This window comes from Leucopleurus acutus, assembly GCF_964270905.1.
Source record: "Leucopleurus acutus genome assembly, chromosome: 14".
NCBI classification, from domain to species: Eukaryota; Metazoa; Chordata; class Mammalia; order Artiodactyla; family Delphinidae; genus Leucopleurus; species Leucopleurus acutus.
The window spans coordinates 27478368-27621364 of NC_139156.1; the positions used below are offsets into that span (position 1 = coordinate 27478368).

The window sequence follows — 142997 nt, forward strand, 5'->3', positions numbered from 1 at the left end:
GGGTGTTGAGGGAGATGGATTTGGGAACACAGGAAAGAGCCCCCTGAGACCTCTCCAGAGTTCTGACTTTTAATGCTGCTGATCCAGCTCTTCCTCAGTAACCAGCTTCTCCCCAGAAGGAGAGAAGAAGAGGAGAGGAGACCCGGGGAGAAGAGCCTAAAAGGGTGAAGAAGGATTTTCATTATGAAGTTAATTAGCTTCAGAGCCGCTGCACCTTTCAGGACGAGGAATTAGAGGGATTTAATTGCTTTATCAGCCTTCCCTTTGATTTTCAGCAATCAGGCCGATTCCATTTAATTTAACTGCCACAGACGAGGAGAAAATTGATGCGCTCACCTGCCTCCGAGCAGAAAGAGAGAGAGTGGGGAAGAGGGAGAGGGGGAGCCAGAGAGACTGGCAAATACAGAGTCTGCAGATTAATGAAAATCAACAGCATTTGCTCACAATTGGAGATGAAGTGTGCCCTCGAGGTGTTTGGAATTGTGTGTGTGGCTGTGTATGTGTGGCTCTCTGTGATTTTGTGTGTACGACCATGGGGGAGTGTTTGCGACTGTGAGTGACTTGGTCAACGTGGAGGTGGGAATGTGGGTGAATGTTGGTATTTGGCTGTAGGTAACTGACAGCAGAGGTGGGTGACGGACTGTTGAAGACTCCTTGTACATGAAAACAACAGTGTGAACGGAGATGATTGCGTCTGCTGCGTAACAATGAATAGTGACTACATGTGTGTCACTCTGCAGGTAAGAATTGAGCTGTGTGTAAGCTGCACATCTATTAGTTCATTTCATCAGCAAGCACTGAATGAACTCCTACTTAGAGCCAGACGCAGTGCTGTGGGGCAAAGATAACTAAGGTAGGGTCCCTGCCTTCAAGGATTCATAGTCCAATAGAGGAGACAGACGCATAAATAAATGTCATAGGACACTGCTGCACGGATTGCTCTGGGAGCACTGTTCTGGAAGGCCTCCCAGAAGAGGTGGCTTAAAGATAAGAAAGTTTCCAAGTAGAGAAGGAATTGATGGGATTGTGATGTAGGAAGGGCATTCAACCAGAGGGAATAGTATGTGGTGTGTACGGGAAGGCGCGCCTCCCAGGAGGGCAGACCCCAGAGCAAGAAGGATTTTGGGCCCTGCTAAGAAATGTGGACTTTACCCATATGGTACTGAGTGGGAAGTAACCCTGCCAGGTTTGTGTGTTAGAAAGGCTTCTTTGACTGCTGTGTGGAGGATGGATTGGAGAAGACAAGGGCCAGAGGCAAGGAAACCAGTTACAACCATTGCAAAATCCAGGGGAGAGATTGTGAGGGTCTGAGGGAAGAGGGAAGAGAGAATAGATTAGGTGGAATGGGCAGAATCTGGGGAGGGGGGTAGGGCAGAAAGTACTGAAGGTTTATGAGCATCTTGGTAGTAGGTGATTCCATAAAGGGAGATATTGGAGGAAGAGCAAGTTGGGAGAAAGGGTCTTGAACTTGTAGAGTTTAAGATGAAATTGGTTATCCAGGTTGGGGTATCCAGCTGGCAGCTGGATATGAGTCTGAAAGCTCAGCAGAGAGGTCTGGCCTGGAGACAAAGAGAAAAGAACCATCAGCATGTGTGGGTAGCAAACAACGCCATAGGAATGCATGAGACTAGCCAGGGAAAGTGTGGAGATCAAGAAAAGAAGAGGGTCAAGGGCAAAATCCTGGACATCACTCGCGTATATGGGACTGGAGGAAGAAAAAGAATCAGGGAAATATGATGAAGAATCAGACAAAACAGAGGAAAACTGAGACAAAGGAAAGAGAGGAGAATGTTGATGAGAAGTCGAGTTCAGTTTTGGAAACGTTGAGTTTGAGCTTTGCTATGAGACATCCACATGGAGGTGTCCGGGGCCAGGATTTAGCACTCAGAGCTCTCAGCATGCGTGAAACCTTGGGGATGTGAAAGTTTGTGATGGAATCTGGTATGGCAGGCATATAGGATGAGTGGATGGATATAGAAGACGATGAGACTGGAGAAGTGAGTGGGAGTATATAGGGTTTTGAATACCAATTTATGGGTTAGTAGTTTAATCTGAGGGCAGGAGTTTTTGCCTGTCTTTAATAAGACAGATGACTTGATCAGATTTTTATTTTAGAGATATCACTCCATATCTAGAGATTCCCTCCAAGTCAGAGCTTGAGACAAAGACTTGGGTGAAGGTAGTTTACTTGGGAGAAGAAAGCTAGTGGCCACTGTGGGCAACTGGTGCTCAGTCCTGGACCCTCTCAGTAATCATGTAGAATGTACTTCAGAATTGTCCCTCTAAAGGATGGAAAGCTAGGCATTTATCTACTGACTGACTGGTTGAAGGTTGCCCCCGGGCCATTACACTCCCTGATTGTTTGACCCGTTGGTTGAAGGTTGCCCCCTGGGCCATTGCATTCCCTTTCTTAGGCAAGCTGCACTGAAATCAGAAGTGGGCTGAGGGGAGGAGATGCTCAGAGCAATAAAAGCATCTGCTTTATTCTGACAGTTACTTGGGAGATGGATTGAAGAGGGAGAGGTTAGAGGTAGATATACCAGTGAGATGATTGCAATGTCCAGACAATCAGAGATGAAGAATGTAGGTAGGAACTGATGGAAGGATCATCTTAGAGGCATCAAATTAATAGGATTTGAAGATAGGGCATTTGGGGTTTGTGGTAGGCAGAATAATGGCCCCTCGATATCCATATCCTAATCCCAGGAACCGGTGAATATGTTGTGTTACATGGCAAGGGGGAATTAAGATTGCAGATGGAATTAAGGTTGATAATCATGTCCAGGAGATTATCTGGGTGGCCCAGTGTACTCACAAGAGCCTTTATAAGTGAAAGGGGAGGCAGGAAGGTCAGAGTCAGAGAGTAGCTATGCTACTGTTTTTGAAGATGGAGAAAGGGGCTATGAGCCAAGGAATGTGGGCAGCCTCCAGAAGACGGAAAAGGCAAGGACACAGGTTCTCCCCTACAGCCTCCAAGAAAGAATGTAGCTCTGCCAGCACCTTGGTTTGAATGCAGTGAGACTCCTTTTAGACTTCCGACCTCCATAACTGAAAGATAATAAATCTGTGTTGTTTTAAGGTGAGTTTGTGGTAATTTGTTACAGCAGCAATACAAAACTAATAAAGGGTCCAAGCAAGAGGACTCTCAAATGATTTCCAAGATTTCTAGCTTGGGCCGGATAGGGAGGAATTCATTGAGAAAGAGAAGAGAAGTAAATTTGGGAGAGAAGCTTCTGAGCTATTTTAACCATGATCTTTGTGTGGCTGGAGGGGCTTCCATGTGGAGCAACCCATATGAAATATGAAGCCAGGGTAGGGAAGATTGGAGGTTGGGGGTCTTCATCAATGTAGTGATATTCGAAGCTGTGGAAGTGGATGAGGTTACCTAGCAGAGGATGAGGACAGAACATTGGGAACATGCCAATGAGTTGGAGTTGATGAAACTGTTGCTGGTGGTGGAGGTCTGTTGATCTGTTTCCTCTTAACGAGCTCTTTGAGTTCCAGTGTGGCTCTGTGACCTCTACTCTTCCTCCTCCACTCTCCCCCACCTTTCCTAGTCCCTTGGATTCTCAGGAGGTAGCCTGTAGGGCCACTCTGTACTGTTGTGCAGGTCGTACATTGCGCAACTCTAAGGGCATCATTTGCCTAGACTTCAACATGAATATGCTGCCCTCTTAGAGTTGTCAGTGTATAACCTTGCCAAAGGTCCATGAAAGCGTGGTTGGCCTGTTTAAAGAGACAAGGAAAGAGACTCTTCTTAGCCTCTAATTATATACCCAGAGCCTCAGCCCTGGCTTGAATCCAGGATGGAAAAGAGGTCTCAGGAGCAAGGCCCAGACATAGAATGGGAGCAGCATCAGGAAGGGATGGGGCCCTCGAGGCAGGCTGTCAGGTGTCCAGGCCTGGGCCTCTTGTCAACCCCCATTCCTTGGGAGGACAGCTCTTCCCTCTTCCCCTGGCACCCCACCCCTGTTGACTGCCTTTTGATTAGAATGTGGGCTCTAACTTGGAATTAACCTGATTAATGTAATGAAGGCAGGGCCGGCTCAGCACCGCCTGGTGATGAGGGGAGATGGATTGGGAGCGAAGGCGCTCGGATGGAGGCGCGGCCGTAATTGCTGCGTTTACTGCTACCTGCCTCGCTGACCCTGCTGTTTAGCCCATTAATGATGATGCACAAGCCTTACTTTCCAGAGATAATGACAGAGGATCTCGGGGGAGGGGATAGGAGGAGGGAAAGGGAACTGGGGGTCTGGGGTCTGAGGGAGACATGGGTCTGAGGATGGGTCCCTGGCGAGGGTGAGAGGATGAGGGGCCCGAGGCACAGAAGTGTACGGGGAGACAGAGGGTGCAAAGGTACAAGATGGGGGCTTCTCTAGGCTCCTGCCCTCTTAGGATAATTTAGGATAACTGCCTTGAACAGAGGCTGCTATAGCTGGCAGGGCTCTCTGACTGGGCGGGAGGCCGGCCCCACTGCCTCCTCAATTCAGGAGGGCTTCCTGAAGGAGGGGCCTTCGGAAGAGGAAAGAAAACCCAGGGAGCTAGACAAGGGCAAGCAGTGCCTTTCTCCTTGCCTCTAGCGCTGGCCTAGAGCAGGGAGGAAAGCATAGTGGGAGGTCACGGCAGAGTCTTAGGGCATGGTGTGGGCATATACACGTGCATTCATGCATTCAGCACAAAGAAATCTGTGTATCAGTCAGTGGGAAGACTTACCACTTTGATTAACTCCTCTTTGATGCCTCAAAGAAGATGAAATGGATGTTCCTGATCTCATCTGCTGCCCCTCCATGTACTTTATCCTCATCCATGTACGTCATTCATTCATTCATTCATTCTTTCAAGATAGTCAAGGGTTGTCCTGGTTCTGATGCAAACTTGCTGACCCCACTGAGCCCCTTCCCGCTCTGGTCCTCAGTTAGCTACTCTGTAAATGAGGGAATGGAGCAAGTGCTCAGCCCTGACATGTGATAATGCAGGGATGCAGCCTGTCTTTACTGACACCTGTAGTCTGTCCCAGAGTCCCGGTGGGTGGATGGCCCTCTCAGAGCAGCCCTGAGGACGGTGGGAGTGTCTTTCCTGCCTCTGCTGTACTCCGTCAGGGCTGCGCACACCTATGTCCTAGCTTTTTAGTAGTTGCTTTGAATTCAGTAGTGGCTTTGAGAACCCACATTAAACTCAGGGCAACAGCAACTCCCTGCTTTTTCTCACAGGAGCCGCTGACAAACCCTGACTGTCTCGATGCACTGGGGCAATCAATTCGTAACACAAATCCAGGACTTCACATTTATCCCTTAAATTACATTATGTTAATTTTGATTCATTATTCCAAGCTGTCTGTGAGGCCCTAAGTCTTTCCTCTACCATCTAACGAGCTTTATATCTTCTGATAATCTGATGAGCTTGGAGGTCATTAACAAAAACAGAGAGTAGGAGGGCCAACGGTGGAGTCATGGGAGCAAGCTCTAGAAATTTCTTTTCGACCTTACACCCATCTACTTTTTCCTTTCCTGTCTCCATTTTGACTACTGGTTCTCGGTGAGCCTACCCTGCTTATTACTGTGCACCAGTGTTCTCTGTTTAGTACCCATGCACTGTCAGTGATGCATTTCCCAGCCAGAGTACAAACCCCATGAAGGCAAGAACCGCATTTGCCCTGTTTATCACAGAACCTCCAGTGTCTAGCTCTCTGAGACACAGAGGGTGCTCAGTATAGAGTCACTGAGAGAATAAGTGACTCTTCTGACAGAAATGAGGGGGATGCGACTGTGCAAAGTGTTAGGAGCTTTAGTGTGTGTTACTGCCCCCAGGCACCCACCTTCTGGCCTCTGCCACCAGGCCTTTGATGTGAGGGGGTGGAGAGGAGAGGGAGATTTGGTGGAAAATTTTAACCAAGAACTCCGGGGTACTTCTAGAGAGAGAGAATGTGTGTGTGGAGGTGGGGAAAGAAAGCAAGCAAGCCAGCACGCTTCGGGCAGATTTGGCTTTGAAGTTTGCTTTAGTTATTTATTAGCTGCATAATTGAAGGCTATTGCTTATCATTTCAGAGCCTCCGTTTTTCATCTGTAAAATGGGCATAATAATATCTATCCCCCTCAGTTATTGTGAGGAGTAAACATGACAGAGACAAGTGCCCCCCACCCCCACCCCCGGCTGAGTCTCAGCCCTGTGCCTGTGAACAGGGGCCCCTCCCCTCCCCTCCCTCTTCCTTATAATGGAGACTGAAACTCTCAGGGAAAAAGAGAGAAGAGTGTGAGGAATGTTATTTGTGCTCCAAAATATCTCTGTACGATTACCAGAGTCTGGGAAGTCAACCTTGACTTTTTCTTTTTTTAAAGCTGTTTTCCCTCATTATATGGGTTATGGATGTTAACCGAAGGAAAACTGGAAAATTCAGATGTGCAAAATAAAACATCACATTTATCCTACCACCCACAAATGTGTGTGTGTGTGTGTGTGTTTATGGGGGAACAGATTGCACTATTTAGTTTTAAACACATCGAGTTGGGGTTGCAGGGGAGGTGTCCAATAGGCAGATGGACATGTGGGCCTAAACTGGGGGACAGTGAGCTGAGCTGAAGATAACAGGTTAGGAGCTGTCAGTGTGTCTCTGTGACCTTTGCAGCTGTGGGAAGGGCCACAGTGCCTGAGGAGGGGTCTGGGCTGAGGGCTAAGGGTGGGACAGCGGAAAGCACCTTCATGTGAGGGTCAGGTGGAGTTAGAGGAGCCAGTGATTAAGGCTGAGAATCACCATCAGAAAGGCTGGAAGAAACCAGGAGATTGTCGGAAGCCGGAAGCCGATGGAGAAGAGCAGTTCAAGCGGGTGGGGGTGGGCAGCAGTGTGACCTGCTGCAGGGATTTCAGGCAGGAAGGGGCCTCAAAGAGAGCCTCACGGTTTGCAAGGGGAGGACATAAAGACCTTGGCTGGCAGTGAGCCACAACTACTGAAGCCTGCGCCCCTAGAGCCCATGCTCCGCAACAGGAGAAGCCACCGCAATGAGAAGCCCGCGCACCGCAATGAAGAGTAGCCCCCTCTCGCTGCAACTAGAGAAAGCCTGAACGCAGCAGTGAAGACCCAACACAGCCAAAAACAAAACTGGAAAAAATAAAAATCAATATGAGATTAAAAAAAAAAAGACTTGGCTGGAACAGTTAGCCTGGGGTAGTGGGGACGGAGGCCAGGTGACAGGGTGGAGAGGGCTGGAGGTGGACGAGGAAAGTAGCAAGTGAGGGGACTCCCAGAATGAGTGGTGATGATGGGAAAGGAGACCGTGGGGTCCTGGCCTGGGGGGAGGCAGGGTCAAGAGAAGGTAAACTTATGTGGAGGCTTGGATGGGTGGAGTGAGGGAAGGAGATGGCAGAGAGAGAGAGAGAAGAGAATAGTTGATGCAAAGTCATTATAAAGCATGGCTTATGGTTTGTAAAACATCTCTGCATCTTCCACAAAGTCTGTTGAGGACATTGTCCATTCTGTAGTCCTGTGTCCCTTTCACAGGGAACCATGGGAGAGGCAGTATGGCGTAGAGGTTTGGAGCACAGTCTCTGGGGTTTGCAGACCTAGTTTTGAGCCAAGGTTCAGCCACTTACTGGTTATGGGCACTTGGGCAACCTCTCTGGTCCTCGATTTCTTCACATACAAATTGGGAAAATAATATCTAATTTGCATGATTGCTATGTAAATTAGATGAGGTACCAGATGGTTAGCCTTTTGCCTGGCATCAGGCCTATAGACCTAAGAAGGGGAAGTTATTACTATTACTTATGTATCATAAGGAGTTCAGTTGCAGGAAAGGGATTTAATACTGGGAATGTGGGACCTCTAGGCTGATTCTCAGGAATGACTGACTCCCAGGACCATGAAGCTGAAGTGGCCACCAGACCAGGGAAGTGGGAGAGACAAGAGCTTGTGTTTCCCTGACTGAGGCTGTCATGAGCTCTGGGGGCTGGAAATGTAAACTGGTGTCTCTACTAAAGGAGAAGGCAAAAAGGTTAAAAGGTCATCTCGCTGCACTCCTTCCTAGGAACAAGGAAGGAAGGAAAAACTTGGTAATGAAAAGATTCTGAAAGGGAGGCAAAGCCAGGGTGAAATAGCCAACGAGGAGGAGACAGCCCGCACCACCATCACTGAACAGGTGCTAAGAGAGGAAGTGTGCCAGGTTGTCTCACGTAGGGAAGCTCAGAAACAAAGTGGTAAGAATCTTGGAAATTCCCCTCAGAGTAGGTGGTGAGTGACGTTCTGAAAGTTCCCTGACAGCGATCCGGAGGACCTTCTGGGGTTTGCATCTGAGGTCTGGCAGAACCCTGCCCAGACACGTTCAGACTCTCAGATGGTTTCCGTAGAACTTAGTGGTCCTAGGTAAAGACCCTAGAGAAAGCTGGGTACCCTGGGCTGTGTGGGGAATGAGTTTTCATTTCTTCTGGCATTTGGAGCTCTGCTTCTGGAAGGAAGAATGAAGAAGAGATGTGAGCAGTGAGCTTACAGATGGCGTTAAAGACTAAAGAGTGGGATTTGCTCTGGGAGTGCTGTGCAGGGGTGTTTGGAAAGTTTGGGGAAGAGACCTGCTCCTTGATTAAAAGAGCCATAAACCATAAGTTGATAATAAGCTGTCAGGAAAAGCAAAGTTGAGATAAATCTGTAGAAATGGATGCCACTGGAACTCATGAAAGGAGGAAGGCTCTGTGGTCAGGAAGACCTGGCTTTGAATTTTGCCTTAGTCATTTATTAGCTGCATGGTTGAAGGTGATTATCATTTCAGAGCCTCAGGTTCTCATCTGTAAAATGGGGTGAGTAATATCTACCCCCCTCAGCTGTTGTGAGGATTAAATACAATGACAGAGACAAAGCCCCCGGCTGAAGCTCAGCCCTGTGCCTGTGAGTGGGAGCCTCCAACCCTTTCCCCTCCCCACTTCTTTCCCATCCCCTTCCCCCCACCCCACCCCCAGCCCCTGTCTTCCTTAGACTGGAGACTGGGACTCTCAGGGAGAAAGAGAGGAGAGTGTGAGGATTGTTATTTCTGCTCCAGGATAGCTCTGTACAGTTACCAGAGTCTGGGACGTCAATCCTGACTCTTTTTAAAAAAGCTTTTTCCCCTCATTACGTAAGTTATGAATGTTAATTGAAGAAAACCTAGACAATTCAGATATGCAAAATAAAACATCATCTGTCATCCTATCACCCAGATTACTACTGTTAACATTTTGGTGTATAGCCTTCCGGACTTTATTTTTACGCATATAATCATTTTTTAAAACAAAATGGTATTATATAATGTTGTTTTGGAAACTTTTTTTCACTTAACAATACATATTCAGGGACTTCCCTGGTGGCGCAGTGGTTAAGAATCCGCCTGCTAATGCAGAGCACATGGGTTCGATCCCTGGTCCGGGAAGATCCCACACGCCCCGGAGCAACTAAACCCATGTGCCACAACTACTGAAGCCCATGCGCCTAGAGCCCGTGCTCCACAACAAGAGAAGCCACCACAATGAGAAGCCTGCACACTGCAAGGAAGAGTAGAGTTGCTGCAACTAGAGAAAAGCCCATGCACAGTGAAGAAAACCCAACACAACCAAAAACAAATAAATTAAATAAATAAATTTTTAAAAACCCCAAAACATATTCATGACAATAACTATAGTTCTATAATCTATACCAATGTCGTTAATGGTTGCATAGTAGTCTACTATAAAGGATAATAAAGGACAGCTTTATTGAATAATCTGTTATTGATGGACACTTGCATGCTTTCTGTTTTTATAAACAATAACGTAAGGAACATCCCTGAACATGTATCCAAGAGAAGTATGGGAGAATACAAATGTGACTGCCTGGGAAGGTATCTAATGAGGTCAGATTGATAAGGCCTTGCATACAGCCTGGAAGGAAGGAAGAGTGACCAGGGAGAGGGACACCAGATTGGCAACACACTGTGAGAAGCACCTGAAAGGTTAGAGCTTGAAAAGAGCGAAGGTTGATAATAACGTCTTTGTACATCTATCCTATAGACAACCACAGAGGGAGGCATTGCCAGGTACTGACACGGGGGCTCATCAGGTATATTTTTGAATGAGAACAGCAAGTTACAGAACAAAATATTTGTCATTTGTGTATATAAAGGCATCATACCTCTTTGTTTTTCAAGGAAAATAAAAAGTTTAAGAAGGTAAAAACAAGATTCTCCCTGAATTTCTCCGTATGTCGCAGGACTCAATATAAATAAGAATCTTGGTGCTGAAAAGTTTTAAAAATATATACCTTTCCTTTTTTATTGTGGTAAAAATATGTATAATTCACTATTTAACCATTTTAAAGTGTACAATTCAGTGGCATTAATTATATTCACAATGTTATGCAGCCGTCACCACTAACTATTTTTAAGATTTTCTCATCATCCCAAACAGAAACTCTGTACCTCTTAAACAATAACTCCACATTCCCCTCTCTCGTAAGCTCCTGGTAACCTCTAGTCTACTTTATTCTGTCTCTATGAATTTGCCTATATTTCATATAAAAGAAATCATACAATATTTGTCTTTTTGTATTTGGCTTCTTTCACTGAGCATGATGTTTTCGAGATGCATCCACATTGTAGCATATATCAGAACTTCATTCCTTTCTATGACCGAGTGATATTCCATTGTATGGATATACCACATTTTGTTTATCCCTTTGCCTGTTGATGGACAGGCATTTTCCCTCTTAAATCAGAAATCCATTTATTCAAATCAAACATTCTTTGTGAAAATACTAACTAGGAGCCTGTTTTCCATTATTTAAAATGGGAAAAATTGTAACAGATTATGGGTCAACTTGAATCTCTTAACAGATTTCCTAAAATGTAACTAAGTCCCAGTAAATGCCTATATAGAATTAACATAGTATGACGTTAGGATGTAAAATGCTCAGAATATTGCTTCCTGGTTACCAAACAACAAGCAAGTCTGTAATGAACGGTTGCTTTGTTAGCAATAATACGGCCTCTCAGCGTCAGCCACACTCCAGGCTCACATTCTCTTTGTTGACCCTTTTCAAAATGTCATGTGATTCTGACACCTTACCAATTCTAGCTGAAATGTAATTTGGGATTTTTCCCATCCATTATTATGTTTAGAATGCCATATTGAGCTTTGGGGATGCAAATACTGTATATATTTTCCCTATATAAGCAACAACTGAGAAACATTATTGTGAGATACACGTGTACTATAAAGTTTGGGTACTAAAAGCCTAGAGATGTTCTGCCAGGAAAATGTTAATGGGGAATATGTTCTACAGGATATGCCAACACAGTTAAACAAGAAAACCAAAGTATACGTTCTTTATGTACATATATGTGTGTAAATGCTTAGAAGAATATACACCAAGCTAATAACAATAAAGAATGGGCAGAGACCTAAAGAGATATTTCTCCAAAGAAGACATACAGATGGCCAAGAGGCACATGAAAAGATGTTTAACATTGCTAATTATTAGAGAAATGCAAATCAAAACTACAATGAGAGGGCTTCCCTGGTGGTGCAGTGGTTGAGAGTCCGCCTGCCATGCAGGGGGCATGGGTTCGTGCCCCGGTCCGGGAAGATCCCACATGCTGCGGAGCGGCTGGGCCCGTGAGTCATGGCCACTGGGCCTGCACACCCAGAGCCTGTGCTCTACAACGGGAGAGGCCACAACAGTGAGAGGCCCACGTACGGCAAAAAAAAAACAACTACAATGAGATATCACCTCACAGCAGTCAGAATGGCCATCATCAAAAAATCAGCAAACAGTAAATGCTAGAGAGGGTGTGGAGAAAAGGGAACTCTCCTACACTGTTGGTGGGAATGTAAACTGGTACAGCCACTATGGAGAACAGTATGGAGGTTCCTTAAAAAACTAAAACTAGGGGCTTCCCTGGTGGCGCAGTGGTTGAGAGTCTGCCTGCTAATGCAGGGGACACGGCTTTGAGCCCTGGTCTGGGAGGATCCCACATGCCATGGAGCAGCTGGGCCCATGAGCCACAACTACTGAGCCTGCACGTCTGGAGCCTGTGCTCCGCAACAAGAGAGGCCGCGATAGTGAGAGGCCCGCGCACCGCGATGAAGAGTGGCCCCCTCTTGCCACAACTGGAGAAAGCCCTCGCACAGAAACGAAGACCCAACATGGCAAAAATAAATAAATTAATTAATAAACTCCTACCCCCAACATCTTCTTTAAAAAAAAACAAAAAAACCCCCTAAAACTAGAGCTACCATATGATCTGGCAATCCCGCTTTTGGGCATATATCTGGAGAAAAACATGGTTTGAAAGGATACATGCACCCCAATGTTCATTGCAGCAATGTTTACAATAGCCAAGACATGGAAGAAACCTAAATGTCCATCAACAGATGAATGGATAAAGAAGGTGTGGTACATATATACAATGGAATATTACTCAGCTGTTGAAAAGAATGAAAATAATGCCATTTGCAGCAGCATGGATGGACCTGGAGATTATCATACTAAGTAAGTCAGTCAGAGAAAGACAAATATCATACGATATTGCTTATATTCAGAATCTAAAAGGAAAGATACAAATGAACTTATTTACAGAACAGAAAAAGACTCACAGACTTAGAGAATGAACTTATGATTCCCAGGAGGGAAGGGTGGTGGGAGGGATAGATTGGGAGTTTGGGATTGACATGTACATACTGCTATATTTAAAATAAAATGTCTTTCCCAAAATAAAAATAAAATAAAATAAAAATAAGAAATATACAAAATGATTATAAAAAACAGAATGGACTAGAATTAGAACTGATCAATGATAGCTTTATCTTTATCTGTAATATTTGCATTTTAATAAGTATGTATTACTTGTGTGATTAAAAATAAATGAACGAATGGATGGATGGATGAATTAATGAATGAACAAATAAGTAAATAAAATTTTAAAAATGTGTTTAATACCCAGAACAACCTTTGGGGTAGAAGATCATGTATGATGTTAACCAAATACAGAGAAAAGAGCTGCTACCTATCCTTTTTCCTTCTTTCTAGAGTGTTGAGAAGAATGACTTCAAGTCAGAAATAGTAGGAAAAATTTTTGATAGAAAGATCCAGGTCCAGAAAGGTGTCAAAATCACATGTGATCAAGAATCTGCTTTCAGTGATCTTTGGGGAATCATGGAGGATCAGAGAGGTGCTATGGGATGGAAATGGACAAGTACTACCAATATACTCAGCGAGAAGTACACAGTGGATTTGGAAATTAAAGATTGTCAAGATTGATACTGATTCTTGGCAAAATTCTAGAAATGATTATTATATACGGGGTGTGGCAATGCCTAACAAGGAAAAAAGGTCTACCTTTTGGCAAGCCAGCATGAGCTCTTTAAGAACACATGCCAAAGAGCAGAATACCATGCTTCTTTTGTTGATAAGGACACTGAATGAGGAGTTTAGGGGAATGCTGAAGATACTGTTTTTTGCTTTCAACAGTTTGTCATATTATCCTTGTGGATTCAATGAAGAAATGTGAGCTGATGATGACCCTGCTTGGAGGATTCGTAACTGGTGACTCACTGTACCCAAAGAGGTGTGATGAGGGTAGGGTTTATATCTTCCCAGTAGGAGGTCTTTGAATCTGTGACTCAGCCCTGGTCATGTGATGTTTCTATCAGTGGCTCAAATGAAGATGTAGGAGCCCAGCTCATCACACTTCCAGATCACACAAAGAGGAGCAGGATCACTAATAGACTGGATGACAGAACTGTGATTAGAAATGATCTTGACAAGTTGGAACAAGGATCCTACATGAACAAATAATATTTGGAGGAGGGTGGATGTGGAGTCCTACAGGCAGATTAAAAAGATCAGAGGCACAAACATAGGGCTGGGAGCCCTGGTTTAGAAATGAATCACTTGAAAAAGACAGAGTTTATGTGACAGCTATGAGTAGACTGACCATAAAATATTACCTAAACTGGGATACATTTGAGAGCAAAAGAAATTGTCATTGGGACTTCCCTGGTGGCGCAGTGGTTAAGACTTCACGCTCCCAATGCAGGGGGCCCGGGTTCGATCCCTGGTCAGGGAACTAGATCCCACATGCATGCCACAACTAAGAGTTCACATGCCACAACTGAGTTCACGTGCCGCAACTAAGAGTTCACATGCCACAACTAAGGAGCCTGAGTGCCACAACTAAGGCTGGGTGCAACCAAATAAATAAATATTTTTTAAAAAAGAAAGTGTTATTAACAACTGCAATGTATAATAATTCTACTTTTGAGGCATCATTGGAAGAACTGGGACTTTTTGTACTAGAAAAGAAAAAAACAGAATACTAATAGCCAAATCACTGTCGTATGAGAAGGGGACTAGATTTCTATGGCCTATTATTTTCTAAAATTATTATTTAAAAACTAATATCTTCTCATTGAAAAAAATTCAAATGATAGCCAACTCTTTTCTGTCAAATGGGGACAATACTAGTATCCACCTCAGACTATTATGAGGATTAAATGAACAGTGCATGGCGTAAGAATTTATAAGATAAAATTAAAAATATAACTGTTTAAAATAAAAAAAAGTTCTCCCTTTTCCCATTACCTTCCATTCCCTATGTCAGTCACGTGCTTCAGAGGTAGCCATATTATTAATTTGTTGTGTGTATTCTAAACATTTGTTAATTTAAAAAATTTAAACTAATATGCTTACATGAAGCAAATGTAGCAAAATCTTGGTATTGGCTAGCTCTGAATGATTAGAATATGGGAATTCATTGTACTATTCTATTTTCATGTATCTTTGAAATTTCCATGAAAGATAGTTATTTATGTAACTCAGAAATTAAACTAATGCAAGGTTATAGCTTACTATTAGCTCTCTATAGGCTACCATTTTAAAATTGTTTAGCTACATCTTCTGATATTTGCTTCCCTATTTCTATTAAAATATCATGTTTATCTTGCTTTTTTGACTTTTCATTTTTTAGACACTTTTATTGACAGTCTATTATGGAAGATGAGAATTGGGCTCTCTTATACCACCATCTATATTCATTTTATCTTTGTTCATTCTCTCAATATACTTAATCACAATTTGGAGTAAAATCAATATTTTGTGTTTATGCATATAAATGTGTAAATATTTCTTTTCTTTCTAAACAGCTGAGTCATGTTGTGACTTTCATTACATTTTATTTCTTGCATAACTTTTTGTTTTTTCTGGAGTTAATAATAGCTTCAGGGGCCTCCCTGGTGGCACAGTGGTTGAGAGTCTGCCTGCCAATGCAGGGGACACAGGTTCAAGCCCTGGTCTGGGAAGATCCCACGTGCAGCGGAGCAACTGGGCCCGTGAGCCACAACTACTGAGCCTGCGCGTCTGGAGCTTGTGCTCCGCAACAAGAGAGGCCGTGACAGTGAGAGGCCCGCGCACCGTGAGGAAGAGTGGCCCCCACTCGCTGCAACTAGAGAAAGCCCTCCCACAGAAACGAAGACCCAACACAGCCAAAAATAAATAAATAAATAAATAGATTTAAAAAAATAGCTTCAGGTCCTCCCCCGCCCCGCCCCCACCAGTTGTTTGCTAAGTTTCCTAGTTACTTATTCTTAATTCATGTCCAAATTCCCAGCAGAAATATAAAACATTTTATTTTTGTCAAGCATATTTTGTAATCTATTGATACCATATTTTTATTGGTGGCATCCTTTTTGGACCTACAGTTTTTCCATTCAGAGCCATCACTAACACAAATGTCCCTTTCAAGTAAATTTTTTTAAAAGGCACCCCTTCTAGACAAATGGATTGTAAAAAGGAGCTTCCTGGGTTGACAAATTACAGAATAGTGCTATCTTTGTGAAGATCAATTAGTAAGAGTGTGTTCTTCCTCTGGGTTTGATGCAGCCCTTCATCACGAATGTGGCTTGGCAAGCAAAGTGCAAGATGGACTTTGGTTCTCATTTATGGCCCCCAAATGAGACATCTTTTGTCAGTGAACAATTTACACAACTGTATGTAGTATACCTGTTCTAGTTCCTATCTGTACTGGTTACTCCATGGATATGTTGTACACCTATCATTACAGATTTTTTCCTTCTCCATCATTTTGGGAATTCCCCTCACTCTTCTCCTGTGTTACAGCTTTTGCTTACTGAGTCCTGAGTATTCTTCTTTCTTGGTTTAGTCATTCATTTTTGACGAAGGACATTATCCAGTAATTTTTAAAGGAAGAATGCATGGGAAATTTTGGGATATTTGAAAGTTTGAAAAATACTTTATTTTAATCTCACAGTTGATTGATATTTTGGCGGAGTATGGAATTCTAAACTTGAAATCATTTTTTTCCTAAGAATTTTGAAGGTATTTCTCCTTTAATAGTTGCATTGTTGCTGTTGAGAAGTTTGCTGCCAATGTTATTTCCAAATTGTTGTAGTTCCCCTCTTTCTCTCTTTCTGGAAGCTTCTCTTTATCCTTTGGTGTTCTAAAATTTTATGATTATGTGTTTTGATGTGGGAATTTGTAACTCCTTCGTGCTGGGTATTTGATAGTCCATTGCAATCTAGAAATTCATGCCCTTCAATTTGGGAAAATTTATGGAATTATTTTTAAAATAATTTTCTCATCTTCCTTTTCTTTTCTTTTTTTTTCTGGTCACGTCACCTGGCTTGTGGAATCTTAGTTCCCTGACCAGGGATTGAACCTGAGCCCTTGGCAGCGGAAGTGCAGAGTCCTAACTGCTGGACCACCTTCATTTTCTTTGTCCTCTTTTTTGGAGACTTCCATTAGTCAGATGTTTATACTTTATACTGTATCTGTATACTGTATCTATCCTCTTATTTTTCTTATTTTTTCTTTTCTAATTTTATCTCTGAGGCTATTATTCATTCTACTTTGTGGATATTTTCTCAACTTTACCTTGAAAACCTTCTATTAAATATTTTTACTTTTGATATCATATTTATATCAATACATATACACATATTCATATATGCACATATACATATGTATTAGTTTCTAGGAGTTTAAAAATTATTCTTCTTCTCTGAATGTACCTTAAAAATACACTATTTATGCTTCATAGACATGAGTTTCTTTTCCTATCTGAGGCTATTAATCGTAGGTTTTTTGGGGCGGGATTGTTTTTAGTTTTCTTCTCTTCCCTGAATTGGCTTTGGTTCTTTCAAGCTTTTTTTCTTGTGGTAGTTAATTCTGTCCTTTATTTTTCATGTTAGAAGCTTATTTTAAACCATTAGTATCCTTTCCAGTCCATCAACACACAAAAGTAAAGCAGTGAAAGACTGGAAACTCTGCGTGCACGTTTGGGATCTGTTGATTAGTAGATATCACTGAAAAGTGGTAAGGTGGGGACCCAGACTTTCGTGGAAGACCCAACTGCCAGAATCTGGAGGTATTTTCTTCTGGGCTGGTCACTGTCTCCATCCTGGACAGCTAAGCAATTGAATTTCTGAAAGTCAAGGTGGGGGTGATGGCAATCCCCAAATTTATTTAACTAGTTCATTTTAATATAACAATGGTTTAAAATTTTAATTGTTGAAAATTTCAAACATATATAAAAATATGTTACTATAAACCCAACTCTAACAATTATCAATTACTAGCCAGTGTTATTTTATATAGTTCCCAACCACTCCAACCCCCAGATTATTTTATAGCAAATCCCAGACATCATATCATATAATCTATAAATATTTGTTTACATTTCTAAAATAAAATCACTTTGAAAAATGATCATAATATCACTAGCACAGCTAAAAGATTTCATAATGTGCAATTAGTGTGGTATTTACATTTCCTTGGTTACCTCATAACTTCTCCTCTTCCTGCTCCTCCTCTTCTTTTTAACTACTTGCAGGATTCAATTATATTGCAGTTAGTTGATATGTTTCTTAAGTCTCTTTTCCCCTTTGCTATTTCTTCATTGAAGAAGCTGATTATTTGCACTAAAGTTTCTCACAATCTGTGGAAACTATACAAGCAAGAGCTTGGATCAGATTGCATCCTTGTGGTTTCTTTGTTTTTTGTGTTTTTTTTTTTGCAGTATGCGGGCCTCTCACTGCTGTGGCCTCTCCCGTTGCAGAGCACAGGCTCCGGACGCGCAGGCTCAGCGGCCATGGCTCACGGGCCCAGCCGCTCCGCGGCATGTGGGATCTTCCCGGACCGGGGCACGAACCTGTGTCCCCTGCATCGGCAGGCGGACTCTCAACCACTGCACCACCAGGGAAGCCCCGGTTTCTTTGTTTATAGTATTTTCTGTAAAATGGTAGTTACATCTAAAGGCTTGATCAAATTCAGGTTTGATTTTTTTTGGAAATACTACTTTTAAGGATTTTTCGTTTTGTTTTTTGTTTCTTTGTATTTTCATCAAGAGACACATAGTTGTCTGTCGTTACTCTTTTCGTGAAATTAACAGCCATTGATGATCATTGCCCAGATCTATTATTCCATTAGGTGTTGCAAAATGGTGATATTCTGATTCTATCCATTCCTTATTCATTTATTAGTTGGAAGACTTCTATAAAGAGAAATGTCCCTTCACCCACTATTTGATTTTCCTGAGGTACAGTTCTTATAAGAAAGGCAGTAGAAATGCTTGATTCTTTTATTTATCAGTTTTCCAAATAATGAGTTAGTTCCCTCTCTCCTCTAAAGAAGATCAAAAAGGTTTTTCTTTTAAGTATAATTATGTACTAATGATTTAGATATATTTGATGAGTTTCAATCAGTTGCAGCTATTATTCTCATTGATGCTCAATTATCTCATCATTGGTCAGTGGGAGCCTCTAATTGACACCTAGGTCCTTTTGACATGACCCTTGTAATCTTTAATAGATTCCTTGCTTTCTGTTATGACAAGATTTCCAGGATCATCTTGTACACTTCCTGTTTCAGGCTTGACATCTTCCATTTCCCCAAAGAGTCCTGGTTCCTTTTAGTGCAAAGTGGTATTTAAAGACCACAATCTGGGAACTAGAGGTGCTTACTGCTACCGAGTTGGTCAGTTTCTTGTCCTTTTCAGTGCACAGAGCCAGGAAATGAATTTTTTTAAAGGTAGAATGCATCAAGAGCTACTAGTAATACATCCAATTAAATCCAGGACTATAGGGATTTTACTTCTCTTCCTTGATCTTCCATCTGGTTTTGTTTGTTTCTCCCACATCAAAAAAACTCCAAGAATATAAATATTATTACTTATTTGCGTTATCGGTGTATGCCCCACTAGGCAATGTATATATAGTCAACTACTAGGTTTTAAATTACTTGGAATAGTTTCTCTCTATGTGGTTATGATACCAGCTCAATAGAGAGTTAGGTTCATTTGTTTTTATTTTGCTTTTACTTCTTTGGGGATTGCTTATTTATTTACTTAATTTTGTTGTGACATTATGTAAAATATTTACATGGTTCTAAAGTCAAATCTGCAATATGAGATATCAGTGATATCAACCTTCTACCCTGTCCTTTCCATTTTGTTTCCTCCCTTCTTCAATAGATGAACTTAAAAAAAAACTTTTTTGTTTATTTTTCCATTTTGTAAAATGTAAGTTAAAAAGTATATGCATTCATATTCCTCCTTTCTTAGATAAATGTTTGCCTATTATACACATTTTTATCCACCTTAATATTAGTCTTTTAATAAAACTTATGTCCAGGAATATGTTCCATGTTTATGTTGTGACTCAGCCTGCTCCCTGTTTTGCTTCTTACCTAAGGGCATGCACTTCTTAAAGCAGATACCCAACGTCAAGGTATGGATGTACTTTAAAAGGGAAATGGACCTGGGTTTGAATTCCACCTCTACTTGTTACTTGCTGTGTGACTTTGGGCAAATATGTTAATATGTCTTGGTCTCATTATCTTTATCTGTAAAATAGAAATAATAAAACCTTCTTAATAGGGTTATTGTGGATAATGCAGGAAGAACACTGAGCTCAGTGCCTAGCCCATACTAAAGGTTGGATAAATGTGAGTTGTTTTCAATCATGCTATTATTAGCTCTGAGTTTTCTTTCCTATTTTTGTCAACTTGATGATTCCAAGAATCTTACCATTACTGAATGTGATTTACCATCCCTTTAGTTTCAGAAGAAGCAGATACCACTTGGGCCACGTGAGTACTCAGAGCACTGAATGCTGTCAGGGCTGCTCAGATACTACTCTGCAGTTAGGGGCTGTGTCCTTCGGACCCCAGCCTGGGCCCGTGCATTGTGGCCAGCCTCAGAGAGCTGTGTCCTGGCCTGCAAAGCCCGACAGGGGCCACTATTTCTTGCTTCCCCAACTTCCCTTCTTGACTCAGCTCTTTCTTGTCCCAGGCTGCATCATCCCTGCAGAAGCTGTGTCCAGACCTCTGCTGTTTCCTGAGGAAGCTTCTTTGCAAACTTAGAAAGAGCTCTCTCCCTCCATTCTCAGGGCCTTGGGCTCAGGATAAGTGTTCCTCTTCCCTTCCACTGTCCTTGAGGCTTTATTATTGTGTGACATCATCACCATTCTGACGTCACTATATTAGTACAGTGTTACTGAGTTAACATGATTACACTGTAAGTTGGTCGTTTCATTGATTGGTTGCATGGTTTTTACAGTCATTTCAGCCCTAAGGTGTCCCTGATTACAGGGTTACCGCATTACCACAATATAGCCCCATTTGTTAACCAGTAAATCATTTCCTGGTTGATATTAGTAAATTATTGTATGGTTATCCTGTTTCTGGATTACACCATTACAGCCCTACCCTATCACTTATACCTGGTGACACATCTTTACTGCATTATATTATTGTAGAACCACTTTGTTTCAGTATTATACTACTACTTTGTCACAAAATTACATTGGCTCATCCAAACTAAAATACAAATTTGGAGGATAGGAGAGTGAGAGCAGGAAAGTATATCTCCCAATTCTACATCCCAAAGCCGATTCGCTCCCTATAATTCTGTCTATTGGACACCATGCCCACGTATGTTGCTCAGACGCGTACACTCAGCATACAAAGTCATGCTCATTGTTTCTAGTCCCAAGGTGGCCTCTCTTCTTACCTCTGCTGATAGCCCAATCAGCCACCCAGCTTCTTGGATGCAGTTATCTTTGCCCTATCTCTCTTCCTCACCTTCCGGTCCAATTGGCAGCCAGGTCCAGATATGCCATCCCAGTGAGGCTGTCACTAGACCTTCTTGGGCAGCTTGATGGAGTCCACTCGGTTCACCTCATCCCCCTCTGTCCCTCGTGGGAGACTTCTCCATCACAAACCTTCCTTCCACAAGTCAATCTCTCTTCCTCATTTCTCATAACTGCACCAGCCTCCTAAAGTTCTCCTTGCCTTAACCTTTCCCTTCAACCACTCTGTCTGGCATCCAGAATTACCTTTGCAAACAAAACTTTGCATCTGGCCATCTTAAGAAGCAACCAGTGACCCCCTTCCTCATCAAGGGCAGGAGAAAGGCCAAACTTAGCCTGGCACTTATTGCCCTTCACAAACTGGTCTCCCTTTCCTTCATCCTTTTCATCCAATCAGTATCCTCGTCCTGTCAGTTCAAACTTAGGTAAATATATCAAAATCAGTTTTGGAAAGTTCGCTCTCCAACTGTTTCTCCCTCTCCTCCACTGGTCAGCCCCATGTTTCGCATGCACCCAACTCGCTGCACAGAGCATGCTTCTTCCAGATCCTGGGCTTTGCTCTTCTAGCAAGTCCTTCTGGTCATTCTCTCTACCATTCTAACCTCCAACTATCTGCAGCCTCATCTGAACCCACCCAGCACAGCTGGCTTAAGTCAGTCTGATGGGCTCACAGGTTGACTGAGTGTTCTCTGAGGGTTTCTTATCTTCCCAGCCACCCCAACATGTCTTGGGCTGCCAGGAGAGATCTGACTCTGGGGATCTTGACCCCAGAGAGAGGCCAGGGATAGAGCCAAGACAAGATTAGGCCTTTATTCATTCATTTATTTATTCACCAAGTATTTTCTGGTATCCACTAAGTTCCAGACTCGAAGGATAAAGACACGGACTCCATTCCTGTGAAACTTAACATTTGGTGGACAGAGAGACAACGCACAAGTACGGTGACATGTTGATGAATGGGGAAGTTTGGGAGCTGTAAAAGCACCTCATGGGTTCAGGGAAGGCTTCCTGGAGGGAGTGACATTTAATCTGAAATCTCAAGGATGAATAGGAGTTAGTCAAGTGAGTAGTGGGTGTGGCAGGGTAGAATTTTTCAGGCTTCGAGAAGAACAGCGTGTGCAAAGGCAGGAGGGGAAGGTCAGTGGGGCTGGAGCAGAGAGAGCAGGGGAAGCGTGCTGGAGGCAAGTCTGGGCTAGTGGCAGAGGTCGGGGCTTTGTGGCTTGTGAGTCAGGAGTTTGGACTTGACCCCCTGCAGGCCCATGGGGGTCCATCAAAGAGTGTTAAACCGGAAGTTAGTGTGTATGTGTGTGGTGGGGTACATCAGGATATTATTTGCATTGTAAAAGATAACATTAGCTACAAGAAAGAACCTAAATCAGGAGAGCGGGCAGAGTCGCTGATGGTGGTGAGGGGGAGCTAGAAGATGGTGGTGAGGGGGAGCTAGAAGCAGGTGGCCCAGATTTGCTATGTTTCCGGGAGGTTGAACTGACAGGACTTGGATTCTGATTGGCTGAGTGGGATGAGGGAGAGGGAGGGGTCAAAGACGACTTGTGGGATTCTGACTTAAGTAGTTGAGTGGGAAATGGTGCCGTTCCCTCAGATTAGGATCAACGGTTGGGACAATCATGCCTTGGACTCTGCACAAAGAGTCACCCAAGATGGTTGAGGGTAATGATGGGGGGCACAGGAAGTTATGGGGCCTAACACAGTCAAGGGGCCAAAGAAGCCTTCCTGATTAAGAGAGCTGATGGCAAGGCCTTGACTAAATGCAGCTGAGGGTCTAAGACATGAGGTTGGGCCTAGGGCTGGGATCTGGGGGCACCTGGAAGCTGAGGGAGCAGGACGCCTGGAGACTTGGAAGTGGACGTAGAGTGGCCAAGTCCTAGGTGACTCTAGCCTTGGTTGGTGACAGACGGCTGGGCTGGGCTGGGCTGCCCTCTCCTCCGATAATTAATCCCGCACGGGGGCCGCGGGCGATGACAGGGCTGTCTAGCGTGCACTTAAGCATTAAATGACCAATTTCTGTCAGACTAACTTCCCCAGCCTCCCCGTCCCCTCCTCTGCCGCCCACCCCCCGCCTGCACCCCCTCCCTCTGCTCCCTGAACTGAGTTTTTCAGCAACTGATGGCTCCTGGTTCATTTCTGTGGAATTAATTGGTCCCTGAATGAATTCTGTTGACAGGGCAATTTATCATGTGTTTGGGCTGACAGTGTGGGTGTCGGGGGGCAGGGGGGTGGAGAGATGAATCGGGGGGGCTGAGATGAAGGGGAGGAGGGTGTCTGGGTTGGGGTGAGTATTGACCATAGATAGGGACCTGAGAATTGTCAGTCCAAGGGTTTGGGGTGCCATAGAGCACCCCCAATCATGGCTGCATGCTTTGATACACATCCTTGATCCCACAAGTTTGAGAGAAAACACTAAATTGGAGAGGACCCTCCAAACTTTGTCTGACTCCTTCCTGACCCTTCAATCATCTCAGATAGGGTATCTTCATTGGGGGAATTCAGCACCACCCTACCTTAACCCTCTGAAGGCTGGAATGGGGCCTGGGGCTCTGGGAGAGAATAAGGGAGTGTGTGTCTGTATGTGTGTGTGTGTATGCATGCATGTGTGTGTGCATGTTCGTGCACTCGAGGAGCAAAGGGACTGATTAGTCTGGGGGGTAAGGGGGCTGGTCCCCAGGGAGTTGGGCGCTCAGCCGGCCTGGCTAACAGGGGCCTAAGGGACTGGCTAATTAGGGTACTGGAATGGTTTGGGCAGGCGGGGGTGTTGGGAGGAGGCAGGAAATGTAGTTGGCCCCAAATAGCTGCTTCCTTTGTCTCCCTCCCATAGTCCCCTACCCTGCACCCTCAATGGTCCCCATCATTCTCCTAGAGATCCCTGGGCAGATTCTGGGAAGAGAGACAGCAAAAGGAAGTACTGACTCCCAGGTGGGAGAAATGGCAACAAATTAATAAATCCATGCCTCCTTTTCTAGCTTAAAAAGTCCCCCGTCCCCTTCCCCACCTGAATGTATCCACCCCACTTCCACAGAGCTTTCTTGAACTTCTCTGGGCCACAGAGATTGCCAGGCCACCTACCATATACAACTGCAGAAGCTTAGAATGTCAAAGTGGGAAGGAGTCCTAGAGGCTGGTTTTACACACGAGGAAACTGAGGCATGGATAGAGGGAGGGGCTTGTTGAAGGTCACACAGTGATCTTGTGAGCCAACTTCTGGGTCCCTTCTGCTTTCGGCTTGGAGATGCCTCCATACACACATGCTTTTTGCTCTGCTTCTAGGTTGCATCTGGGGGCTGAGAATTCCTTAGGGATGGGGTGGCTCTTCTACCAGGAAATTGAGGCTGAGCCTGGGCACTTGGGGATGGACAGTCACAAAGGTCAGACCATGGGAATGGGCCCAAGGTGCTGCTGGGGTTCAATCAGGTAGGGAGGCCAAATGGAGGAGTGGGATGGGAGAGGGGAGAGCAGTGTAATCTCGGGCCCTGAACCCTGTGTCCTGAGAGATGGAGCCAGCCAGGGTGAGGGGAGCCCTGGATCAAGGCAAGGGTCTACCACCCATGTGTGCTCTCCCTGCCGCAGCCTGGCAAAGTGCTCCTTCTGCCCTCACAGACTACCTTCTAAATCTCCCAGAAAGATTCTTCCGAAACTCTTTACCCTCCACAAGGCAGGGCCCAGCCCTTCTCCCCCACTCTCAGCAGACAGCAACTGTGTCTCCTGCACTCTCTCTGAGCAGCGATAGGAGCTCCTAACCCCTCATGATCTGCCTCTCCCCGCAGAATTCTCGGCTTCTCACCATCCCTCACCCCTATGCCTCCACCCCATTCTTTCAGGCTTCTTTCCATAAGCCCCTCAGTGCATCTCTGAACAACCCCTCTTCCCCCGCCCAGTCTCCTTCCTCTGCGCAGCCACAGGCCCGCGCACGTAGCCTTAGCCTGAAAGGACCCTCCCTTGATCTCATTGACTGCAGCATCTCCCGACCCTTCTTGTGTTCCCTTCCCTTCCAAACTTTTCTAAAGAATTGTTTACACTCTGCCTCCATCTACTTCCCCAGTTCTCAGCCACCCCTCCCCCTGCAGCTCTCCCTCCACCTTCAGAAAGCACTAGCTTTCTGGTCACCAGGTGGCCCCTATTCACCAAATCCAATGGTCTTTCCCTCAGTCATGCAATAAAAAAAGCAAAATCTAGCTTATTCATCAAACAATTATGCTTATCTGTGTCAAGGAGCTGGTTGTCTCTTTACTTTTTTTTTTAATTTAAAATTTTTAAGCTCAAAACTACATTAAGAAAGTGTACTCACAGAAATCTCACCCTTACCTAGTCCCCATCCACACTGTTCCCTGTTCAGAGATAACCATTTTTTATTAGATTATTAATCTTTTCAATGTTTATGTATATATAAGCAAATGTGGTAAAATCCTTATTTTCCCTCTTTCTCACACAGTGTGTCCACTGTTCTGTACTTTTCTTCTTTTACTTAAAATTCTAACCTTGTTGTGTCTCCAAGTCAGTGTCCTCGCTGAGCTAATCCTTAGCATGGACCCCATCATCTCTTGCCTGGACCATTGTAGTGGGCTCGTACAGGTCTCCCCATACCCACTGTCTCTCCTTGCATCCCACTCCTCACACTGAAGACAGAGAGCTCCTCCAGAAATGAGGGTCTATTACACCGCTCTCTCTTGCTCAAAAACTTTCCATGACCCTCCTTGCCTATAGAAAAAAATTAAAATTCTTAAGAGGGCATCCATGCCCCCCAGAACTGTTTAAGTCAGAACTTTGGGGTTACAATTGGTAGACACTCAACACATTTGCTTAAGTGAAAAAAAAAGGAGAAGGTACTGGCTTACGACCCTGGAAGTCCCAAAGTGGCCTTGCTTTAGGCCGAGCTGGCTCCAGAGGCTTGAATGATATCACCAGAGCTCTCCTTCTGTCTCCCTCTCAGCTCTGCGTGTCCCTGCTTGACTCTGCATGTGACTGCACTGAGCTCTCAGGCAGGGACTCTCCACATGGTGGGAAGCTGTCCCTAGGGGTCCAAAGCCCTATCGTTGCAGCTCACAGACCAAAGGAAGAAGAGGCCCTCTCTCTTCCAGTCCCCAGTAAAAAGCCTTCTAAGAGGACTCTTCATAACTTGAAATCTACGTGCTTTGAACCGGGATATGGGGTCCCCATTGGCCAGACATAGGTCTCAGGCCCACATCTATGGTCAGGAGCTGATGGGGCATTCTGATTGACAGTCCCATAAGAACTACACAGGATTGGGGAGGGACAGTTTCAAATGGAGGGGGGGGTGCGGAGATCTTAAGGAAGTGGGGGAGCCAGTCATGGGGCTGCTAGGAGGAAAAGGCACATCAAGAGCAAATGTCTTGGGCATCCCTGGTGGTGTAGTTGTTAAGAATCCGCCTGCCAATGCAGGGGACACGTGTTCGAGCCCTGGTCCAGGAAGATCCCACATGCCGCAGAGCAACCAAGCCCGTGCACCACAGCTACTGAAGCCCATGCGCCTAGAGCCCATGCTGTGCAACAAGAGAAGCCACTGCAATGATAAGCCCGCACACCATGATGAAGAGTAGCCCCTGCTCGCCACAAGTAGAGAAAGCCCGCGCACAGCAATGAAGACCCAATGCAGCCAAAAATAAATAAATAAAATAATTTATTAAAAAAATAAAAATAGGGCTTCCCTGGTGGCGCAGTGGTTGAGCGTCCGCCTGCCGATGCAGGGGACACGGGTTCGTGCCCCGGTCCGGGAAGATCCCACATGCCGCGGAGCGGCTGGGCCCGTGAGCCATGGCCGCTGAGCCTGTGTGTCCGGAGCCTGTGCTCCGCAACGGGAGAGGCCACAACAGTGAGAGGCCCGCGTAGCGCAAATAAATAAATAAATAAATAAATTTAAAAAATAAAATAAAAATATTGGATGCTCTTTCTTAAAAAAAGAAAAGAGCAAATGTCTTGGGACTTCCCTGGTGGTGCAGTGGTTAAGACTCCACGCTCCTAATGCAGGGGGTCCGGGTTCAGTCCCCGGTCAGGGAACTAGATCCCATATGCATGCTGCGACTAAGAGTTCGCATGCCACAACTAAGGAGCCAGAACAACCAAATAAATTTAAAAAACCCAAAAACCTCAAAAAAAAAAAAAGAGCAAATGTCTTGAGAATTCCCTGGCGGTCCAGTGGTTGGAACTCCACACTTCCTCTGCAGGGGGCACGGGTTTGTTCCCTGGTCGGGGAACTAAGATCCCACGTGCCACGTGGCGTGGCCAAAAAAAAAAAAGCAAATGTCTTGAGAAGGCTTATGCTTGGTGTAGGCGAAGCGCGGCACAGAGGGCAACAGGCTCAGAGCACAGTGAGCTGGGGGAGGGGGGTTGTAGGGGTGGAGGTGGGGCGACAGGGGACACTCAGAACACGCAGGACCTTATAGATCAGTTTTAGCATTCTGACTATGATGGAGAAAGGGAGCCTCTGGGGGCCTCTGAGCAGAGGAGGAGCATGTTCTACTTTACATTTTGGAGAATCACTCTGCTGATGGGAAGAGAGTCGACTGGGGTAGGCGGGGCAAAGATGGAAACAGGAAGGCCAATTAGAACTTTTTTTGCAAATCGAGGTGAAGGATTTTACTGGCTTGAACTGGGATGGTAGAGTGCAGATCACCAGAAGTGGTCAAATTCTGGATCTTTTAAAGGTAGAACTGTCTGGTTTTGCTGGTGGATCAGATATGTGATGGGAGAGACAGGAGGAGTCAGGGAAGATTTGGGGTTTTGGCTTGAGTGACTGGTAGAATGGAGTTGTCCTTGACTGAGAAGAAGAAGACTGGGGAATCCCCTCAGGGCCTCCGTTGGGCTTTGACTTTCATGGTAAATGGCCTCTTTCTCTCTGTACTTCCTAGTTCTGTGTCCTGAGAGAGGGGGACTAATTGGCTTAGCTTGGATTTGTGCATGAGTTCAATTCTAGTAACAGAGTTATTGGTGGATACACGGGCAGGAAGGGATGTGAGTGGGGCAGCTTCCTTAAAGTAGCTGTCAAGTGATGGATACCATTTGGACATTTCTAGTGTCCTGGCTCTCAACTACCTTTAAGCTTCATCTCCTGTCACCTCTCCCAACCCCCTCTGTCTTTCACCAGGCAGCTTATACTTCAGCCACATTTTTTTTTTTTTTTTTTTGCGGTATGCAGGCCTCTTACTGTTGTGGCCTCTCCCGTTGCGGAGCACAGGCTCCGGACGCGCAGGCTCAGCGGCCATGGCTCACGGGCCCAGCCGCTCCGTGGAATGCGGGATCTTCCCGGACCGGGGCACGAATCCTTGTCCCCTGCATCAGCAGGCAGACTCTCAACCACTGCGCCACCAGGGAAGCCCTCCAGCCACATTTTGTCTGGTATATTTCCATGCCTCCATGTCTTTGCTCCTGCCGTTCCCTCAACCCAGGACAGTTTCTAACTGTCATACTTGGTGAACCTCAGCTGGGAACTCTGTGGGAGTAGGGTGGGGGGACAGGGCTAGCAGAGTCAGAATTAGGTGAGTTCTGAGGAACAACGAGGCTGGAGAATAGGCCCTGTTTGTGTTTGGGGTGGGTAAATGGGACTGCAGTTAGAACAGGCAACTGGTCAAAGATTGTAGAACATGTTTTGGGGGCCCTCAGGCTGATTCCAAGCAGAAATCAGCACACCAGGAGCGACACAGCATGAAAGCTGGGCAGTGGTGGTTACTGTTGACAGCGGATCCTTGCTGTCCAATTTGGTATGAAGGAGACCAGAAATAGAATAGAAGGTAAGAAGTTCTGGTGGGACCCAGGTAAGAGGCCCTGGCTCCCAATCTGATGAATTGAGCAGGCCAGGGCTCCCATTCTGGGGGCACCTGGAGGCAAAGCCAGGCAGTTGGGGCCAGATAGCCTACTCTACGGGATGAATGCAGCATTGACTGGGCCAACCCAGTGCCCTGACGACCTCCAGGAATTCACTTGCTGTGCACCAGGCAATAATCAGGAGTTCTGCCATGCTGGATTTCCATGGGTTCTGAGCAGGCTCTCTGAAGTGGGGTGTACATCTTCCAGGGGGAGCAAGATTATTTATGCATGAGAAGAGAGCACTGGAATTTCTATGTATTCCAATCTCATCCTTTTTCTATTTTATGTCTTGTAAGATTCATAATATGTTAGTCTAGTAGTACATTTATGGAATTTGTAAACAAGTAACTATACTTATATTGCAAGTACATATTTACTTCTTTTTACTGATAGGGTGTATGATCAAAGAAGTTTGAAGACCACTCTTCTAAGAGACTGGTGATTAAAAGGAGCAGCACTGGGCAGGATGGAAGGTGGGACTGTCATTTGCTAAGATGGGAATAGGGAGGAGACACAAGTGGGGAGGGAGAAGGAAGGGGATGGACTTGATTAAGGGCTTGCTGATTTGTTGGGGGTCCCACAGTGTCATGATGTGAGTAAGCTGGGCAAATAGGCTTGGGGAAAGACAGGCCTGTTGGAGTCATGATGGAAAGGAGGTGCCTGGGAGACACTGACCGCAGCCGATGGGAAAGGTCATTCCTAGGTCTGCCTCTAGGCTCTGCTTGCAGCTGCCCAGCCACCCCTGGCAGCTCAGAGCTTCAAGAGGCTTTCAAGTGGGAGGAGACAGAGATGGAAGCTGAGCTGGGAAGGTTTCCCAGGGGCAGAGAAGGAAAGTATCCAAGGGCGGAGAACAGGTGGAGGCCGTGGCCTTTGTGGGAGGGCTGGAACTGGGAGGCTGCTGAAGGGATGGAGAGCAAACCCCTTCCAAGTATCTTAGAAGCAGCCTGGACAATCACTCCATTTCTCCCCCAAACAGGAACAGAGAGACCCAGGGACAGACACTCATCCTTCACTGGACCCCCGGGCACCAAGAACAGTAAGGGTGTCTGAGAAAACCAACAGTTCTCCCACTTCCCCACCCTCAGACTCACACAGGGACATGTAGACCCACGCAGACCAACAGAAATGGGAGCCAGCGACCGACCAACCGACCCACAATATAGGCGCCTGTATGCCCTCAAGATACACCCGGACCGCACCAATCCTAGCAGCTGCTCGCCCAGGCCGGGACTCCACCAGAATCAGGGGGTGCGCAAAGTCGCTTGAGCCCTCTGGTTCTTCCCCGGGTCTCTGCAGGGCTGGATGCTGTCCCGGCCCGGAAATAAATGAGCAGCGAGGAAACTGGTGGCAAGCGTCTGTGGTATCTGTGCGGCCTGGGGGATAAAAATTGAGGCACGGAGGAGGGAGACAGGACAGCAGACAATCCCCCACCCATGTGGAGAGGACCTCGGACGTCGCATTCTGAGAGCCTGCACCCTAAGTTTGGGTGTGGTTGGAGAGGTAGGGAGACCAAATCACTCACTCGAAGGTAGACTCAAGTTTTGCAAAGCGAAAACTCCTCGCCCCGAAGGGGGGGGTGGGGGGGCAGGCAGACTCGTCTGGGCCATTGCCGGCTTTTGGCTGCCGATGAGAGGGTCCGAAAAGGGGTGGGAGGAGGGTCTCAGCAAAGGGGTGGCAGGGTGGTCGCAATGGAAGTGCCCTTGGGAGGATTATTGAGGGTTTATTTGAGATCGACTAGTGTGAGGGAAGGCCTGTCCCAGAGACAGGTAGAGACAAACCTGGAGCCATGGGGAGTGACATACAAAATTTTATTTTTATTATTATTTATTATTATTATTTATTTGTCATGTGCAAAAAAAAAAAAAAAAAAAAAGGAAAAGAATCAAAACGAACCGACGCGCTGAAAGTGGCCAAGGAGACCAGAGCCATCGGGGGATCTTCCGAGGGTTCGGCTGGGTCCTGGGTCTGGGTTCCCTGTCGCGCCAGCTCCACAGGGACTGGAATCGGACGGGCCTCGGAGTTTGAACCTCGGCTCCCTCGCTGCCCGGCTCGGGCCACTGGAGCCTGGCTGGGCACCGGCAGTTCCCTTAACTATTCTCTTCTCTCTCGTTTTCCTTTTCAAAAAAAAAAGGCTCCAAGGGAAGAGAGATCTGGGCGAGGACTCCAAGCCTTTTCGGATTTGTTCAAGGATTTTTATTTATTTATTTATTTATTTCACTTTTATTGACTTTGTTTCTGTTATTTCGAGTCGTCACGATCCACGGGTGAGGAGACATGCAGGGCGCATCGCCGCTACCGAGAGAGCAACTACGGGGCAGGGCGGCCTGGCCGCCGGCGCCCCAGGGCGCGCGGGGCACGGCCTCGAGGGGCGAGCCTGGGGGCTGGAGCTGCCACCTCTGATCTAGTCTCAGGGGGCAAGGCAGCCAGGGCAGGGCTGGGGAGAGAGGCCAAGGGAGGGAGAGAGACAAGAGAGACGAAGACTGAGAAAGACAGAGTCGGGGGAGAGAAGCAGAGAAGAGAGATGGAGAGGGGAGAGATGCAGAGGAGAGAGTGAAAACAGGGAATTACATGGAAGTAGCCAACAAAACAGAGGCGAGAGGAGTCCACAGGACCATGTTCGTTATTTTGCATAGAGATTTCTTTTCTTTCGTAATTTTTTGTAACAGAAAAAAAAAGGCCCCCCTCCCCCAGGACGTGCTGTGCTTTAGTGGGCGTGTAGCTGTGTCCCCCCCTCCCCCCCAGCGAGCGGCGAATCTCACAGCACAGACAGCAGGGCGTATCTACAGGCAGGACGGGCGGGCAACTGGGACTCTACCCGGCGGCGCGGGGCGGGGCGGGGTGGACGGGGTGGGGTTATATACACAGGGGTTCGCCTTCACACGACACACACCGTCTTTCTACGAAGCAGCAGCCTGTTGGGTTTTTGTTTTTGTTTTTGTTTTCCTCTTTTGCAAAGACCATCATATTAAATAAATGTAGACTTTTTGCGGCCCTGTTCATTTCCTGCCAGAGGAGGAGGCTGGAGGTGGGTGGGAGGGGGTGGAGTGGGCAGCTCCCCACCTCCCACCCCGCGCAGCTCATACGCCAGCTCAGACCCTGCTCCCACCACCTGCAGATTGAGAGTCTGTGTCGGGGGAGTGGGGGGGCATCAAGCAACCGCTCGGGGAAGACCAGTGCCGCGGCCTGCGGAAACTGGTCCTGAGGCAGGCACGGAAGAGCCTCCGGCGGGGCAGCGAGTTAGGGAGGAGAGATGCAGAGCGTCGTGGGCTGGGAAAAGGACGGGCAGGAGGGGGAAGTGCGAGGTCGGCAGATGGAAGAGACGCTGAGGTAGGGGCAAGGCGGGGCTGAGAGTCTGGTCACTAGTAGGAGATGCCTGGGCCCTGGGGAACTGGGCAATTCAGGTGGAGTAGGGAAGAGCCAAGAGTCGGGCTCCGTGGGTGTGGGCTGCTGAGGCCTGCGTGCCTTGGGTCACAACCTTGGAAACACCTGACAACCCAGCCCCCCCACCCCCGCCCCCGTCCCCGTCCCTAGAGCCCGGCCCTCACGCCCCCATTCCATTCCACCTTCTGGGCAGGGCACAGGTGGGAGCAGTCCGGTTGGCGCCGGGGTGCGGACTTTTTCCCGGGGACTTGGCGGGAGGCTCTTCCCCCTTCTGCAGAACATCGTTTTGTTCTTAATTTCCTTTGCCCAGCGAAGCCTCCCGGCGCCGGAGCGTCCGAGGCGGGCTGCTCCGGGGCTGGGCCGCGTTGCAGTCCGCGCTGATTGTGTGTCACAGAAACGTGTCCCCCGCGCAGCGGCGGGCCCGGCCAGAGTCCGGCGGTGTGGCTGGTCGACTCCCGGGTCGGCTCGGGCGAGGCGGGGATGAGCTGTGTCGGACCCTCCTCGCGACGCCGCGCTGTCCAGGCAGGCGGGGAGGGGCGGCGGGCGGGATTGGGGGCGGCGGGCCCGGGCCTGAGGGTCCCGCCCGCGGCTCCACCCGTCCTGTCCGGCCTTCGACGGGGTGAAGTGAAGGGCTGTAGGGGTCCTGGGATGGGGTGGGTCTGGGGCGGTGGCCGGGAGGCTTCTTGTCGCGTCGATCCTCCCTCCCTCCGGGGTGGGCGGTCAGACGGGGACGATGTGGAGGCCAAAGCTGTCGGCCTGAAGCTTGATGTGGTCCCCGCGGTAACTAGTGGCGGTCATAGGCAGCGGCAGCAGCGGCAGGGGCGGAGCCCCGGGGGGCGGCACTATAATAATAAGGGGAACCTGGAAGTTAACACAGGAGAAGAATGGGCTGGGTGAGAGGACAAACAGGAGAACAAAAAAGGAAAGAAAAGCAAAGCAAAGACCTCCCCGGGCTGGGGTCTAGCAGGGTCCGGGCAGGGAGGCATTGGCTGGGCTGCGGGGCTGGTTGCCCCCAGGAGAGCTGCATTCACCGGGTGGGAGAGGGACCCGATCGGTGTCGGCCGCCGCCCGACTGCGGACCTTCAGGGGGCCCGAGGGTGGGGGCGGCGCAGAGCCTTCCAGTGACGGGGAAGGGAGCGGAGGGGAGAGTTAGGAAGGAGCGGGAGGCGCGGGCGTCCTCTAGGGATCCCGGGGCCTCAGTGCTGCACTAACAAGCCTGCCGGGCTGGGCACCCAAAGGGCGGGTCGCGGGGAGTCGGACCCGCGTCCGGAAGCACTGCCGAGCTGGCCGGGGGGCGGACGGAAGCGCTGAGCCGCCGGCCAGCCAGGTGGCGTACTCACTTAGTAAGGCGGGGTTGCTGAATCTCCAAGCCTCGTTGTAGGCCGTGTACTGGGGATGGCTGTACGGGTTGCCGGAGAACTCGCTCCCTGCGGGAGGGCGAGGGAGTGGGGATCAGACACGGCGCAACGCCAGAGCGGACCCGACGTGCCCGGCCAGCGGCCTCCCCCGTCTCTCCGAGGTTCAGGTGCAGCGGGCAGGGTAATGCCCACTGCGGGCGGACGGCAGGGTGAAAGCGGAACAATCCACCTGGTCCAAATGGGGGGAGCCCATGGGGTGTGTGTATGCGTGTGCGCGCAAAAGCACCGACCCGCCTCGCACACCGGCGTGGAGGTAACTGCGGGGCGGTGCCCGCCTGGGGCTCCCCCCGCGGAGGCGCTCCAGGCCACCCAGGAAGGGTTTGTTCCGGGTCCAGGAGCGCCTACGCCGCTGCGTTGGGGGCCAGCGTCTCTTTAGTGGAAACTCTGGTTCTAGGAGCCACAGCCCCATAGGGTGGAAGCGGGGGAGGGTGGCGAAGACAGGCCCTCGGGACACTTTGTCCCAGAAAGTCCTGAGAATGGCATCTCAGCATGGTGCCAGTACAAGGGGTGGGAGCTCTGCTGGGAAACACCCCCCTCCCTCCTTTCCCTCTAGAGATTTGATAGGTGGGCCACGCAGCAGGGGAAGGAGGCGGCGGGAGGCAGGTGGACTGCCCGCCGGTTCTCAAGCGGTGAGTGGAGGGCCCCGTGGGCTGGGAGCCGTCGGAAGCTGCTTCCCTCCCTTCGCGGGAGAAAGGCCAGGCCTCCGGGTTTCCCCTTCGCCCTTTCTCCTGTGTGATGACCCCAGACTGTTTACAGTGATCCCTAACCGCGGGTTAAGTAGAGGAGAAGGGGCCCCTCTCGGAGAGGGAGCTGGGGTGGGGGTGGGGGATGCAGCCACTGGAAAGCCTGTTTATTGACGAGGAGGGAAAGCATGCGTGCAGCAGGATAATGAGCTTCTGAGCTCAACTGTGACCAAGAGGAACTGAGCTATCTCCTTCCCCATCGCTAATGAAACAAGTGTAATTTCCTCATCAGCACTAGATTCTGTTTAACGACTCCCCCCTTGCCACCATGAGCTCTCTGAGGCTCCCCTCATCCCCGTCCCCTTGCAGACTCCCCCCTCCCTCACCCCCGCCTCTCTAAGACCTCCTCCAGCCTCCACCTGCTCACTGCTGGAACCTTCCCTGAAGAACCTCCTGGCACCCAACACTTCCATTCACCCTACCCCAAATCTGGGCAGGGATACCCTCACCCACACCAGCAGCTCTCCTTACCCAGTGCCTCCAACTCCCTTCAGCCCCTATTCTATAACACCCAGCAGCAGTCTCCCTCTTGGCCAGCCCCCTACATCCACCTCTGCTTACCCAGGGCTGTCCCTGAATGAACGGTCCAGGAATGGGGCCAGTCACCCTACTCTATCTTCCCCCGCATGAGAGCTGAGCTTCAGGGAAGGGGCACGCAGAGGGCAGCCAGCAGGACAGGAAGCAGGCCCAGTGAGTCTCATCCTCTTTAAGACAAGAGTTTTTTGGTGCTTCTGTGAATAGGAACTTCAACTCTCTTTGGCTTCAAGCCCAGCTCCCAATCTGGGGTGAGGGGTTGGGGGGGAGCACAACCTCCAGCTGCAGTCACCAGACCCCAAATATGGCCTCTGTCTCTCTGATCCACACAGCCCAAACCCAGCTCCTCTCAGATGGGGACGGGTCAGAGCCCCCAGGAGCAATGAGGGCCCAGGGCTCCTCTCAGGAGATGTGGAGGTGCTCCAGCTTGTCTCTCTCTGAAGCCAGTCTCTCTGGTTCCTGCCACAGTCTGTCTTCTGTTCCTCTTTCCTTAGGGAATAACTCCCTTCTCTCCCTGGGGTGGGGTCGGCTCTCCACACTGGTCTTCCCTGTGGGTTGGTGTGGACCAGGGTGGCTTTGTCTGAGTGACAGACATGCCCCTGGAAATGGTTCTTGGCTCCAAGTTTCCATGGAAACCAGGGCAGACTCTTCCAAGCAGTGTCAGCTGGCTGGGGGTGGGCTGGGGCACTGAGTGTGGAGCTGAGGCTGCGTGCTCCTGGGCACAGACTGGGGTGGGTGGGCACTGCGGAGGGGGTAGGACGTACAGAAGGGTGCACACACTACTGCAAGCACTTCTGCAAGTTCCCTCCCTGGATTACTCATGAAGGAGGATGAGGGACCCCGGCTGCAGCCTCTAGGGAGAGAGAGGGATAGAACAGCAGTGGTTTGCAGGGGAGGAGATGTTGGGTCTCCCCCAGCCCCAGCCTCAGACTACAGACCACTCAGCGGCTCACCCACAGTTTAGCTACTCCCACCTAAAATAGGCAGCTGCAGCATTGTCACCTACCAGGCACCATTCCTGCCAGGGTGGAGGTGGGGTAGCTTCCCTGGCCAGTGGGGGGCACGTGAGGGGGGTAACCAGGCAGAGTGGTGCTCGCCATGTCACGACCTGGAAAAACACAAAGGGGAAGGGGTGAGGCCTGGAAGAGAGGGGCCTGCCTCTGCTCACACAAGGGTACTCCATGGCAAAGAAAGCGCTGAGTGCAGACATGTAGGGGCACACCTGAATGAGAAGGTCCCGGTGTGCCCTTACATGTATCTAAGCTTACCTAAATGTCCTATGAGCAGCTGTGTGTATGCACCTCTGCTCTGTGTAGCTCTTTGTGTGTCTCTCTGTGCATGTGTGTATGTGTGTTTGCCTTTGCTTGTGTCTCTTTGTAGCCCAAACCCAGATGCAGAAGGGAGGGAGATGACCTGGTTTTACTCCTCCTTCCCAGTGAGATATTCAGCTGTGGTCTATCCAGTAGCCAAATGCACCTCTATCATCTTGCTCACCTCTCCCCTCTTTAACACCCCATCCTTCCTTCAGGCTTGGAGGACACCCCACCAGCACTTGTACAGGAGCTGATGGGTATTCCTTGTCCTCTCCAAGTGAAGCTGCAGGTGCTGGGCCTGGCAGGTGTGAAGAGTCGGGGGCCAGCCAGTGGGCTATTTTGCTGTCAGTGTTCATGGCATTTAAATGATAGAAAACCATCCCTGAAGCAAATCAGGAGCTTTGAGCTAACAGTGCAAATGGATCAGATCAAGTTCCAATGAGCAAAGCCTGCTCTCCCCACTAGCTGCTAGACTTCTGTCCCTGGAGGTGTCTATTAGCTAGAGTGTGGAGAGTGGGAGGAAGGGCTTTCCTAGTATCCTGGAGTGAAGGCAAAGCGAGCCAATCTTAGGGAGATACCCATGGTCCACAGATATCTCTGGAACACAGCTGTACCTGAACGGCCCCCCTTCCTTGCCTGCCCCCTCCATCGCCATGAAGCGGTCACCGCCTCCTTTGCAATTTAGCATGCTCCAATCTCTAATGACAATAAATTTGTCCTCTCCCATACTTCCATGCCCTGAGACTACTTCATCCTTTCCTGGGTCCTGGGTCCCCTTTCTCCTCTCCATATTTCCCTTACACTCCTCATCAGCCAGTGCCACTCTCCCACTCTAGTGCCTCCGTCCAACCCTGGGAAGAGGTGTGGCTGGAGGAAGGCAAGAACTAGGCATCTCTGGCCCACTTTCTTTTCATCAGTTGCCCTAGACCTCATCCTCCCGATGGCTATTCCAAAGCATTTCTCTCTCTCCTTGCCACTCTCCCCTTAAAGTTGACCTCACCTCCAACTTTCCTGAAATGTGTGAGTTTCCTCACCGCTACCTTAACACATCTGAATGATTCATCCTTCCCTAAGTAGACAGGGATGCAGCTCAGGCTTTTGCATTCCCAGCTGCCTGTGAACCTTTTCATTAGCTGTCCCACTGTCACCTCAACCCTGACAGGAATAAAAGAGATCACCTTCCCCCCAGTCAGTTCTACTGACCTACTTGAAGACCATCAGACCAAAACCTCTGGAGTCGTTCTTGACATAGCACGCCCAGCTTTGAAGTCAGTCGCTGGGTGTTGTCAATTCTCCTTAGCAATATGTTACATCTGTCCCACCTTCATTTCCTCCACCACCTCCACAGCTCAGCGCCTAAGCACCTGCCCTGGGTCTGCCACGACAGTTTTTTTGCTTGTATTCCCTGCCTCCACATTCTTCTCCTTCAGTCTATGCCTCACATGGCTGCTTGGCTAGCCCTCATGAAACGCTGCTTTCATCACATCACTTCCCTTGTAAGAGCCATCATGGACTCTCTGTAGTCTACAGTGTCTCTCAGGCAGTCTACACTCTGCCAGGCGTTCAAAGCCTCCCAGGTACTCTTCCCCACCCAGTTTTCTCAGCTCTGATTCTCACCCCTTCTGGTTTAGTGTGACTGTTTTCACTGGCTTGGATGCTGTGAAATCTCTGCTTTTGCTACCTCTTTTCTTCTTCTTGCTATAGTTTCCCTCTCCTTCCCTTACAAGCTCAAGGCTTAAAACCCCTACTATTCTACCCATCGGAGAAGTTTCTCTCTTCTAAACTTCTATAGTGTCTGTGCTCCATGGTTTACCACGTCACTACAGTTCATGAAACATCAGCCCTGTTGTTTTCCTCCTCAAACAGATCATAATCAAATGGAGGGCAGGCCCTGTCTTCTGCTCTGTAATACAGTTGAGAATACGGTAGATGCTCAATAAAAACTTATTGACTAATTCTCTCTCACTCTATTGGACTTAATAGCCAATTCCTGGTGGATTATATTGTTTTCTGTTTCATATATGTTGGTGTCCTTTGAAGAGGTAAAAGCTGGGCAAACTGTAAATGTTTGAATCTGCTTTTTTTCTACAAATAATTTGAACAACGGATTGTGAATTTTTATAAGATGATGAAAGATTTATACAGGATGATGAAAGAGGGACTCATACGATGTGACTCAGCTTTATCATGCAACAGAATGATTTTCTCTCTACTTATTAATATAGCTAATATCTTACATTTTAAAACTCAAGGACAAACAACAGAGTAGAACTGTCAAACAAGAGATCATTTTGAACTCCCAGAGAGAGAGCAGAGAGAATCTGTGTTTGCTCTGTGTGGGTTTTCTTTCATTGACTTCTACTGTCAACTAAATGTACAATCTTCCTGACCATCTCTCAGTGGAGAGGACTTCAAGTGGACAAGTAAGCAACATCTATCAATTCCTAGAGAGATTAATAATATGGCATTTCATTGTCAAAAAAGGCCTAAGAGAGGAGAGTTAGTGAGGATGTAGAGGTTTTGAATAGAAAAATACAGAAATCCAATTCTTGGTCTTGTGATCCTAATGTCCACAAAGCAGTCAGGAAGAGAAGGCTGCTTCTTTCTCAATAAACAGGAATTTAAATGCATCTGAATTCTGATTTGCAGCTGCATAGCTCCCTCAGCTTTTCACACACAAATTCCTTGTACTCTAAGGTTGTGTCACACACTCCCTTACTTAGCTTCAGGAGAGAAGAGGAAATGTGGGATGACTAGAAAGGTGTTTCCAGCTACCTGGAGGCACCCCTATTGCAGTGTTTACTTCCACTGGATCTTTCTCTTGCAAATGGTCCAACTGCCAGCATATAGAAACTTTGGCCTGCTGAAAGTCAGCCACAGACCTGTTGATTGAGAGACACATTTCCAAATTCTATTTTAAAAACTGAATCTGGGAAGTGCTATTCAAGCATTTTTTTAAGTGTGAGAGACGAGACCCATGATGAGGAAAAAGCATGCAAGCACACGGCTGTGATTCTGCTGTTGTGGATTCTGTAACATCATTACAGTATCACTGGATTCTGTAACATCAGTACAGCATCACTACCAAGAGGTGCCCGTTCAGGACCCCTGAGCCAACAAAGGTATAAGCCACTGCATACAAAGCACCCTCAATGGCTTCATTAGCACACAGGTGACACCTGAAGAACAGGAACAAATTGACCAAACTCTTGCCAGAGCCATATATTCTTCTGGAACACCATTGTCAATAATAGAAAGCACACACTGCAGGAAGTTTTCAAATTACTAAGACTGTCATACCATTTGCCCAGCAGCATTCTGCGAGCAAACTTCTTTTAGTGAGTGAATATGAATGGGTAATGGAATCTGTGCAAGGAAGAATCGACAGAGTACTGGGCGTTGCATTACTACCGATGGGTGGACAAAGGGGAGCAGAGACAGACTCTAAAACTGTATGACAGCACAGCCACCTCCTTCAAGCCAACAGGCAAAAGTGCAGAAAGAGGAGAAAAATAGCTTCAGAGCAGAATACATCAGTTATAAAATATGTCATCCAACAGACGATAGGAAGCAGTAAAGCATTTGCTTTGCTCACTGACAATGCCAGGAACATGAAAGCAGCACGAAGAATTACACATGGATAAAAACCCACATACTACAAGAGGATGGACATTTCCTGTTGGATAACTGCTTCCTAAGATTACGAAGTTTTAAAGATGGAAGAGCCTTCGAGATGATCAGTCTCACTTCCTTGTTTTCAAGTTGAGAAAATGGGGGCACAGAGAGGCATCGTGACTTTCCTATGGCTACAGAGCTAGTAACTGACAGAGCCAACGTGTGAAGCTAGGTCTGTACCACACTGCCTTTTAATGATAACATGAAGTTAGATACTCCCCAAAAGAGCCAAAGAAAAGGAAAAAGAAGTCATCTGACAAGCAAAATCTCATATTGTCACTGCTGTCATTAGGATGAGGCAAGAAAAACAGGACACAAAGCATAAAATATTGACACTGAAAGTCTGTAGTAAACCCCCATGGGGTGGAGTATCAATCTCTTTGGAGAGTTTTCTGAAAAACAAAGAGGCTCTTCAAGAAACAGGAGTAGCTGAGAATCTAAAGCACCCAGAAGTGTTAGAAGCACTGTATTTGATGAGGATGTCTTCTCAGTTCAACTGCAGAAGTCCCTGAAGATTCTAAAGCCAATTTCTACAGCAATCACTACATCTGAATCAGACAGTGCACTTTTGTCAGACATTCCTTACCAAATGGGCCAGATCAAATCAACTGTTTCGGAGAATCTAAGTGCAGTTCCTCTTACAAGTACAGAGAAAAGCAAAGTGAAAGACTTTATTAAGAAAATTTCAGTCACTGGATAATTTATGCTGTTTTTTCAGGTCTTAGGATCCAAGGGCAGAGTTGTGTTTCTACTTGCACCTAGACTAGCTAGCATTCACTGAGCACCTACTATCATGCTAGGCACTGTCCTAAATATTTTCTATATATTATCTCACTTAATCCCCATATCAACCTATGATGTTGATCTGTTTTAAATCCCCATTTTATGGATGAGAAACTGAAATTCGGAGGGGTTAAGTATTATATCCAAGATTTCACAGCCAGTAGATGACAGGACCTGGACTACAGAACAAGCCGTAAAACTTGGGAATGGATTCTAGAATGACATTCTCAAATAATGTAGACCCAGAAAATAGGTATTTGGTCCAGGAAAGTAACCTGGGATTATGCTAAGCGAATCCTTCCTATAACAGAACATCTTGTCGCTTCCTGTTTCTTGCATGTTTCAGGTTCTTCCATTTTCTACAGCAAGGCTTTTAAACTGGGGTTCACCGATCTTGTAGGATGTCATGGACGTGCTTCAGGGAGTCCATATAAAACTATACATGTGATGTTACAGATACATATATGTAATATCTAGATGGCTTTTATCATGTTCTCAAAAGTATTCATGACTCAAAGATTAATAAGCAGGGCTTCCCTGGTGGCGCAGCAGTTGAGAATCTGCCTGCTAATGCAGGCGACAAGGGTTCGAGCCCTGGTCTGGGAGGATCCCACATGCCGCGGAGCAACTGGGCCCGTGAGCCACAGCTGCTGGGCCTGCGCGTCTGGAGCCTGTGCTCCGCAACAGGAGAGGCCGCGATAGTGAGAGGCCCGCGCACCGCGATGAAGAGTGGCCCCCGCTTGCCACACCTAGAGGAAGACCTCGCACAGAAACGAAGACCCAACACAGCAAAAATAAATAAATAAATTAATAAACTCCTACCCCAACATCTTAAAAAAAAAAAAAGATTAATAAGCAGTGTTTATAAAAGACCAGAGAACCTTTGTTTTTTGGTGTAAGAAAGACACTGATTTGTTTGAAACTATTTGAATTGGACCAATAAACCAGATCATACAAAGAACAGTCAAATAACATGTGAAGGGTAGGGAAGCTTATCTCAAGTAAGGCAAATGTCAGCATCCAGGAGACCAAGGAAATAATAAAAAGGAAGCTGCCAAAGCAGCAGAGATGCTTGAGTTCAGTGATGGCAGGACAACAGACTTATTAGACACAGATTTATACAGTAAAAGTTATATTCAATCAGTTTAGAGATGCTTTCCCTCAGTATCTTTCTCTGAAAATGAGCACTTTTGCTATCCACTTGACACTATGGAGGACCCTAAGGCCGAAAAACATAACTCTTGTTTTACTATCCTAACCTCAAGTTGTGTCTGCTTCTCATAAGGTCGTGAAAATGAAGACATTAGATTGCTTCAAGGTTGGCAGTCTGTGCCTGAATTTGACACAAGCATTTATAATACTTCCAAGAATACAGTTATTAAATTTGTAATTACTGTCTAAATATACCGTACATTCACATGTACTACACCAATTATGATCCCTTTATGACCAATCCAAGTTACACAGAATACACCAAAGTAACAAACTTGAAATCTGTAAAAGATGCTTTAAAAGGAGAGGGGAAGAGCTTTCTACATATTTCATTTTATTCCTTATTTCCCGGGTTTCCAAATTCTCCGGAAGTTTTCTCCTGGGGGACAGAGGTGCCTGTATGAGGGTCCCCAGCCCCAGGCTCTGTCTTGGCCCCATAGCTCTGCATCCTGAGGCTGGCCTGCCCTGGGCTCCGGCAGACGGGGCTGTGCTTGCAGCTCAGGGCGGCTGCACTCCCAGCCAAGCTCACTTCCCACCCACAGCTGGACCTTTAGTCCCCGGTGTGTCCTAGGCAGGGATGCTGCCCAGATCTATGTGGGCTCAGTAAGGTCTACACCTCGACAGCCAACCAACTGGACACAACCAGTCATGGTGTTCCTACCCCTTCTCCCAGCACGCAGCCCTTCATGGGCCACGGTAGCCTGCTGGCCTAGGGCCCCGCAAGAGGCGCTCCTTCTAACTCAGCTGGACCATGGGTGGAGCTGCAGCCTCAGGATAGTGGGATAAGGATAGGGAGTGTTGGGGAGGATCACATTCTCAGGGCTGAAAGGGAATTTGACTATCCTCTAGTCTACTCCCTCTCATTTTACAGAAGAGGAAACAGGCTCGGAGAGAGAGGAAGACATCCCAGCCCTCTCCGTGGTTCTCTTCCCCAGGCTACCCTCTCTGGCTCCACTAGAAAGTGGCAGAGGAAGACTGGAGTTGGGCAGGTGCTGGCACTCTGGAGGCTGGGCCCAGGCTCACTGATGGGCTCAGAGCCCCTCGTGCTGGGTGGGCAGAGGTTAAGCCTGTTTGCACAGCCTCCCGATACTCCAGGTCTCCCAGTTCCTCTCCGGCTTTATTTTGTTCTCTGAGAGCACTGAATTGTCAGCTCTAATCCTTCCGAAAGCGCAGCGTTTTTCAGGCACTCTGTGTAAGTGAAACCCTAATCCCAAGGAAAACGGCCACTTAAGCTGCCGGAGCATCAGGCGACTCTCCGAGCCTGCCACAGGATTTCCTCCGCCCTGCCCGCCAGCGCAGCGGCCCCGAGAAGGAGAGGGGAGCATTCCAGGCTGAAGGCATGCAAAGCCCTCTCTGAAGTAACCATAGTGGCAGGGCTTTTGCCTCCCAAAGCTCAGGGTTGAAAAAGTGCTGGCTTGTTTGTCCTGAGCAGGGGAAGGAAGGACTCTGATCACCCGGAGGAGGGTGGGAGGTCTTCCTGTCACCTTGCGGATGGCTGGCTCTCCGGGGGAAACAGGCTTTTAGGTCTTACCTAGGTGACTCTGAGGCCACCAGGACATTTCTGAGCCCTTGGTCCCAATACATACCTGTAACATTCACTGGGACACCCCTCTTTAGGGTTTCTGGTCATCCAGAAAAGGTTGGGTTGGCTGACTTCACTTTTACTTAGCCAACCTTTTCTTCTTAGAAAGTGCCAAGTAATGGAGTAAAAACAGGCTTAGTACTGGGGGATCCCCCCCTTTGGAGAACTCTCCTTTGGGATACCCCAAGCATCTCTAAATATCTACAGCAGCAGAAAGTTTCCCTATGACCCAGCTATCCATGAAAACAGTGCCCAGTGCTCTCTACTAGGCAACACTTTTTTGTAGTTGGCTACTACATGCATTTGAAATAAAGCTCGTTGATTTCTCAAAAATATTTTGATTCAAATTCAAACTGTCCTCTCTCCTTGATCTCTAAATGAATTAGTGATTCATTAGGGGGGCCAAGCACAGTCCATTTGGCATGCTCAGCCTTTGGGTCTCATGGACAGAGGGAGGAAACGAAGGAAGGAGTCAAGAGGTAAGGCCCAAGGTAATGGGCCAAAGCTGAGCTCAGCTTAGAAGACCACAGAACTACATCTTTGCTAAGATGCCCGGGTACCCTTCATACCTTCCTCCTGCTCCTCATGCCTCTCCTTCCCTCTGTAGCTCCATTAGCAGCCTCACGTGCTTCTGCCCAAGGCACCCTGCTGGGGAGGGAAGCCCGTCACTGCTGGGATGGCTGGTGGGCACAGACATGGGTGTGGAACTGGGGCTGGAGATTGTGGTGGCACAGCTTTTGTTCTATTCAAATTTGACCTGACTCTCCCAGTCCTAGAGTAAATTAATGTCTTTTCTTCGCAATACCTTTTCCCTCTAGGGGTGGACTGGATAAAGAAGGAAGGGAAAGAGCCCTGATCCGGTGACTCCCTAGGCTGCAGACCCAGGGCACCCACATTATCTGTCAATGTCTCATTGCTATGGAAATGCCCCTGTAATTAAATCAGAGCTGAGGTCTGGGGGCTGGAGGTCCTGGGGGATGTGGCTGGAGGCCTCAGGGATGTTTGGAGGAGGCTAGCCTCTTCCCAGTGGGCCTTCTCTGCTGAGGAGAAGCCCTCTGGCTTGGTGTGTCTGAAGTTGCCCTAGCCCTCTCCTTTCAAGGTTGGCGAGGAACTCTGATGTCTGTGCCCTAAATTCCTCAGCTAATCAGGGGCTTTGAGCTGACAGACAAGGCTAGGAGACTCCCAGCCTCCTTCAGAAACATTTCTCAGCCTTTATTGCCCTCTCCTCCCCCAAGAGGCTGGCCAAGGGCTAAGCTGTTTGTTTTATGGAGGGAAATGCAGTGCATTGGAAGGGGGTTGTTAACTACAGGAAAGAGGCACTTCCTAGAGGTCCTCAGGACTCCTAGAGCAGGAGGAGGAGGGTTTCCCAGGGTCCACACCTCTGTCTGCTAAAAGGCCACTTCACTAACCATCCTAGATGTGGGTAAGGAGTCTGAACTTCTAAGAGTCTGCAGCCCTTTCTCAGAAGCCGAGCCCATACTACTCTCTCTAGGCCCCGGGGGCCAGCCCCTGCTTTTCTTTGAACTTTGCCTTACTGGCCTCCTCCACCTCTGCTCAAATTTGCCAACTTCCAGGAGACCCCCATCTTCTGCTCTCTCTCCCCACCGTGGGCACTCCCCTCTTAGGACGCATCCACATCTCCTCCCGGATCTTAGCTACAGATTCCGGCAGAGCTGCAGTCTCCGGGCATCAAGAGAAGTTTCTCCCAAGCTCTTGAATAAAACCACCTTCTCCCCACCAGGATGGGGAAGCTGACAAGGCTTTTTTTTTCCCCTCGTGAGGGAGGAATGGACTGTCCCTGTTACAGTGCTCCAATGTTCAGACATTTTTCCAAAGAAAAGGGAAGACTCTCTGCTGAGACTTAGCAGTCTGGGAACTTGGATAAGCAGGGGAGAGGCTCTACTTTCAGGGCTGCCTGGGGCTCCTCTCTTTCCATGCCTCCGAGTCCCCAAAACAATGCGCTATAGGTGCCTTCTTTGCCCTTTAAGATCTCCATTACCTGACAATTTGCTGAGCAGTGGTGGGGAAGGGGATGTGGGATCAAGATCTGTGATTAACACAAAACATACTTCTTTTTTATCTTTTTTAGAATGTTAAACATGCTTACACTATAGTTGTTTTGGGGTTGTTCTATTATCTCTAGTTCTTAGGGGTATTAACTGTCCTGTATATTGCTTCTGCTAACTCTCCCTCATGATAGTTTGTATTCATATGAGGTGTGTAATTTTTTATAGTGAGCTCATCTTTAGTGATGGGTTTTTTTTTTTTTTTTTTCTGTGGGAGTCCCATGTGCCCTGGATTGTAGAATGTCTCTGCAAGGAAGGTTTGCCCTTGTTCCTGCTGGGGTTTCTGAGTGGGTTACTATCCTAGACACATTTTTATGTAAGTTCTTAGCTGGGGGTTCCTGCCACATCCTCATGGTATAAATTTGGACTCAGGGTCAGGCTTGGGGGTCTCCATTTCTCATGGAGACGTTATTTTCCCTCCCTTGCTTTCCTGAGCACCTGGGATGAGTTTGTGTGTTTCCCATGCATAGATAGCGTTGTCCTGCTCCATCCCTGGCTTTACTCAGGGGAATGCTGACTTCTAGTTTCCTGCTTCTTTGGGGCCCAAGGTCATCTTTTCTGTCTGGTGTGTTACAACCCCAGCCTCCCCCAATTAGGGTCTGCCTCCAGTGTGATGCCAGCAGCCTTTCAATCTGCTCTGGCTTTGGGTCTCCCTCTACTTCTTGCACAAGATGGTGAGGTTTGGTTGTGTGGTAGAATTCTCATTGTTCTATTTATCCAGGTGTGTTTTGGTGAGTTTAGCCTGCCTTGTTTCTAGATATCAATCTCATTCCTCTATAACCCCTCCGGGACTAAAATGAGGATGGCGAGGACCACACTTGCACAAAGCTCTCCCAGTGCTCGGCAGTGAGCCTCACCAGAGGCCAGTGAAGCCTGCTCACTTGGTGCAGCAGCTCTGGGGCCTGGTGCATCCCTTGGCTTCTAGAGTGAGCATGGAGAACCACTGTACCATCCCCGACTTCCTCCAGCACTGTCTCGTTCCATTTGGGCTCCAGGGCAGGGAACCCGCTCTCAGTATCAGGGTGGATTTTCGCCAGGTGAAGGGACTCTCAGAATTCTCAGAAGCATCTCCAAGTGACTTTGGGACTCCTGAAACTAGTATTCATCTTATTCTCCCAGATCAACATCACTGCCAAGGTCCCTTCTATGGCTGCAGAGCTGGCCAGGCACAGGAAGGGAGGAGTCAAGGTGAGGAGGCTGTGAGGAAGGGGGGCTCTTTTCTACCAGTGACAGGCGACTTGAAGGCACCAGCACACAGTTGGAGTCAGAGTCCTCACTGAAGAGGCCCTGACCCAGAGGCCTGCGGGACCGCTGAGGGGTTGATGGCAGCCCACTGTGGGGTCCTTTGGAAGGGTAAGAAGGAGGTAGAAGGTACCAGCCACAGCCAGACAACCTGAGGAAGCCTGGGGCCAGAGTGCCCCCCACCCACTCTCTCATCTAGTTGGTCCCTTTTTCCTTATCACTTAGGGGAGACTCGGCTCCGTTCCAGACCAGCAGCCTAGAGCAGTGGGCTGGAGAGAAGAGACGCTGCTGAGCTAGAGCAGCCCGGCGGCGGAAGGGAAAGTGGGTGATAAATTTAAATAACCAGCTTGACTTGGCAGCTTGCTGAGTTGTGATGCAGTGAAATTAAAATCTCGGCAGAACTTGCAAACACTACTCAGAAAAATCAGTCTCTCTCCTTGGTTCCGTGAGAGAAGGTGGGGAGGGGAGGCTTTTGGGCCGAGCCCCAGCCTCTGGCAGCCACCCTTGCCTGCAAAGTGATTAGCTGTGTCCTGGCCCACTGGGCCCCACTCTCCCCTCTACACAATAGTCCAGGCTCCTCTCTCCTCTCAGTCCTGACCTTGTGGAACAGCTGTATCAAGTGGCTGGTGAAGTTTGAAATCAGCCTCCAGTGCCAGGAGGTGGCAGGAATATCAATAAGGTCGGCTCTTCAGGTTGGGCTAGGGCTTCCTGGGCTGGTTTCCTCAGGACTCATTCCCAAAGGTTTGCAGCCTCAGCTGCCTGTCCCTGGGGAAGAAGATGAGCTAGGGGTTTAGGATGTGGGGGATGAAGAGGGCTCCTTGAACATCTTGGCACACTCAAGCCAGGCTGTGGCCACAGGATGCCCTCCTGCTCTCTCACCTGTAGCACATACCCGGCCAGAATCACCTGCCGGAAGGTGCCTCCCCTTTTCCTCCTCCACCAAAGCCCTTCATACTCTCCAACCAAATAAGCTCTTAAAGAATCTTGGAGGGCAATTTTTACAAATACACCAAAAGCCCCTCCCATATCCCAGCTATTCTTGGAGCCCAGTTCTAGGTGCCAACATCTTTCTAGAAAATCTCACCTGAAATCCACCTCTCTGGTCTGCTCTCTACATCACTGCTCACCACTACCCGCAAACTCCTGGCCCGAAGGCTAATGTGCTGGACCCATTCCTGAGATGATCCATGAAGCCTCTGGGCACTGCCCTGTTTCTCACCCTGACAGTACCTCCAGCAAATTCTGTTCATCCCCATAATAAACACATCATGAATCATTCATCTTTAATAGATTATGCAAATTAGGAGGACGTAAAATCAACAAAGATCAATAACTGCAGCCATTTAATTGCCAGCAAAAACATTTTAAGAATGAGCATAATCTGTAGCCCTTTCTCGGGTAATGGCACCATTAATCCAAACATTGGATCTTGGCCTAAGCGTAGAAAAATCATTCCCTCCCCCCTCCCCCCTCCCCCCACCCCTCCCCCACTTCTCCACACACTTCTCTCTTTTTGGTAATTTCCAGTTTCTGAGCAAGTTTCCCTGTCATTACCACTGGTGAACAGCTCCGAATGTTAATGGTTCTGCTTTTGTTACTCCTGGCTTGATTGAAATGTCGCATACAGATTGAGATGTTAGTGCTAACTTGCCACCTGGGAATGTCAAGCTGGGTCTGAAATGAACTTTTCTCACACTTGGATCCAGATGGATCAGCCGGAGATGTTCCCAGGCTGAGCTGGGACCGTTCCAGGGCCATGGGGGGGAGGCGGGCGGGGGATGCTCAAGGTGGAGGCACTTTTCTGCACCAGCCTGAGTTCTCCTGCTGCAGGAACCCTACCACAAAGATCCTTCTCTCCACCCCAGGAAGCCTCTGCCTTCTAGACTGTGGCCCTGGGCCCAGGGAAGCACAGCTGGGGTTAGAGAAAAGTCTCCTGGGCTCTGTTTTGCTGCTGCCTGGGGTGGGCCACTTTTGGGAGGTGACCAGTGTGACTCTCAGCAGATCAGGAGAAACATGGCCTGGCCTGGACCATCACTCTTTCTTGGGTCAGAACACCCACAGCTCAGAGAGCTTCCGAACCGGGCTATGGAGGGTGCTTGCCGAGGGCCAGTTGATCATAGGCTGTATCCTGACCCAGCTTATGTTGTCACTCCCAAAAGCCCATCTAGGTCTCCGACACTTCCAGAACTCAACCTCTGATTGCCTAGCCAAAGAGCTCGACTCTGTCCAGGCCGGAAACAGCTGTACCAGGACACCCCTTAGGGAGAATCTGGGAAAGCTAACAACAGGGCTCTCCCAAGCCCCCCAGGTGGAGGCCAGGTGGCCACTCGCAGCCCATCTCAGAACTGAGCCGTGCTCAGAACAGCCCCAAGTCAGAACCAGTGCGCTGTCCTCCAGTGGGGCCATGCCCGCTCCCTGTCTTTGGTTACGCTGGCTGCTGCCAGGTCCCCAGGCCGCCTCCGCTCGCCTTGTCGGCAGGTAACGCCTCAGTGTCTCCCAATCACCACCAAGACCCTTCTCAATCATTCTTTCTCCCAAGGAACAAACGGCACATTGGCTTTAGTGTCTCCAGAATAATTAGGTGAATTTTAATAACACCTCAATGTGTGTCTCTCCCACTTGGGCACTTTCCTGGCCCGGAAACCCTTCTGCAGTGCCAGCCGCCTTCCACAGCCCTCAGCTCTGTGGCCTGGAGCTTCATCAGCTGGGCTCTACACTGCACTGCACCTCAGCCTTCTTCCCCTCTAGCTGCCTCCGCTGCTCCTCCCTCATCCATGCCAGCACCTGGATTGGGTGCCCCCTCCTCCTGCCTTTTGACTGAGGGACAGGCTGGACCCTGCCTGGCCTTGAAATCAAGCCTTGGTCTTAGTGATTTCTCTGGGAAGCTGGAGAAAGGCTGAAATAATTGAGCTTACCTATAACCATATGGCCAGATGCCACGCTCTGAAGCCCAAAGCCACAGCTTTGGAACACCAGGCTGCCCAGAGGAGAGGAAAGCAGGTCCCCCAGGGGCCTCGGGGACACAGGAGTGTGGAGACTCGACACTGGGCACTCATGCTCCACTCTTGCCAGCCCGGCCTATTTGCCCTCATTCTCCTGCACACATCCTAACAAGAGGCTCATAATTCCGGCCACCTTGGTGGAGGCAAGAAAAAAGGCAAAGGAAGAGGCAACAGGATGGGCAGAAAGAACCAGCCCTAGCCCTTCCTGGCTTTGACATTTCCAGGCTGGAGCGTACAGAGACCCTGACCACGGTTTTTTCTCCCACATCTGCACACATCTGTTCAGGAAGCACCCTGGTTTCTGGAGACTCACTCTCTCTACAGAGATCATGGCAGGGAGCCCGCTTGTCACGCTGGGCCCCAGATGGCATGGGCTGAGGTGCCCCCCAACTGAAAGCAGTTTCCCACCCTCCTGGAAGCCCCCTTACCGGTCACAACGGGGTATGTCTGCGTGCCCGACACGTTGCTGCCCAGCTCGGGGTTGGTGGATGCAGATAGACTCGACTTGACTTCATCAAGCCCAGGGGTCAGTGCTGGGAGGGAGTACTCGTTCCCCTGGGAGGAGAGAGAAAAGAGACAGCTCACTATTGACGTACACATGCGGAGAGAGGGCTTGGTGTGCAGATGGGGAGGAGGAACGGGGAGCCCTCCCAGATGGGGTGGAAGGAGATGGCCAGGCAGAGGGCGGGGAGTGTGGGAGGGGCGGGCTCGATGGATGATGGAGAGTTGTGTGTGGGTGGGGGCAGACCTGACTCTGGGAAGCTGAGGTACAGCCTGTACATTCTCGGTGGGCACCCCAGCACCCTTTACATCTCTGTAGCATCTCTTGTCTAAGAAGCCCCAAAGGCGGGGTTTAGCAGTTGGAATCCCCCTGCTGAGAGGCAAGCGGTGTTTTAAGGTCCCCCAGGGGTAGGGAGTCTTGGGGAGGAGGGGCGAACCCTGACATGATGGCAGAGGCAGTAGCTGGGGGAAGGGCCTAGTGGGGCCTCGAGGCTGGCACTGCTGGGCTGGCGGACCGGGTGCTGGAGCCCCTTTTTAAAAAACAAACAAAGACTGCCTCACGGGCCCCTCGCTCTCTGCCTGTGCACTGGGGTATGAAATTGGGGAGGGGGAGAGTCCACATGGCTAACAGAAGGGTGGGAGGGGGCCAGTCATTGACTCTGAAAGGGTGTCCTGCCTGAAACACTCGGGTAATTGCCTTTTTATTGCAGCCACCGCCAAGCCAGACCCCAGAGCTGGGCTGACCAGGAGCCCGCACGAAGCAGGAAAAGTTGCTCTGATTAATATTACGTTAAATTAAAACTGATTTTCTGCTCTTTCGGGTCCGTTTTTTTTCCCTTCCGCTTCCTGGCCCCCCCAGAGGGCCCCCTCCCCTCCCTGGCTGGACAGGATTGCCTCGTCATTTCCAATTCCTTCTCGTATTGATCTTCCTGTAGAAATCAGTTTTGTAATTAGCTGCAAATTAGGCCTTCTACTGGGGGTGAAGCTGCCCCCTGATTTATCACCAGAGTAATTCGCTGTGATCGGAGAGAAATTAAAATGAACTCAATTAGGCTTCGGATTTGCTTTATGGGCCCTGCTCCGAGTTTCAGGGGGAAAAATGACTGTGCTGGTGTTTAATAGTCTAATGAAAGTAAATAAAGGTTATTCATTGTAATACAGCCGGGGACTCGGGGAGGGCGCACCAAGCCGCCCGCCTCCGCCGGCTCCTCCTTTGTTGGTTTATGGCTCAGGGCACCTTAAAAAGACTTTTGATTTTTGTTTTATGAAGACAAACAGCTTACGGGATAAAAGGACGGGCGGGGAGAAAGGCGAATGGCTGGGAGCTGTTGGAGTCCGAGAGTGGAACTGCGCTGTGCAGTCTGTGCAGTTGCGCTGGTGCGTGTGGGTGTGTGCCCGAGTGGGCACACGTGGCAGGCTGTGCTGTGCTGAGGCCGTGGGCCTGGCCTGGGCTTTAGTGTGGGGGGATGGGTGTGTGCTCACGCATCGGCGTGTGTACACAGGGGGCTGTCCTGGTGTGTGCATGGAGGCAGGTGTGGAAGTGCGCTGAGCTGGTGGTCTGTGGGGCGTGCACACCTACTGGCTGAAGGGCTGTGCTGTGAGTCCTGTGGGCTGGGCGGCGGGTGGGCAGCAAGCAGGTGGGTGGCGGTGGTCTGTGAACACGTGCACACAGGTGAATGGGAGCAGTTAGGAGATGTGTTTCTATGCTGTGTGATGTGCTGGTGTGTTGTGGGCTGCATCCCATGCTGTGTGTTCTGGGTTGCTCTTCATCTGTGGGAAGTATTGGGTCTGAGGGGTAGGCTGTCAGGAGGCAGGCACAGCGGGCTCACCTCCTGACGCCCCAGGCTTACTCAGACTTTCTGTAGGACCCTAGGGGCATTTAGGCAAGGGACGTTCCTGAGTACTCTGTGCCAGAAGCACAGAATGGCAGGGCTGGAAACGACCTGTCAGATCATCTGTCCAAGCCCTTCATTCTACAGACGGGGAAACAGGACAGAACTGAAACTGAAATGGGATTAAGATTTACCTACAGCCATACTCGCGCCCAGAACTCACCCTTTCTAACTACCATATACTATGACGATTTTCTTAGCTCTGCTATGATGTCCCTGTGTGAGCGTGTTCACACAGTGCACCCAAAGGCAGCACACACGATGCTGGGTGTGCGTGAGGCTGACCCACGTGTGCACGTCCTCCAGAGGCCTTGCTCTGCCCAGTCCCTTTCCACTTCTGCAAGCAGAAAGCTTCTTCCTCACCTGCTCTGATTTGATGTGCTCTGATGCCTGGAAGACGTCAGGGTAGGAAGGACGCTCAAAGACCCGATCCAAAGCTTCTAGCTGCTGCTGGGTGAAGGTGTCAGCTCGCAAGTGCTTCCGCAAACTGTCCACGCCACTCTGGGAATCTCCATTGGGGACTGAGCCCTCAGACACATCTGGAGGACACAGGGACACTCGGGGCATGAGTGCAGGTCAGCAGAGGCACACAGTGGGCAAAGGTGACGGGCACCTGGCTCGGCCCCCAGGGCTTTGCACCCCTGCTGGGACCCCTTTCCCCCAGTTTTCAGGCTGGGAGGGGCTGGCCATGCCTCAGAGACCTGGCTGAGAGAGCCAGAGCCCCTGAATGTCCTGGGAAGAGAAAGGGAAGCTGTCACAACTCGGGGGCGTGGGAAGGACTAGGCAGAGGCGGTGGAGCCAGAGGGATTCCCAGGGGCCATCTCCCCAGGGCACGTCTCCCCTGAGCCCCTTCTGTCCCCCCCCCCCTTGGCCTGGATTGGCCTGGGGAAGGAGCTGGGTGTCTTGGGCCAGCATTACCCAGCCTGTGGAGAATTGAACTCGGCTCTGAGATGAATTTCAGTTCCACTGACTCCAAGGGTGGAAAATCATCAAATCTCCGAGGCTGAGTGTAACATGGAGACTGGGTGAAGTAATTAACTTCACCACTGAGGGAGGAAGGACTCAGGGCCCAGCTGAGGCCCAGCTTGCGTCGTGCCAGGCCTGAGACTGGAGCAGACAGCAAGTGGCACGTGAGTCATGAAATACAACTTGGGCAGAGACTGAAGACTGGGTCCCTGTAGACGCTGCTGTGCCCAGGCCACCCTCCTCAGCTTGTCCCTGACCTGGACTCTGGCGAGGCTCCGCCAGAGGCCAGCTCCTTGGCCGCCTGGCTCCTCCTGCAGTCTCTACAGGAAGCTGAGACTCGCCCCATGTATGAAAAACCACGGTGCAGCCACGAAGTGCCCGCTCCCTGGGGCTGTAGGCCAGTCCTGTCTGTGTACTGCTCTCCCCAGGCCTCCCACCACTCTGCTACCCTTCCCTCCCTGGACCTGCCCTCTATCCCGGTCCACTGGGGTTTTCAGAGTTCACAGCGGGCCAAGTACCTGCTGTGCCTACACTCCCTGACCCCACACCCTGCAACTTCCCGGGCTCAAAGCTGGGTCCTCCCAGCTACAGCTTGGCCACTCCTTGGCTTCCCTAGCCCAAGACCAGCTGGGGAGCCTTGGGCCTGGGGCCAGCCCATGCTGTAGGCCCCAGGGTGTTCCTCTGGGACTGTTATATATATCAGTTTATAGGTGATTATACGATATGATATAATCAATATTGCATTATATACAGTAACACCATACAGTATCATTCAAGAGAGCATAGAAAATATTACGTATTGATTAACCTCAACCTGCAGCCATCCTCTCTTGCTGGCCTCCCAGATGGAGCAAGGGGGTCTGCTTTCCTAATGGGACTTCCTGTCTTCACTCGATCCTGGAGGGGGTGGGAGAGCAAAGAAAGGGTGTTTGTGTGTGTGTGTGTGTGTGTGAGACAGACAGAGACAGAGACAGAGACAGAGAGAGAGAGAGAGAGAGAGAGAGAGAGAGAGAGAATGGAGACCAGGATCGTGTCTGAGGTGGACAGACAGACACAGGGACAGCCTTGATGATATTTCTATGTTCCCTATGTTCCTAAGGCCACAAAACTTGGTTGTTGTGTTTTTTTCTGTGTAAGCTTCTGGAATGATTTTCTGTCTTAGAGGCAATGTATGCATCTCTCTATATGAGTTAGGGTGGGACATATTTATTTTTCCCTTTTGTGTATTTTCTGTATATATGCATTTCTACATGAATAAGCATCCAGATAGATAAGCGTCTAGGAATGTGTAAGTGACAGTCCAGGAACCTTTCTGAAAAGGTGCGTGTGTACGTGTGTGACTGCATGGGGAGTGTGAGCCCACGTGCCCCCGTGTTTCTTCTGTGCCTGCTTCTCTCTCAAGGATCTGCCATCATCTTAATGCTACCCCTTGGGGCTACTTGCATGTTTTATTGTGTCTAATTCTCTCTTGTTGGAGTCCTCCTACCTTTTTGGGAAGCACTTCTGTCAGAGCAGAGGGAGACAGCGAGTGTCTTTGTGTGTGGTTACTGCAGTGTCACCAATGAGTCCTGGCAAGTAAAGTGCATTTGTCTGCGAACATGGGCTCACATGTTATGTGCATGGGTGTGTGCACATGTGTGGTGAGACTCATACTATGCCTCTGTGTAAATTTGTGTATATGCCTGTGTGTGGCTTGGCCCAGCCTGCGCGCGCGCGTGTGTGTGTGTGTGTGTGTGTGTGTGTGTGTGTGTAGGGGCTGAACTGAAGCTTTGTCCTCAGGTCACTGGCTGGAGGAGTCTCTTTTCCTTCATTTATTCAGGGGCTCTTCAGATCTTGACAAATCTGTCACTCTAAATTTGCGAGAGATTATGGTGCTCTCTCCCCAGCCCGCAGAGAGGTGATATATGATATCTGCTGCCCCTATTGATTGCCTGATCTGGTGGCAGAGGCCGGCGAAATGAACTTGAAATGAACATCATGCCTCAACTCATTGTGCGTATAATACACTACTTAATCCCACATTTTTCAGCCGCTATGGAATTCAATTGATCAATCATGTTCCACTGATAGTACTGTTTTAGGGGTTATTGCTGCTCCCTCCACTCACTGACCTTTTTATTTATTTATTTATTTTTTGTATACTCAGGCCCTGGTGATAAAACAGGTTACAGAGGCAGCGATGGAAAGGGGGAGGGAGGAAGGAAAGGCAAAAGGATGGCTGCTACTGGAAGAGGTGGCCGAGGGTCCGGGGAAAGGGAGGAAGAGGAGAGGGAAGGGAGGTGGGGCAAGGAAGAGACAGAAGGTGCTAGAGGAGCAGAAAAGCAAACTAGTCTGCTGCAAGCAGGAGAGAATCGCCAAGGGAGGCTGCAGGAGGCTTGAGGAAACTCCTCAAAGGAGAAGGAAGGTGATAGGGAGGCGGGAAAGGCAGCAGTCATGATGAACGGCGAAGGAGCACAAAGAAAGTTCTGGGGAACAGGGAGGACAGACACAGGGGCAGGGAGACGGCAGTGGCATTACTGGTGGGGGACAGGGAGGCAGTGTCCCCCAAATCAGCCAGAGGGCCCACAGGCTCTCCCAGCCTCTCCCCAGAGGCCAGGGTGGTGCCCTTCCCTCAGCTAGAGAAGGAAGGGAGGAGTGAAGGCAAGGAGGAAGGGCGGGAAGGGAGTGAGGGAAGGAGGCCGGGAGAAGCCTGGGCTCAGAGGTCAAAGGAGGAGAAGCTCAGGGAAGAAGGAAGCCCAGAGGCAGAGGCAGGGCAGAAAGGGAGAGAGGAAGAAAGGGAAGAAGCTTCCTACACCAGACGCCTCAGGAAGCACAGGCTGGGCTGAGGGCCCTTGCTACAGGAATAACCCAGCTGGTTCTGCTTTCCCGGAAGCCTGTGTATCCAGTGAGGACGGTAGCCCGGGGCCTGGACGGGGGTGGGGTTGGAGGGTAGAGGTTGGAGGAGGAAAGAAGAAGAGAGTAGAGGAAGAGCAAAAAAGAAAAAAGAACATGGAAGAAGAGAATTGAAAAGGAAGAGAAAACGAAGCTGTTGTCAGTACCACCCACTTGCAGGGACCTACTCAGGAGATGGAGAGAGAGGGCTGCGGGGGCGGGTGCTTCCCAAGGTAGAGTCTCAGCGGTGGCAGCAAGGGAGAGGGATGGAGCTGGGCTATGAGACACTGCCAGGCCCAGGCACTGAAGGGCTCTCTGGCAGAGCTGGGCTAACATGGAGGAAGAGGCAGAAACAACTCCTGATCTGGGCTGCAGAGTGAGTAGCAAGGAAAGTAATTAGATAGCATCCACCCCCTTGTGCCAAGGAGCCAGGCTGGGAATTCCCTGTGGGCAGGAACCATGACCGGTGCATCTCTGTAGATCCAGTGCCAGGCATGGAGCTGGGCACAGACTTGATACTCAATGGATGAATGAGTGAATGAATGAATGAATGAATGAACGAGGCTCTCCTGGGTGGCATTCAAAGCCAGACTACTGGCAGAAGGCCTCTGGACCAGCCACCTGGCTGGCTTAGCATCCCAGGACACCCAGTTACCTGTCAGGCAAGTCCCACACATCCTTAGCTGTCAGAGGATATGGGAAGACCCACGACAGGCCCCTGGGTAGACTCATGCCCCTTCTTCACCTGCCCCACTGCTTGTTAGCTTCCAACAGCATTGACTCTGGTCCACAGAGGCCCTTCCCACTCTCACCAACACCTTCCTGCCCACCTATGGTACTTCTACCCAAGGACAGAGCACACCGTGTTGCCAGTTAAGAGTGAAACTTAACCTTGGAGCTGCAGAACTGCCATCCAAGGCAGCTGGCAGAGGCTGCTTGAGAAGTGGGCCCAGAGATGGCCCCTATGTTGGACTCACCACACCACGGCCCTGGTCGCAAAGAGTAGGATAAAGTGGGTCTATCTGCTCATTCTTGGTTCCAGGGAAGGCCTTTCCTAAATGACAGAGCGGGCCCTCAGCCTTCACCTTGATGGGAAAACCAGCCCCTACCTTGTCAGGGCTCCAAGAGGAGGGCTGGAGTATGATGCCGCATGTCCTGGACTTTCTGGAGCAGTTCTGATTTCCAATATTCTTTCCCACTCTCAGGCCACGTTTTCAGATTGAGGTTGGAAAATGTGGCTGCGAAGGTTTAGTAAGACTTCCCAGAGCAAGGAAGATACCCTGTGCTCGTTGGTCCCATATGTGGAGGATTCGGTCCTGTTCTGTTGTCCCCTGCCCAGCCACCATCCATTAGCAGCTCACAGTACTGTGAGCTTGTTACATGCCATTTAATCCTCCCAACAACCCTGTGAGGTAGGTGCTGCGATACCTATTTTAAAGATAAGGAAACTGAGGCAAAGAGAGGTTAAGTAGCTTATCCAAGGCCATGCAGCTGGTAAATGACAGTTGGGATTTGAATTCAGGTCTGTTTGACTCCAGAGCCTGCTCTCCACATCATTTCACTCTGCTGCCCGGGTGCCAATCCCAGGGGACCCAGTTGAGGGCCACTTGGCCCCACCCAGGATACTGCATCCCTCCCAGCATCCCCCCTTTTCTACTTTGTACCCTCCCTACACTGAGGCTACCGCCTATGGCCCCCGAGCTGGCCGAGCCCAGACTGCCGAGAATGATGAGGGGACACCTGGTCCAAACTCCTCATTTTAAGGTAATGAAAACTAGCAGGGTGGGTGGTGAGGTGGGGGAGGGGAGGTGACCAGTCCAAGGTCACACAACTGAGTAGTAGGACCCTCAGAACTGGAGCCCATTCCAGGTGCTTTGTCCACTATGGCATGAGCCGTAGCATCTCTGAAGGAGAGTGAGCTACCATAAGTCCTTTTCGGAATGAAGCAAGATATAAATACATTAATTAAATTAAACAAACTGCTGAGTTAAAACTTTGACGTAGATTATTCTTTCAAAGGGAACAAAGGTTCATATTGTCTTCTCCTCTGACCACTTCATATTTGCTTACAGTTAACAAAAGCTTTCATAGACCTTATGTTATTTGGGCTTCTTAACTACTCTCCAAGGTAGCTAGGGATTATAATCCCCTTTTTACTGGTGAGGAAACTGAGGCTCAGAGTAAATGAAGTGCAGCATAAATGAGGGTAAGTGGCTAGGTCAAGGGCATATCTACCAGGGAGCCTGGCACAGGGAAGATGCCTGTGGACAGTTGCGGCCTGAGCCCCAATGAGGAGCAGCAGCTGCCTGCCCAGCCCACGTGCAGAGCCTGGGATCCAGCAGTGGGGCCCTGATCTCCGTGCAAAAGAAGAGAATTGTAAAACCAAAGATCACCTTGACTGGAAGGAGAGCCACCCACAGGGTAACAGTGATTACTCCCTGATCATGAGCAAATTCTTTTCTTCTCATCTAAGTTTTTCTATATGATCCAGGCCTTGTACAGGAAGCACATACCACTTCTAGAATCATTAATAAAAATGGCTTTTACTCCTCAACAAAAAGATGTGATTTCCTCATTCACTTAACCTTGTCACTCCCCATCCATTCCTGGGCCACCCTGGAGCAGAGCCCTACCTCCCACGCCTCTGACCCCAGGCCAGAGCCCTCTTGCTGGCCAGTCATGAATAGGGCTGGCCGGTGAGGTCTCAGCACCTTGGGGAGGGGGACAGGCACTGAACACCATGTATTAGGGATGAGGGCTAGAGACAAGGGACAAAACAGAAGTGTTCTGTCTTCCTTGTGTGTTGACACTGTACCTGAATCTCCAAAGCAGTCCCTACAAGGGACAAGAGAAATTCTCGTGTGCTGACCAAAAGGTAGGTGGGGGTGATGGTAATAGAGAGAATGAAATAATGCCACTTCCTTGGTCAGAAAGCACCAAGGCTCATCAAAATCAAAGTGGAATGAATAGGGGCTGCCCACCAAACCCCAAGAAGTAGGATTTAGGCATTTGAGAGAAATTCCTTTAAAGTATAGCAAAGAACTATATTAACTTCAGTTTTCCAAGCCCAAATACACACATCTACCCATCTATGGGGAAACTGACAATATTAGGGCTTCCACCTACACTCATTAAATCCATTCACTTTTACGAGGTATTTACTATCATTCTTATCTTTCAGATGAGAGGCAAAATTATTTGTTCAATATCATCCAGCTAGAAAGTAGGCAAAGGCTGGATTTGAACTCAGGAATGTCTGACTCCAAAGCCCTCTCCACTCTATCAAATTTGCCTTCCCTGTCAAAGATCATCATCACTGTCATGTACTGAGCACTAACTATGTACTAGGCAGGCTCCAGGTTCTTTATTACACATTATCTCTAATTCCCACATAACACTTGCAGAAGAGCTACCATTAAGCCAATGTTACAAAAGAAGAAACAAGCCGAGGGAGAGTGAAAAACATGTGAGTGCTTCACACAGCTAACAAGGAGCAATCCCAGGGAAAGTGAGTCTCACTTCACCTGTAGACCAAAAATGACCTGAAAAAGTGATATAGGAAGAAAAGAGAAATGTGTGGAGGAAGTGGGGACAGTAGGTGATGGACCTCAGCCTCTAGGGGGCTTCGGGGAGGAGGAGGGGTCGGGGCGCTGACCCGGGTGGGAGCTCTTTGCTGCATCCCAGTCTGACCAGTGGCCTCTGCCCCCTCTCCCTGTCTTAGCTCCTCTAACGCCACCTTCCTCCTCTGAGGGGTTCACTCCCAGGCCGCCCCCAGTCTCCCCAGCTGCCAGTTGTTGCAGTTTCAAACTCAATCGTTCTCCTCAGTGCTGAGGCAAATGGAGTCATTAATTACCTTCTATCGGCTGGGCTGAGTTCAGAAAGCGATCAATATCCCCGCTTGTCATTCAGGGCAGCCTGCCTGTGCCGCTCCGGCCCCACCCCCACGGTGGCGCAGGACCGCGAGGTCTGGGCTGCCACCCTGGCCTCCTATCTGATTGAGAACGGGGAGAGAGGTCGGGGATGCTGAGGACTGGGGCTGCTTTCCGGACTGGGAGAAGAGCGAGGATTAACAAAACGGGCAGGGGAGGGGGCAGAGGGGAGCGGGAAGGAGAAAGGAAAAGGAAGGAGCATGAGGGGTGAGGAGAGAAGGGCAGGAGACAGGAGAAGGAGGAGGGAGGAGGAAATGGGGGAGCCATGAGCTGGGAAGAAGCTGATGCAAACACTGTCTGTCCAAGGAGGTGGGATGACATTCCCCATGGTCTCCTGTCCTTATACCAGACGATCCGTGGGACTGCCCTGGCCAGTCACTCCAAGCCACGCTCAAGAGGAGGGCATGAAGAAGTCCTTGGAAACCTGGCCCGAAGCTTTGGCTCTGAGCAAGACCAGCTTCTGCCCAGCCTTCCAGCCCCGGAGAACCTGCTAACCCTGACCAAGCCCTGTTTCTAAACACTCCATGAGTTCACGATAGGGTGGAAGGCAGGGGCATGGCTACCTGCCTGCCTGACCTCAGTCTTACTGGGCCCATCTACACCCATGTGCCTCTGGGGACACTAACTACACTAGTGGCCCTAATGTGACACTGAACTAGGAGTATCATCTCCTGGGTTGAAATCCTAGTTTTGTCCCTCACGTGCTATGTGACCTTGGCCAAGTCCCTCGAGCTTTTCTGGACTGAGTTTCCTCAGATGAACACCAGAGGGTTGCTAGCTCCTACCTCAGCAGTGTTCACTTCTCTTTTCTCTGTGTTCCAGTAGACATCTATCCAAACCGCCGTTGTAGAAATAATAATAATAACTAAAATCGATCCAGCTCCTATAATGGTACCAGACACTATGCCTAACATAATCCACTGATTCGATCCTTACAGTAACAGCAGCTCACGTTAAGTGCTTACTATATATAGGGCACTCATCTAAGAATTTTACATATATTGACTTGTTTAATTTTCACCAGAACTTAAGCAGGAAGCTCCTATTATTATCCCCATTTATTTTGTAGGCGAAGAAACGGAAGTGAAGAGGTTCAGGAACTTTCCTGAGGTTACAGAGCTAACACGTGATGGAACAGTCAGAAGCAAACCCAGACAATATGCCTCGGGCAGTTCAGCTCATAATCTGGAGAAACCAAGGGCTACACAGGCTATGCAACTCGCCCCGAAGTACTTATTCCAGCCAGTAAGTGGCAAAACCAAGTTTAGAATCAATATGTATCGTAGTTATTACTATCATCATTTTTTTGGCCACATGGCGCGGCTTGTGAGAGCACAGGGTCCTAACCACTGGACCGCCAGGGAATTCCTACGTCGTTATTTTTTAATGTTTGTTTTCTTCACTAAACTGTGGCTATTTTAAAGGCAGGGACCCATCTTTTTCATGTGTGTAAACTTAGCCCAGGGCCTGACACATAGTAGGTGGCAAAAAATGTTGGCTGATTTGTTGCATAGAATTCCCAAAGCAAAGATTGATCCATTCTTTACTTGCCTTGCAGCTTACCTTTCAGAAGGAAAAAGAAGCAGTGTAGGACATTGCCACTCTGGATTCAGTGTTATCACATTTTATAGCTAGAAAGTGTCATGGAGATAATTTAATCCGTTCCCTCTTAGAGATTTAAAAAGAAAAAAGAGGCTCAGAAAGGTTGAGTAATTTCCCCATGTCACACAGCTAGTCATCATTAGGATACAGAGGTTTCTCAGACTCGTGCCCTTTTCCGCTACCCCAGGCTGCTTAATTCTGACCAAGAAAGAAAAAACTGATAAAAGGGAACTGTTGGGGATCTGGGGAGAAAGCACCCATGTCTAGAGGTGACAGTAGCAAAAGGAGGGGGCATTGCACAGAATCTGACTTGAGAAAAGCAAACTGCTATGTGTTGAGGGAAAGAATGGTTGTGTGATCCCATGGCAAGAGATTCTAGAAGGGAATATAATTCCATGAGGACAGGATGCTCTAAAAATGAAATTCTGCTGCTACAAGCTCAAATAATCAACCTGACAAAGTAAAGGGAGTGGGAGTGGGGGAAGGGTGGAAAGAGAGGGTCTTGAAGGGAAATCATTGTTGTTGCACATGAATAAGCTTTAAAATATGATGAGCCTAGATTTTAAAAGAACATGTACATGGAACAGTGGAAGATTATGCAGCCATTAAAAAATCATGTTTTCAAAGAATATTTAATGATATGTAAAAATGGTCCTATATAATGTTAAGTGAAAAAAGCGAGACACAAGCTGTATATACAGTATAATTCCAATTCTGATAAAAATTATATATATATTTAATTATGTATACACAGGGGAAAAAAAAACTGTAAAGAATATGCCAAAATTCTAAATCTCATCACCAAAATTCTCTTGGTGATGAGATTATGGGTGATTTTTTTTTTAATTTACTGTATCCTCCAAATATTTTTACAATGAGTATACGTTACACTTATTATCAGACAAGTTATTTTTTTTCCTCTTATAAAGGACACACACAACAGATGGAAGGAGGGGACCATAACCAGGGATGGATATGAGAGTAGCAGGAGCCTGTCAGGAAGACAAAAGCTCAGAACAAGCTGAAACAACAAAAAAGGGCCTTGGTAGCTACGTCTGGAGAAAGAACAAAAAGGAAGGCTAGCTTAAGCGCAGTGCTCAGGAAAGGATGCAATGCTGAGAGAGAAGGCGGAACTTCTCAACCCCTGGCTTGACGTGGTCTTCTCCATCAAAGAAAAGGATCTTCAAAATGGGACCAGGAGGAGTTGCCCAGGTCAGGAGGAGGCCAGGCAGGTACCTCTTAACCATTTCAATTGAGTTACCTCTCCCAGGCCCAGATAATTCATATATTAGAACTCAGGTGAGGCAGGGTGGTGGCTGGGGGGAGGTAGATAGCATCCTAAAGTTTTTGTTGATAATCCTTGAGTGGTCACAATAAAAGGGCAACACAGTGACAAAACCAATGCCATCGTGAAAAGAGGAGAAAGGTAAGCTTATGCAAACAACAGTCTAGTACATTTAATATTAGGGTCTGGAAATCTTTTAGAAGAAATTATCATGCCGTTAATGTGTGGGCATTAGAAAAGAAAATGGTAATACTGTGGAGTCTGCATGCACTCCCCAAGAATACGTGGTAGCACATTAACTAGTTATCAGTGCTTAGATCAAATGCCATCCCTACAAAGACTTCCTCAATTGCCCTGATGGGAAGCAACTGCCCCCCGCTTCTTTACATTTATCATAGCACTTTATACCTTGATCATAGATCTATCAAATTCTGCTTGAGTAATGGTGTGCACATCTATCTCCCTACTAGATTAGAAGCTTCTTGAGGTCAGGGACTGTGTCCTTCCTATTTACCTTTGTAGATCAGTCCTGCTATGCTTTATCCATAGCAGACATTCAATTTTCTCATCAGCTTATATTGGATTTTTAACATTGATTGATTAAGGAAACACTGTGGGTATAGTGAATGGTAACAGAGAATTTCACAGAGAGTCTTCCTAACTTTATGGACAAGATGAAGGACAGTGAAATGGCTGATGGCTGTTGGGCTCAATGGTCCCTAAAGCACCCAGGAGGGACGTCTCCACTGGTGGGCCATGTGGCTTTCCTTTATTTTAAAGGAAAATAACTATTAAAAAAACTACTTGGGGGACTTCCCTGGTGGTCTGGTGGTAAAGAATCCACCTTCCAATGCAGGGGACATGGGTTCGATCCCTAGTCGGGGAACTAAGATCCCTCATGCCGCAGGGCAACTAAGCCCGCGGGTCCCAACTACTGAGCCCGTGTGCCTCAACTACAGAGCCCACGTGCTCTGGAGTCTGTGCGCCACAACTAGAGAGAAGCCCACACACCGCAACGGAGATCCCGCGCTTGGAAATGAAAGATCCCCTGTGCAACTAAGAAGATCCTGCGTGCTGCAACTAAGACCCGATGCAGCCAAATATTAAAAATAAAAAATAAAGTAAAATAAATAAAAATAAATTTAAAAAATGAGTAGGAGATGTCGGACAAACAAGAAAAAAAAACTACTTGGATGATGACATAGAAGACATCCTTATGATCTTAATTGGGTGGAATTAAGAGCCCAAACCAACAAGATGAAATTCAACAGGGATAAATGGAATGCCCTATGTTTAGGTTTTAAAAAAATTAATTACACAAGTGTAGAATGGGGTAGACCTGGCTTGATAGCAATTGATGTGAAAAAGATCTCAAGGTTTTAGTTGACCACGAACTCAATATGAGTTTGAGTCTGATACGGCTGCTAAAAAATCGAATGTAATCTTAAGCTACATTATGGATGTAGAATCTCCAGGTGGAGAATGGCAAGCGTTCTACTGTACTCGGCCTTGGCTAGACTGTCTCTAGAGTTTAGTGTTCATTTAAGAAGGACTTTAACTGTCAAGAATGAATTCAGAGATGGGTAACCAGGATGGTGAAGGGCCTTCCACAAGCATAGGGACCACACCACGTGAGAAACTGAAATCCACTCAGGGCTCAGCCCGGTGTTAGGTGCTCAGTAAATCAGGTGGAATGAATGGAAGGGAGGGAGGGAGGGAGGGAGAAAAGAGGGGCTGTTGCGTGGAGATCTTTACCACCACTCTATGTGGCAAATGTTGTTATCTTATTTTAAAGATGAGGAAACAGATTCGGAGAGATTATGTAATCAGCCAAAGGTCCCAAGGCAAGCAAGGAGAGGAGATGGAGCCCAATCCAGACATCGGGATTCCAAGTCCCATCCTCTTCCCTCAACACCACGCTGACTCAGTATAAAGGCAGTGCTGCTAACAATGACAACTGTCCATCTATGTCCTATGTCCAGGCAGGGGCTGTGACCTGTCAAACAGAACTGCTAGAGGGGAGAGTTCCATGTGAGTGGCAGATAAAACCAGATGACCTTTAAGAATCTGACTCTCTTGTTACCAGCCTTAGCCCAGCCACTGGCCTCCCTCCATAGGCGAGATAGCCCTGGAGACAGCCTCTCCAAATCTCAGCCAATTCCAGCTTCAAGTCCCATCTCCTGCGGGCTCTTCTAGCCACTTCCCTGGATTCCTACTGAACACTCAGCCACATGGTTCAGCGTTCAATTAACAGCTTATTGTCTGGTTTGGGATAGCCTTACCTCTTCATAGACTGTAAGTTCCATGAGATCCACAACCTGGTTATTTGCTCCTCTTACACATCCTAACACAGTGGGAACTTGGGCCCACAAAGATCCCCAGAGAGGTCAGTGTAAGTTTTCTCAATATCCCACCTGTTTACACACTGAAGCAAAACCACAGACCCTCAGCTCTCTGAAATGGTTTATGAGAAATCAGCCCAAGGACAGAGAGATGGCCTGAATGATCATTTAAGGCCCTCATATTCTCTAACCAACCAGGGGAGAAGAGGGATATATGGGGGAGACCTAGAACCCCAGAGAATTACATCCACACTGTCACTGTACCCGTTTTGAATAAGTTAGCCCCCAGTTACCTGTAGAAAAGTGGGTCATGGGCGCCTACTGCCAACATGCTGCCAGCGTGGTGGCTGTGACCCCTACGTGAAGAAGTAGAAGGACGGCGAGCAGGGACAGATGGCGGAAGGGGAACAAACAGGTAGTGGGGAGAGAGGACCGCTGCACAGAGGAAGGGGAGGGGTGAGCATTGGGTGGGTTTGGGTGAATTCCCCAGGGTGATCAACCTTCCTGGCTGAGAGCATACGCTGAGCCTTCCTGCTGGCCTGCAGGCAGAGGCTGGGGCTCTGGGCGCACTGGCCGCTGGCAGGGAAGGAGGGCTGGCTGAGGGTCTGTCTGAGGGGGACCTGAGTCCTCCTTCACTCCTGTCTGGGCTCTCAGGAAGGGCTGCGGCCTTCTGCCTGGGGCCGGGCTCCAGCTGGGGCCAGAACAAGTTAGAAACCTCTCTGGAGCCAGAAGGGAAGGGGCCTTTGTTAGCTCAAAGGACACAAGCAAGGCGAAAAATTACATACCAGGCCGCTCTAAGTATGCTTGTTTAGAGAAACTGCTTGCATTTATGAAGTCTTTGGTGCGGAAAGCAGGGTTGCAAATGACTGCATCAGAGCGACAGTAAAGGCCATTAATTTCCTGTTATGTTTTCCTGTGTTGGGGGCTTTATTAATTTAATTTTACACTGTCGAACAACAGCGAGAGCTGACACTGCCACACCGCCACGGCTGGGGTTTTCTTTTTGTGTGTGTAGCAAAGCTTTGCCTGACATGCAAATCAACGCTATTACTGGAACCAATAAAGATGTGTGGAGGGAAGAGGGGAGGGATGAGGAGGGGGAGTGAGGGAAGGAAGGAGGGAGGAAGAGAGAAAAGAGGAGAGAAAGGGCAAAAGCCATCCCTGGGCAGTTTCTGCCTCCCTCCATGCCTTGCGTCTCCTGGCTTCCCAGAGCATCCTCCACAATCAATTTCCAGCCATCCTTCCCCTTCCCTTGTACCCTCTCCTGCTTGACTCTCTGCCTTCAGATGACTCTACCGCTGTTTTCCTGCTCTGTCCCAGCTCCTGGAAGAACTTGAATAGGGACACGGAGTTCTCAGGAAAAGGTGGGAGGTAGGCTTCTCCCCACTGCCCGTCCCCAGCTCAGGCGTTTCATGGGGCAGGAGATGGATGTTGCTACCTTGCCCTGGGCAGAGAGAAGGCTTTGCTATATATTTCCCTTTCCAGTCATCTTTCTTCACACTCTCCTTTTGTCTGATGTCAAGGATTCTGGCCCACTTACATATTATTAGTGAACACACACATGAACCCAAGTGCTGGTGCACATGCGGAAGAGTCTAGAAAGGCAGTTACTCCGCCTTGCTTATAAGTCCGTCTGAGAGCTCCCATATCCTAACCTGGTCAACTATTTAGTTCCTCTGAATTCCCAGAAAAAATACTGTCTCTGATTGTTTTTCCTTAAGAGACTCCTTAAATTTCTTCTGAAGGACTGTCTTCAGTAGCTGTGGGGTACCTGATTGGTCTAGACCAAGGTGCCAGACAAAAATGGATCCCCAGCATCAGAAAAAAGGCAGGTTCTTGGGAGACCACATTCTGGTCCCTTTTCCTTCCTAGACCTCAAGACCACCTGCACTGCCCTTTTCCCAGAGCAGCTTCCACAAGCTGGTTGCCCCAGTGGTCCACACTGCAAAGGAGATGGAGATGCGGGTGGGGAGGTAAGAGGGAAGGGAAGCTCCCAGGGTCCCTTCTACCAAACACTCTTCTGCATCCCTCCATCCCAGGCTTTGCAGTCTGTTGGGGTCTAGGGAGATCTGTGTGAGCCAGTGACAGAGAGAGAGAGACAGAGAGATTCTGTGTGTGTGTGTGTGTGTATGTGCGTGTGTGTGTGTGTGTCCGTGCATCTCTCCCTCTGCCACCGGCTTGCTTGCACTCCTGCCTGCACTTTCTGTTTCGGGAGCTGTCTGGCAGGCTCCAAGAGGCTGTTGGATGGACTCCAGCTCTCCCCAGGAGGAGAGCATAAACTTCATAAACTGCATTTACTTTAATGCAGGTTCCTGGGGCTGCCTTCCCCCTGCTTTTCTTCCCTCCCCTTGTCTGCTCTGTCTCGATCACATTTTATCCCTGCCCTTGTGTGCACCCGGACACCACACACACACACACACACACACCACACACACACACACACACACACACACACTATAGCTCTTGAAAAAGATGAAGCCTGGGCAGGAGGATGGGTGGGCAAGGTGTAAAAGCGCTGTCTAAAGGAGGAAGCCTCAGCCCAGCCCTGGAAAGACCCCCGTGAGACATCCACACGCTTGTCTCCAGAGGAGATGAGCACAAAGGGTGCTTTGAGGCAGGCGGGCGGGCACCTCAGGGAGGGAGGGATGCTGACATTTCGCTCGGATGGCCAAATGAGGAGCCACCTGGAGGCTGGGATACGGGCTCCAAGGAAGGGAGGGAGAGAAGGCGAGGCCTCCATGCAGGTTGAGGTCTGTGAGGCCTCCCTTGTCTGGTGCTGTCAAGGTCAGCAGGTTTGAGTTCACCGAAGGGTCAGGATGGTTTGAATTACTGGCTGTGCTGCAACTACGCGGCTCTGAGGCTCGTGATCCGTCTCCCAGCCCTCCCCCAACCCTCCTGGCCCTTCCACCCCCACGGGGGAGAATGGGGAGGGTCCCCCCTGCCGGCCACTGGGGCCCTGAGGAAGGCAAGCAAGGGAGGGGCCCTTCCCTGGGCTCTGGGGCCCCTCTTGTGCAGCCAGCAATAGTCGGGAGGCTGCTGGGACCCATTCCTCTGGCAGGCGGCACTCCTGGGTCTCCCCAGCTTACCTTCTCCCCGACCCTTTTTCTGAGGGGTCCTCCAGGCCCCTGCCCGGATTTTTCTCTTGTAGCCCTTGCCTGTGGGGGAAGGAGGACGACACCTACCTGCAGGGCTGGAAGGTAGTTGCCAAGTGGAAGACAAGGGGTTGAAGATGTGTTCTGACACGGTGGGTGTGCATACACGTGCACAGGAGCGCACAGATGCGGGAGTGGGGAGGACCCGAGGCCTCTGCTGAGAAAGCTATTGCTATTCCCACCCCAATTTCCAGTGGTGGAGGGTCACCACAGCCCCTCCACTGCAAGTCTGTACCTCCTCTCCTGGGGAGCGGGGTCAACCCATCCATTCTGACTTTTTGGCACTTTACGAAAAAAATATACTCTTTTGTGCTAAATCTCAACATCCTTCCTCAGACAACCAAATATAACTCTTTACCCACAACAGCATGAACTGGCTGGGAAACTAAGGTGGTTAATGACGTGGCTGCAGTCTCTGATATAAACGCAGGGATTTAGGTACAAATTCACACACCTTTGTCAGCTACACACAGCCATGGCTAAACCCTGCTATCTCTCTACAGAAAAAAGTAAGTCCGAGTGTGCACAGGGCTCAAGGCAAAGGTCTCAATAAAACCTTTAAACCTAACTCTGTATAATGACATGGTTGGTGTTCAACAGGCTCGTAGCCAACATTACCCTGAGAGTTAGGCTAAAATATGTGATCCAACTAAGATAGAAAAATTCCCCCCTCAGGTATGAACGGTCTAATTTCCCATGTTACTAGGAAGATATACTCATAACAATGAATGTGTGTTCAACCGTGGATTTTGGGGGTTTGTGTGTCTTAGCAAATACTGACCTTTAAAACTTAGTTTGCTCTTGGGCTGGAGTGGACAGTAGCCAGGGTTTGAATATTTGTTGGAAAAGGAACATAGGTTGAGCTTTGTTAATACAGTTAAAGTTGGGTGCTTGTCTAGACAGATGACTACCTCCATGCAGATTTTGTTTCTGAACTTTCATAGAACCCGCCTCCTTAGGTTCAGAGTCTGTGACCTGTGCTTGATAGTATGTAATGTTTGTGAAATAATATAATTCTAGCAATAACCCGCAGAGGTACTTTCCTTACAGAAACTCAAACTCCACTTGGCTTCCCTCTGCCAATATACTGTCCTCATGCAGTGCCTGGCCGGGGCCTGGAGGAGAGTAAAAGCAAAAATGGCTCTGCGACATCCTGCCCACGATGCAAGCTCACTTCAGAGGTCTGAGAGCACAGCACCCCGGGTCCACGCTCCTGGATGGGTCTTCTCTAAGAAAGGAGTTGGATGGCTGGGAGTGTGTGTGTAGGGACTGAGTGGCAAACAGACATAACTGCTCCCAAGTGCTGGGTTTAGGTTAAGGAATCAGTGCAACCTCCTTTTGTTCACCCAACATAGTGCAACCTCACCTTGCCTCTGGGCCCTCCTCTGCACCCCTTCCAGCTCCTTCAGGCTGCATCCTGTCCCATCCTGTCGCTGATGTGGACTCAGCGAAACTTCCCTAAGCATTTCCCATGCAGGGAGCGCTCAGATCCCTCTCTGCTTCTGCCAGCCCCCAGCCCCTGGACCAAAAGGCCACAGAGAACAGGCGCTGTGGGCCCCAGAGAGTCAGGCTCTGGCTCCTGCCTCTGCCTCTAAATGTCCACCCATGCAAACCTGCGAAGGAGCGCTCACCTGCAGATTCCCCCCAGCAGCCTCCTCCAGGACCGAAGGTCCGGGCCTTGAGCACCAGAGTCCCAGCGCCTGGCAGCTGGCCAGCGGCGGCCTCTCCTCTTTCCCAGGGTCCTCCTTGCCTGCCTTTTCTGACACCAGCACTCCTCCTGCTGCCCCTCCAGAAAGAGAGCAGGGAAGAGAGCCCGGTGACCAGGGCATGCCTGGTTTACATTAATGAGATACACCGAGTGTAATCCAGCCATGGAGGCAGCCTACAAAGGGAGGTGATCTCGGGTGGCCAGGAGCAGAGCTGCTCAGGTAATTGGTTTATCTATCTGGAAGCAGGGGGAGCAATCTCAGCACAGACAGACTAGCAGTAAAGTCTCTTCCTTAAGGCTATTTCCTTTGTCTTTTCAATTGCTTGCACATCCATGTGAGAGAGGGAGAGAGTGTTAAAGAGAGAGGGAGAGGGAGAAATGTTAATTTGTGAATTAATGGCTTTTCTCAGCGGAATTGTAAATTCAAATGTCACCTCACACGGTGACACCACGGCTGGTCTGCTGAAGAAGCAATGATAAGATCCCCCACCTCCCTCGGTGCCCCTCCCTCCCCAAAGATAGCTGCGGAGTGGAACATGCTACTTTTAATTTGCAATAACAACACAACAGAGGTATGCAGTAATGACTGCCTTCTTCTCCCCTCCTCCTGGCTTCCTTCCCCCCAGTCCAGTTGGCTCCCCACTTCCTCCCTCCCACCCCTCTGCTCTTCTGAAGCAACACCTCACCTCACCCTGGCTGCCCCCCACCCCACCCCAACCAGGGCCTGATCACATGGGGGGGTGCCTCTGGAATTGATGCTGCAACCCTCTCTTCTCCTTCAATAATCAGGGAATTAATGACCCTGAAGTTAAAGTGAGGCTGATACCGAGGCCCTGCCCAGCGTTGGGAAAAAGCCTTCATTGTTTTCAAGCAGGAGGCGGGCAGCAGCGAGGGAGATCCATGGACGGAGATTGAATATGCAATTTTCTTTCACCTCGCCAAGAGCTGCCCCTGGGCTGTGCCTGGCCTAAATTTTTCCTTTTACCATCTCTGCCTTATCCGGCCCTCCCACCTCCCTTCCATTCTTTCCAGAAAATTACCTTCAAAATTGATTTCCACTTTTACAAACAAATATAATGGGAACACAGGAAAAAACTTGGGCCGTGATGAATTAGGGCTGTCAGGTGTTTCCAGGTCTCCTTTGCTTTTGTTTTACTACCCGATCTGCTCTTTGTTTTTCCAAGGGCTGGAAAAAGTGTCTCCCATCCACTGAGGGCCTGACCCTCCAGGCCACGGGGCCTCAGCCCCCAAACCCAGCAGCAGCCCAAGGCGGAAGTGAGCCAGGCCCTGAGATTCTGTTAGCCTCTTGGTTTCCCAGTGGAATCCTGGGCCACCTCCTCCTATTCTGCTCTCTGGCCCTTAGGAACCCACTCTCTGAAGACTCTCTAATGGCCACCCCCGGCTCTTTCCCCTGGTCCCCGCACCATGTTCCCTCTGGCCCCCATACCTCTTAAAGTCCAGACCAGATGCAAACCTCCACCTCCTCTAATGTGGGCAGGATCAGTGTATACCTCGACTAGAGCAAATAAGAGACAGACACTGAGAGATCGCGAAAGACAGGCAGGTTGAAGACCGGGGAGGGGGGAGAAACCCTGAGGTTGGGAGACCAGGTTCCTCTGTAAGGGTTCCCAGTCTCAGTCTCCCTTGCCTTGGGAGCCAGTCCACCCATGGAGGCAGGATCAGGACAGCCCATCCTTTTGCCAACAGAATGCAGGGTGATGCCTACAGGGCCCTTTGGGCAAAATTCCATACGCGAACCTATGCCTCAAGACAATGCAGCCTTAGCACACCCAGGCCTGGCTTAGAGCTCTCCCAGCTCCCTGGAGCTGCTGACAGGGACATGGACATGCACCTGCTCACATTTGAACATCTCTTCGAGTGCATACACTACCCAGAAAACTGCATGCCTGCCCAATGCTGTTCTGCATCCCCTTTCACCCAACGATCTCAGAAAGGTAGAGAACACACAATACCGACATTTGCATAACCCATGTAAAAAAGCACATGTGGCCACAAAACAAACATACATTTCCCAAGGTAAATAAATAAACTTGTATGTGGGAACAGAAATACACAGCAATGGATAGAGGGAGGGATGCCTCCATGTTAGAGAAGAAGGGGTCCCGTATTTATCTACCCACATCTAAAATGCCTGTGGAGGCTAATAAGAGATGACATGCGGCCCAAGTGGATAACCGCAGAGCAGATGAGCAAGCAGAGATGGACAGAGGTCCTCCCAGTCACACAGGGGAGGCTCATATCTTTCCCCCACTGCCCTGGTCCCATCTAGGTCGGTTTATCCCAGCATCAGCTTCCCTAGGCTGCCGTACGTAAGAGGAGCTGCACCAAGATGAGAGAGGCTGTACCTAAAAAAGTTTCTTTCTGACGCAACTTCATTTCCCCTTGAAACATAAACCTGCCAATTGCGCCTTCCTCCCCAGATACACAGCAAGCCATCTTCCGAGACGGAGTCGGCTCAACTCCATCTCCATGATCGCGTGTAGTGCTCCCCACGCCCCTGTGAAGTAAGTACCGTCACCGTCTCCATTTCACAGAGGAGAAGACTGAGCTGATGAAGGTTAAGTGACTTGCCCAAGGCACTAGGACTCAAAGCCGGCTGCACCTCCCTCCCTCCAGACCCCTTCCCCACTGAGCCACACTGCCCATCCCTGCTGCGCTCCTGGGACTGCCTGTTGGCCTCCACCCGAATCCTTCTTCTGCGTGGGGGTCTTTGCAGCCTTCTCTTGCCTGAAGCCCAGGCTCCTAGACAGAGCAGGTGCTGCTCCTTCCCACAGCCTAATCCCCTCACTTGCTCCAAGTCAAATCTGAGCAACACACTGGGGGACTTTTGGGGAGAAATTAACTAAGGAAATAAACCACTTCTTGAAGTTACAGCTTCATCCAAAGCAGAAGGGAGCTATTAAAGGCAGGGACAGGTCTCGGCTGTTTGCAGCCATGCAGCCTGCCCTGCCTGCAAACGTACAACTGCACCGGCCTGGCAGCACTCGACTGCACAATTCATTGTGCACCTAATTAATGGAAGGCAGAATCGCGGCCCCCTGCAATCCCACACATCAAAGGATGATACCAACACACCTCCCCTCACACAGATCAAAAGACTCACACATAGGACTTCATTCAGATTTTTGGACAAGTTATGTAATCGCTCTGGCCTTCAACAACACCGATGGACGGCAATGCTTTAGGCCACAGCCAAAAGCAACTGGGTGAAGGTAAAGGACTTAGGTCTTTCAGCCTAAAAAGAATACAAGAGTCCCTATCCTGCAGCCACATACGCCAGGGCATGCAACATTCGGGGAAGCAGTGTTCCTTCAAAGGACCCTAATATACCCACCCATAATTGTAGCCAAGAAGAGGGAAAGATCTTAGCAGGTACTGAACGGGGATCTACCTTCTCAGACGGATGGACAGCCTGTCTGCCGGGTGCTTTGTGACATAACTTCCTCATCTATCCCTGGTCTGTCTACCTGTCTCATTCTGGGACCTCCTGGACTCTTGTGGGGAGGGGAGGTCAAAGCTTCTTGACTCGCATATTTCTTAAAGGCAAGTCTGGGGATTCCTCCATGCTTCCAAAGGCCAAAGCATGAGAGGGCGTCTCAAGCAGGCTCACAGTCACTGTCAGTTTCCTTTTTCCCCAGAGTCACAGCTGATTGGCCCTTCAGTAATGTCCCCACAGATCTGATTGCTGCAGATACTAATAACGTTGTCCATGTTCTGAGTACCAATGCCAATAACGCTCTGGGTATTATCACTGCGAACACCAATAACTACTGCTGAGATTGTCTCCAATAATGCCAGCGCACGCTGCAGTGACTGTCCTCGCTAACGCCCACCACCGTTACATTGTTAGTGCTGAAGAATAGGCCGAACCGTACCCACAGGCAGGAGTGGGAGTGGCTTCCTTGAGGACAGAGAGGCTCACAGCTCACCCCTGGGCTATGACACTTCTAGGGAGATGCCCCAGTGGGTGGGGCCAAAATCGAGCCAGCCTGGCAGGGGTACAGGGTCCACCTGGAAACAGACCTGCCCCTCCACTCCCTCGAGGTCTAGTCCCTTGACATGTATCCCCATTCCCATCCCAGCGTCCCTCATCGCCTGAGTCAGCTCTCTCTTTTGCCTGTGGTGCTGGCCCAGTGGCTGAAGGATACACCTGGGTGTCTGTGCAGCCCATGCCCGAGGCTGCCTCCTGCGACCGGCCTGCCAGCTGCTGTGCTACCTTGGCCTGACTGCAGAGTTGGGCTACATCATCTTGACACATAATTATCTCCCCTATTCTTAATCATCTGAGCTGCTCCCTAATGCAAACTGGGCCTGGCTGCTTGGAGGCACCCAGAATGGGGGAAGGGGGGAATGGACTGTGAAAGGTCTGCCTTTGCTCTAGCCTCTCCTTTCCCCTCCCTTTCTACCTGGGTCCGATGGATCAAGTGTGTGTGTGGTGGTGTGCGTTTGGGGTAGGGGGGTGGTCAGGGAATACTGGCCTCCCTAATAGGCTCTGGCCTCCACCAGGGGAAGGACAGCTCCATCTGGCCTGGGGTTGGTCAGAAGGGGTGTGTCAAGGCAAAAGAACCCTCTTCCCCCAAAAAGAAGCAGGGTCTCTGATCCTTCTTGCCAACTGGCTAGGCCTGTGGTAAGTATTTAAGCAGCAAGAGTAAACTTAGAGGCTGCCATTATCCCTCACCCAGAATTCAACTGCTTCCTGAGATGTCTCCCCACTGCCATCACCACCACCCTCCTGGAGGAGGGTCTTCCCCAGCCCAGCCCTGCTCTTGTCCTTTCCTGCCCAGACACTTGCAGTGGCTTCTCAGGTCTGCAGGAAAGAGTCCAAACTCCTTATAGGGCCCCGTCTTGGCCTGCTCTCCTGTGACCCTAACCCCTCCGCTCAGCCTTACTGCCACGACTTCCCCTCAGGCCCTTTCATCCCAGCCAAAGCACCCCTGTGTTTTCAGCACAGTGTCTTCTGGGCACAAGGCTCAGTCTGTCCGATAGAATTTCAACTACCGTTGTCTTTGAACCGTGCCCCTTGTCCATCCCTCAGGCCCCTCCTCGAAGAGCAGCCTTTCCTGGAGGTTCACTGCCTCCCCACTTTGAGTTCCCATGGCCTGCAGCCCAGACCTCCATCACAACACAGATATCTAGATCTCTGATGGGCCTTTCTGCTCTCTGGACTCACGTGTTTTACATGCCCCACTAGACTGTAAGCTCCTTAAGGACAAGGATCATATCTTGTTCTGCTCTGGGATCCTACAGCACCAAGCCTTTCTTGCGACTGATGCCCAGGAAAGGGTGACTGAATTGAATTGACTTGAAACAATGAATGTGATCGATTGCTCAGAGAGGAGAGCACTCTGCTCTGGGCCAGCCGGGCCCGACCTGCAGTGGCCGCAGCCTCAGGCCAGTGACTCTCTAACCCAGCTCCTTTCACGGCCCATAGGAGCCCAGGAAGCAGAGGACACGCTTGGCCCCAACCGCAGACCAATAGGGGAGAGGACAAAGTGGGGGGGGGGGGTGTCCTGGTCATCTCACAGGTGCTGGTAAAAGGAGAAATCCTCAGGTTCTGAGGCAGAATCTTCCAGATCACTCAGAGTGCCAGGGAGCCTGGCGAAGGCCTGAGTGTGGGAAACCCCCAGAGAGAACTGAGACTTAGGCCCTTTCATGCAGCCGCCCCCGCTGCCCGTCAGTGGCTGCCGCCAAAACAACCACAATGAAATTTAGTGAGTGGCAAAGGCCGTGGCAGCCAAATGGGTTTGGATGTTTTGGAAGAAGGAGAAATAGAGCCAGACAAGCTGTTTTCCTGTGAAACCAGGCCATTAGGGCTTCTGGAAGGAGGCCAGCCCCAGGTCATCCCTGTCTTGCCAGGCCCAGGCCTCTCCTACATGCTGTCCTTTCTGCTGGAGGCCGGGGCTCTCACACTCTCTTTTCCCTCAGCCTGGGTCTAGGGAATCTCAGCTTTGTCTCTTTTCTCTGTTCCTTACCCTCTAGAGCTGCCCCAATCAAGGGCTTGTCTGCGCTTGGGATGACCACAGGATTTACTGTCCAAACAGGACATTTTTGAGAGAAAAAGGAGACGCTGACTGGCCAAGACGCAGAGACAAAGGCATAAATTGGGACTGTCTGGACTGATGGGATATTTGGTCACCCCCCCCCCATGTTCATATTTAGAGGCTTCTGTCTATGTCATGGGAGATACCCTTAAAATCACATGCCCTTCCTAGACCAGGAAGTTACTGTCTCCCCAGCAGGGACCATAAGATCAGGGCAGGAAGCAGGCTCCAGACACTGGTGTCTCCCTTTGTCTGGGCCTCCAGCCCTGCGCCCTGGCCTCATGCATCAAAAGAGAACCAGATGGGGCTTCCCTAGTGGCGCAGTGGTTGAGAGTCCGCCTGCCGATGCAGGGGACGCGGGTTCGTGCCCCGGTCTGGGAAGATCCCACATGCCGCGGAGCGGCTGGGCCCGTGAGCCATGGCCACTGAGCCTGCGCGTCCGGAGCCTGTGCTCCGCAACGGGAGAGGCCACAACAGTGAGAGGACCGTGTACCGCAAATAAAAGAGAACCAGATGGTCACCAAGGGACCTTAATGGCATAATATTTGAAGAACACCTTCTTCCAAGTTCATCTCCACCACTCTCTCCTCTGAATTCCTTTCCCTGCTCCTCCTCTTCATCTCCTCACCCTTTAACTCCCTGCCTAACAGCTAGCTGCACCCGAGGAATTACAGGGAATGAGGGGAAGGGCCAGAGAGGAGCCTGGGGGGTGTCTCCTCCCATAGAGAGAGCAGAGAGGGCCCATGCCCAGCTCCCCAAGTGGTCTGAATGGGCACAGGGTCCACGTGTTACAGAGAAAGGACACAAGGGTCAGCTGCGCATGACAACACTCCCCCATCTCCTGATGGGTTGAGATCAGAGGAGGACAAGTCAGGTTGGCTTTTCATCCCCAGGTCAGAGACCAGCTGTCCCCCAACCTCCAAAACCTTCCCATAGTCCATGGCTCATGCTTTCCCTCCTGGCATCTCACCGGGATGTTCGGGATGAATCCCAGCGGAAGGTGAGGCAGTCGGGGCTGCTGAGCAGATGGTGAAACTGATGGCCCCACCAGCAGCCTGCCTCCCTCTCTCCAGGAGCCAGCAGGGTAGTGGGGGGACCCAGGCTTTGCTACTAAAACTGATCTCACAGCAGAGCAGCTGCGAGGCTAGGCCGAAACCGGAGCTCCGAGTCCAAGGACAAAAGCATGCACAGGGGAAGCCAAGCCTCTTCCCTCCTCCCTACCTTCATCACGTTTCCTCTTCTCGCCATTGGAGCGAGGGATCCCCAGGATCCCGTTGATGGAGTAGGATCCCACCGGATCATTGGAGGTGCTGGAAACAGGAGGGGAGGCCGTACTGGGAACTGGACGAGAGTAAGGAGGAAATGCCATCAGGATAGCAGTTGTGATCGCAGGCCAAAGCCCCAAGGCTGGGGGCAGAGAGAAGCAGAGGAAATGAGGAGGGATGGGGAGCCCACAGTCCCCTCCTTCCTCTGAGGTTTAAGGGGGAACGCATTGCTACATACAATTTAGGCTATTCACTGCTGTCCACCCTGGATTGAGTGGGGACCAGTCAACCCCAGGCCTTCTCTGCAGACCTAGAGATTTCACTCACTATAGATTGAACCCACTCCCTGAGTATGTGGGTTCAGCAAACAGCAAAAGCTGACTCAACCTAGAAAGCGACTCAGCGGTCGTGCAGAGAACACAGCTCCTAGGATGCCTCCTTGCACAGCTCATCCTATGTGATCCCCGCCGGACAAATCCTTCTAAACAAACCCCAGGCCATTGTTTCTAGTCTCCTGGGCGGAGTCTTTCCCAGTCCTGATTTAGAGTGTGGCTTTCTAAGGTCTATCTGAGTCTCTTAGAGACACAAGAATGGTCCTGATATTCCCCGGGAGTGTGGAGCTCCTCTCCCCCAGTTGCTCCTGGTCTTGAAATCACTTGAGAAGTTCCTAATTTCTCCTTCAGGGCACAGAGTAGTGAACACATTCACTCTGCGGTGATCAGCTCAGGTACAGCCTGGCCCAACCCTCCCTCCCAGCACATGCTGTAACACAGGCCTGGTAAACAGCACTCCTGCCAACTCCAGGGGGGCTGGGACCAGCGCTTTCTACTTCCTGCTGGTCAAGAGAGCGGGGACAGCTGCCAAGAGGGGCAGCAGGAGAAGTGTAACCACATCCCAGCCCCTAAAGCCCCAGACCTTATCTATGGCTTCAGCAGCACCAACGCCCTTGGGCCAAAGGGAAGATAGTGTGTGGGGGGGATGGGGGCTGTTAGCAGGTGTTCTGGTGGACCTGGGTCATGTCTCTGTGAGGCTGTGAGCGAGGGTCAATAAAGGAGGAGGTTCGAGAGGGGCAGACAGTTACTGAGCGGATGAGAGAGACAAACAGATCAAGAGACACTGGTAAAGAGGAGAGAAGCCGTGAGGAGGGAGGGAGAGAGACAGAGGAACAGGTCCAGGGCCATATGGACAGAGAGGAGAGGAAGGAAGAGGAGAGAAGAAGGCAGAGGAGGGGAGAAGAGAGGAGGAGAATCTTAAAAATAAAAAAAACAAAAAATGGAGTAAGCAAGTAGATATGACAGAGGGACAGGGAACAAAAGATGGAGAAGGAGGACGGGAAAGAGAAGGAAAGTTAGAGGGAATAGAGGGAGAGAGACAGACACACAGACGGATAAAGGCAAGGCAGCTCTGAGGAGATGCTCATAGGAGGCAGAGAGCAGTCCTCGTGAGCTAGTCTCCCAGGAAGATCCCGAGCCTCTAGGAGCCCAGGGAGAGCACGGCCCTTGGACCTCAGACAGGTGGGCATTTCCCACAGGCAGAGCCGCTCTTCCCAGCTCTCAGGGGGATCAGCTTCCCCCCTTCCCTGAGCCCTCTTACCGATGGTGTGGCCAGGGGCAGTCACTCCGGTCCCGGCTCCATCCGGCGTTGGGTGGAAAGGCTGCTGAACTTTGGTCCGGATGATCCTGCAACAGCATGACAACAGCATCACACATCACATGCCCTCTCCTGCCCTGGTCACCTGCAGCCCAGTCCTGCAGAGGCGCTCCCCTGAGCTCAGCTCCCTCCTCACCCATCTGCTCCCTGCACCCCTGCCCTCTCTGACTACTGCAAGGCAGGAGCTTGCCCTCCTGTTGGCTCTGTGATCCAGCCTAGTACAGCCCTGGGCAGAGACAGTCTGCATTCTGTCCTGCTGTGTGATTCGTGAACTGCACCTTGATGTTTGGCAGCAAGGATCGGGCAGCAGAGCGAGTGGAGCACAGCATCCTTCCCGTTTCTGGGAGTGGGGGCTGCCCTGGTGACTTGCTGTCCATCCTTCCCTCCTCAACCACACACATCTCCTCCCGAGAGGAGTCTGGAGATCATTTTGGAGCTGGCTTTCCTATTGGGACTGTATCACAGTCCTCCAGAGCCGAGGGAAGGGGTGAGATTTCCCCATTTCCTGAGCTAAAGAGAAGTAGCCGGTGAAAGGGCTGGGTCGCAGGTAATCCTTTCATCTCCAGGATTCCAACACAGTACTGGTCCCTCTGCCAGGTGTCAGGCCCTGAGCAGCTCCTTGAGCCCACTTAGGGCTCTCAAACCTGTCAAAGCCCTGTCCCTGCCGCGCTCGCTGGCCCGCTGGCCTCCTTCTCAGAGGCCTTACTTGGATCACACCTTCTTTACCAGACTAGGTGAAAAGCCTGGTACCTTCCCTACGCACTCCGCTGGGGTGGAGTGGGGGGAATCCAGATCAAACGTCCCAGGGCTGGGGATTGTTAGTGATCCAAGGACGCAGGGCTCAGCGACACGAAAGACCAAGCCCAGGGCCAGGACCAAGGAACACTCGCCTCCACCCACTGGTCAGTCAGGTGCCCTTGGAAGCCACTTTTCCGGAGGCGCTGCTCTCCCTGCAGAGAGGCGTGTGAGACAACCAGCCAGGTGAGTCGCAAGCCGTGAGTGGACTGGAACACGCACCTGCAGGCAACCGAGACAAGGCCCCTGCCTCCCAGGGCCGGGAATGAAGTTGGGCAGGGAGGGGACACACCCCGAGAAAGCTAAGTAACCCAGAGGGGGCCAGGCAGCAAGGGCCAGGAGGATGTGGGGGAAATGGGAAAGAAGTCACTGAGGAGGTGGAACTTGATGTAGATACTCAAAGCAGAGTAAGGCTGAATATATATACACACACACGTACAGGAGCCAGAGGCACAGAGGATAGTGGGAAAGTCACTGGGCTTCATGGCCGAGGCCCCGAGTCTTCCACTAAGTGGCCACATAGCCTTGGCCTCATCGTTCTCCTTTTCTGGGCCTCAGTTTCTTCAGCTATAAAGTAAAGAGATTAGACTACAGAATCTCTGAGGTCTCTTTCCCCAGTAAAATAAACCCAATATGATTCTCAGATGAACAAAGAAGTGGAGAAGAGGCCATTAGAAGCAGATGCTGGAGGAGGGTAGAAGCAAAGCACAGGAGCCGAGCGGTCACGCTGGGTTAGGGGCTAATGCCTAGGCCAGGAACGGTGGAGGGATGTAAGGGAGTAAGAGGAAATAAGGCTGAAAACTTGGAAGTAATGATGATACTAGCGATTTTCCACTTATCAAGCATCTATCATATGCCAACGTTATATGCAATTTATATTTCTGTGTATATATACTACTGTTAATTCTCACAACAACCTCCAAAGCATTACTATTATCCTTGTTTTGCAGACTGAAAACCAAAGCTGACAGAGGTTAAAGAGCTTACTCAAGGGTTTCCCTGGTGGCGCAGTGGTTGAGAGTCTGCCTGCCAATGCAGGGGACACGGGTTCTAAGCCCTGGTCCGGGAAGATCCCACATGCCGTGGAGCAACTAGGCCCATGTGCCACAACTACTGAGCCTGCGTGCCACAACTACTGAAGCCTGCGCACCTAGAGCCTGTGCTCCACAACAAAAGAAGCCACCGCAATGAGAGGCCCGGGCACCACAACAAGGAGTAGCCCCCACTGGCCACAACTTAAAAAAAAAAAAAAAAAAAGAGCTTACTCAAGATCACATTGCCAGCTAGGGCAGAGTTGGAATTCAGTATTTAAAATGTGTGCTTTTTGTTACTTTGTCAGACTTCCCCCAGTATATAGGAACCAGGTTTACAGAATCTCAAGCCATGAGTGATTTTTAAACTAAAGGAGACATGTGCAAACCGATGCAGGTAAAGCAATAGACAGGCACAAGGCCATAGGTAGCTGGCCTCAGAAAAGAGAAGGAAGAAAAAAAAAAGGGAATTCCCTAACAGTCCAGTGGGTAGGACTCCATGCTTTCACTGCCAAGGGCCCAGGTTCGATCGATCCCTGCTCGGGGAACTAACGTCCAACAAGCCTCGCGTTGTGGCCAAAAGAAAAAAAAGAGAAGGAAGAATTTGTAAGGTGGATTTGGCAACTAAATGGAGTCAACCATGGCTCTAAAACCCCAGTTCTGTGTAACTGGAAGTCTGGTGGTTTGTCCCACTGTCAGGAAGAGGGATGCAGGGAGGTGACTGGTTGGTCCTTGACGTGAGCATTTGAGGAGGTAGGTGAGTGTCCAGGTGGATGGCCGTGCACCAGTCGGCAGAGTAGATATGGATTTAGGAGATTATCAAGGAAGGAAGTGTTGGTTGGGATGAGAGGACTAAAGAGCAGACCCTGGAGAACATCTACTATCAGAGGCTGAGGAAAAGAACCTGACCTTACACAAGGGTCAGAGTTGGTCACACAGGAAATGGCAGAACCAGGTTCAGGCAGTTTTAGCTAAGTCAACAGAGAAGAACATTTCCAGAAGGAGAACGTAATCCACAGCATCCGTGGTGACATAAAGATTGAAGGGAATTGGGAATAAGAAGAGGCACAGATCTGGGAAATTTTGGTGACCACTAGTGACCTTGGGAGAGCGGCCTCAACAAAGCAACTGAGGCAGGAGCCAGATAAAAAGAGGTTAGGGAGTGGACAGCAGGAGAGGGAGGCAGTGAACGTAGACTATTGCTTCAGAAGTGTGTAGAAAAGGAGAGAAAAGTGTGGAAGCTGAGGATGGAAGCGGCAGCTAAGTGGAGGGAAGGCTGTTTAGGGGAGGAAGGACCTGGGTAAGTCTGTACGCTAAGGAGAAAGAACGGGTGAAGAGGGAGAGGTTGGAGTTGCCTGAGAGAAAGTGGATGATTGCCAGACAAGGCAGAACAAGGGGAGAACGGAATGGCGGCCACGGGGGCGAGGCAGCAAGAGATGGCACGTGGTGAGGTGGCCCAAAGCTTCTGGGTCTGGAGCATGATCACAATGGGAAAGACCTGACAGTCGCTAAGGGCAGTGTAGACTGGTCTACACGAAAAGTCTAGAAGGAGGCTGAGCAGCTCAGAGCAGCTGCTCCTAATTCATTGCAGCAAAAGGCTTCTGGGATCTCAGTGGGCCTGTGGGTGGCTCTGACTTGAGAGCTGGTGGACTCTGGGCTCTGGACTGAGGGAACCCCAAGACTGAGGCTGGGTGAGACAGACAACTGGACGGCCTTGTGGAGCTGCTGTCTTTGTTACCCACAGCCTCTGACCCCTGGGGCACTGGTGCAGTTTTAGCTGAGGCAGCAAGTGATGGAAAATCACTACTCCCTGACAGCGGCTTGGTGGTGCATGGGAGACGAGCTGGGCAGGGTGCCTGCTGTGAGTTACTAATGCTCTTGGTGTCCGTCCATGCCCCCCAGGAGGTGGACACTCACCAGTCCCCAACGGTGATCTCAGGGAGTTTAAGAACCAGGATTGTGGAAACGTTACGGTCACCCATTGCCCCCCTGCGTCCCATACACAAACCCACTGACTAATAGGAATATCACTAAGAGTTAAAAGGATAAAGAGGTTGCTTTGTGTGACTGCCTGGTCCTACTGCCCCCTGTTCCTCCTCCTCTTTCTCTAATTCTTTTTCATTCTTGGCCGCAAAAGACAGCCAGACACATCCGTGGCCACCACGGCCCCCCACAGGTTTGGCCTGGAGAGTCAAGTTCCCACACATGCATCCTTGCGGGGCTACAGTCAGGAGCCCTGGGCCCATTTACCAGGGGTTGGAGGTGCCATTTCCCATTTCCACAGAAAGACTGCCCTGCGAGGGTGCCTGCTCCCCACTTCTCCTTCCAGTGTGCTTTCCTTGACAGGGACGCTCTTTCTCCCCCACCTCCACCTTTCCAGAGAACCTCCTAGGCTTTCTTTGCCTTGCAGGCGCTTAGAACCTCACACTCACAGGAGTATGAGAAGAGCAAAGGCAAGAAGGGGATGGGCTCTGGGCTCAGTCTGCCTGAGTCTGAGTCCCAGCTCTGATACTTTTTTTTTTTTAACATCTTTATTGGAGTATAATTGCTTTACAATGGTGTGTTAGTTTCTGCTTTATAACAAAGTGAATCAGTTATACACATACATATATCCCCATATCTCTTCCCTCTTGTGGCTCCCTCCCTCCCACTCCCCCCACCCCACCCCTCTAGGTGGTCACAAAGCACAGAGCTGATCTCCCTGTGCTATGCGGCTGCTTCCCACTAGCTATCTATTTTACGTTTGGTAGCGTATATATGTCCATGCCACTCTCTCACTTTGTCCCAGTTGACCCTTCCCCCTCCCCCTATCCTCGAGTCCATTCTCTAGTAGGTCTGCGTCTTTATTCCCATCTTGCCCCTAGGTTTTTCATGACCAATTTTTTTTTTTTTGTAGGACTGTTGTGAGGATTAAATAGGATAATTCACATAAAATGATTAGTATGACGCTTGGCTCAATAAATGCCAGCTATAATAATAACTACTAGTATTATTATTCCTATGGGTGATCCCCAGGACTGGCTGCATTCTTTGGAGGGGCTGGGCCAGGTGCAGACAAGGAGGCCTCTCAGGCCAATACGCCCCAGCCTGGTCAATGCAGCTGCTTCAGGGACCCTGGGAAGAGCACTGAGAAGATAGGAAACAGCAGCAGCAGGTGTCATTACCTGACCCCAAAAGAGGTGCATCAGAGACTCTCGGGAAGACAGACTGGGGACCTCTGCCTGGGGGCACTGGGAGGGATCCGTAGACAGTATGAGCAGCAGCTCCCTCAGGACCTGAGAGATGCCAGGGGCCTGTGGCAGAGCTTTAGAGTAAAGGATGACAAGGCAGGTGAAGTCACTCCCTCTTTGGTTAAATTCCCCAGAGGTCTCCACTCCCCACCATGCTGGAGATCAAAACAGTCTCATCAGCTCTGTGAGTTAGCATGAAAGCATGTAATGAGTCTCCTATTAACAATTTGTTAAACTCATGAAGAAACTGAGGCACTCTCAATTCTAAGAAAGCACTGGGGTGAGTCTTCACTCCTCTTCTGGTTTCCCCCCCGTCCCTCCCCCCCATCCTTCCTCTGTGTTTCATTCTCTCCCCTTCCTGTCTGTCTCTGCCCCTCTCTCTGTCTCCCTTCCCTTTGTCTGTCTGTCTGTCTCTTTGCACCCTGAAGTCCCACTGTGGCTGTGTGAGCTTATTGATTCCTGGGAGCTGGGGGAAAGTGGGAGGCAGGGCTGGGGTGCAGGCTCGGGGATGGAAATAGAAGGCTATAAATTATTTGTGACAGGAAAGCAATAGTGGCAGAGTGCTGAGCACAAGTCCTGTGTCACTATTAGATTCCTTTTAGCCTGATGACACTGTAAAAAAGGTTAAGTGTCTGCTGGAATCGTACACCTGGGGGGCCGGGGCAGCCTGGGAGCAGAACAAGCCACTGAGAGCAGGTATATCAATTCTCCAGGCCAATAATATTCCTCTCATTGATCGCCACGCAAAGTTCAAAAATCTCATTACAGCCAGGCAGACCGGGAACTTTTTACAAATCAATAGAATGATATAATGTATGTATACTTAGTACAAATGTATCTATTCATCTATCCATCCATCCACTGTCCGCCTCAGGGTTTCCAGGTTAACCTACCCATCATATTATGTTATGTTATGTATGATATTATATTGTACTATATTATATGATAATAAATGGTGTGCAAAAACTCCCCCTGAGGTGGAGACAAGAAGAGGTCCTATGAGCATTGAGGTGACCTCAGACAGCTCACCTTGGAGGGAGTCAGGTGGCAGCATTTCCAGGCCTAGGCTGGTCAGGATTTCTAGAAGCAGTGCTTCCTTAGCGGAGGCTCCAGTAATAAAAAACTATTGTCTACTGAGTACTTACTATGAGCTAGGCAATGTCCTAAGCGCTTCAAACAAATAGTTCATTTAATCCTCCCAATGACACATTTTGCAGATAAAACATATAATAAATTGCCTAAAGTCACCCATTTAAGAAACGGACAATCTGGGGTTTGCATTCAGGCAGACTAATCCTAGGGCCCATACCCTTAACCAGGAAACCACACTGCCTCCAGGAGAGAGATACCCAAAAGCCCAGAATCCAAACTCCAGTATTCTATGGTTCTATTCTCTTGCTCTATTGTGTTCTGAGAAACAAAGGATAAGGGGCTCCCTGAGCTTCAGCATTCCCTTCTATAAAATGGGAGTATACCACCTGCTGGAACCAGCCACTGACAGCGTGATATCCACATGGGATCTCCAAGCATGTCCCCATGAAATCCTGTCCAGCTGCCTAGAACAGACTGCCTTCTCCACTTTGGAATTACTTCCTAGCAGGCTGGCCTCAGGCCCAGTCATATCACTGGTTTGCTCAAAGAGTCTTTGGGGCAAGAAGTCAAGTATTAACATACATGTGTTGTATACATGTATGAATCAGTTTAAATTGCCTACTTCTAGAGTCTTTGCAGAAAATACTTAATCTCTGGTATGGGGAAAGTTTTTTTTTTAATTTATTTACTTTTGGCTGCATTGGGTCTTCACTGCTGCACAAGGGCTTTCTCTAGTTGAAGAGAGCGGGGGGCTACTCTTCATTGCGGTGCTTGGGCTTCGCATTGCGTTGGCACGGGTTCTAGGGACACGGCCTTCAGTAGTCGCGGTGCACAGGCTTAGTTGCTCCGAGGCATGTGGGATCTTCCCCGGCCAGGGCTCAAACCCGTGTCCCCTGCATTGGCAGGCGGATTCTTAACCACAGCGCCACCGGGGAAGTCCAGGAAAGTCTTTCTTGATTGAGTAAATCAAAGGAACTCCAAGGTGGAGAATGTTTCAGACTAGCTGGCCCCACTGCCCATTAAACAAGATGATGGTGGGAGGGGCCTCTGCCAGTGACTTCCGGCTGCCTGGGTATTATAGGCTGGATCATTCAAGAGGACAAAATGATATTTGCCTCAGCAAAGGATATTTTACACAAGAATGCAGGTAATTGCTTTAACTCAGGCCTTTGAGAGCTGCCTAGTCAGGCACGTGTCCCTGGCTCTGCCCTGAGGCAAATCAGAGCTACAAAAACAGCTGGAGACTTTTCATGGCAGAACCTCAAGTGAGATCTCATAGATTATTCAGGAAAATTTTCCTTCTTCCCAAAATGGTTCCTACCTCTCCCTACTCCTGAGAACGCTAAGGAACTGAAATCTCCCCTCTGTACATCCCAAGGACTAGAGAACAGTAATTTACCACCTCCTCCTCACAGGAACCGAAAGGAAGCAGCAGCCACCCAGCCTGCCCCCCCCCCCCCCAGCAGCCCGGAAGTGATTCACATGCACTCTGTTTTCCTAGGCCCCGGCTCTACGTGTTGTGCAGCGTTTAGAGCTGTTTGCCCACGCCCACTCATGGGGTTCAGTTTGGACAGCTGACCATATGGCAGGCAGGGTTCTGTGCGTGAGGATGACTGCCGAGGAGGGGAGGCTATGGGCGGGACCTTCCATTCTTGCTGTAGCAGGATATAACTGGAATACACAGGTTCTGAGGTTACCAAGGTTCCCCCCAAACATGTCAAGAGTTTCTGTGTCTTTTGTTGCTTCTCAGAGTTCATAACTGAGCTCTAAGAGATGACAGTCCTACCTAAAAGTTTACAGAAAGGTGTCCTCAAACTACTGTCCTTGAGCCACTTGCATTAGAATCCCCTGGGGTGCATGCTAACATGCAAAGCCCTGGAGCCCCCTTCAGACCTTCTGCATTAGAATTTTTAGTGGGGCCCAGGAATCTGTAGTTAAGCAAACTCTACAGATTACTCTTAAACTCTCTAATATTTTAGAAAACTAGCTTAAGCCAGGGGGTAAGAAAACCATCCTTGAGAGAGTTGGGAGAATGTCTTAGTGAGTTACAGAAGGTTCCTTCCTCATATTCTATCAACCCACAAGCCCCGTCTGCTAACCCTGACTCTATCTGACACAGTTACCAAAATTCAAGAGGCTCTCAGTTCCTCTGTGGAAACTAAACTATAAGCCACAAATAAAAATAATTTCAAGATAGTTTTTGGTACCTTCCAGGCTGATAGATTTCCAGTGGGTTCCTTAGATACCAGGAATACTTTCTGCATCAGTTTAGCCTTCTAAGACTGGCACTGAGGATGATAATCCTTCTACCACGTGTCCCTGGGAGCCCAGGCCAGATACAATTTACCAGGCTAGATGGGCCATGGGGCTGGCCCAAGGGGGCAATAGCGATGGTTTATATGATGAATGGTAGCATATGGATTGATTTAAATTCAAGATATGCATAGGTTTAAAAATTAAGGGGCAATGTGTTTAACTAACCATTTGGAAACCAGTCTGCGGTGCATGCCAAGCCCAGAGCGTGACCGGACTAACTCCTCTCGCCACCAGCCCTGCCCTCATCTGTCAGGGCTTCTGGGCTAGAGCTGGGGTCTACCAGCTGTCCACCCCATGGTCCAGAGGCTAGAAGACTGCCTAATATGATGGGGAAAGTGGTACTGCTATAGACTCATTGCTGGGACAAGTCCTCCCTGTCCATTCTCCCCTTCCCTCCACAGGTACATCTCCCTCTGCAAGGAGAAGGGAGCCTGGAGGGAAGGGGTCCTCAGCAGCAGCCCGGCTGGGGCCTGCTAGAGGCTGCCTGGCCTCCCTGCCTCTGGCCCCTCCCACTTCCCACCTTCTTGCTCCAGTATTCAAAAACAATCCATCCGTCTCTCTGTGTCTGTTCCTGAAAGAATGCGATGTGGCTAAAGCCTACAATTGCTTCCTATTACCTACAGGATAAATTCAAAATTCCTCAGCCTGGCCTTCAGAATCTTTCCCAATCTGGCTCCGCCCTGGTTTTCCAATCTATTTCTCTCTGTTCCCCTCTTCCACTTACAGTCCAGCACAGAGCTGAAACCTGTTTTCTTGCTTACTCAATTCACAGTGAGTCCTCCCCTGGACTCTGAGCTCTGCAAGTGCACATGTCATGGTTATTTTTCTCACCATTGTATTTCCTGCACCTAGCAACAGGGCCTGGCATAATATAAGTACTTAAAAAGTATTTGTTGAATAGCAAATCAATGTTATTACTATTATTAATAACAATAACAATCTTAAGGGACATAGTGAACTAATATATGTTCACTATGTGCCAAGGCACTCTGCAAAGTACTTTACATGGATTATTTATTTTTCACAACTTCTTATGGAGACTATTATCCCTGTTCTACAGAAGTGGAAGCTGAGGCTCAGAGAAGTTGAGTAACTTGCCTAAGGTCACACAGCTGTTAAGTATCAGAACTAGGATTTAAACCTAGGAGGCTGACTCCAGAACCCATGTTGCTAACCACTGGGTAGAATAAGTCAGTCGTAACAAGAACAGATGGTAGAACCTATGAGAAACTGGGTCTGAATAGAAGAGTTGCATGTAAAAATAGTAAAAGTAATAACTATCATTTATTTTATATTCATTCTATGACAGGTGTTATAACAAATGCATTTTCTCATCCAAATCCTAACTACAACTCTATCAGACAGGAGTGTTCTCTATTTTACTAAGGAGACAACAGAGAGGCTAAGCAACTTGTCCAAGGTCATGTGCTTAATAGCACTGGAGCCAGACTTTGGGTCTGTGACTCCAATGTCTGTAGGCTGAACCATGTTACCTCTTCTGGAAATTTCTATATTAATATTTCTTTGTGTTTATTAACTATTTGGGCATAAACAATTTTTTTCTTTCAGTCTTTTCACATCCATGATCTGGACAACTGTGCAAATGTATATGTAGACAATGAACAGAGATTGCATGTAGCTGTGATTCTAAACATGCCTGCCCTCTCCTGTGCACGTGCCGTAGCTGTATTTGATAAGCATCATGTCTGTGTTAACCTCAATTTTAGGTTAAGTGACTATGGTTTCACTGTATTTTATATACACTGGTAGGTTTGGGGGATAGATTTTCTAAATTCTCTATATCTATCTATCTACTTTCCAAATCGTGTACATGATTGTGCGGCAATACTGAATACAGACGTGTTTCTCAGTTTCTAGAAACTATTTCTATGACTAGTGTATCTTTATATTCATGTCTGCTCTAATGCATTGATTCAAGATTTATAATACTGGATATATTTGTCAAAAGTCCCCTCATGAATTTCTGCCCAGTTATGCCTTTCAAATCTGTAAGCCACAGTCATACATGACTCCACACTCATCACTGTTCCCTTCCCAAGGTGTTTCAGACGCTCACATCACAACTGCATTTCTATACTGGTCTGTGCACCAATATTGATGTACATAAATGTGCATTTGTATACCTGTGTATCTCTCTGTCTATGGCCAGGATGGGGTGGGGGTGGGGGACTGTGGAAATGAGAGAATTATTAAATGCCAAGTAGATGTGCGATAAATTCCATTGATTTTATAAACTCCAACTTGTCTTCAGTCTCCTTCCATTCTTTATCCTGGGGGCATTGCAACAAAAACCTATTTTAAATACCTTTACTCCCCCTCCCCCAAAAAGTGTCAATATTTTATTTGGATTTTTAACTTCGCTCCATAACAGTTGTTTGACCTCCTGACTCGTGCGAGTCACATAAATTCTGGGACTTTATTCAGGAGCCATGTTCCTGCTATTGAATAAGCAATTTGGGAGGGTGAATTAATGACTTGTGCTGTTGCTGGAAAGTCCCTGAAGAAATATTAAAATTGCTTGCAGACTGAATCGATACTCAGTGAACACCCAGCAAGAGGGCTTCAGCTCTGGAATGGCCACAGAAGGCAGTGCTTGGTGGAGGAAGGGGAATTCCTGCACCCAGCTTGGTGAGCCCCCTCCCAAGCCACCCCCACCCCCCGCTTGCCCTCCATCCCTGGAGCGCTGTCATTTTCAGTAATGGCGAAGTCTTACTAAACCCCCAGCAGGAAAGGGCTGATTTGTCCTGTCTCAGGAAGCAGGCTCAGGGGACAGTTTACTCTCTTACTAGCAACGAGAGCCCAGAGGCTTTATTGGAGGTGATGGTCTGGACACATCCGCCTGCTGGAGAGATGGGATGGCGCTGCTGCTTTCTGGCAGGCTGCACTGTGCTGGGGACCAGGAGAGCGCTGGGTTTGGGGAGGCTGTGGCAGTGATCCTTTTCTGCTGGGTATGCAGGAGGGCTGGGTGTTGCACTGCTGGCTCCATCTCTGTGGATGCCTGACCAGTGTTTACTATCGCTCAGGTGGCCACATGATTTCAGCCTTTGGGCATGGGTGTGCCTGTGGGACGGAGCACTTGAATTGTGTTGTGTGGTACCATGTATTGCTGACACATTCCGGCAGCTGGCTTAAGGTCTGTTACCTGATGTTTTGTGGTATTGTATCAAGGTGACTGCACTTTGTGTAACACTGAGTTGGAGGAATTTGAGTATTGTTTGGTGGCAATGTCTGTGTTTCTGCTTTGAATTATTGTGTTCGTTGATCATATCAGCATCTTTCTTTTTCGTAATGTATGTCTCAGAGATTAGGTTAATGGGTGTCTCCTTGGTGATGTGGGTTGAGTAATGATGTCGGATCTGGGTGGTGGTGTATGATTCGGTAATTGCTTTCTTGATGTGGCTGTGTGTGAGAAGACCCATCCTTTAGCTTTTTTAGCTTGCTCTGGCTTGGTCGTTTGCACTGCTTCTTTCCAGAAGGAGGATTCTAGAGATGGAGGACAAATCTCTTCTTGACGACCATTTGCACAGTTCTATTGTTCTTGCAAGCAAGCTGCCCCTGCCCTACAGAACAGACCTGACCTTACCACAGCGACACAGGTTCTGGTGCCACCCTCCCCATATCTGCCTAATCTGGAGAGTTAAGACCCAGGGCCAAACCCAGTGCCTGTCAAAAGTCTAGCTCCCTGGTGGGACTACGGGAGGATGGATGGGACTAAGCTCCCCAATCCCAGTGGGAATAACATGAACTCTAGTTCTGAGAATCCCCAGTTCACTCTACCCTGTGGCTCTGGCCATCAGCATCTTCTTCCTTCCCAGCATCCCCAGATGATGTGGCTCAGCTGTGGCTTGTACTCACAGGGCCACAAACACGCACCAGGAAGAGTACAGAAGCTCGTACCAGGCATGACTTTCTACTAGGTGCAGTGTCTCTGTTCTGAGCTTGTAAGTACACGTATACATACATGTACTCTCTGGCATGAGACTTCAAAATATATAAAGTTGCTCAAGAGAGCACACATTCCTGCACTTCCTTTGATCCAAAGTTGATATGAAGTATGGAGCAGTGGAAAAGCACATGGGTTTTAGAGCCAGTACTGCAGGAGTTCAAATCTTAGTTGTGCTACTTAGCCTGTGACCCGAATGAGTTATTCAACTTCCCTGTACTCCAGTTACCTTATCTATAAACAATCCTATGAAGTCCTATGGGGTTGTTTATGAGACTTAAATCAATTAATATACTTAACATGATTATAACAGTTCCTACTGCAGTAAGCACTTGTTAGCTATTATTGTTATGAACATAAGGACTTACTAAGTAAAGTGGCCATAAGATTGGCCTATGTGTGTGTATAACCACATGTGTTAATGTGAATAAAATCTAAGATAAATCAAGCTGTGTGTGTGTATGTGTGTGATTTAAGCAGAGAAGTGCAAAAATTGCAGTCAGGTAGCAGGAAGGCAGGGGGTAGTTTTCTCCTTGGGCTTCTGTCCATGTGGACAGTGAGGGGGAGTTGGGGGTTGATAAGAATCCACCACTACCCATCTCCATACAGAGGGCTATACCCAGCACTGTGGTAATGAAGAGGCAGAAAGAAAGATGGTGGCCCTAATACATTTGCAATCATAAAAAAAATATATTGGGCTTCCCTGGTGGCGCAGTGGTTGAGAGTCCGCCTGCCGATGCGGTGGACACGGGTTCGTGCCCCGGTCTGGGAAGATCCCACATGCCGCGGAGCGGCTGGGCCCGTGAGCCATGGCCGCTGATCCTGCCCGTCCGGAGCCTGTGCTCCACAACGGGAGAGGCCACAACAGTGAGAGGCCCGCGTACCGCAAAAAAAAAAAAAAAATTTAAGGATGATTGAGCTGTCAGGATTCAAATTTAACTCATTAAAAACATTTACTTTCTAATTTTAAAAATCAGGACCTTTACCAGCTAATAGGTGTCAATGAGGAATAACAGAATATAGGCATTAAATTGAGAACTAAGGAAGAGATAAGAAAGGAATAGGAGTGAATGTTAAGGCATTTGGTGTGGACCTTACAGAAGTCCATTGGGCTGGACTTGGTTACATAACTAGGCCCAAGGGGCAGGGAGAACTTGGGGCCTCAGCCTTATTCCACAAGCTTTCCCATAAAGATGGTGAACCAGAATATACTGTCAGTTTAGGAAACGTCCATTTTCATCTTTGCTCATGGGCACAGATTAAATAGGAGAATTCACAGAGCCCAGTTACTTTGAGCCATTACACTCAAAACGTGAATTTTTCTCCTGAATTTTTTAAAAAATATTTTATCCTTTAGCAATGGAATAACTGCAATGACGATCAATCTCCCATGCTTCCCTGGAATATCCAGATATGCGGGGCCACAGTAGACAGATTTGGTTTGAATCTGCCAAATATTTGCTCACTTCCTCCTCTCCTCTTTCTCCATCCTTTACCCTATCTCCATTTTCTCTCCTCTTTTCCCCTCCTCTTTCTGTTTACCTCCCTGTCCTCTCCCCTCTATGACATTTAAGCATCAGAGGAACACTTCAAACCCATCAAATAAGGATTTTTTTCCCAATACCATTTCATTTTATCTTTTAAAAAAACTACAAAATGCAAAGCACCACAACGCATGGAGATGCCATGAAGCCCAGAAAATGCCAACCTTCAGCTCCTCAAGCAATCATAGCCTTATCCCAGAGAAGGAGTGTGCGGTCATAAGAAGTATACATGCACACACGCACACACGCACACACACACACACAGGCTGGGCTCTCAAAAAAAGTGGACAAAGGGGGCAATTATCTAATTCTGTTCAATGGTCATGTAACTGAGTCATAAAGGTTCCTTTTTTTTTTCTGGAAGTACAAAGAGCAGGCCCCCTTCCTAAATCCAGCTGGGCTCACAGTGGACCATAATTCTCACTGGCATTCATGATACACAGTTCTGTTCACAGAGTATCTTTTTGGCTCCTCGAGCTTTCTTATTTAAAAGATTTCAGTGTTTATGCACGCACAAGCCAGAACTCATCTACGCTGACAGACACATAACTTGATTATTACTACTGCCATAATAATAACTAACATTTATTGAGCACTTGATATCTGCCAGGTTTATGCGGAATAACTCATTCAACCTTCATGAGAACCTATGACAGAGCTCTAGCTACATGATTATCCCCATATTAGATCAGAATAAGGAAACTGAAGTCCAGAGAAGATATGAGATTTACCCACAACCACATAGCCAGTGAGGGGGGGAAGCTAGATTCAAACTCTGGCGATCACTTCCCAGAGCCCACTTTCTTATGTTTTCTATGCCACACAGGTTTATGTCTGGCACATAGTAGGTGCTCAGCAAAGGTTTTCTGAATGGATGAATGAAAGAATAAATGAAGGACAGACCATATCTATTAAGAACACTGATACTTCCTTAAGATAGCAAAGTGGGTTCCCTTATGAAGCCAGGCCTATCGGATAACTTAAGCTTTCTTTGGACAAAGTGATTTGCCCTCCCAACCAACTTTCCGGGGAAAGAGTCTATCAGCCATGCTTGCTCAGATACTAAGTGCTCCCAACCACCAGCTCTCCACTTGACTTTCAGGCCAAGCCCAGCCTCCCTTTAAACCAGAAATGAGACCCAAATACATCAAAGATGCTTTCTAACCACAACATTTTGTTTCCTAGAATATTTCCCTCTGAAAACGGGTGTCTCCCAATGAAATGAAACACCAATGAAATGAAAACAGGAGTTGGTTTTGTGCCTGGATAAAAACTAAGAAATTCAATCAATAATGTGGACATCTCTAAATCCCCAGATATTTGGCATCATACTGATAATCTCTGGAGATGATTGACTGAAGGTTTGGGTTTTCATCCAGATGTTTGGGAGCTGCCACAGTCATTAACCTGTTTGTCAGCAAGTGCTCATGCATTTCCCAGAGACCTAAGTGAACGCTAAAGAGGAAAAGAATAACCCAGAATAAAACAGACTAAAGAGGACAGGGGTAGCAGCTATTCGACAAAACCAGTCAAGCAGACTCCGTTCTGGGAATGGCTTGCTGCCTTGGAGATTCATTAGAACGTGGATCCAGCTCACGAGAGACTCATGTGCTCAAAGACCTTTAAAAACCGCATAAGGCTGTATCCTTGACTGTCTACAGAACCCTACCCCATCAGATCGCAGTGTGGAGGAGTTGACGGATCAGTCCCAGCACCAGGCGCAGACAGCTTACACTGTGGTCAATCCACCTTCATACCCACATGGCCTTATCCACTCTCCGGATGCCTCATGCCTGTGTGCGTAGTATGTCTATGCATTGTCAGTCCAAGCCGTAGATTTTGCAAGGCTTGACATAAATCTGGTTTGCGCCTTTGTCCATGTACCCCTGTTTGTGATTTAGTGCTCTGCCTTTTATCATCTCTCCTACCTCCATTTTCTTTCCCTCTCTACTTTTTAATGCTATTTACAACTTCCCTAGCCATAGTGCAGCACAGCGATCTTTCAGTTCCTCTACTGATAAACCCAAATGATTTTTCTTGCCCAGGTTTTCTCTCCACTCAGCTTAATTTACATTTTGGTAAATAGGAACTTTAGATCGTTCCATTCAATAGCATTTAGAGTTACCACTTTTATCAGAGGGATCACGGCACTAAAGGACTCCCTGCAAGGGACATTTGTTTATTCTCATGAGCGATCGGCTCTCTCTACGTTCGAGAAGGCAGTGTGCGTGCGGGCGTGCATGCACAGCGTCCTCAGTTTGAGCATCTATGCTCCACTGCCCTGTGTCAATGCTGCTTGGCACTGGCAGGAAAAGCCCAGTGAAGCCATTATGCGGACAGCAGCCGACCCTCAAACTGCTGGAGATAAATCCAGGCCCTGGGTCCTCTGTGCTGATGACCACTCGGTTCTCTGAGGAGCAAGCCCACATATGCCTGGCAGGGCTGCTTCTCCAAACTCTCCCTCCCACATCCACCCTTCTTCCCTGAACTGCAGGGGAGGCTTGTGGTGGCATTACTCACAAGCAAGGTCTGGGGTCCCTTCTCCTAGAGGTGGGAGTTGGAGGAGGAGGGTAGGAAGCCAGGACAATGCCTCTCTCTCTATTTCTGGGCCATCTGTTGTCTTTTTCTACTTTTTTCAATTCTTTCCACACCGTCTCCTCTATTTCTAACTCTGTTTGACCTTGAACTCTGGCCTCTCCTTTCACACCAGAATGTGTCCCAAGGGGGACAGAACCTCCAAAGAAGCAGTTACCTGGCCTGACAGGCCTGGAGACCAGTAGCCAGGGGGCCAGCCCATCACTCGACTCCAGGAAATAAATCCCATTGTATTTGCATTTTAATTTTCCACATAAACAAAGGCCCAGAGTACTCGCTTGGGCAGCATCACTGGACGAATTTAATTAGAAATGAAAAGTTTATAGGGCCCTCTTTAATGCGATTAATGCTCAGTTAACATTTATCACATTCGTATGCTGGAATCGCCTTTTTAAAGTAGCCACTGGCCATGAAATGAATTTCTCTCAACTTTTTTTGTACCTAACCTGGGAGGTCATCTCCTGAGGAGTCTGCACTGCCCTCCAAGCTGTCTTCCTGGGGCCTCTTCCCCCACCCTCACTTCCCTTTAACTTGGCTTTGAAGAGACAAATGTGTGCTGGGATGGGAGGTCAGAGGGTGTGAGAGTGAGGGCGAACACGATTTCTAGGAGGGCTGTACCCTCTGCAAAGAGCTGAGTGGTCAGCCCAGCAGACTGGCTAAAAGACTTCAGAGCCTCTTCCCTAAAGAAAGAAAAAAAAAAAAGACACCCCTCCCCCCACCTTCCCAACACACACAGCCGATCCATTTCTGTGGCCAAAACCAGGCTTTATCTGGGGCTGGTTGGTGTCAACACAGCTGGCTCTTGCTTCTCACCTTCTGTCTTTGGCCGTCTCTTTTCTACCCTTTTTCCTCCCTCATCCTGGGCTCTCTTAGACTTTCCTTCCCAGGCCTGTGGGGACCAGGGAAAGGAGCCCAAGCCTCAAGTCTGGAGACACCCCCGTTTCTCTGGCTCTCCCCGTCCCAGCCCGTGGGAAGGCCGCCTGTCCTGGTGTCAGCTCCTCAGGGAAGCAGAGCGGAGTGGGGGGAACACAATACCTCTTTTGGTCCCTAGAGGAAGGATGGCCTTCCTTATCTTAAATTCTCTTCACTCTTCCTTAATTGGCCTCCTAACCCAAACCAGCTAACCTGGGTAATGATGAGGAGGAGAGAGAGAAAAGAAAGGATAAGGGATGTGGAGAGGGAGGGGAGGTATGCTCTCTGCAGATGATGAGAGGAGAAAATAGCTTGACATTTGTCCCTACCTAAGTGCACACTCCCTATGAGGACCTCAGCAGACACAAGCCAAACACCTGCTGCCAGTTTTCCTAGCAGCATGTCACACACATGCACCACCCCGGCATTGCACACAGCTCTACACCCTCGCCTCTAGCAGAGCAAGTGCACATGTACCTGCACCAGACTAAACGAGTTGGGACCCTCTGTGCACCTGACAGGACCCCCACTCATCTACCCACTGGGACGCTGACCATCCATTCAAGCCCAGGCTTTCCAGATAACATGTGCCAGCACCTCAAACAGGCGGGCCATCCCAGTGACGGCAGATGCTTTCATCCTGGGACCAAAAGATGCCTTCAGCCCTCTGAATGGCCAGCTACCAGTTTGCCGTTGTTCGCTGGACAAGACGGACGACTTTTAAAAGCTCCCTGTAATGCCAGGGCCATTTAGACAGCTTCCTAGGGCCTGAATGCCAGGCTCAGCCAGATACCATGAACCCACACACTCTTCCCAAAACACAGCCACACGGAGGCTCCCAACACAGAGGCACCAACCCCTCTCGGTACCACACAAGGGGCGGGCACCATCTTGTCCTCTAGAATTAGAACCAAAGGTCACAGGATAAAGGGCAGAATGAGGGCCTCCTCCCTGACCATCTCTGTGGCCTGTCAGGCCAGATGCTGTCCACGAGGCTCCTGGTTGCCTTTGGCTTCCTTCACCAGCCCAGCAAATACCCTGGGGCCACAAGGGAGCATGTGGACCAGGGGCAGCCGCCCCAGTGCTCACGCCCATTTGTTCAAGCTCCAGGGCCCCTGCTGCTCTCCCTTCTCGCCCTCCTGCCCTCTCCAAGTCCTCTGAGTCCTTCTATTTCCTGACCCGACTGTGCCTACAACGTGGGTACAATTCCTCTTGCAGCCTGCTGCCCTGTCTCACAGCCCTTTCTCCTCCTCCTGCCAGGAGCTGCCAGGAGCCACCCGGCACGTCCTCTGGCTTCCTCTGTTTCTGGATGGCTGCAGAGGGAGCTCACTGCAGAGGAGTGCATGGCAGGCTGAAGGCAGGCAGAGGAGGGAGTCCGGAGCAAAGTGGCCAGAGGCTCCTGGGTGGAGGGGGCTCTAACCTGGAACACCCAGGAAGCGGGGCCCTCCCTCCCTTCCTCTTGGCCTCTCTCCCACTCTCCCTTCTGCCAGGCACCAGGCTTGAGCGACTGCACTGCAGCAGCGCCACATCCACTGCCGGCCTGCTTTGCGGTGCTCTGCCTGGTACGGGTGACCATGGGCTCCAGGTCTTGCGACTTGACCTCCCATGCCACTTCCTTTGCTCTGCCACCTTTCTCCTCCCTGGCTGGCCTCCCCTTTTCTCCTTAATAACCTTCTGAGAGGCAGCCCCACCAGCCTGTTGTACCAGCCGCCCAGAGCTCTGGTTCCCTGCAACCTTTTCACATGCTCCGTTCCCAGGCAAGCCCGTCCCAGCTCCCAGGACTCTGCTTTTCACCTCTCACCCTTATCACCTCCTTCCTCATGCTTTCTCCTCATCCTTACTTTTGTCCTTCCCTTTCCATGTGCATCTCCCCCTCCCCTCCTCTAGCTGTGGGGAGTTACACCTCACCCCCACTGCCCTTCCTCGGGGGCTTCTGGACTCAGGGGCTCCGTAAATGTCACATCCCCTGTACCTGCACTGAGATTACTGCTCTGGTCTGAAGCAGAGAGATAAGTTATGGGCAGTTACACAGACCAGGGGCTGCAGACCGCTGGCCCATGAACTGAATCAGGCCAGGAGATGTGTTTTATTTAACCAGCACAGAGTTTTTTTGTTTTGTTTTTTTTTTGCGGTATGCGGGCCTCTCACTGCTGTGGCCTCTCCCGCCGCGGAGCACAGGCTCCGGACGCGCAGGCTCAGCGGCCATGGCTCACGGGCCCATGTGGGAGCTCACGGGCTCCGCGGCATGTGGGATCTTCCTGGACCGGGGCACGAACCTGTGTCCCCTGCATCGGCAGGCGGACTCTCAACCACTGCGCCACCAGGGAAGCCCCAGCACAGAGTTTTAAAAAATGAAATCTCAGTGCCTCTAGGCTGGGCCTGTGCACTCCAGCTGCTGTTTGTTCAGTTCTCACCACCTCTGTCTCAGCATCGTAGGTTCTCCTGCTAACCTTCCCCGCCAGGGTCCTGGAGGCCTCTGTGCTCACGACCCCCTGCATCCACATGGCAGCTCCACTAACACATTCTCACCAGTCTGGATTTTGGGGCACTACTTTCCTCCCCCTACAGCCTACAACAAACCCGAACCTCTCCAGAATGCCAACGACTCTGCCTCTCTCTCTCTCTCGCATGAAAAACACAAGATATCTTCTAATTGTATTACCTCTCAAAAACTGAAAGAAAGAGTCCAGTTATTTTTGTGGTTGGTGAGGATGAACTACAAGACGAGCCTGGCTCCATGGCCTCTCCCGTCTCCCTCCTACATGACTTCCCCTCCTACCTGAGAGTTCCCAGGTCTACACAGGGCCTTGCTTCTTCTTTTCCAGTCCCAGGTCATCCTCTTCTGGTTTCCTACACCCTCAACAGCTCCCCTATGCCCAGCCCTCCCCAGGAGACCGCAGGCCTCTGCCTCTGCCATCATGCTCTACTTGGTCTGGTGTCCAAGCCTTCTCTAGTTCCCAGTTACGTGTTCCTTGCACCCAGCTTCTTCCTTATTTCCCTGGCACCTGGATTACTGGGGAAGGATTTGGAGGCTGAGCCTGGGGCCTGGCTGTTGGGAGAGCTCTGACAATGACCGTGTCCCAGTGCTGCTGACATGCCTCCTGCTGGGGGACCCGCAGGTCCCTTGGTGGGCCACTGCACCGGAACTCTGCAGGAAGGGGGTACACCAGGAAGGCCATCTTCCTGGCTGCTTATGCAGTTGGTCCCTAACTAGTTCTGCCAACGGGGCTGGGACTCAAGTGTTGAACTGAAGATGGACAGTGGATCACACAGCTCTCTATCACAAAGGCAGCATCGCTGCAGCAAAGCCCCTCTAACTGGGGCCTAACTAGACTATGGAGTGTTACAGTGCAAATAAAAATTGAAGAAAAATTTGGCCCCAATTTTCCCAAATTATGAAATGAGAACTCTCCAACCCAGCCCTATTATTGCTGCCCAAGGGCCCAATGACTGCCTCACTGATTGACCTGATGGTCCCAAGGACAAGGTGTCCAGTCTTTGTCTGTGACTGCAGGTCTTCCTCTTTTTCCTCCTCTTGGCCTCAGAGCCCATTTACCTAAGAGCAGACGCAGGTAGGCACAAACACACACAAATCCACACACCCTGAAGATATCAATCTCTGTGCCCACAAACCATCATGAATAGATTCAAGCTGCACCTTTAGAGTACCAAAACAAACAACTTGCTCAACAGGAGAAAAACATTTCAACCCAGTAGTGTAGTGGTAGACAGATAAACCCACAGCGATTTCATTTTCCACCCGTTTAATATTTCACTTGTTATTAGGGCATTGGTTGTGAGACCGCTGCCCACTCCTCAGATTTATCAGGGCCCCTTCTCTCTTCTCTAGGCTCACCCACGTGGCTGGGTGAGCAGCACTGGGCATAGCTTCCCCTGCAGGAATCTGAACTCTGAATGCAAGAAACTTGCCCTCTGAGAATCTGACCTGGGGGTGGGGGTGCTGAGATGAAACAGCAGGGATTCAGAGAAGTGGCAGGCCATGTTCACACCCTTTACTGAATTCTTTTAAAGAACAGGAAGTGAGAAAGGAATTCTTTCCAGCATACAGTTTCCTCTTAATATAAGAATTCCAACTCCAGGCAGCAACGAGGAAGGGCCAAGGACGGACCTGAACTTTAAGAGGCAAAGTTGCAGAGTAGCTGGAGCTGAAGGTCTAGGGAGCTGGGGGCAGACAATGGAGCCCCTGGTTTAAGGCGCTCCTTTGTGGGCTCAGAGGGAGCCCCCTTTTCAGCGTGCAGGCTCTGGTGTAGTGGGGTTTGATTCATCTTCTGCACCAGTTACTACTACCGCGATTCTTTCTATGGAAGCATAATATTCTTGTCCACAACACACACCGTCACACATACAACCACACTATCCCGTGGGTACTGGAACAAGCCCACTTCCCAACTGCTCCCTACCACCCCAACTTCCAACGGTGCCTCTGGTCCCCTGGCTCTACTTTGCACAAAAATTCCCACCTTGTGCCAATATGCACACAAAGCCATTGCCCCATCTCCCCCCCTCCCCAATATTCTCTTCTCCAGGCACCCCGTTTCCCTTCTCTAGGGGCTGCTCCTGCCTGGCCCCATCTCCACTTGGTTAATTCCCCCCGTGGCCCCTGTATTGAACTGTTGTGTTGTCCATTTCCCTGTGACAAGGGCTCTGGTTACAGAGTTATTGATTGGTTTTCATGCAGACAAATGGGCCCTTCCCGAGCTCCCATCGAAATCCCTGGCTGTATGGGCTGATTGTTGCCTCTCGGGGTGTAGGATTGCACTGGAGACCACCCTCCACGCAACCTCCTTTGCCCAGACTGTGGACGGTAATAAATGGAGGCAGCCTGAGCGATAATAAAAGCAATTGAGTAGGTTACCTGTGCAGATACAAGATTTATGCCTCTTCATATTTGATGTGATTGTTTTATTGAGTTCTCAGAATCGTTGGTCACACTTTATTTATTTATTTAGGGTTTTCCCCTCTTGTTTCCTCTTTGCATCACCCTCCAAAACCCACCTGGAGCTTTCGTTAGGGACAACCCCTCCTGCCTTCCTCTTTCCTAGAGTTGCCAGTGGAGGTAAGAACTCAGGGCAACCAGCCATTGCTCTCACCTGAAACCCATTTTGTGGCCTGCCCGCCCACTCGGAGCCTGGCCGCAGGGAAACAGGCGGATACAATTGCTGGCCAAGAAGTCTAAAATAACTAAGGGAGCAAAAATGGCTTTTCAGGGGGACAACTCCAGCTCATTTTAAGAAATAAGAAGGCCAGCAGTCATGACTATTTCACACATTATTCTAACGACGGGCAGCCTCAGCAGCAGGAGATGCTCTCTGGGGAAGGACAGGTGAGAAAGGCTTTTCAGACAGAAACTGGCATGTCTGTCCACTATAGGCGGCCTGATCCAGTAGGCCCAGGGCCACAGAAAGCAAGTTCTCTATCCTTACTTTTCCCTTTCCTCTGTGGGGAGAAGTCTTCTTCTTAACCTACCAACTTGCCTTGGCTCTTTGCCACTAGACCAACAGCGCTGACCACCAAACAACTGCAAGGGTACGGAGATGGGCAGGCAGTGCTGCCTCTCTGGGCCAGCTTTGTGCCAAGCCAGGTCCAAGAGTCAAATGTGCAATGTTCTAGAACCTGTGTCTGAGAAAGGGACACAGACCCCCACCGTGAACATGTCTTCAGCATTCCCTTGGCTGGGATGAGTGGCTCCCAGCTTACTCGGAAAGGCCTTTGAATGAACAGCTAGGCCACTGTCACCCCAGTGCCAGATTTCCAACGAAGACCTGCAGATGACACGAGACGGAGCTGTTCAACAGCCCTGGGGCTGGCGCCGTCTTGAAGCCAGTGCTGCCACTGCTAGGAGAGTAAATATGCTCACTTAGAGCCCAACAGGCTAAGAGAGAGTGTGGGTAGCAGGTGATGGGGGGAAATTGACTCTGGGAGGGTCCACTCCAAGGATCTAGGAGCTGAGAGTGCCTTGATCCCAAAGAGTATAGGGCAGGCTGAAAAAGTTAAGCGAGCCAGGGCCTCCTTGCCAGCTCAGTCCAAGACAGTGCCCTCAGGGGATCTTCAGTAACCCTAGACTGTATCTGGAGTTTGCGCCTGTGCCTTCAAAGGAGCTATATTCCCTGCCCAGAGCAACAGACAAACCTGAAGACTCTGGCATATAATCAGGAAAATCCTTCCTGCCCAGCCAATTGCTCAGCAACGTAACTAGGTGGCTGTTTCCCTTTCAGCAGCTTGGATCTCCCTCCATCTCCTCCCCACTCCGGGCCATTTCCCACACCAGGTTTCAATCTCAAGTCACCTGTTTATAAACACCCGCCCTCTACAGCAGTGGTGTACAAGCTGGAGAGCTGGCAACTCCAGGCTCAGCGATCAGTAACCCAATATTGAGAGTCATTCAAATAAATTCCACACGCTAAGCAATCTAGTCAACCCTCCGGATTTTTGACGGTGGTCTCTGGGGTGAGGGTGAGGTTGGGAGGCCTCTCTGACCTACTCCATTGGCTCAGAGAGGTATTTCCATGAGGATTTGCCAATGGAGAATGCGGGCTGGATGTCCAAGCCTTTATCGCGACAGGATCAGAAAAAGCCCAAACCATTTTTAAAGCATGAAAAGCAATTTATTTCAAGTGTGGCAACAGCATCTGTTTGGGGAGGAGAAGGTGAAAACCCTCATGATTTGGCTCAGGTGGATAAGCATGTGTGGATTTCCTTTCTTGCCAACGGCCGGCACGGGCACATTCTTACCATGAGGGTTATAAAGTACCCAACACAAGTGGGCACCTCACCAACAGTAAAGCGCTAAACTCAAGAACCACCCGGTCCCCAATGCGTCACACTTTCTACACAGAGGAAAAGCTGTAGGCTCTTCCTTACAGCAAGTGAGATTTCACAAAGTTCCTGGCATCAGCAGCGCCAGCAGAAATCCCGCTTTCAGCAGGTTTTAGGGTTGAAGCAACGCATCTCAGATAAACCCTCCCTTTCAGAGCAAAGCACCTCGAGGGATGACACTAAGGGCACGGGCCCAGATGCATCCCTCCAGTCCTGACTCGGCAGCACACTGGGAAGCCCCCAGAATTCTTTCCGAAGTATGAGTCACGGTAGGATTCTGTCCCAAAGCAAAATCAAGAATACCCTGACTGTGCCTTGTTGACAAAGCAAGCCAGGAAGCCTAGCTGCAGACCCAGGGCTGGCTGCCCATGCTGCCGGTGGCTTCCCCGTTCTCCTCCCACTCCCTTGCCATCTCCAGCAACACCTGTCCACAGATGGCTATTTTCCCACACCCAAAGGTAGCCTCCGTGCCCCTCAGGTGATAGGGCTCCGTGCTGAGCAAATTCTGCTGTCAGAGCTGTCAAGCTGAAGCCGTTCTTTCTCCCACTCTCATCCCACTAGCAGCTCACGCTTCTACTTTCTCTCAGTTCTGGTGAGCGCACCTCAAGGCCTCTGGAGCTGGATCCTGGGGTCACATGTCCCCTGCTCTCCGTGGCTTGTCAGGATGAGAGCATTCCCCAACTTTTGTATAAGCCAGCTTCCCAAAACATCTCGGCCAGTGAGGGGTATATGTTGGGGAGCGGGGGGAGAAGGGGTGCTAGACAGAGTGCTAGGCAAGGGGCGCTGCCACCACACCTGCCTTGACTGCTCCAATCCTCCACACATCAAGAGAAGTATATTGCCTTTGACCGAACATATCTTGGGTTCCTCTACCGGCTTGCAAATCCTATCACAACAAGATTTCTACCAAATGTTCTCCAGAACACCAGCACCCAGTCCCAGCAACACTGCTCCTCAGCAGGGCTGCTCTCCTCCCAAGACCTCGGTTCCAACTCACTCCCAAGACCAGTAGCCAGCCTAGAGGCTGAGAGGAGACAATGCTTTGGCCCCTTCCCATCCCTCACCGCCACTCGTGCCCCAGCCCCAAAGCTTCCCCAGCTTCCTCCTCTGACTTTTAAATGCAAAAGACTCATTCCTCTCCCAAACCACCAGGAGAATTTCTCCAGCTCCTTTGGAAGGTATCTGAATGTCAAACCACTATGCTCTCAATACCTAGCTGAGCCAGGCCCAGGGAGCTGGAGAATTTTCGGAGGGTGTATAATTAGCTGATCAGTATTATGGTACCCTGTTCATAAATGAATAACCATTTTATACAGATGGCACACACTGGGATAATTTCTGGGGTCGCCTCGCAGTACGTTACAGCACGAGTGTGGCAGAGGGAATCTTCTTTAGCCAAGGTACATTCTACCAGCTAATTTTACCTGCTGTTTTCAGCATGACTTGGGATAATTCCATTTCATTTGCAAAATATTAAAAAAAAAAACCCTTGATACGCGATGCCAGTTTCAGAAAAAGGCACCAGCTGAATTATTAGTTGTCCTGATAATGAGCCTATGAAGAGTGTAAAGAAAAACAAGGGTATGAAACCCTCAGCCTTCTTCTCATTTGGGGCGTTGCCCTACAATGCGCGGGGCGGGGGTAGAAAAGCTGGCCAAGGCTGTCTGGAATTTGCACAGGGTCTCTGCTGACATCAGGTTGTACAGTTCTGTGATGGGAAAGCCATCTTGGGTTCCCATGTCCAAGTGCTCTTGTTATGTGCTGTACCTGCCACATGTGTACACTGGCCGGGGGCGGGGGTACATACATGGAGGGTGCATGGGTCCCAGAGAGCACACTGGAGTGGCTCAGAGATTGGGAGACTATCTTGTGCTACTATATGTCGAGCTGAATCCAGCCTGAGTTGTCCCCCTGTGCCTGAGCCTGTCATCAGTGCAGACTTAGGCCTGGACGTAGGTACTCTAGGTGGTTGGAGGCATCTCCTAAGGTTCAGTCTCAGGGTCCAGAGCTCTCCCTGCTGACCTGGCATCCCACTCCAGGTCTAGTTCCTCTACTCCCTGCCAATGGCTGACCGGTGGTTGGCGTTTGCTCTGCAGGCCTGGATACTGGTGGTAACAGGCCGGAAATTTGTGAGGAGCTGGCTAGCAAGTCCTGGGCTCCCCGGAGGCCAGCTTTGTGGGAGTCAGCAGGGATGGCGGGGGAGCCAGGACAGGCGGCTGCCCCTGCGGAAGGGAGCATGCCTTTAGAAAGGGAAGTCTGTTTGGAGGCGATGAATAGACACTGGTCATTTTAAAGGCTTCGGCTGTGGGCTGTGATTGTCTCTAGATACCGAGGCGCGTAATCTTGGAGTCTTAATTACCACAAACACTTGGATTCATTTCCAGGACGCCAGCGGGAGAAGCCTGGCAGGGAATACCCAGCCCTGAGCTGGAGACAGCCTTGTCTGTCTGTCTATCTCTCTGCCTCCCAGGTCCCCTCTCCCTGCCCAAAGGACCTGGGAGCTGGGAGCAGGAGCAAGGGCAGGCAGAGGCCGAAGAAAGAACGGAGACCGGTGCTGGGGGAAGCCCTGGTGGGCAGGAGCTGGGAGCCGGAGCCCCGCCCTGCAGCCCGGCGTGGCTTGCTCACCTGTTGATGGAAGAGACGCTGGGCACTGTGTCATTGTCACAGATGCCCTCCGCCAGGAGTCGGTCCCGGATCTCCCAGGCGAACATAGTCGGGTTCTGTCGCTTGTATTCAGCAATCTTGTCCACAACTTTGGGTGTTGCCACTTTGGGCTTGGAGCCGCCGATCACTCCGGGCTTGATGCTGCCGGTCTCGTAGTACCTGCGCCGGGAAGACCGGCGGGGTCAGCGAGAAGCGGGTGGTGGCAGGGTCAGGGCGCTGCAGGCGCCGGAGCCGCTGAGCCACTCTCCTGCCTGAGGCAGTGGCACGGAGGGAAAAGGCCCAGAGTGTCTGAACCGGCTTCCAGAGTCCACTTGGCTAGGGCAGGGACGCAGTGGAGGATGAGGGGAGGGACACCAGGGGCGCTCCCTCCCTGGAGGTGGCCATACCAAAGGCTGCACGCACAGCAGCTGGAATCAATGCCCCTGGGAGTGGAAGCCCGGCTCCTCATTTGGGAAGAGCGGGGTGGGGGTGGGGGGACAGTACTTGGAGGCCTCCAGACCTTTCCCACAGAGCACAGGGACCCTATGGGAACCAGGACCAACCTTCTACCTCCCCAAGCTGATTTTTCTCTTCTCAGGGACCCATTTTTACCTTCCACCCTATTCCTCCAACCCTCCCTTCCAAAGGGAAGAGCTGTCCTTCCGCTTCTGAAGACTGGAATCAGGCTATCCTCCAACCCTCCCTTCCAAAGGGAAGGGCTGTCCTTCCGTTTCTGAAGACTGGAATCAGGCTATCTCCCAGTGAGGACCCTGGAGCGGGGCAGGTGCTGGATGGCCCTGCTCCAACCTCGCTTCTGGGGCCACAGTCACCACCTGAGTGCCCTCTCCAAAAGGAGCAGCTCTCCAGATAGCCCCAGTCAGGAACCTCCCTCTCCCACTGGCGACCTCGACTTAGCCAAGCCCTCAGCTGGAGACCCAGGGCTATCCAAACAGGGAAGGAGACAGGGCAGCTACCAGGGGCAGCTCCGAGGCCCTCACCTGCCCAGGATTTTGCTGACACAGCCGTGGCTGACCCGCAGCTGCCGGGAGATGTCGCAGGGCCGCACACCCTGGTGGGCCAGCTCCACGATGCGCTGCCTCACCACGTCGGGCAGGGGCCTGCCATTCACAAACACCCCCCCAAGCTGGTTCACACCCCCGTGCCCTGCTGGGGAGAGACAAGAAAAAAAAAACAACACCCCACACACAGCAGGGACCGGCCATTAGTCAGGGTCCGCGACCCAGGACGTGCAAAGGGAGCAGGCAGGGCGGAAGGGCATGTTCCCGGACTCGCGGGAGAACGAAGGCCGCCGACCACAATGCAGAGGATTAGGGACTGGAATCTGCGGAGCTGCAGAAACGCGGAGGCGCAGATGCTGGGCGGAGGGCTGGGAAAGAACGGCTCTAAGACCGGTGCTACGCCAGGGAGAAAGTGAGGGAAGGAATGGGGAAGCAGGGAGAGAGGGAAAAAAAGGGAAGAGGGGGAGAAAAACAGCACAGTGGGAATTAATGCCAGCAGGAAAGAATGTAGGGAAGAGAGGACAGGAAGGGCCGGGCGGAGGACGGAACCGGAGCAGTGCGGAATCCCGCCTGAGCCGCAGGCAAAAGGGAGTTGTAGGAGCCTGCTTGGAGGCGGATGATTCTGGGGTGTTTGGGTCCGGTTGACTCTGTACATAAGGACTCCAAGCACAGAGGGGGCCTAAGTCCCTGACATCCCCCCTTTTGCTCCCTACCTCTTTCCTTGTATTTATTTTTAATTGGAGTTAGAGTTTTCCTGCCTCTTTCCCTGTGTTTTTGTTTTGTTTTGTTTTCTGATGGGGAGCTTTTCTTTCCTTTATGTTTTCTATCTTTAGATATTTGGGGAGCCATATTTCCCCTTCGCCTCTGTAGTGTTTAAAGTTCAAAGAAAGCCAAGTGGAGGAGGGAAGGCTGAAGAGGCAGGGGCCCAGAATCTGCTGCGATCGGAGACGGGGAGGCAGTGGAAAGCGGCAAGGTGCCGGGGTAGCAGCCACAGAATGCAGACTGCTTGGGTTCGTCCGCCTGCCGCGCTGCGCTAGGCTTGGGGCCCACGGCCTCGCTCAGGACGCACGGTACAGGTAGCCCAGGCGGGCTGAAGGCGCACGGGGCACCCTGTGCTGCCAGCCCGAGCCAGCTCGTGTCCATCTGACCTTTTAGACCTCCGCAGCCACTCGGGAAACCGGGCAGTAACGGCGTTTGCTCTCCTGGGCAAGAGGAGGGTGCTGGGTCTCCAACCAGACTCCAGCGCAGGCTCCCAACCTCGGAGCCGAGGTGGTCGCCGGATGCCAGGCCTGAGGACGCTGCCTGGCGCCCCATTCTCCCTGGCTGACAGGAGTCTAGAAATCCTGCACCCAAAGCCATCAACCTGCAGCCGCAGTTACTGAGCAATCTAACCGCAGAGAGTTCTAGAGGCAGAGTCCGACCCGACCGGGCCAGCAACCTGCAGTCCCTGTCCTGCTAGCCTCAGGCGACTTTCGGAGAAAGCGGGGACATCTGCACCCGACTTGCTTCTCTCCCGTTCCCTTCTGGGGGACCGAGAATAGGGGCCGGCGAAACCCCTGGGGAGAGGCCTCTGATCTAGAGGTTGGGGGAGGCCGGAGCCTCTTATTCTACCCCTCATCCTTGCTAGGCTCCCTACCTCTAGCCCCGCTCCTCACTCCTCCCCTCCCTCCAAACCCGACCATCAATAATTTAGGCCCCGGGAGAACTCGCGTTACCGGTATGAAAAGGCGGCAGCTGCGGGCAGATTAAAGATGAATAATTCAGCCTCCTCGGGCTCCCTCCCGGCCCCTCGACCCCAATCTAAGGGGTGGGTAAGGGAAGGGGGCACGGCGGGAGTCCAGGGCTGGGGCCGAGAACCTGCGCTGAGTCGGGCCTGGAATGCACCACTGCCGCCGGCGCCGACTCGGGCTGCCGCTGCTGGCCGGCCAGCCCGCCCGCGCCGCGGTCTCTCCCTTCCTCCGACCACCTTCGGCTCGCCTTGCTACCCTTTCGGTTTCAAAGTGGCACCCAGTGGGCGGCCAGGACTCGGCAGATCCCCCGCGGAATCGGCAAGAGAGGAGAGGCAGCGGGGCCAGGAGGCCGGCGGGCTGGGCGAAGACGGCGTGGTACCCCGTTCCACTCCCTCCGAAAAGGAGTCAGGATTTCAGCCTCGGCTCCCAGAAACCCGCGGCAGCCGGAGGCCCCTGGCTCGGATTTCCTGTGCTTGGAAATTATTTAGGGAAATATATTTTGTCACAGGAGTATTTTTTAAAGCACACATATATATATATATATATGCGCTAAATATATGCTTAGAGAAACATACAGCTCTCCCTCCTAGGCTCTCTTGTCCGAAGCACAGATCCAAGCCAGGTCTAAAAAGTTTCCCTGTGAAAAGTTACAAATCATCCTTGATTATTAACCTACAGAGGAAGGGACGTTTTCTATTTAGAATCTATTTATCTTTAAAAAAAAAGAAGGCGGCAAAACAAAACAAACAAAAAATACCTCTGAATTGTTTTCCAAGCTGAAGACATATGACAAGAATTAGATAAATTCAAATTTCATTAAAATAATTCTCTTTTCCTAGTTTTAAATTTTTCTCCCCTTCTTCTTTTTCCTGTAACATTTTTTTTCTGTTTTCTGGCTCTTCTTTCCTCCCCCTTGTTTTGATTTCTCTCTCCTTTCTCCCCAGCTTTGGCATTTGCCTTCCTTTTGTTCTCCCCACTCCTTTTCTCCCTCTTTTCCTATCCCCTGGCCAGGTTACTGGCTGGCCCATCCTTACCAGGGAGTGGGAGCCCAGCAAGGAGCCTCCAAAACTAGAAGCTGAGCTTTGCTCTACCCAGGGATCGCCTGGAAGGCTCTTCTACGTGATCTTTCACAGACTTCGATTTCTTGGAATCCCTCTTTGTTTTTAGAGCATCTCCCAGGGAGAGGCAGAGAAAGATGACCACCACGTCCTGCCAATCTCAGACTCCCAACTCCAGGACAAGAGGAGAAGGAGTAGGATGGAAGGTAGGAAAAAAAAAAGAAGAGGAAGGAAGTATTTCAAACCAGCCCACAAGAAGCCTTGGCTGGGCTGGCAGGGCCAGGAGGTGCTGGGAGCTGAGGGTCAGAAGGGGGCACCCCACCCCCACACTCTTCAGCCTGATTGTCCTGACACTGAGGCTGCCCTTGCTGGGAGTCTCCTCCTGGACCACCACACTCTAAGTTCCAGAAAGGTAGAGATGAGGGGAGGGAGGAGGGGGAGACAGAGAGAGAGAAAGAGAGAAGATAAAGAAAACAAAAACACAACACAACACAAAACCCTGAAAACTGCCTGTCCATTAGTCCCCCAGCTCCAGTCAAGAGGGTGGCCAGGGAGTAGAGTGGTTGGAGCCAGGGTCAGGGGCTGTGGATCCACTACCTAAGAAAAAGCAGGTGGAAGGAAGGAGGGTGATGGGCACCAGGGAGGTATGAAGGCAGGTAGAAGAAGTATGAGCGACAAGGCAGAAGGGAGAGAAACGGGGGCTTTAGAAACACCGGGAAATGAGGAAGAACGAAAGGGGTGACCAGGAGAAGCCAGGGTGGCCTCCAAGATGGGACCTGGAGGCGTGGGGAGCCAGGGCCGCGCCAGGACGGGACAGGGAGGGACGGGGAGCCCCGAGCTGGGGCAGGAGCCGGGCGCCGGTACTCACGGTGCATCGCGGAGAAGGGGTCTGCTTTGCAGTGCATATCCATGGGGAGACAGAGGAGCGGGAGCAGCGCGGCCGCCGCCGCCGTGTCGCCTCTCAAACTCAACTTCAGGACTTGAGGAAAAAAGGGAGGGACGGTGGGGGGGTGAGCGGGCTCCCGGCTGCGGCGGAGCGCTCGGGGGCGGGGGGGCGCCGCGCTGCGCTCCCCGCAGGGACTCCTCCCGGGCCTGCCGGAGCTTGCAACCGCAGCGCCCGGAACTTCCCACCGTCGGGGCGCGGGGCTGGGCGGTCAGCAGAACGGCCCCGGGGTGGCAGGCCGGGCCGGGGGAACCTGGGGTCGCATGGCGCGCGCGGCAGCTGCGGCCAGGGCTGAGGCTGGGCGGGGGAGACGGCTCGCTCAGCTCCCCTGGAACCCTTTCATCCAGTGGCGGCAGTCGGAGTAGCCGAGGAGCAGGGGCGGCCCGAGGGCGCCGGGCGGGGAGCCGGGCCGCTCCAAGTGCCGGTGAGTTGGCGAAGTTGGCAAAGAAGTAGCAATCCTCGGGATGTCCGAGCGGGCGCCTTCGGGAGGGGAGAGCTCGAGCCGGGCCCCCGCCCCCGGAAAAGGCTGGCGCGCTCCGCCGCGGCCGAAGGGCCGGGAGGGAGGGAAGAAGGGAGGGAGCCGAGGGACGCCGGCAGCACTGGACTGGCCCCAGGTGGGTTGCGTTTGCGAGAAGACTCGGCCAGAGACTGGAGCCTCGGCTCCCGGTGTGTGTCTCTCTAAAAGCTGCAAAGCCCCCTCCAGACCCCCTCCCTCTCCCCGCGCTGGGAGATGGATGACTTGTCAGACAAAGGCAATAGATTCCACCACTCTGTGATTCGCCAGCGCCGGAGCCCCGAGCTTCGGCGAGGAGGGCCCCGCGCCTGTCACTCCGGTGCCGGCGAGGGGAGGGCAGGGGAGGGGGAAACGGGAGGGAGGGAGGGAGGGAGAGAGGGAGGGAGGGAGGAACGGGTGAAGGGGGAGGGGGAGGGAGGGGGAGGGGAAGGGGAGGGAGGGGGAGGGCAGGGGAGGGGAGCGGGCCGGGGGAGGGGGCAGGGGAGCCTGGGATTAAAACTACATTGAGAAACGAAACTCGCCGATAAGATAAACGTTAGATAAGGATAAAGAGCGGCCAGTCTAATGAATATTCAGGCAACGACAGAGGGTCGCAGAATGCGCCACGCTCGGAAGCCGGCTCGAAGTCCCAACTCACCCAGCCCTGCCATCCACTGGCCAGTGCCCGCATGAGCCACGGGGCCCCGAGCTCGGTCCGCAACCCTACTCCTATCTAGCCTACTCTCAGCTCTCAGTTCCCTTCCGTTCCCCCTGGTTCTTCCTTCCTCTCTCTGGTCCTTCTCTTTCGTCTGTCCCTCCTGAGGTAACTCCCCACCCACATACCCCCAATTCTCATTCCGGGGCAAAGTGTCCGGCGGTTTTTCCTCTCTCGTCCCACGCACGGCTGCGCGCAGGGCTTCCCTCGTCCCCTTGCCTAACGGGGTCTGGACAGCCCAGAACGCTCGGTTTAGAATCGAGACCTCCGGCGGGGACCCACCTGCCTCAGTGGGACCCAACGGACGGTGCGAGAGCCCGGGGACTTGGCTCCTGGACCCTCGGGTGGCCGGGGAGGGGGCTTGGGGAGACAGTGCAGAACGACTGGTCGCTGACGGCTGAGGACGCGGGAGACCGAGGCTCGGCTCGCTCTCCCCGGCTGGGGAGAAGAGGCTGCGAACGAGGCTGAGCGCCGCCCGCTGCCAGCTCGGCGGATCCAGAGCAAGCGCAGGAGGCGCAGCGCGCTCTGCCCGGACCCGCTCCTGCCGGAGCAGCTGGTCCAGCCTCCGCAGCCCTCCTCCGCACTCGCTCCCTCGCTCGCTCAGGTCCGCTCGCACGCACCAGGCAGGAGAAGCCCTTTGTCTCCTAACTGGTTAAGTACAGAATATCCGGGAGATCTTTATGAAATATTTTCCCTCGTCTCATAAATCATCTTGGCACTTCAGCTGATGTTTTAACTCTCCCTCCTTCGCTCCCTCCTCCTCCCCTTTCTGGGTCTGCGAAAGGGCGGCTGAGGGAAGCCGGCGCTGCGCTCTTGCAGCCGGTACTCGAGGAGACTCTAGCCCCTGCCTGCCGACCCTGGCGCCCGCAGAAGCGCCGCGAACTCGCGCCGCTGTCCCTCTGGCCAGCGCCCAGGCGGCAGCTAGGTTGGGGGCCGAACCCGCTCAACTCAGGCAGGAGGAAACTCCTACAGGGCCTCTTGCACCTGGGTTTTCAGAGCGCCCTTCATCCTCGGGTGGGGTTCGGGCCAGGTTCAGCCCGACAGGGTTCCGAGCTTCCCACTCTTTAGGAAGCCGGATCCGCTGGGATCCTGTCATTTGCTCTCCTTCCTGGATCCTCCGGAGCCCAATCCGCTTAATCCACCTGCGAAGTAACTTCTGGGAGGAAAAATCCCCCCCTGCCCCCTCCCTCCCAGCCCTCACCCCCACTTCCTTTGGGCGGCCAAGCTGGTTCCCTCGGGCTGTAGGTGGAAGGCGCAGGGTCCAGCCCCAAAGGTCAGTCTCTTCCTCTCGAGACCTGCAGATGGCGCTCCCGGGTTTGCTTTGGCCTCACAACCCCACGAACACGCACTAACTTGGTGTGGGGAGCGAAAAAGGAAAACAGTTCCGGGCAGCCTAAAGGAAAAGGCTCCCGGGCCTGGGAGCAAAGGGCTCTCAGGTGTTATTAGCTGGTACAGCCTTGGGCTTCTTTCAGGGAGGTAATTAACCCAGAATTGGGGTGAGGGGGCCACATCGAGGAAGGGTCCTTACTGAGAGGAGCTCAGAACCGAAGGAGCCCTTTGCTCCAGGTCTCCCTATGTTGGTCTAGGATGTTGTCTTAGGGAGTCTGAATTCTTGGAAAAACTGGACTGTGGGCAGGACCCCTTTCCACACACAGACTCAGATTTTTCTAGAATCAGCTAGACATGTCCCTAGGTTACACATACTACGAAGTGTGGGTGCAGACAACAGGCATTTTTTACATACTAAGCAAGAGGGATTTTCATGTTTTGTAAAGAAGAGGACTTAGTGCACAACGTGTGCTGGAAGTTGCACTCACACACCTATACGACACATGTACCCCATGAAGACACTTCTGTGATAGTCCAATTCCCAGGTAGCCCCTGAGATTCCAGAACCCCACTCCCCCTGCTCCTGGGACACTTTCCTCAGCACTGCATTAGCTGGACATCCACCCTCCCACAAAGCCAGCCCCTGGCAGCTTCCTCCTTGGCTCCAGCCTGTTCAAGTGTCTAGAAAATCAAAGAGCAATACTCCCCGATGATTAGAAACCCTTTTAGCCAAGACTCAGCCTTCTCCCAGGGCTCCAGCCTGAAGGGCTGGCCTACAGATTTCTCTCCAGAGGTGCTGGCCTCTCCCTCTGATGCTCCCTTTCCTGTTCTTCCCTTTTTTCTCCTATAGTCTTAGTAGAGGAGAAAAAAGCCAGAAAGGAAAAAAGGAAAGAAGAAAGAAGAGGAAAGAGGAAAAGAAAGAGAAAGAAAGAAAACAACCCAACCCCAAACACAACCCGGGCTCCGACCTGTCAGGGTTGGTTGCTTTTCCCGTCTGCCTCTAAATGAACCTTTTCTCTCTGGTGTTTTCAAAGCAGCCCTTCCACCCCCCAACCTAGGGGCATTTACACTTCAAACAAGGCGCCCGCCTCGCTGCGGAAATTTAAAGGCAAATAAACTTTTGGGGAGTTGCTCTGATACCCATCTCGGGATTTGCTTCATTAGCCGCCTCTGTGCATCTGATCTGCCCAATAAATCTTCCTTGTGGATCTCCGCTCCTTCACCTTCTCCGCTCCCTTCCCTGCCAGGCTTGCCTGGCGCCGGGCACCCCCGCCCTTGCCTCCTTCCTCTCTAACGATCTCCGGCCACCAGGCTCTCCAGTTGTCTCCCGTCTGCTTTGTCGGGTGTAGGTGTCCGGGAGGCCTTGGTCGCCATTGAGCTGCTCTCTCCTCCTCCACAGTATACACACGCAAAGTCACCCCAAGCAAGCCAAGAGCGACTAGCACCCTGAGCTCCCGAATGCATTTCTGTGCAGGCTGTGCATGAAGTGCTCGGTAAACCCTTTCCGGTGCCCCCGATTGCACCCTCTCCCTGCCCGACCCTTCTGCTCCTTTTCCGTTTTCCCATTCCCTGGCCCAGTGCTTTCTACCCTGGCGAGGAAAAGCTGAGTCTTGGCTGCCTACCCTCTGCAGGCAGGGCCCTGACCTGGGGCCCCAGGCGCCTGACCTGGAGCAGTTGAGGAAGGCGGCTGGGCCGCGAGGGGGTGGGGGAGGGGGGCGCCTGGTGGGGGCCCTGAGAGCATCCCAGCCAAGCCCCTCCCTGGTGGCCTGGGCCAACCTTCCTCCTTCCACTCCTTCCACCTCCCGGGGAGCGGCAAGGGGAGCCAGGGCCGGGGCTCTGAGGGAGGGGATTAGAAATTCCGAAATTAAATGTATCTCCCTAGGAAATGCTCCCCACAGCGCGGACCAAATTAAACGCATTAAAGTTCAGGGCGGGGAAAGCTGTTTAGAACCAAGGGGGGAAAAACAAGTCCAAAGGGAAGAAAAGCAGAAACGGAGGAAGGAGAAGCGGAGGGGTAGAGCAGAGCAGCAGCTCCACAGCCAAGCTTTTTTTTCAGAATTATTCCCAGTTTTGGAAGTCACCACCACCAGAAAAAAAGAAAAAGAAAACAAAGTTTGTCTGACAATCCAAGTCCGGGACAGCTGCGGCCCACTCGCCCCAGGGTCCCGGCGTGCACCCCGGGGCGCATTCTCTCGGCTACCAGGTCCCAAGCAGCCGGCGCACGCACGCTGGCCCCTCTCCAGCTCGCCCTGACCGGCTCCAGCCCGGCCGGCCCTTTCCCCTCCTCCTCCCCATTCTCTCCCCGCCCCTCCCCCTTCCTAGCCCTCTGGTCACGTTGGAGGATGGTTTTTTTTTTTTTTTTGGAAGAGCTTCTGGTACAATATGGAGCACCATGGGCTGCAATTTCACACTCCACGGCACATTCCCCCTAAAGCTACTTTCTTTTTTTCATCTAAGACCCCCTAATTTCTGCTTCCTCGCTCCCTCCCTCGCTCCCTCCCGCTCTCACTCTTTTCCCGCTTTTGTTCCCAATATTTGGGCTCCCTGCGTGAAGCCCGGGGGGCCTAGCTCCCGGCTGGCCCCGCCCGCTCTGTCTGTTGGTCCTGAGGAGGCTGGGCGCACGTGCTGCGCCTTCATCTTCCCCGGCCCCTCCTCCTTTAACCCGGCTTCTCCTCACATGCGGTCCTAGCGACCTGCCGGCCCTTCACAGCTCCTTTGAGGGGAAAGGACAATGCAAGCCACTTGGCCACCAAAGCGGCCTCTTAGCCGCACGGGCCTGCCAGGTGGCTGCCACCGGTGGGCCACCCGACTGGGGAGCAGAAAAAAATGGTCAAGCCAGGAGAAACTGGGCCAGCAATCTATAGAGTAGGAGTGGAGGGCTCTGTCCAACAGAGAAAAAGCTAGAAGGAGGTGAGGGAGGCGCAAGAGGCCCGGTGAGGCTCTGGTACTCCTGGACACAGCCTCCCCCACGCACACTTATGGACCTCTGCACAGCTAAAGGGGCCACTCACTCCAAAGCCCAGGGAAGGAGTAATAGCCTCCACATGCACAGTCCCTTTACCTCTTTGAGCTTCAATTTTCTTACCTGTAAAATAGTGATAATTACACCTGTCTTGCCTCTCCGTGGAGCTAGCCAATAGGAAAGCGTTTAAAAAACCAAACATTTCTATAGTAGATAAAGGAATAAGTGCCTAATTTTCTGAACCCCTAACCATCCACAAAGAGGGAAGGGAGGGATTTGGGCACTTAGGCGGGGCAGGGGGTGGTTTTTCCCATCCAACTTCTACCCTATAAAGGTAACTAGAGGATTCCTCACTGCTTTCCTTTCTGTGTTCCTCCCTTTCAGACTTCTTTCCGTTGTCGATACCACACCCTGTCCATGTTCATCACTCTGCTCTCTCTTTCCTGCCACTCTTCCACTCCCACTTCTTGCACCCCTTGTCCCACTGCACCACCGCAACTGCTAGAGAATCAGTTAAATATCACCCCGCCCCCTGCGACACCCGGGTTAATTGTGGCCTCAGGCGCAGTCGCCTTTGGGCCAGTAGGCCAAAACCGTTGGGAGGAGCTGGCCCGCTGGTGGAGACTTGGGGAAGGAAATCCCGTCCAGTTCGGTTCCAAACAAAGAAAGTTGGTCCTCCCAGGACCTGCAGTCAACCTGCCAAAGCCAGAGCGCAGATGAGACGGCGGGGAGAGGCCTGACCAAGGGGAGCTGTGGAAGAGGGGAGAGAGGAGGAAAAGAAAGGGATGCGAAAGGCGCTGCGGGACCGGAGAAGGCACTTGTCTCTGGAAGGACCGAAGAGGCCGGTTTAGGCCAAGCCGAGGTCCCCACCTGGCTAACTGCCCCCTCCCTTCCTCCCCAAGGGTGAGAGAGTCCCAGTGAGGCTGAGGGTCCATGCGAGTAATGATTAACCCTCTTCTCAGCCAGGCCCTGAGCCCTGAGCTTGACCTGGCCGGTGAAGGGAGACAGTGCCGGCGGGCCTCCAACGTCCCCAGCGCTACCCTCCACCGCCACCTCGAAGAAAGGGGCTGCGGAGGAAGGGGGCAGACGGTAGCATGGGGCAGCCCGAAACGGAACGGAGTGCAGGGCAGGGGGAGCGCAACTTCAGATGCTGGGCAGACCAGGGAAAGCGAAATAGCCACCGCCAATGTACAAGGAAAGGAAAGGGCCGAACGCGGGAGAGGGCGCGCGGCTCTGCGTCGCTGAGGAATAGTTGTCGGGGGCGGGCTGAGTTTTCCCGGAGCTGCGAGCAAGCACCAAGTCTACTCTCTCGGATCCGTGCGCGGCGCGCCCGCCCTCCCTGCCTCCTCTCCCAGCTGCTGTGCGGACGTGAGGAGCAGGCGGAGAACGCGCCAGAGCCGGGAGCGGGTAAGGAAGGCAGGGGGAGCCCCGCCAGCCAAACAGGGAAGCGAGGGGCAGGGCCGCCCAGGCGGGGGCCAGGCTGTTCGGCGCCGCGAATTGGCCGGAGACAAAGGACCGGAGCGGAGGGGAGAGGGGATCACGGGGCGGGGAGGGGAGAGGGGATCACAGGGGTGGAGGGGAGAGGGGATCACGGGGGGGGAGGAGAGAGGGGATCACAGGGGGGGAGGGGAGAGGGGATCACGGGGGGGAGGGGAGAGGGGATCACGGGGGGGAGGGGAGAGGGGATCACGGGGGGGAGGGGAGAGGAGATCACGAGGGGGTGTCGAGAGAGGCTGATGAGACAGGGAGAGAACCAAGGAAGAGGGGTCTCTCTGGGGAGCGGCCGAGGTTCGTCTACTCCTGCCGCCTCCGCCCACCTCGGCCTGGAGCCGGGACGTCCCGGGGGTTCACTATCGCTTGGGTTGCTGGCCGGAGGGCCTGTGGCCTGAGATCCGGGCAGAGGGGTGTTGCTGTGGCTCTGGGGCCGTGTGTGTCTGTGTGTGTGCGCGCGCGCGCGACAAGGTTTACGGAAGAGGGGGAGGGGAGGGGAGGGGAGGGCCTTCGCTTTGGGGTTAGACCCCTGCCCCACGCTGCTGCAAGCCTCCGCCCTCCACTTTCCGCGGTCGAGAGCCGTCCATCCCCCGAACTTGAAACAAAAGGGCTTAACCGAATCTCTCAGGAGTCAGGGCACGGGCTCTTTCTGGAAAAAATGCTTTGGTTTAAGACTTTAAGGGTTACCCGCATCCAGGATTATTTCTTAACTTTCTGCAACTGTTCCTGGGGGTGGGTGGGGGGAGATGCAAAGTAAATCTCAGACAGAGAAAAGGCTCAGGTCCCAGTAGTTCGCTCTGCTCTCTCTGAGCAGGCCGGTCGTGAGGTCTAGACCCGCGGATAACGAATATAGTGAAGAGAATGAATGATGGAGGGAGGAAGCCTCTTTCAATTTCTAAATCGATTAAGGAGAATTTCTGATGTGTCTCTTTGGGGGCTGAACGCCTCTTGGTGAAGGGATCATGTGAGTGTGTGAGTGTTGTGAGGGTGTGTAAAGGTGTGTGTGAGCGGGGTGCAGTGAGTGTCTAGGCTGTGTCCCAGGCGGGGCTGAGATAGGAGTTCAGGACCCATATCCACACCTCCTCCTCCTCTCTCCGCCCTCAGCCGAGGCTGCACCGAGGCCAAGGCCTCCCCAGCCTCTTCCAGCGGGGCCGCCAATCAATCCTGCCGGTCAACACAGCAATTAATAACGGGGTGAGGAGGCCTGGCAAAAGAGGGCGGGGAGGCATAGGGCTGTGTCTCCCCCAGGCCCTGAGGACCCGGCGGCAGGACAAGGGAATAGGGAGGGGTCTCCGAGGGCATAAAAATCCCTGGTAACCCAGTGTGGGCCCAGGACCCCAGGAGGGAGAGGCAGGGGACCAGCGACAGGGAAGCAGAGAGCCAGCTGGGACAGGCCAGTGGAGTAAAAGGAAGGTCATCAAATAAAGGGCTTATTTTTATGGTGCTGGGAGTAGAGGCGTCGATGGCCAAAGACCACAACTGACCTGGTAGCCGATTCTCTTCTCTTACCCTTTCCCTCGCTTTTTCCTGGTCTTCGCTGTTCCCGAACGGGCTCAGCGAGACTAAATAAAACCCGCATCCTTCGCAAACCCGGCTGCGGAGGTTGCACCAGGGCGTCCGCAAGGCACGCACGCTCGTTCGCGCGTGCGTGTCATTGTCATTTTGAACCAGCTGGATGGGTATAAAAGGGGCGCGGGGGCCCTCTGGGGCACGCAGGGTCCCCGGGGGAGCTGTGCCCCGGCCAGAAGTGTATAAGAAAGAGGTGAGGGCCGAGGGGCCGGGGGGGGGGGCGCGTGAAAAAAAGATAGAAGGCGGCTTGGAAGGGAACGGAGGTTTCCTTCTCTCAGACCCAGCCCTGCCCAGTTCCACAGCTCCTCCCCACACTTCCCCAAGCTCCAGCTGGGCTGGCGGGCGTTTGATCCCCGCAAAAGCGGGGAAAGGAGGGAAAGGAAACGGATTGCGGTGCGCAGCTGCTCTTCCCGGCCGCCCGGCCAATCGCGCCGGGAGAGCAGCTCCCCGGGCAGACGCAGGTAGGCGCAGGCGCCCCTGGGTAAGCGCCCTCGTCCCTTGTGGAGTATCCCGAGCGCCAGGAAACTTGGAATGAGAGCCCGGACAGGTGCTCAAGGATGCCCCCACCGCTCTTCCTTCTCTTTCCCGAGGCGCTGGGGAGAGGGCCTGGCTACGTCTTCCGGGAGATTTGCAGAGACTGGGAACAAGGTTCACACACCTCAGGCCTGAGAAGCAGTGAGAGCCGCCTTCCAAGAGGGAAAATGGCAAAGTGGGAGTGTCGGGAGCCTGAGCAGACAGGACGGGGAAGGAAGGAGGGGTGGGGTCAGGAGGCGGCAGGAGTCAAAATAAATAGATTCAGGCAGAGTGAGGGAGAGAGAAGCCCTGTGCAGGAGAGGAAGAAAGGGGGAAAGAGGTTCCCAGGAAGGCCCAGCCATTAGGTCTGTCCTTGGGCTGCATATTTATACGGTCGAGGGGGTGCACAGATGGGCTCTCAATTGAATTCCATCTTCAACACCATCAGAGATTGATTTTGTACTCGCTTTTAATTTTGCCATAATTAATTAGATCATTACAACTGTTTGCTATTGATCTCCCTACTTAAACCTCTGATGTGGAGGGGTGGCCCAGATCCCTAAAAGCCGAGGAGGTGACAGTTGACACTCCTGGAGGCCCAGATTCCCCAGTGAGGACAAGGCCCCCAAGGGGGAATGGAGGCAGCCGAGGGACTAGGCCAAGAAGCTACAGGAAGGGCAGTGCTGAGGGTGGAAACTGGATTATCAGTTGAAAGAACTAGAGCCTGAGCTGGTAGGGGATGGGGGGAGGAGGGAGAGGAGGAAGGCTATTTGGAGAAGGAGAGGAGTGAGGCAAAAGGGGCCTGGAGTTAGTCCTTGACCTCTGTGGTATTATTTGAAAAACTCTTGGAAACCTGATCCGACCCTCTCCCTCCCCAGCAATCCAAAACTAAACTTGGGTCCCTGGCTTCCCACCCCTGTGCTATACCAGGACACCTAGTGGGCAGATGGAGTGGAGTTGGCAGGCCTGAGGGAGGGGTGGAGGGGAAAAAAAGAGAGAGAGGAGCCCTCCACTCCCTTAGCAGCTTCAGATTCTCCTCCCCACTCGGGTCCCCTGGGGCCTGCCATCCCTTCTCTTGCCCCAGGCCTCCCTTGAGTCGTTTATTTGGGGAGCAGCCTTCTCTCCACTTGCATTATCTACACCAGTGCTTACACTTTGGTTCATACTCAAATACACAAGGCCCTCACACATATGCACACAGACTTGTGCACACAGCCTGTCCCCACCCACTAGCACACATGCACACGCATCCATACTCCAACCCCACTAGAAACTAAGGCCTTCCCAGTGCTCCCAGCTTGGAGGCAGTCAGGCAAAATATTTTTACACTGAAGGAAAGTTGAAAGATAAAGTCCTAAACGCACAACAGAGAGCAAAGCCCAGGTTCTGCAAAGTGACCAAGAGAAGTTGTAAAACTCACGTTTTCTGGGTGGAAAGTTTTTAGTTGATTCAGAGGACGCTGGGACGGAAGGCCTGGAGGCCTCAGAGGTGGGAAGAGGCCATAGAGCCCCAGTGCCCAGCCCCGCCGCCAGGCAAGCACAGAAAGAAAGAGGAGTGGGGTCCCTCGACTTGGCCGCTCCCATGCCTCTCGGTCACCCGCACCCCCCTTGCCTGTGGCGCCGACGGGTCCTCCTCCCTCTTACCTGCCCGGCCCGAGAGCTGTTCCATGCTTTACTCCCCGCCGCTGCCGTCTGGGCCTGGGTTTCGCTTCTCGGCTCCTCCGCGGCCCGACAGCGCGTCTCGCCTTTGCTGCCGCCGCCGCCTCGAGATCTGGGCGCAGTCACCCAAGACCGAGCGGCTCAGATAACCCGGGCTGCCCGCCGCCTCGGCTGTGCGTTCCGCTCGCGCCCGCGCTCACCCAGCCGGCAGCGCTGAGGCACAGCCACGCGTACAGGAGCCCCGGGCTCTCCGCCCCGCGCACACGCGCGCACACGCACCCCGGCCCCGAGCCCGCCGCAGGCAAGCAGCCGCCGCGCTGCCGCAGGCACCCAGAGACCGAATCCCCAGCCTAGGCGCCGGCGCACCCGCTCACCCCACCCCCTCTTCCTCGCTGTCACTCGCTCCCGTCAGTCGACAGCTTCACAGGCAGGGGCGTCTTCACTCTCATGCTCTCCCCAGCTTTGTGCGTTCCCCTTCCCCACGACTCTCAGCGCTCGCCCCCTGCTACTTTCTCCACCAGCACTTGCTCCACAGCCTGACACACACGCCCGGATCTCAGCCCATGTTTTCAAGATTCCTACAGACGCAGCCCAACTTTCTTGGGCAACATAGTCATTCCCTGTCGCCAATACATTGTGGAACTGCTCATTAAATCCCTCACAAGGCTCTCCTGCTCCAGATTCTTTTCTTTTCTCTTCTTTCCCTCCCTCCCTCCCTCCCTCCTTTCCTCCCTCCCTCCCTCCCTCCCTTCCTTCCTTCCTTCCTTCCTTCCTTCCTTCCTTTTTTAAAAATTCAGAACAAAAGGAAAAAGTCCTGGCTTCCTTGCCTTAAGGAGATGACACAGGCCCTGAGGAAAGGGAGAATTACCAGACCCCTCCCCAGCTCTGGCCATGCTGAGAGGCCCCCCATTTGAACCACACCATTCCACAATATTCTGGTCCTCTCACTGCAAGTCTCTTGGACCCTTAGATTGACACCTCCTCCAAACACACTCACGCTTTCATCCCTGATCAAAGGCTCACTTGAGCTTTGTCCCACATCGTGCTCTCCCGATCTGGAATTTACACCTCTCACACCTTTGTCACAAGTTCTCCCTCAAACCTCTGATACACCACTTTGCTCATACCCACCTTCTTGTACTCCTCCTTCTTACACACTCACACACCTCTCAAGCACAACTGCTCCCACTTCTACCCCCCACGTACCCCTTTCTCAGCTGCCCCACTTTACACTCCCACTCACTTGCTTTGGGCCTCCCACTCTCGTGCAGCCTTGATCCCACGTGCTGAGTAACGCTGAGAGGCCATCAAGGAAAGTACTGGGTAAGCCCCAGTGTGCAGACAGGGATCTGTGGCTGTCTCCATCTCCTGCACATACACCTCCAGGCCTCAGGCACCACAGCAAGGGTCAATGCCCAGGTCCACAGGGCCTACTGAGCCAGCTTAGGTTAGGAATGGAAGCTCTTCACTGGGCGTCTCAGACACTTCAGCTGAAGTTCCTTCAGATAAATTGTTCAACTCAGGACTGGAGAGGCACAGGCTCCCAGAGGCAAAACCCTTATCGTGGTTCCCCAACTTAAATTATTTCTTTTTGGCCACGTGCATCTTGCAGGATCTTAGTTCCCCGACCAGGGGTTGAACCAGGGCCCTCGGCAGTGAAAGCTTGGAGTCCTAACCACTGGACTGCCAGGAAATTCCCTTCCCCTACTTAAATTTTTAAAATCTTCCCACAGGAGCATGAATCTCTACTCTTTCAGGAAAATCATGGCCAAATTACTGTCTTATGTGATCACAATATGTGATTTAAAGCCTCAGACTTTGCTCGTGTTTCTTTGCTTTCTTACTTCTTTTTAAAAATCAAGCAATGATTTTCCAATGTAAGAGTACGGAAACTTAAAAGTAAAAAAAAAAAAGTTTTTGCTTTTTGTAATACACAGAACACCATTCCCAAGGACAAGGATGGGAGAGCAATGTGCATAAATGAAACTCTAGTCACACACACACACATACACACACCACATTCTCATGTGGTTATTCCATTATACACACCACGTGAGATGTTCCCACACATAGTTAGCCTCTCTGTCACCTACTCAGAACCACACACCTGGGCCATGACCTGCTGAGTCACACCTCCACTGCAGGGCTCTTTGTGCCTTTGTTACCACTGCTTTAAAATAGTGGTTTTAATCCTTGCCCTTCCCACAGGTTTCTCTTGAGAAACTTGGGTGGAAGTGATTGATAAAATGTGAAGTGCTACCACAGACATATTCATTGCTCTTATTCCTGTGTTTTCAGAAACAGGAGTTGAGACCCAGCATTCCACACACACACATAGCAGGGAGGCACCCACTGGGGAACCAGGTGGTTTGAACTGGGGACACTCACAGACTCAGCTCAGTGTCCCTGCTGCTCCTGAGCCAGCTTGTCACACTTACCTGAACACAGGGCCCAAGGTTGGGGCAGTGCCAGGGCTGGGGCCTAGGCCCAGGGGAAGGCAGCTGAGGCCATTGTGCTAAGCAGCCTGTCGAATACCAGTGGGACCAAGAGGAGGAAGGAGCTTTCTTAGCTCTTGGCTCTGATACTTTTGGAGCCTTGGGGACCCTGGAAACCTGCAAAGTGATGCCAGTCAAAGGGCAGGCCCTGCACCTCAGCCTCCCTCCAGCCTCCTCCCTTAGTCTGTGCTCCTCTTTGTCTCCCAGCCCTCACCCTTGTCCCACACTGCCTCTCAGGGCCCTTCTGCTCATTGCCCGCCCCATTGATTGAAAGTCTCTCTCAGCTTCTCCAAGGAGTCCCAGGAAAAATGATCCGCCAGCCTATTGATTCTTCATTAGAATTACATTTTCACGTGTGCTAAATTGGTTTTAAAAGGTTTTTCTGTTGTTATTGTCTTGTCAGACCCTGCGGTCCAGGGCAAACCAAGTTAAAACGTTGTGGCTTCCTAGGGAAGAAAAAAAAATCACCGGGGCCAGGTCTGTGATTACTCGCTCTCCTGCCTTATTGTGGTCATGATGACAATTGTGATTTGGTTTAAGTATCTTTAGGAAAAGGGCCCTGCAGGAGGCCACTCAGGTCAGGCTGGGGCTGGCTGGCAAGGTGGATGTGTGTGAAGAGGGCTCTGAAGCCCCTGGAGGAAGGACACCAGAGTAGTTTTTCTTTCCTTGAAAATTAAATTTAGCACTCGAACCTGTATTAATTGATTCTGGGACTTGAGGAGAGGTGAAAGTTTTAAAAATCACTTTTATTTTCTCCATCCCCTTCCAGATTGAATAGAGAAATAGAAAACGCAGCCTCACTTATTCTAGCTCCCTCCCCTTTCCCCTAAATAACTGGGGAGGGGGTGTCAGTCTTTCACAAAGTGCTGAGGGAGAGGTTGTAGCCTCCTGCTTTGTAGCAGGTCAGAAGCCCAGTCACAAGGATGCTTTTAGTCATTACACTTTGTGCTATGGGAGGAATGAATGCAAATGAGGGTGGAGAAGTGGGAAGAGAGAGGTAGGGACTCCCATAGAGAAAGGGGGGTTGGGGGGCCAGACTATCAGAGAGAGAGAGAGACAGACAGACAGACACACACACACATACACACACAACGCGGAGTCAGTCTGATGGGCTGTTCTTTGCAGAGAAGCAGAGGACAGAGAAGAATGCAAGGGAGAAAGAAAGAAGGAAGAAGAAAGAAAGAAGGGGGAAAAAGAAGAGGGACTGAGAAAAAGAAATGTACAGAGGAAGGGAAAGAGAAAGAAAGAGAGAAAGAGCACAAGGTAGGCAGAGGAGCAAGCCCCTGGGAGCTGGCAGCCCCTCCAGGCCCCGCCCTCCTCCTGGCCTGGCAGCTGGCGGGCAGTGCTGGGGAGTGGGCACAGGGCAGCTGCGGAGCCCAGGCAGGAGAGCTGAATGTCTCCGTGATGTGTTTATCCCCTAATCAGTTCATTAGTTATAAACAACATGACATTAGAAGTTAGGAGGCAGTTGATATTAATTTTTATTTAACTAGTTGATGTTTAATCCGTCACGCCAGGCTGGGTAGCAGCGAGAAAGATCTTCCTGACACAAAACCAGTTAGAACTTCATAAGGCGCAATCAGTGTCCCCGCGATGAAACAAACAAGAGAGACAGAGACACAGAGATAGGGAGAGACAGAGGCAGCCTGGCCAGAGATGGAGCCGGCGAGGCGGGCGGGGGAGAGAGCTAACCCGGGGCGAGGGCTGGAGGGAAGTAAGCTAGAAAGGCTGAGAGTGCAGAGGACGGCTCGGCGAGCGGCAGGCAGCCCTGAACTGTGGTCTCCAAGCCCAGCGCGGCCTGCAGTAGTGAGGGGCTGGGACCGGCGCCCCGGAAGGCCCGGCCCGGGCAGCGGCGGGGCTATATCCGCCAGGGCCCTGCCAAGCGTCGCGAAGCCTGGCCGCGGCAATCACCAGCCTTCCGCCGTGGAGCGCGTTGGGTGTCCGGCGGCCTGGCGGGCGGTCAGGAGCTAACGTCCCATCCAGGCGAGGCCTGGACTTTCCCAAACTGTCCTCGCCCAAGTCCGGAGGCCCAGAAATCCCTCCTGTCCTGCTTCAAGAAGAGCCGGACGGGCAAGAGGAAAGGAGGAAAAGGCGAGGAGTCTGTGCCCAGCGGCTCAAGTTTGACAAAGTTTGCAGCGATCACAAGCCAGAGCAGGGTGTGTGTGTGTTGGGGGGCCTCGGCAGTGGCAAAGGGGGAGGAACTGAGGGACAGTCTGGAAGTTCTGCAGTCGGGAAAGGGCTTTCCCCCGAGTTTGCCAACAAGGGCGTCCCCGCGTGCTGGGCTCCGAGTAGGGACCAGGCTGTGTTGGTCGCGGGATCCTCGGGTGGCCGTGCCCGGTTAAGCTCCCCCCTCAACCCCGCCCCCAAGCACAAGCCGCTCGGCTTTTTCCACCTTCACCCCGGGCACCGGCCGGGCAGTGGCTCGGTCACGGCTTCGTGCCCAGGCACGGGCGGGGGAGTGGGGTAGCTCCGCTGTAGTTTTCCGCCGTCGCGAAGGACACTGCTTGGAGGGGCAAAGGCATCCTCACCCGCGCGCAGACTCAAGCCGAGCATCTCACCATTTGCATGTTAATCTGCCTCCACCGCGAAAAGGAAATCGCTGAAATTCCGAAGAAAATTGCCTCTCGCCGGCGGTTAATAGTTAACTCAGACGGGAAAGTTCCCAGGGAAAGGCGAATGCTGGGACAAGAGGCGCAGGGGAGGCGGCCTGGGAGGGCTGCGGCCGGGCCCCGGCCTCTCCCCTCGCCCGGCGCGCTGAGCCCTGAGCGCCTCCCCTCCTCGGGCGGCGCGTCCCCCACCCCGTAATTAGCATCGTTTAGTTCACAAAACCCTTCCTGGGAGAAATCTGTTCCCTCGTTCCGGGGCGCAGTTCAGCACCTGATTCCGCCGGGTGAGGCGAATAAATCACTGCGGCGGCGGCGGGGGAGCCGGACCCGAGCCCGCCAGACTGGGGCCGCCGGGAGAAAGAAAAAGTGAGAAAGAGGCGGCCGAGTCAGGAAAAATGATGCAGGAAGATGGCGCAACCCTAGCGCAGGGGCAGCGAAGGGCCCGGGAAGGGAGACCCAAAGAAAGACAGGGACTCAGAGGCAGAGAGGGGGCCAGAATAGGAGCAGGAGATACAGAAAAAGACGGAGAGAAGCGGGTCGGAGACAGTGAGAAAGAAAAGCGAACGAAAAGAAAGGGAAAAGGGACGTTAGGGAAGAAAGAAGAGCAAGGAGGGAGACTAAGAAGGAGGGGACAAAAGAATAAAGAAAATAAAAGAAACTCAAAAGAGCAAACTCTTTTGTTGATCTACAAAAACTCCCCTGCGAGGCTCAGCAGTGGAAGCGCGCCGCGCGGCGGCCGGGGCTCACGCTCAAGGGCGGAAGACCCGGGAGGCCCGGGCGAGGAGCGCAGTCTGCGCACTCCGCGCTCTAGGCCGTGTCGGCGCAGAACCAGACTCCAAGTTGAAGTTCCAGGGCGCGAAGCGCACAGGAGTATCTGCCCCTGGAAGCAATGGACTTTTTGTGTGGGATGTCATCCTGGATCCATGGCGGGGAGGGGATGGGTAAATAAAAGGCGCACGGCTCTTTCTTGGGCGCGCACTGGGCCGCTGGAACTTCCTGCCCCAGCGCGAAGGGAGGCAAGAACCCGGGGAGGACAGGCTTTGGCTGATTAGCGCAGAGCCCTCAGCTTTCCGGTAGCTAGAAGCACCACCACCACCCCCGCCCCCCCTTCAGCAGGGTCTCGGAGAACATCCCTCGCTTACAGATTCCTAGCGCCCAGGCGGGCGCTCTGGGGCACAGCTGCGAGAAAAAAAGTAACTCAGCGAGAACCGCGACCCGACGCCAGCGGAGGGCGCATTTCCTGAACCGCCTCCCCGCGGCGACTGAGAGGCGAGGCGCAGGTTCGGCTCGCTCTAGGGGCCAGGCTCGGCACTGGACTGCGCAGGCCAGAGGGTGGGGAGGAGGAAAGGGAAAAAGATAAAGAAGCGGGGGAGGGGACAGGAGCCGTGCAGAAGAGAAGCAGAGAGAAATGAAAAGTGGAGATGCGGACTGGAGGAAAAGGCAGAGCAAGGGTGTTAAGGAGCATCACCCCTTGGGTCTGACGAGGTCTCTGCGTGGACAAACGTGGGAGCACTCCCTCCCAGGTCTCACTCATTTCAAGCCCCCGTGCTCTGGCGCACCCAGGATGCTGGGCTGGAGACTGAGACCCCAAAAGGCCTCTGTGCCCGTGAGACCAAGGTTGAGGAGAGGAAGGCTTTCCTGCCCCCCACGCAGACCCTGGGATGACAGGCGCCTGGAAAATTTCCAACCTTTGGGACTTCTGGGTCAATGTGGTCCAACCCACTTTGCTCTTCCTCCTGGCTTCTACCCCTCCCTCCTGCCTTGTTTGTCTGGGCTGGTCAGCCACAGAGCTGGACTAGAGGAGTGGGGGGTAAAATACCTACAGGAAGAAAAGGGGCAACTCAGGCAATTCCTACTTTTGCACAGAGACAGGAGAAACTGATACCTAGACCAGAATCCTTTGGGCTGCGGAAGGCAGGGAGGCAGTGACCAAGCTGGCTCAGGTGGGAGGGCACTGGTCAGTCAGTCAGTACGCCTGGGCCTGCTCTGTGACGGACACTGGGGTTATGTTACCTAACCAAAGTTCATGGGCCCAACACACAGCGAGGCCAAACAATACCGAAACGTCGGAGTTTGGAGCAGAGAAAGGTTTATTGCAGGGCCATGCAAGGAGAAAGGGTGACTCATACCGCCCCCCAAACCCCAAACTCCCCAAAGTGTTTCAGCAAAGCATTTTTAAAGGCCAGGTGAGGGAAGGGCGTGGCTGGTTGTTGCAAATTTCTTGGTGTTGGAATCCTTTGCTCTTGCAGCTCTCCATGTAGGTCAGTTCCCTGTAAGCCTCCAACAAGAAAGGCGTTATTCTCTGTTCTGCAACTTTTAAAATCTCAATATGAATGGAAAAGTGTTACACTCTTAAAGAGCAGAGCCTTGAGAATGGGCTATCCTGTATATTTCAGGCTATAGGCAACATTCTTAACTCAAAGCAAAAGCAGTAGAATACAAAGGTTGAAGTAAAAGAAACAGATCTAATATGGAGTCAGATTTGTTCTTCCCTATTACAGTTATAGAGGTATATCTGACACTGGCCCCGCTTTTAAGGAGGATATTACCTGGTGGCAAAGAGAAAGCTTTGCCAAGAAACTCCAGAAAGTGTCAAGATATGGACTGGAAGGGTGATTGAGACCCAGGGAGTGTCAGAGAATGCTTCATAAAGAGGATGAGGTCTTGAAAGATGATGAAGTGTACACTAGATGCAGGGGTACCTGGGCGAAACCTTCCCAGGCAGAAGGAGATCAGGAGCAAAGACATGGGGAGGGGGCAGCAACCCACCTGGTTGGGAAACTGCAAAGGATTCTGTGAGGCCAATATGGATGTGAGAGTTGAGGCAAGGGGAATAATGTTGGGAGGTAGGCAGGGCCTAGATCAAGGAGCACTTTTGCTAAGGAGTTTTGATTTTCTCCTTTAGGCCATGGGATGTCATTGGAGGATTTTAAGCAAGGAAGAGAAAAGATCTGATTTGGAGGGGAAAGACCACTCTGCAAGTGTAGACAGTGAGCTGGAGGTAGAGAGAGCAGCAGAAACTGGGAGAACAGTCTCAGCAAGAGAAGAGAAGAGGTCTCGGAAGAAAAACGTCTAGGAGAGATAGAGAAGAGAGGGTAGATGTGAGAGATGGAGGCAGGATGGTCAGGATTCAGGAACAGATTGGAGGGTGTGTGTGTGTGTGTGTGTGCGCGCGTGTGTGCGTGTGCGCGCGCTGTGGGGTGAGATGATAAATTAACGTCTGTTTAGATCTCTGGGTAACTTCAGTCTCAACTCTGACCCCTCCCCTCCCCTTGCGAACTCTTCCCCATTAGCCATTACAGAAGTGGAAACCCCATGTATCATGTCTGAAGGCAACTTTTTTCCCCTCATCTCATGCACACTTACCAGGCAGCCTCATGCACACTACAGAAGAGGAACATTTCTCACTAACCCCAAGACAAAGAAGGCAGCACCCAAGAGTGAAAAATGGAGCCAGGTGGTCCTGAGGTAGACCCGCCCCCCTTTCTCAGTTCCAAAACATGCCAGTTTTGTGATCTTGGGCACATCCCTTGAACTCCCTGTGCCTAAGTGTTCACATGTATAAAACAAGGATGAGAATTTTGCCTTATGGAATTATTGGGTGGTATTAAATACGGGGTATAGTAACCACCGATACATAGATGCCCACCCCAGGCCCGGATGTCTCCGCATGCACTGATGGAGCACTGTCTCCTGCAGAGTCACAGGGTGTCAAGGGTAGAAGGAGCAGTGATATAAAGATACTCTGGGGAAGTTGTTCATCCATAGGGAAGGCCAGGTGCCCCATTGGAGCAAGGTTAATAATAAAAACAACTAACATGTCTGAGGGCTTACTGCATGTCAGGCATTGTTTTACATGCTTCACATATATTAATTTCATTCATTCTGCCTACTATTTATTACTAATCCCATTTTAAAGGTGAGGAAACTGAGGCACAGAGAGTTTTAGTCACATGTCCACAATCACACAGCGAGTAGGTGGTAAAGGTAGGGTCTGTACCCAGATACTGCCTCCATAACCTACACTCCTAAGCACATGCTACGCTAAATATTCCTAGTGCCCAGAGGGGAGTCAGAGGGAAAAGAGACACTAGTTGTGGCTCAGAGGTTGAATGGGTCTGAGAGGATTCCTTCAGGGCATCCAGCTGGTGAAACCCAGAAGACTTTCTCCCCTTTCTCTTCCAGAGCCTCACACCAGTCCCCTTTCACCATCTCTACGCTCTTCCTTCTTCTCTGCTCAGGGCCTCTGAATCTGGAAACTCACAGTTGGCTTCTGTGACCAGACCAGCCAATTCTGTGAGGCTGCAAGTTCACCAACCCTCAACCAGAAAGCTGGGAGCCCCACCTTAAGAGTTTTCCAACCAGGCCTTGTCCCTTCCCATGGGCCCTCAGGCTTTTCCAGCTTTCAGGCCTGCAGCCTCAAGATGGGGTGCGGGGCTCCCCTCCACGCCTCACCCCAGCTGGGCTCAGCCTCTGATTGGGCCTCTGTGGATCCTGATCCTCAACACAGACAAGAATTCCCTGGACTGAACCTGATGCCCTCCCGTCGCAGGCCTGACTTGGGTTGTCCCATATGGCTCCCCGTCAAGGTGCCCTGAGAACTACAGAGGAGTATGGAGGGCCCTACTCATGAGCCCATCCTCTCTACTGGCTCCTCTGGGTCCACACAACAGGCCCTGTGACAGGCACCTCAGAATTGACCTTACTGTGGCCAGAGAACCGCCCTCTCCTATATGCTGGAACCCCCCTACAGTCTCTCCTTTCCCTAGGCCCACAGAGGTCTGTCTTTTCCCTCTTAGGTCAGGAGTTATCTTTGCCAAAAGACAAAAGTTGAGGAAGCTCTGGAATGATTCAGGTATGTGGAAACTATCTTTAACCCATCTAGGAAGAGTGAGGCCGAAATGAATGTTGTGTGTATGGGGAGGAGGGGTCTGGGCCTTTTGTTTGGAGGGGTCTCATTTTTTACTGGAATTTAACCAATTCCCCACCTAATACACCAAATGGCCTCTTCTGAATGACCTGTGAGTTCTTTAAAATAGTCACGGTGGCCAGGCAGATATTATTCCCAAAGCGCCGGCACCCGTGGAGCAAAACCATTTATAGACTTCTGTTAGGTGTCTGCCTTCCCAGTTTGCAGCCTAGTCTTTTGAACATCTTCCTCCCAGATGGACAATGTATTAGGCAATATGCCAAATCACTTAGAGCAGACACTAGGGATGAAGGTGACTGGACGGATGTGAATTAGAGAGAGGAACTTTCTCTCTTGCTGCCCCCTTCCTCCCCCGCCACCCTTGGTCTAGGGAAGTTGTCTGGGGAGGGGAGGGGTGCAAGGACAAATTATTCTCTAAGTCTTAGTTTCCTCCTCTGAGAAGTAGGGAGACTCATCCATTCTGCACGGGGAAATTAAAGCATTAAAGCACCCAGCACAGCTCCTGGCACACGTAGGGTCTCCCATAAATGCTATTGTTATCGTATGTCTTTAAAGGAGCCCTCACTGCGTCAGTCACAGGCTTGGGGTTCACGGACACTCCTCGACACCTGTGGGAGCTGGGAGACGGGAGGGTGCGCCTCCTGCGGCAGAGCCGCGCCTCGTGGGCCTGGGGCGGCGGACCCACTTGTCTCCCCGGCAGAGAGCAGGACGCTCGGCTGCGCAGGCGCACGGACCAGAGCTAGAGGTTGGACCGCTGGTCGGATTGGGGGTGGAGATGAGCGGTGCGACCGCGCTCAGAGTCCCCTGAAGCCCCAGCCAGTGTGCGAGGTGGGCCTGGCCGCCGCCGCCGCGGAGCCCTCCGGGCTTGGCGCTGCCCCGGGACCGGCCCGTCCTCCGCTCTCAGAGCGCGCTCGCCCGCGGTCCGCCCCGCCCGCCGAGAGCCGGCACTCGATTAATAATCATAAACCCCCTGCTCACCCTCCTCTTAAAATTAATAACTCTGTAATTAGAGTCATTTCAGAAGCCTCCTGAGCCGCCGAGGCCGGCCGGGCCGCCGGCCGCCCCGCGCCTGAGCAGGAGGGAGGAGGAGGCCGAGCGCGGCGGCCGCGGCATCTGCAGGTAGAGAATGAGAATTAAAATCGCTCTCAACAATCCAATACACTTTTTATCAGCCATCTATCTGAGAGCCGGACCCATTCATCATCCGAGGCATTCTCCCTGAAAACAAGACCCATTCAGATTTTATACAAATTATCATATTTATCATCGTCTCCAACTCCGGAGTAACATCTCCGCCAAGTGTCTGCCGTCTCCCCGGGGAGCCATGCGGCTCACAGCGCCCGAGCGCCCGCCCGGCAATTCCCCCGCCGGGCCCCCTCCCCTCGCCCCTTCTTCCCCCTCCCCACCCCCCACAAAGCGGGCCCGGTCTCTGGCCTTTGATCCACTGTCTCTGCTTGCCCCCACCGCTCTTTTCTCCCCACTCCGCATCAATCTCTCTTTCTCTCATCCCTCTCTCGCTCTCTTCTCCCTCTCATCTCTCCCTCTGGCCTTTGACCACTGTCTCTCTGCTTTTCCCCTCCCCCCGGCTCACTTACGCTCTCCCTGCCCCCCCATCCACCCCCGTGTCTCCCACCGGGTCTCCGGGGCCTGGTCAGGTCTTCCTTCTCTTCCTATCTTTCTCTCTGTTTCCACTTCTGTCTGTTTCTCTGGGTCTTTGCTTTCTCCCCACCCAGCATCCCCATTGCCCTGCCAGAACCAAGAGGCAGGAAAGGCCGTTTGTGACAACAGCTGGAGCCTCCCCTCATGGATGGAGGAGGTGTTTCACAGTGGGGCTCCCCAGGTTGATTCCAGGGGTCAACTCGGGCCCACATCCAGGAGCGTTAGGAAGCGAAGCAGGGCTACAGGAGAGACATGCTCATGCCCATCACACAGTACAAATACCCGCACAACACACACACAGCCACACACACTACACACACCGCACACACGCACACACACATCCCTCCCAATACACACAGCCCCCTCACACCACACACACAGACCCCAATACACTCACCCCCCACCACATACACACCACACATACACCCCCTAATACACGCAAGGCCCCTACCACACACCACAAACAGCCCCCAACACATAGCCCTCAATACACACTCCACACACAGCCTCCTAACCATACTCATGTAGCCGATCTCTCTGTACATAAAGTCCCCCTCATACCACACACAGCCCCCCAATACATACACAGCTCCCTACCACACACGGCTCCCAATACATACAGACACACATAAGTGCAGGAATTCACACACATTCTAAACACACAGGTGTACACATTGTACACATTGTCCTCTCCTGTCCTCTTACCCAGGTTCTCAGCCCCTGTGTTCTCTCTCCTCTCTCTCAGCACATATGTACACTGGAGGTCTAGGCAGGAACAGATCAGGCACCAGAGCCTCTGGAACACCTTCTGGCTTGGGTGTGGGAGGACTCAGCTGCCCCATCTAGCTACTGGAAGTGCTCTGCCCTGACCCCCAGGCGTTAATGAGATCTCCACAGACACTGGGGCATTTCAGAAGGGGCTTTTATTTAGATTCTAAGGACGGAGACCTCACCAAAAGTGACAGCAGGAATGTTTAGAACACAGGTTTCTGACTCAAATGACCATCCATGGGTGACTGCTTCCTTTCTAGGCCTCAGTCCTGGGGGTGACCCTGCTGGCCTACCTGGGAACAGCCAGGCTCCAGCATTACATGGAGGTCCCCTGTGACCTAGAGCATTCTCAGTTTCCCCTCAAAAACCTGCCTCAGTGGGGTGCTGTGGAGGAGCCTGTGGCTGTATCCCCTGTGGGCCATTGGTTGGTTGATTCATTCATTCCTCAGTCATTAATTCAACAACCATTACTGAGTGCCTTCTCTGTGTCAGCTCTGAGCTTGGCATGGGGTCACAATTGTGGACAAGAGATACTCAGCCCCTGCCTCCATGGAGATTACAGTCTAGAGCAGTGCTGTCCAACAGAACTTTCTGTGGTAGTGCAAATGTTCTATATCTGCACTTCAAGATGGTGGCCACTAGCCACATGTGGTAGTTGAACATTTGAAGTGTGGCAAATGTGACTGAGGAGCTGATTTTAAATTTCATTTATTTATTTAGGTAATTCCCTGGTTGTCCACTAGTTAGGACTCCGCACTTTCACGGCAGAGGGCCCCGGTTCGATCCCTGGTTGGGGAACTAAGATCCCACAAGCCACAAGGTGCAGCCAAAAAAAAAAAAAATTAACTTTCATTTTATTGAATTATTTAATTTAAATGTGGCGAATGGCTACTGTACTGGCCAGCACAGGTCTCACAGGCAGGTTAGTCTTCATTTCATGAAGTGGAACAGGATCTATGTGAAGGAACTTCCTCCCTCCTTCCAGAGCTGTGGAAGGCCGGTGACTGTGAGCAAGGAGCCTCTGAGCATGCCTCCTCTTCCTGTTTGGACCACCAGTTCCCCACATGCAACAAGAAGGCCACCCATCCACACATGTGTGAATGTAAGAACCTGTGCTCCTAAGACAGGCCCATTCAAAAAAACTATAGAGAAGTAATTCCCCATGAAAGAGTAACAATAGCATTTCTTGGCTACCAGACACTATTTCCATACACCGTATCATGAGTCTTACCAGAGGTTCCTAAACACAGCTGCCTGTGGGGCAGAAATGGCTGGGAAGACAGCAGGGAGGGGGGTTCTGGGGCAACTGGAGAGGGCAAAGTTCTCTTTAAAGGATAGGATTGTCATGCAAAAGTGGAGGCCAGTGATGGCTAGTTGTTTGAGTTTTTAAGAGTAATGAGGAATCTTGTTTTTTCTTGGAAATTCATTGTAAACTATCTAAAAATTTTTTTAAAAAGCATGTGACCAGGCAGATGACCAAATAATGGATGTGTAAGGAGAGTCATTGCAGTTTTGTTTGCAGATTAGAAGTAATCTAAATGTCCACTATTAGGAGCCTGGTTAAATGACATATGGTACATCTGTTCAATGGAATACTATGCAGCCTTAACCAAGAATGAAGTGAGTCTTCATATATAGATAAGGAGAGATCTCCAAGGTGAACCAAATAAAAAAGTAAGGCATGGAACAAAGTATAAGTTACCATTTATTGAAAGAAAAAGAGGCACACATATATACATGCACACATTGTTCCTGTAGAGACTAGCTCTGGAGAGATATGCAAAAACTGGAAATAGTAGTTGCCTCAAGGAAGAGGGCAGGGGTGGAAGGAAGACTTATTTTTCCCTGTATACCCTTTGGCATGTTTTCACTTTTTCATTAACTGCATGAGTTATGTATTTACAGTGTAGGCCGAGCAAACCTAGCTAAAGGCCAGCTATGGCTTTTGGGCCACGTATTTATAAACTCTGATCCTCATGGGGTGTCCCTTTGAGGTAGATATTACTGACCCTATTATACAGATGAAGAAGCTGAGGCTTAAAGTTGCACAGCTGGTGAAGTTTATATAACTGGTTGGCAGTGGAGTTTCGATTCTAACCAGGTCCCTCTGGCTCACAGGCCACAACACCACACCACCTCCTCCAAGAAGAGGGGAGGAATGATGATGCCAATAACATCATCGCTGTCAACAACAGTGTTTATTGGGAACCTGTTATATGCCAGGCACTGTGATAAATATTTCATGTCTCATTTAATCCTCACAACAACCTTATGAATTAGACATCATTATTATTCCATTTTGTAGATGAGGAAGCTGAGGCAGCGAGGTTAACTAAGCTCCCAGAGTTACACTGGCCAGAAGTGGTGGAGCTGAGCTCCCTGCCTGGGTATTCTAACTCCAGAGTTCTGTGCTCAACCATCTCAGTGCACAAAGAGAACACTCCATCCTATTTTTGTCCCGGATGGGCTCATTCCCAGAAAGCTCTGTCACATCTCCTTGGGGCCTTCCGTGAGTGTACACTGACCCCTACAGTGTGGACCTATGGACACATTTGTTTGCTTAAACACATCTGCACAGCCCTGAAGCAGGTGTCCTCGGGGGACAGACTTCCTGTTATCTTCTGTGGTGAGAAGAAATGGATATCTAACTGCTAGCAATGGTCCTTCAGATTCCTTGTGACTTGCCCTTCCCACTTATACCTTGGCACTGCCCCATGCCCAAGAGTGGCTGGAGTTGCCTCTTTTCTCCAGGAAAATGTGTCTGGCTCCAGGGCCCAAGCGCTGACAATACCAAGTGATTGTAGAGCACGTTCTCTTTCAAGTCTCTTAACATCCAGTGAGGAAGGCAGGAAAGGGTTACTATTCCCTTTGTGTGGATGAGGAAACTGAGGGTCACACATCACACATACACACACACATGTGCACATACTTGTAAGAATGAAAAATATATTGCGGTACAAATTAATCCACTTATTCCATTATCCCATGGCAATGTCTCGAAAGTCCCTGTGCCCATCTGGGAACCATGGGAGGATCATTCCCCAGGGGCCCCAAGCTGGAGTTGGAGGAAGACAGCAAAAGAAGCAGAGAGCTAAGGGAAGAGCCATGTCCTTTGAGCAAGAACTCCCCCCATTGGTGGCTTGAGTTGTATGACTAAAATTGTGGCCAAGTGTGACCAGCGATCTAGCGTAGCTCTCTGTGCACAAGACCGTGTATATACTCCACTGGCTCTTCAGGCACCGACTTCCCACACAAGTTTCCCTTCCCCCACAACAACCCTGTCCTACCGAGATTGGTCCAAAGAGCAAGTGAATGGGAAGGTCTGAAGATTCTCAACCTGTCCCCTGAATCCCCTCAGCCACAGGCCTAAATGCATGTGCTAGCTCCACCCACAGTGCATGATAAAGGAAGAAGAAGCAGGCAGGTATTGAAGGAGCGTTCCCTCCACCCCCCAAGTTGTGTCCATGGTTATGATGGCAAAACACAGGCTCTGGCAGGATCCAGAATCTTGGAGGGTCCAGGGTAGCCAGAGGCAGGCTTGGATGTGGATGGCAAATCTGGCGACTGAGAAACTAGGCCTTACCTAGGGCCTCAAGCATTGCCTCCAAGGAATTTATTTAGCAAATACTTATAACATACATGCTACGTACTTGGCACTTTTGTACATACTTTTACAAGCGTGTTAGTTTCCTATTGCTGCTGTAACAAATTACCACAGATTTAGTGGCTTAACACAACACATTTATTAGCTTACATTTCTTGAGTTCAAAGTCTAAAATGGATCAGCAGGCTGTGTTCCTTCTGGAGGCTGCAGGGGAGAAATAGTTTCCCTACCTTTTCCAGTTTCTAGAAGTCACCCACATTCCTTAGCTCATGGCCACATCACTCTGATCTCGCCTTCTGTCCTCACATCTTCTTTGACTGATACTCCTGCTTCCCTCTTATAAGGAACCTTGTGATGACACTGGGCATACTCCTATAATCCAGGATCACCTTCTCATGTCAAGATCCTCAGCATGATCACATCTTCAAAATCTCTTTTGCCATGTAAGGTAACATAATCATAAGTTTGGGGGATTAGAATTGGGGGGGGGAGCCATTATTCTGCCTACCACAGCAAGTATTAACTCATCTAATCCCAAAAACAACTCTGTGAAGTAGGCGATATCACTATTACCATTTTGCAGATGGGGAAGCTAAGGCAACTGGAAATTAAGTTTGCTCAAGGTCGTATACTTAGTACATGACAAAGCCATAATTCAATCCCAAACAGCGTGTCTTCAAAGCCTGTGTTCTTAACCACCACACTACAAGTATTTGGGCGCCGAATAGAGCAGATGCTCTGTGACATCCACAGACACTTCACATACTCAGACATCTCACATAATGTCTATGTATTTTCACACACATGTAACATACACATGCACATGCCCTTCACATATATGTACTCTGCTCACATACATACACTCTATAGATACTTGAATATACAAAAAATACCTGGACACACACATTCACAGACATCCCCTCTGCTCACATGCACTCATACTGCACACATATACACATGCCCTAAACACATACATGCACATTTATGCATACTGTCCCATACAGAGCCTACTTTCTATGCTATTTGCACACACAAACATCCTGTGTTCACAACCACATAATGCCCTGTGATATATATACCTTGCACATGCATGCCCACCGAACCAAGCAAACGTATATCTTCTTTAAAACACATCTTGCAAAAAGACACATTATGTGCCTGTGATAGCATATATATCCCATACATGAATACACCATGCACTCACGTATACTCAGCAAATACCTATCCTGTCTAGACACATATCTTACCTGCACATAGATTCTATGCATACAAACCCTACACAGAGTCTCACTAGGCATATACACGTATTATGAACACACACACTCTGAACCCCAAAGCTCTATGCTCTGCATACCCTACCTACATACACATTTACATACCATGCATATATTATCTACAGAGGCCCTGGGTACACACATCCTGCACATGCACACATAGCCCACCCGGAATGTACACATTCACACACACGTACAATCCTTTCTTCATATATTTTATATGCACATCTTGCAGTTACAGAAATGTATGTCCTATTCAGCATGACTAAATCCACAGTGAACTGTCTGCTTTAATTAGCACTTCACACACAAAAATAACCTCACAAGTGTACAGCCCCATCAGACGTTTTGAGGTGCTTCCTTAGGCACTCCCCAACACTTGATGGGGGATGTTACCCCCATTTTCCTGGGGAGGAGGCTGAGGTTGGGAAAGGGCGGGGCTCTCCCAAGGCCGCCCCGCCCCCTCCCGCGGCTGCCGAGGTGTCATCAGCCCCCGGCTCGCATGCATCAGCCCCCCGGCTCGTATGACTCGGCGCCAACAGAAAAGTAGTTCCAATACCATGTTTGTTAACTAGGTTATCTAGTCTGTGGAAGATTTTAATGTTGAATTTTATAGCTTTACCACGCTCTGCCGTCCTTGTGAATATTGTAATATTGCATTTTTTACAAGTTACTCTTCTGTTAATGTTCCAGCTAGTAACTTTTATAACCTCCTCAATGAAATTTTTTTGTATTCTTCCGCACCGTTAACCCCAATGGCGGCGCCTCGGCCCCTGGCAGGAGGCAGATACGAGATGAATTCCTCTTTAATCAGAAATAATAATAATAAAAACACACATGCGGCTCGGCTGCCTCTCACTCCGGCTTCCCTCGCCGCCGCCTCTCAGGGCCGCCCGCCTGTGGGCCCTGCGGCCTAGGCCCGGGGCGGCTCCGACAGGCGGCGCCCGGCTAGGGCAGGACCGGGCTCGCGGCGGTTCGCCCCATCCCAGACCCTCGCCCTTTGGTGTCTCCCTCCCCGACGCTGCTGCTCCGGCTCCCGGAGAACGAGTCTCCACTCTTCAGGCCCCAGCGCACCCTCCCTCTTTTCTATCCCTCTTTCTGTCTGTCCGTCTGGGCCTCTTTGGCTGCTTCTGCCAATCACTGTTTCTGCCTCTTCTGTCTTTACGTCTGCCTCTGTTCTCTATTTCTAAGGCGCTCTTCTTCCGTTCTCTGTGCCCTTCTCTGACCCTCTTCTTCCAGTGGTCTAGGTTTCCTCGCAGGCTTTTCTCTTTTCCACCTCTTTATCCTCTGCATTTCCAGTCTCCACATCCTTCCCTTTTTTCTTCTCAGAAGACCAGAAACCATTTGGGCTGGAGAGTGGGGAGATTCGGTGATGGGATGGACCCTGTTTAGTGAAACGGGGCTTTGGACCAGGTTGGGGCTGTGTTGGGATTGGGGGTATGTTTGGAACCACTAGGGAACGGGAATATCAGAGAGAGTTACGGTGTCTGTGGTCATGCAGACAGAAGGGGTCAGCTGGGGGCAGGGAGAGGATGTCCAAGAGTCACGGGAAGGCTAAGTCAGAGGGTCCTAGCTTCTGGGGTCTGGGGAGAGAAGGCAGCTGGCCAAAGAAGCCCTAGCTTAGTGTCAGACATATCTTGCCCTGGGGTCCTCTTCTATCTAATGGGAAAGACACGCCATGGAGGTAGGGGAAAAAATGGGCTGTTTTCTAGAAAGACAAGGCCTGCAGTTTGGGAAGCGTCTCCATAGAGGGGGATTGTGTGTGCATGTTTAGGAGCATGGGGTGAGGGCCTGTCTTCAGTGATAATAGCACAAGAAAATATTATCCAAGACTACAGCAGACCACATGAATGCCTTCATTCAGTCAGCAAATATTTATCGAGCATCCACTGTGAGCACCTACTGAGGCCCAGTGCCAGACCGAGGGAACACAATAAGTAAAAACACAGTCCTTGGCCTCGTGGAACTTACGGGCTACTGGAAGTCACAGATATTAATCAAATAATCGCACAACTTGGAAACTGGGATCACAGCTTTCTGTGGCTTTCGGTGATCCTTTAGAAGCTGGCGGGAGCGAATTGGCCTCAGGGCTTGATAAGGACTCCAGAGCTTCTCATCTTCCTCCTCCTGCTCAAGCTCCCAAGAAGCGGGAGAGACTCCTACTCCCATTTGACAGAGGGCACTACTCCCCTAACTGATATGAGGTGTTTTCAGCTGGTCTTCAAGAAGCCACCCCGTCAGATTTCCCTAGGGACTCCCAGATCGAACCACGAGGTACTCTCCTTCCTTATCATGCAGAGGGGAGCATGGTCCCACACGTGAAAACAGAGATGCTCAACATCTGGAAATAGCCCCAGCGCAGCCGAACATCTGGAGCGCTAATCGCAGGAGCCGCGAGCGGCCCCGGAGGTGGGGTCGGGGAATGGGACTGGAGGTGGGACAGCTCAGCCAGCAGGGCACTCGATGCCCCGCTCCTCGCGCCCCCAATTTGGACCTGGCGGGGAATTCGCCTCAACGCAATACTGAAGGCCGCCCCCTCCCCGCCAGTGCCCCTGCGTCACCAGCGGAGCCCCAGCTCCGCTAGCAAGGGTTAACGGCCTTGCACCCCGTTCCCAGCTCCACCTCGGACCAGGAGCATGCAGGTGAGGGGATATCTTTTAACCACGACCTGGGGGGTAGGGGGAGGGGAAGAGGGACCGGAGGGGGAGGGGTGTGAGCTGGCAAGGCGAAGAGGGGCGGGGGCGCCCCGCGCGCCTGTGCGGAGCGCGGAAGCTGAGAGCGCCGGCGACAGTAAAACATCTGTAATGTGCCATTCGCCGCTGCTCGCTGATTGCTCATGGATTAAAGATTAAAATCTCGGCTTTGGCAGATGGGGAGAGAGAGGAAACTCTTACGAGCACGTTTTGCATCTGCATTTCATTCTGCTCGGTTCCCTGCGCCACGCCTGGTGGCGCCCGCCCTACCCCGCCCACTCCGCTCCCGGGTCCCCAGGGGCGGACCGCCTGGGCCGGACCTCTCGGACCTTCGGTCGTCTTCCCACCCTTCCTGTCGCTCTGAACCCTGGGCAGCTGGCCCCCCTCGTCTCATTCTCATCTGGGATTCTCGCCTCTGATCCAGTGTTGGTTCCCCGGCTCCCACCCAGACTCCAGGCAGGGCAGAATGAACCTCCCTGAAAAGGGGTACGCTCCCTACCACGGGCTGGGGGCACCGCCCACACTCCCACCGTACCTGGCTGCCTACCCCTGGGAGGTAGGCAGGCCGAGGAGGGCTGGGGCGTCGGAGGTGGATCCAGTGGTGGTACTCCTGGCCCTTGGAGATGGTGAAAAGTAATTATGAAGAGTAATCGCTCAGCTGGGTGGATGTGTCCTCTCTGTTTTTCACACTGAGCTGCTATGGAGGCTGGGAGTGAGACAGAAGAGACAGGGACGGGAAGACTCTTAGCAGCTCTTAGGGCCGGGAGGGCTACTTCTGGAACAGGATCTGCTTTGGCTTTTGGATAATCCCTGTAAATCAGCCTGGTCCTGGACCACCAAGGATTTGAAACGTGTGCTCATGTGCTGAGGCACCTGGGGCAGATCCACTGACTTCCTCATTTTCCTCTCTCTCCCAGAATGTGTCCCTGGCATTAAACTTTGTTGCGGAGGGAAATCCAGGCAGAGAGAACTAGAGACAAAGGGCTGTCAGAAAGACAGACAGGTATTAGAGAAATAGAAAAAGGAACAAAAGCTGCAGAGTAGGAGGGCAGATGTGAGCACCTGCATCTGGTGGTGGGGGGAGAAGGCTGGGGAGATGGTGGGAGGGGGCCCTGCCTGGGTTCTCAGGCCCCAGCTGGGAGGAGGAGGTTGGTTCAGGGTGAGCAGAAGAAAAGCTGAAGAAGGATGAACGAGAGGAGTGTCGGTGTGGCAGATGTAATTAATTACTGCATATTAAAATGTTTGTTTACAGAGATGAACAGCGGCCGGAGGCCTGATGGTAATTAATTCACAGCATTTTCCAGCCTTCTTTCAGCCCAAACCCCTCTGGGGGCCTGGGGGTGGACCAGGGTGGGTAAGATGCTGGCTGGTTCTTGCCCTCCTGTCCCCAGGGACTGGAGCCCAGATTGCAGACACTGCAGGGA

At 50.9% G+C, this 142997-nt stretch overlaps 1 protein-coding gene across 9 annotated transcripts; it reads right to left on the reverse strand.

Annotated features, from left to right (window-relative positions):
* Positions 1 to 33027: 33027 nt before the first annotated feature.
* PAX2 (paired box 2) lies at positions 33028 to 110842 on the reverse strand (the record flags this gene model as incomplete). Of its 9 annotated transcripts, none has more annotated exons than XM_082854049.1 (11): positions 33028 to 33149; positions 33648 to 33734; positions 36009 to 36110; positions 50306 to 50432; positions 52634 to 52809; positions 71573 to 71641; positions 77409 to 77528; positions 79046 to 79131; positions 106044 to 106241; positions 107060 to 107228; positions 110737 to 110842. In XM_082854049.1, the coding sequence occupies 11 exons, from the start codon at positions 110777 to 110779 to the stop codon at positions 33028 to 33030; spliced, it is 1299 nt and encodes a 432-aa protein (XP_082710175.1). The 9 variants fall into 9 exon arrangements, with proteins under 9 accessions (XP_082710175.1, XP_082710177.1, XP_082710176.1 ...); XM_082854046.1 differs by having other exon boundaries at positions 33092 to 33168; positions 107060 to 107225; positions 110737 to 110779; XM_082854045.1 differs by having other exon boundaries at positions 33092 to 33168; positions 110737 to 110779.
* Between the last annotated feature and the right edge of the window lie 32155 nt (positions 110843 to 142997).